The sequence below is a fragment of the Miniopterus schreibersii genome (assembly GCF_964146895.1).
Source record: "Miniopterus schreibersii genome assembly, chromosome: 5".
NCBI classification, from domain to species: domain Eukaryota; kingdom Metazoa; phylum Chordata; class Mammalia; order Chiroptera; family Miniopteridae; genus Miniopterus; species Miniopterus schreibersii.
The window spans coordinates 84,019,228-84,163,406 of NC_138106.1; the positions used below are offsets into that span (position 1 = coordinate 84,019,228).

Here is a 144,179-nt window from a genome sequence, read left to right on the forward strand (position 1 = left end):
TGGCTTAAAAATTGATTCCCTCCTGGATAACCTGACCTCATAAGCTGGCCTGGTGAGAATCTCAGGTCCAATGTGGTGCATTTATAATGTCACAGGTCATTTCCTTTACTTTGCTGAATGCATTTTTCAAATTGGTTTCAAGTTGATCCAGCTACCTCTAGCTGAGTATATTGGAAGCATAAATGTCCTAAATATGACAGATAGGTAGCAGCTGTTGTTGAAACACTGACACTCTTTTGAAACTACCTCCATGGTGAAGTTGAGCTTTGCAAAAGCCACCACTCTGAAATATTTGCCTTTGTGATACACTTTTACATGAAGTCTGGCCCGACAGCAACACTGAGAAGGTACATGCTACCATCTTCAGGTTTTGATTATAAACCTTTCCAAGAAAGCAAAGTAAACCGAGAGATGCCATATGCATTTATCAGTTCAGGCTCAGCATTTTCCACACTGATTTCAGATATTTTCCCTACCTATTCCATGCAGCCCAATGTGGACTCCATCCCCATGACCAGGAACTGTGTACAGTTGGATTTGCTTTATGATTTTTGGCCCGATGAATGTTATTATTTCCGTGTGGGCAGATAATATGACAATATATAATGTTAAGTGAGTCTCTGGGAAAGAAATGGAATTTATAAGAATAATCTAATCCACGTGGATATTTTCCAGCTCAACATGGGCCTCTTTTAATCCAAGCTTTTTCTTAAAAACTGTCTTTGCGATTTGAGTGCTGCTGCACACTGACACTGCTGTTACAAAGATGCATTAGATGGAGAGAATGGTGCTGATTCTTTATGACTGGAGGAAATAATGACTCCCTGTTCTCTCTAATCATGCTTTTATGGTTTGTTTTCCAAAATATTGCATACTTGACCTTAAAAGGGGAAAGAGACTGCACATTTCATTTAAAGAGCAATAAAAAGTTGGGTTCTCATTTTGCATTTAAACCTATGGGGAATGCACTTTACTATGAGATATTTTCACTATGATCCCCAGGTCTCAGACAATTCTGCTGACTCTGGCTGCTTGAGGACTGTATTTCTCAATAATTGAAAATAGATGCAGTGGACTTTGACCTATTTTACTTTTGGTGTCTCCAACTTGAAATCTACTTTCTAGTCTTCCATGAAGCTTTAGGAAGACACTATTTCAAGTAAAAGGAAAAAACAAAACAAAACTCATGCTTTATCTCTCCCTGCCATCACTATTTACCTTTATTGGTCCTCCCATTAAAATATTAGAAAAAAGGTGATAATGGTATTGTCTGTTGCACCTGTTTAGACAGTTACTTCACCAGTTTTCTGCTGTAAAGTGTACGTGAGTGAAAGCTGGCCCTCTTCAAATCTTCAGCTCTCTTCCATCAGGCAATTGGTGTGTCCAGCATCATCCCTATAAACGGGAAGACCCCAAAGAGATCACTAGGAATAGCTGAAGTAAACTGCTTTAAACATAATAAAAAGCATAACTACTCTATTCCTTTGGAAATGAAAGAACATTGTAGTTAAGACAAAAGTTAATTTGGAGCTTTCCCTTCAGTTGTTAAGAACCTGAACTCCCCCAATTTTGGCTCCTTAGACCTTACTTCTAAGCTATGAGGTTGAGGGATAGAATAATTTTTAAAAAATAAAAACAAGTTCACAGAATTTTCCACCTGTCCATTTGGGGCCAGAGACTTTTAATAAAAATGTGTTACATTTGTGTAATGCAGTGTGTAAGCATTCAGTAATGCCGATCAACTTATATCTCAAAATGTACATGTGACTCTGATCACCCATGTTGTTTAGAATTCTTACCTTAGTTACTGAGTTCTGTACAGAAGTCATCCTTAAGAAGTCTTTGGAAGTTTGAAGTTACAGTTTACAAAATATGTTTAACGGCATCTGTATGCTTTATTTCATTCTGACTAGCAACAAATGAGTCACAATTTGATAAATCTATTTGTTTTCCTCTTGAGTTGGTGGTAGAAGGATTCTCCGAGGCTCTGTTACTCTCACTATGCTTCTCTTAGTTTCAGTACAGTATTGAATCCTTATTTTGCAGCCTCATTTCAGAATGAATTATTAGTTTTAATGAGACATAAAATATTCATAATCCATCTAATTCATTTAATGATCATTCAAGAATTTGGTGTTTCTATTGCTTTCTAACACAGTGTAGAAAACAGGTTTCATTTATCATTAGGATTTATTTGATGAATGTCAACTTACTTTCAAAATATCTAAGAGGATCAGCCTTAAAATTTAATCAGAAATTAGTGACTAAACTGTCACTCCATCTATACATAATCCAGGCAATGTATTGCCACTTTCTGCATAAATTTTTCAGATTTGTTATTTTAAGTCTTCATAATTGACACTCAGTCACAGAAGCTCACTCCACAAAGGGGGGCCAAGAGCAAAAGCAATTTGGAGGTTCGTGTGCATCGGAGCTGCAGCAGTAGGGAGTGATTTTTGCTGAGTGTCCACCATGCACCGAGCGCACCAAGTAATTACACAAGTCTCACTTTGTAACATGAAGTTGGATGTTTGGAAAGCATATCACACCTCAACAACTTGGGCTTAGGACTGATTTTATTTTCTCAGCTCTGACTGCTGGTTTCCTTACTGTTGCTTGTAGTAAAAGGACAGAGTAGGAAGCCATGAGGACTTTCCAATTGATCGATGGAAGCATTTAGTTATAGGACCTTGGAGTTGTTAGGGACTTTAGAGCCCATCTAACCCAACCCCTTAACTTTATGGAGGAGGAAACTGGGACTCAAGGAGGTTAAGCAACTTGCTCAAGGTCCCTGTCACTAGGCTGTGGGCTGGTTGTACTCCTGGACCATTTCTATGCACTCCAAGTGTTACTTCTGGGGAGTGGATGGCTTTCTCAGGCCTTCTATCTTGGAGTAGACGGAGTCCCTTACCCGGTTTAATTTATTTTTGGATCATCACCTTTGCTTTCAGTGCATCCTGTTCCATTTCCTCTGGATCTCTGCAAGTATCTTGCTGTAGCTGTGTCGGGCTTGGGGGTTCTGAGAAACCAAACCAGAAGTCTGACATTTTCAGGCTCTGGTGAAAGCGAATTAGGACTTATCAGGAAGCTCAGCCACAAGACTGATGGAAAGGCTGAGCCTGAACATACAAGTCTTCCCATTCATTTCACAATGAATTCTTTTGTGCCTGCATTACCTATTAAATTTTTATAAGCATTTTTTATTCAAGCCAGAGCTAGAAGGATGAAGAGTTTATGAAAGGATCAAAGCATTTATTCCTTAATTTCCTCGAGCTATAGTATGAATCCCTTGACACTGGTGAATTTGTTCATAGAAGCATGTGTTTGTCAGAAAAAAAGAAATCAGCCAATATCCAGGCAGTGAAATGCTCATTGTGTGTGTGTGTGTGTGTGTGTTTTCAGGGTATGATAAATTATTATTCCCACAAACTCATATTTTCTTTGGGCTGCCTGTGAGATATTACTTAACAAGCTGCCTGTGAGATATTACTTAAAAAGCTACCTTGAATTTATTATGAAAATAATTTTCCTTGGACTCTTTAACAACTATACTTTGTAATTTTTACTTCAATAAATATAAACATTGAAGATATTTTATTTTATTTTTAAATATATCTTTATTGGTTTCAGAGAGAGGAAAGGAGAGGGGAAGAGAGAGATAGAAACATCAATGATGAGAGAGTCATCGATCAAGCCCGCAACCCCGGCATGTGCCCTGACCAGGAATCGAACCCTGATCGCCTGGATCCTAGGTCGACGCTCAACTGCTGAGCCATGCCCGGCCAGGCTGAAGATATTTTAAAATAGCCTTTAAGATATTTGTTACAGTAAATGAAAACCTTTCTGGCTTCCAGCTTCCGTTTTCATGAGTCCTTTACTCAGCGATAGTGGAAGGCACATCTGTGCCGTTAGGGGGTTACGTTTCCACTTTACATTACAGAGCAGGAGGGCTGCCCTCTAATGCCTGTGTGGGTACCCCTAGAGCTGATTTGGGTTGAAACGAATTAATCAGAATTGTAAATTATTGCATAACTCTTCCATTCTTCATTGGGAGCTGTAGTTAAAATGCTGGCACTGCCTAATTACCAGGCTCTATTCTGCCTTGTCAGTGAGGCTGGGCCTTTGTTTCTTTCCTGAAACAAACAAAACAGCATTGGAACTGTCAGGAAACAGCAGCAGCTCTTGAAGGCTAATCATTACCAGCTTTTGTCATATGGTTGTAATTGTTGCATGAATTCTGCTTCAATCAGGGAAAAATATGCTTAAGTGCCAGTAAAAGTTTCTACACTGCTATGAAATTTTGCAATTTATGGCTTTGTGCAGATCTGCCTGTGTTACTAGGCAACACCGTACGTGTCGTTCACTCAAATTATTCCTCAGTCCTCGGCATTGCTGCAAACTCTAGCTGAAAAGCCACCACCGCCACCAACAAAACCATAATAAAATTTTATAACATAGGGCTACATCTGATGACAAAAGTGAAACGGAAGTTGCGATGCTGAAAAAAGAAGCAGTATTTAAAAAAATACACTGGGTGGAAAACAATAAGAATATTTAGAGCTTAACTGTATTCACCTCAGGAAAAAAAATGTAGTTCCAAATGGATGTCATGATCACATAGTTCTCTGATTGGCCATTAAGTGGGCCAGGTTTTTGGCACTTAAGCCACCATATTTGTGAGGCTGGTGTTAATTAAGAAGTACACTGCAGGATAGTCAGTGACCAGGCAAGGGTGGTGTCGTCGCTCGCTCGCTGTGGGTCCATATGCATCTGAGAGGAGATAAAAGCCTGAAACAGATAGAAAGGCGCCGTCTCCCTCCTTAGACAGTCTGCCTGCGGCTGCGACTGCGCTGCTGCACCGACCAAGCCCTAGCGTCTGCACGAAGCCTGAGCACTGTCGTTTAGCAGGCAAGACACTGTAACCTGTTCCTCGGAGCAACACCAAACTAAACGGCAAGGCCAGAGCCGCAGGCCTCGGGGAGATGCCCGAGGACTCAGAGCAGGATTAGAGAACCCTGGAATGGCCGTGGGAGCAGCCCTAGCGCCCCGGTTTGTGGTTTGGCCGTGCTTTCTGGTTTGAATGCTTTTCGTGTTTTGAGTTGCTGTTATTATTCTGATCCTTCATAGTCACCATGTCAAAAGTAACAAAACTGAAGTCTCAGGCAGAAGCTCCCCGGAGTTCACGTCAGCACAGCCCTCACATACAGGCATGCTTTAGGGGAGTGTGCGGCCTCCACGCCCGCGCCCTGGGGGCTGCAGCTCAGATGCTGGCGGAGCTCTGACCCTCCTGCTGGGTCCTCGCCTCTGGGTGTGAGAAGCACTGCTCTAGAATCTGACGGCTAACTCGGAACTGGGTCCCTCCCTGCCACGGCCCTTTGCCTTTAGGCCGGGGGTGTCTCCGGAGCTGGGAGCCCTGACACCTGGGCCATGTGAAGCTGTGGCCAGGAGCTAATGAGGACAGGCGGCTACGGAGCCGGGCTTGGCTTATTAGAGCAGCTTCCACATGACACTAGGCTCCTTTTTTTAAAAAACAGATCTTTATTGATTGCAGAGAGAGGAAGGGAGAGGGAGAGAGAGAGGAACATCAGTGATGAGAGTTGTCATTGATCGGCTGCCTCCCGCACACCCCCAACTGGGGATCGAGCCCGCAACCCGGGCGTGTGCCCTGGCGGAGCACTGAACGGGCCGCCCTTCGGGGCAGGGGCAACACTCAGCTCACAGGCTCACCGGCGGGGGGCGCTCCGCGCAGCAGCGTGTGCTCGGGAACTTCCCTCAGGCCGCTTGAGAGGAGGAGCTGGGTTTTCTTCCCCAGCGAAGGTTGTGATAAAAGAGGAAGGGGTGCAGAGAAGGCCAGGGTGAGGTGTGGGATGGGGTGAGAGTGGGGACTGCGGGGAGCCTAGAGAGAAATGTCCAGAGGGATGGAGAACTTCCTGAATCAAGGGCATCCCTTAGAGCCTGTGCACAGGGCGTGTGAGTGCTCGTGTGAGTGTGCGTGTGAGTGCGTGTGTGTGAGTGTGCGTGTGAGTGCGTGTGTGTGAGTGCGTGTGAGTGTGTGTGTGAGTGCGTGTGAGTGCGTGTGTGTGCGAGTGCGTGTGAGTGCGTGTGTGCGTGTGAGTGCGTGTGAGTGTGTGTGAGTGCGTGTGAGTGCGTGTGTGTGTGAGTGTGCGTGAGTGCGTGTGAGTGTGTGAGTGCGTGTGTGTGTGTGTGAGTGTGCGTGTGTGTGTGAGTGTGCGTGTGAGTGCGTGTGTGTGCGAGTGCATGTGAGTGCGTGTGTGCGTGTGAGTGCGTGTGTGTGTGTGAGTGCGTGTGAGTGTGTGTGTGTGAGTGCGTGTGAGTGCGTGTGAGTGCGTGTGAGTGCGTGTGTGTGACCGGCGCTGTCCCACGCGGGTGTCGCAGAGCGGGGTACCCGCAGCCCGTGGAATGGCGAGGCAATCTCTAAGCTGACCTGGGAAGGCGGGGGCGCTAGGATTGACCACGGGAGCGTGACCTCGGGCCTCTGCCGGGAGCTCCGGGAGGCTGGGTCCATCTCGGTTAGGTTGCCGTGGACCTAGAGGCCCCGCTGACGTCACAAACACGTCACCGCTCCTGTCAAGGACACACTGGAGGGCGCCCTTAGCAGAGCGCCGGGCACCCTCGCGCCGCCACCTTCGTTGAATTGGTGGCGTCGTGCTCGTCGTTGGAAGAACGTGACTGAAATAACCAGACAAGGCTCAGACCTAAACGGAGAGTATCGCTCACAGGTCACCCACCGGGTGACTCTGCATCGCCACCTACAACCCTCTGCGAGAAGCCCCGGGTGGGTGCGGGGAGACGGCGGCGTCGGGCGCGTTCTTCCGCTGGGTGGAGGTGGCGCGGCCGCTCCCTGGGCGGGGCCCTGGGCCGCCCGACGCAGCGCTGCTCCCGCCCCGCCTCCCCGCCTGCGGCCCGTCCCCGAGCCCGGCCTGCGGCCCTGCGCCCGCCGCCCGCCTTGCCTGGTGCGAAGGTTCGCGGCCTCCCTCCCCTCCCGTCCCCTTTCTCCCGGACTCGGGTGCAGTTGGAGCAAATCATACTTCTGTTTTCATTATTCCAGGTATATTCTTCGTCTAAATTCATTGCCGAATCTTCATCGTAAACCTTAGAAGGAAAGCTGTCTCTGGATGTAATGAAGTTTCTGCACAATATTTTTTCAAAAGGACATCATTCCATCAGGTTGCATGAAGGTGAACTTTGACACGAACATTAATTTAGGAGTTTCTTCCCCCTTTCATTTGGTAAATGCTATCTGCATTCCAGGCTGCAGACAGGACCAGAGTGTTGAACTAATTACTGTGACAGTTAGCAGTCGTAGCCTGTTTATTTGCCAGACCCAATATAAGCTCATCCAAAATCAAATTAGAATAAATGTAAAATTCAGTGCTATGCTGTGGGAGGTCAATTAGTACTTTCTATTAAAGAGCCCAACTTTCAAGGACAAAGACTTTTGAAATTTTATCCTGAAACTCAGTTAACTATGAGTTTAAGACAAAGTAAAATATTACTAATGTTGATTTTGAATAAATAGACATAGAAAATATTTTGGAAGTTACCTACATGATTCATGGTCTGTGATGCCATTTTTTTGTTGTTTTTTTTGTTTGATTTTAGGGGGCAACATAGTTTAGCAAATAAGAGCACAGATTGTGGAGTCACCACGCTTGCGTTTAAATTTCAGCTCTAGCGTTTCCCAGTCAAGTTACGTTGGACCAGTCATCTAAAATCTCTAAGCCTCTTTTTGTCTCATTGGATAAGAGAGGAACTGACAAGACTGGTCATCCTGAGGATGAAATAATACAATCCATATATGTAGGGAACACTGTGGCCGTCCCATAATAAGAATGTGATGAATGGTCACTATGATGATTTAATGAAGACTTGAGTTTGGGGGTCAGGAAACCCGCCCTCCACTGGCATAAGGAAAAGGAGAAGTCGGGGGTAGCGAGGTCCTGGCAGGGAAAGTCAGCTCTCAAACAGCATCCTGAGGACATGGCCCGTCTCCCTCCCCAGGCCTGCTGCTGCATTGGTTCCGGGCTGACTATTCTCAGGCTCCCTGCGAAAGCGCCAGAAGTTCCTGCTCCGCCCTCTGCAGAAGCCAAAGGGCTGCAACTGCTTTTCGCATCCACTTAGGTTCCGTATAATGCGAAACAATAAACATTTTGTCTGGTAGTTCTTTGCAAAATCAGAAAATGCACTTTAATTGGGTCATTGCGGTGATGTGCCCATCCCATTGCAGTCACAGGACTATGACAGGCCAGTTTGCTTAGGTGTCACTGTCCCTGCTGGATGTGCTGGCAACGGGACATCAAGAGCCCAACTTTCAAGGACAAAGGCTCTGCCCCATCCAGACTGTGCACTGACTGTGGGAAGGGGTGGGCACCCAAATGGAAAGAAGGGGCTATTTCTGGAAGAGTGACAGGTTTTCTTTGTTGTTGTTGTTTTTTCCCCCCTCTGCTGTCTGCTTGTTACGTGAATAAATGATAATGGCAGTTACTTATTTGTAAGGGCATCAGGTTATTTCTGTGTGTGTGTGTGTGTGTGTGTGTGTGTGTGTGTGTATGGTTGTTGTTGCATGTTTCCAATGATTGATACTGAGGCACAGCTTTAGATAACTGCCCTCATATCCTCTGGCTAATACACTTTGCTTTGCGTCCCTTCAGCACCACTTAGAAACTTCTCTGTTACAGTGCAGCTAGGAGAAGGCCCTAGCTGTCACTAGTGAGAGTGAATCCACACCTAGGGTCCTTCCGTCACACGTGCCGGCTGACTGACAGCATACTTGCTCTGGATTCTGCACATCCATGCTCTTTTCCGTGGGGAACTCTATGAGGGCTTCTCCCTGTTGGTTAACAGCACCCATCCTGCTTTCTCTCTGCCATTTTGGAGAATCGAAGCTTATTTTGTGAAAATTATCATTTAGCAATGGTGGTGCCAATATGGCTTAGTGGAACTTCGTCAGGCTTGGAAAAGAAGTTCTGTGAGATATATTCCAACTCGTTGGGAAGTTCAGTGAAGATTTTTTGTTCAGTTTTTCGAAAGAAGCTTTAAAAGACATGGAAAGAATCAAGAATGGGCCCAGGGGCATATATGGCTCATCATCATTTTGAATTTGAAGCAAAGTAATCATAATAGTAAAGTGCCTTTTAATAGTTTCAAAATTAACATCATTTATTCATCACACTTATGTCTCTTGTGCACAAGGATAAATATTTTCCGATCATGCTGCTTGAAGGGCAAATCTCAGGGTATTTAAGCTCTTAAAGGGTTATTATACAAAGCTTCTTTGTATATGAATGATTTATAATTAAATGTTAAGCTAAGTTCTCTCATTCTAAGTTGTCTTTTGGAAAAAAAAGACAATAATCTAATTCTGGCTCTTTCTGATTGTCAAAATTCATTTTTTTTGGACCTTAGTTAGCTCATTTCTCAAGTAGGGTGGGTGTGTTATTGGTAGAAGTGGAATCCTTGGGGTGCTGTGGGGAAAAGAATTTCTTGAGGCCTCCACAGGAGAATGGGGTTTCATGGAAAGCTTTATTGATGATGTAAAATTAATGGGGAACCCCTCCAGGGTCCCATCTCTGTCTCACCGTGGAAGAAGTTCAATCTTGTCTTCAGCAGGGCCAAAATTAAGGGCACTGCTCAGAATTTCTGTTCCATATTAAAGTCCTGTCCAGTCCTGCATCTGGCTAGCTTAGCTTGTGTTCTCACCTGCAGTCCATTGCATGTAGGGTCCACATGGCCATGGGCCATGAGGCTGCTAAGGCCACATGGCAGGCAAGCACAGGTTATGGAGCAAGAGAGAGTAAGGGGGAACAAAGGGCTGAGAGAGAGGGAACTCTTTGTCTGGGGATTTTACCCTTCCAAGATTTAGTGCACTTGCAGTGGCTCCACCTTCCTGGACAATATTTTTCTCAGACTAGACTGACAGGCACCTTCCCTGCATCACCCCGATTTCACTGCCCATGTGCCCATCTCCCCCTTTGTCTGATCCCTTGCAGGGAATGGACCGGTGTTTCTCTGGGGAATGTGAAGCTGCAGCTTCCTGGTGAAGCTGCCCAGATGACCATACTTACAATGTCTGGCCCTTTGCTCTTTTCCTATTATTAATATTAATAACTAGCTAATTATGGTGATAGCAGGTGGACTTGTTGAACAAATACCTTTCCCACTGGATTTGAGCAGATTAGGATGCTGTGTTCTCACTCTCTATGAGATCTAGACAACATCCAGGTCATGGAGAGAGGGGAGAGTTTAGGCAGCTACAGGACATATATTTGTGCTCTTAGGTGGCATGGGGTGCTCTTTTTACTTAATATTTCAGGATCCAAATTATATTTATTATAATCTCTTGGGCAACATAAGAGTGTTTTACCAGTGTGCCACCTCAGGGGGAAATCTCAGTTTACAATAGTAGGGACTGAGGTCCCTACTCTTAGTCCCATCCAACTAAGGGTCCTTCTGTGTCATCATAACTCTTCTCCCCTAAATACGTACACTACTGGGTGTCCTGTTCTTCACCCTCTCATAATAAGACACATGAAAGAGGGACAGCCCCCATGACTTCTTATTAAGATAGAGACCAAGATATTTTGGGACCTAGACTGGAATCATTCCTACTGGATAGCCAATGGGTGATGTGCTGGCCACGTCAGAAGGGAAATTCTTATTGGTCAATCAGGAAGGAATGCATGCAGATCTCAGCTGTTGATCACTATATTCTGTCTGTTGATTAGAGACATGGATGCTGGTTTCAAAGTATGAGGTGGGCATACTTTGAAAACAAAGGATTCAAACATTGCTAGGGTGTTTTTGCCTTTAGTGTTAACTTCACTCACACCAGTACCTGTTAGAAAAATCCTTAGGGAAAAACTGTGATTGGTTCACTTTAAGCCTGAACCAATTAACTGTGGCCTGGGGATAGGGTTATGTAGGAAATGGTGGTCCTGTCTTTGGGTGAGGTAGGAAATTCCCATGATAAGTGACACAGCACAGATAGTTCCCTGAATGTCCACTCACAAATATATTAGACAAGAGTGGGTGTAACTACAGATGTCATCTTTTGACTGATTCAATTAAAATTTTAAATTTGGAAAACCTGACTCTCTGATTATTAGTTCCAATATTCCACCACTATTTTGTATTAGTTTCAGGTGTAAATTTATTCTTCAGTCTCATCAAAGCCTCCCGTATGGTGCTACAGAGGACCTCTTCTCTCCCAACATGCATCTGAAATATATAAATATACAGTTGAGTCTTGCCCCATGTCATTCTGTCTACTATTTATATAGCTTGGCTCCCTTTCTAATATTTAGATTCCCTCTTCTTCTGATTGGCCTGGGCCTAGTGGCTCCATTGTGGGCCCCAGGCCCTAAAAATCTGCATGAAGCTCTCTCATGAGGTTTGCACCTTGGCCGTGGAGGCAGTGAGTGGCTCTGTCCGCTCCACAGTCTCACTGCAGCTCATCTGCTTCTCCACCCTCAGAGTGTCACCCTTTGTGCCAGTATCCAACATTCCCTGACACTCGTTTTCTTTACTCAGCACTTTGGGGACCTGAGTCTATTTCCTCCCCTCTGATTCCCTAGGTTGGCACATATTATTGGAAAAAATTGCCCCAGTATAGAGAGTCATAAAACTGAGAATCTGTGGTAGCGAACGTCCATGAGCCTTTCCATGGCTTGGCAATCAAGATTCTTCGCATTCAGCTCTCTCTCATCCTGCCCACAGCAGCTGATTGAAATGTTTAACATATGTGTCCTAAGCTATGTTACACGGCTCTAGTCCCCTAGCACAGAGTAGGGAAATAATGAAAATTGCATACAATCCATGAATAAATGAATTATCAACTGAAAAGACCAGTCTTTCATGGGGAAAATAAGAATTGGAATGTAAATAGAAATACATGTATTGCCCTTAAGTTCGGATGGGTACCTAGATCTTTATGGCAAATATTCATTTCTGCATAAATTTAAAAATATTCCAAGAAAATGAGTCCACCTAACCTCTAAGTGTTTTCATGAAGAAGAAATCATAACGTCCCATCCTTTAACTTTGGTACATAGAGTCTTAACTTCAATATTAATTTTGAAAATGCAAGATTAATCATTGAAGTTATGAATATCTATGGGATGGTGAAAATCACAATGCAATTTAATAAAGTAAAAATGAAAACAAGGCTTGAAACATGTCACTCACGGCAGTTAATAAATACATGAGACAGGGTGCATCTAAATACAATGCTTTACCAGAAATCCTATCAACTCTCACTTATCAAATGGTTCAGTAGGCTTATAGTAGTTGTAATCACTTGGATTAAGAAGACACATGAACAATAAAAGGACTGTCATAAAGCTGACTTGGAGGGATTTCAAATAGGATAAGTTTGCACTAGAACTTGGGATGAGCTAGAATTTATATTTTAGAGGCAACCCTTTGGGAAAATTGTAAGGACCTTTGGAGCTAGTGGCTGACATTACGTTAGTGAAATAAAAAAATATATAAAAGGAAAGTGCTGTGAGGCATGTGTAACCACATTCATTCACAAAACAACTCTATCTTTGGGAATGGGAATGGGATAGGCTGCTTTGTGGCGATTCTGCCAGCCCACTAAGGCCTCTCTGAATGGCCTGGTCACCCACACCCCCGTCAGTGGCTTTATACACCGTCCCAGCCTTTGGCCACTGTTTATTGAGCCCAGTCTCTGTGGACTCCAGGAGCAGCAAAGGCTTCCAGGGAGCAGAATGAGGCACAGCCCACAGGCAGCAGAAATGCCACAGTGCTTTCTTCAGGGCTGTCCCCTCCCTGCCTGTGGCTCCTGGGGCTTTACAGTAAAATTTCCTTTTCTGCTAAAATCTAGTCAGTATTCCATGCTGCTGAGTCTGAGGTGAAATACGTTCATGCATGTTGCTGGTATTGTAATTGCTTCAAGTTTCCTGGAAAATATTTGGCAATATGTATTAAGAATATTAAAAATGTTTATATCTGTATACCCAGTTGTACCGCTTCTAGGAGTGTATCATGAGTAATTTATCGATTCATGTACTTGAATGTTCATCATAATGCAATTTATGATACTAAAAAGTCAGGAAAAAAACTAAAGGATCCAATTTGGGAACTAGTTATATCAGGATGTGTCAGTATTTTGTAATGTTATGCACTTATTTAAATGTTTTAGAAAAATATTTAATGGTGTAGCAATCTACTATATTAGGACATTAAGTACAAAATCTTATACAAAGTACTACACACATTGTGACTCCAACATCATGATTTATATAAGTATGTGTATATAATGAATACAAAGTAAAAGAAAATGTACCCAGGGGTTAAAAATGGCAATTTTTAAGTGAAATATCTACACATGACTTATCTGTATGCTTTCCTATATCTTATAAATTTCCTGTAGTGATCATCTATGTAATTAGAAAAATTCTGTTATTAAAAAGTGTGTAAAGTATTGTAATATTTTAGTGTTATAAGGAATGAGTTTTTTTTTGTTACACGAAAAACTTTAGAAAATTCAAAATGAGGCATTTATTCCATGTTCAGTGGAATGAAATGTATTCTTTGTCATTTCAGTGGCAGGATATAACATCTATAACCAACAGTACCAAACCATCAGCTGTGTCAAAATTTAAATGGAAATATATTTGTACTTATTCATAATTGTCTTGTTTTAAAAATAAATCAGTATCTCTTTTAAGTAATGAAGGTGAAATATATTGCAATAAAATTTTATTTTAATGTAAATATAAGTTTACTGGGTTTTAATCAAGTAACAACAGTTCAGAGATATGGGTGTACATATACATATATAGGTAGAATATATACTTTTTAAAACAGTAAGGCATACTTTATATCATCTTTTTACCACAAAAATATATGTACTTCTTAGATATGAAATGAAACTAATAACTAGGAAGACACGATGACCTGGGACCAGAGTTAACACTTTACAAGTAGTTTAACTTTACAGGTGACTTTCCCAACATCCTTATACAAATCAGCCACTCAGCTGGCATGCTCTGGCAGTGTGAGTCAATAAGACACTGGGTGAATTTCACAAGTTTCTTAAACTTGACAACTGCTGCTTAGCAAGTCTTTCCAGGAAATGTGATGGTAGCAGGTACAAGTGGACCACAGCTGCTAATGACTAAACAGGCACAAAAGTTTCACTGCCCTTTGGACACTGGGGAGAGCAGTCTTGAGCTCTGATCTCTTGTTGCTCCTCTAAAGGCCTAACCTATTCTAAATACCTTTACCTGGGAATCAGAAATAACAGAACAAGAGCAGACGGGGGGGGGGGGGGGAGCATTTCCGCCAGTGAAATTTTTCCAAATCAACGCAGTCATCCGGTCTCTGACACTGGTCTTTGGGCAGCCATCATCTATCTAAAGCAAAATGTGGCAAGTGTCGCTTTGCTTTGTTTAGTTGCAAAGGAAAATCTTTTGTTCAGAGCTTTAGAAAAGTCAGTTCAGTCCACGTAATCCACTTCTTAAGTTTCTGAAAAGTAGCTGATGCTTCTTTGGTAGGGAAGTGCTGTAGAGGAGCCCTTCTCTTGTGCCCTTTGCCACAAGCTTACATTAGAGACAGGCTCCCAGGGTGTTACTCAACCTCAACGCACGGGGCAGGCTTCTTGGTGGATGAGTTTCCATTATCCGAGGGGCGGTAGGAAAGTGTGCTCATTTTAGTGGATAGACTGGAGTGGGACTTGGCCTTTGGAGGGATGTACTTCAGAAGCTGGAGAAAATATTTTTTAAATTTTTTCCCAAGAAAGCCATAGAAGAGAGGATTGAGGCAGTTGTTAAAATAAGCTATGCAGATAGTGATGGGCATGGCGGTGTCAACAATATCTGTGATTTTACAGTCATTTATGATGCCCAGCTGAATCAGAACATCCAGGAAAGTGAAAATTTGATGGGGAACCCAGGAGAAGAAAAAGAAAAGCACAATTGCCATGATTATCTTGAAAATATCATCATTTCTCTGCTTGCTCTTCTGAATTTCATAAGCCTTCTTTAGGGCCTTCCAAATAAGAGTATAACTTGTAAGAATGATGAGAAAAGGAAACAGGAAACCCAGAATATTCTTGGTCAGGCCCAGCCCTGCGGGGAGGGTTGAATTTTGGAGTTCGTAATGGAAAGCACACACTGTGATGTTGGTGTTCTCAATGAAAAACACGTTTCGGTGGATGATAGTTGGCAAACTGGCCAAGCCAGCCAGCAGCCAGATAGTGATGCAGGTGACTTTGGCCACAAGCATTGTGCGCCGAAGGCGGGACTTCATTGGGTGAACGATAGCCAGGTAGCGATCGATGCTCAGACACGTGAGTAGAAACACACTGGCATAGAGGTTGAAGCTGACACTGGCCGACGCGATCTTACACAGGTAATTGCCGAAGGGCCAGCGGTATTCCATAGCAGTGTAGACGGCCCACAGCGGCAAAGTCAGTAAAAAGCATAAGTCAGCCAGCGCTAAATTCAAGAGAAAGACACTGGCCACGGTCTTCAGTTTCATGTAAAAGTAAATGACAATCACCACCAAGCTGTTTCCAAATATTCCCACCACAAAGATGATGCTGTATAAAGTAGGGATCATGACAAATATGTAATTGTGCCGTCCAGCTTTGGGACAGTCATCTTGGATTCTTTTAATACCATCTTCAGTGGAAGAGTTGAGGATCATTTTGACCTCCTGGGTTAATTAATCTCGGACACTAATGCCAAATGCACCTGGAAAAAATAAAAATGAAAAGGTGAAAACTAAGTAACTTTCAGTCATAAATAAATAGTTTCATTTCTCAATCATAAGTACAGTAACTCAACTTTGGTTTTAGGAAAGAACTAGATCATATTTTCTGGAGAGAAACTATGAACTAATAAAGTGTAGATTACATATTTAAATTAATTTTGAGAGCATATTGCTTTTCTGGGAAGTGATAATATCCTCCAGACAAGTAGAAGTAGGGTCCTACATGAAGAAAATTATCTAGGTCCTTTGTTTTCTTTTTCTAGAAGTAAATCCTAGCTTCCAAATTGATTTTAAAACATAATATAAACTTCAGAAAACACTACTGAATTAAATTAGTCATTCAGAAAGATGAGTTTTTATTGAGGTAAGCAAGGCCAATTATTTTTTGTCTAATGTCAGACGTGTGACACATCTGTATCTTGTTTTTAAAAAAAATATATCTTTATTGATTTCAGAGAGAAGAAAGGAGAGGGAGAGAGAGAGAGAGAAACATCAATGATGAGAGATTCATTGATCAGCTGCCTCCTGCATGCCCCCGACTGGGGATGGAGCCTGCAACCCGGGCATGTGCCCTGACCGGGAATCGAACCCCGATCGCCTGGATCCTAGGTGGATGCTCAACCACTGAGCCACACCCGGCCGGGCTGTATCTTATTTTTTAAACAATTTCATCTCACAGTCTTTACTTAGGTATAAAAATTATCAGCATCCTCCCTTAGGTGGACAGGCAATTGGTCACTGTGGGAACTGATATAGGAGGGGAGAGGGAGGGCTCAAGACAGTGAGGAAGGGCATTCTTCCCAAGGCTTTTCAGGCCACTATAGGCAGTAACCACATTCTTTAACTTCCAACTCAGTCTAGCACAAGGCTTTGGATTGCTTAACTTTTATGCCTGTCAGCCATTTCTGGAATTAACTTTAAGATTAGCCATCTGTATAACAAGGAGGTCAAATGAACAAATTAATCAGGATTATCAAGATGCCTTTTGTGGGAGCTTGAGATAGCAGCAGTTCTTTAGGGTTTGGGGAAGAATTGGATGCTCAGAAAAGAGCTCCACTGAGACTTCTGCAAATATTTGCTCCAATAGTTTACATAATCAACAATTAAGCTATTCATTTATGTGATTTAGAAAATCAACCTATTCTGCCCTTGATAGGAGTCCATCAGAAGACCCTCGGGAGGTGCTGTGAGGGTAACATCCCCGGAGGTGGCACAGGCACGCTCAGGGGAAAGTCAGCATTGGGCCGGGCAAGGTTGGCCGGGCAGAGCAGGGGCGCCGGGCGAAGGTCCTGCCGCTACACTGGGAGCAGGTGCCGAGGTGAGCGTGGCTGCGAGCTCGCCTTGCAGCAGAGTGTCCTGGGCAAGACGAGGGACAGGAATAAGACACTACTTGTCTGCCCGGGGAGCCGGGTGTGGCACCCGGGAGAGGGGATGAACACGTGTGCCTAAGGCGGTAACATGTGGGTGCAAAGTGCTGCTGTGGAAAAGACTGGAGCGCAGTAGCCAGAGTCTAAGAGATGACCCTGGGAAGAGGGGTTCTCCGGGCTGCTCTGCTCCCCGCGGAGGCCTCATTCTTCCAGTCTGATCCGGCTCCAGGTCCTCATTAACTTTCACTCGGCCTAACAAAATCCAAATCCCGTCTTCCCTTTTCTTTCACGAGGGCACTGGCCACACTCAGGCAGCTGTCCCGCCCCTGTGGCGCCTTCCCAGCGCTCCGGGGCAGTTGGCTGTCCCATTCCCTGAGCCCAGGCACGTTTGACAGTCTTACGATGGCCTGTCGGCCTGTCTCCCCCGGTCTGTCGGCAGCTCCAGGGCCTGGGCCCACCCGCCCGGGAGGCACGTGCCGCCTGATGAGGAGGGTGGGCGAGGGCACGAAGGCGGGTGAGCAGCAGGGAACTAAAAGCTGGCAGGACGGAGCCCTGAGGCTGACTCCGGGGGGCTATGGAAATCAGGCTACATGCTGCTTCCCGAGCAATCTCGGAGGAAATACTCAGCGTGGACCTGGGCCTCACCTAGGATAAATCAAAACCAAACCGAACCAAACCAAACCAAAAGAGACAGACCAAAAATAAATCAATAAATAAAAGCCCTTAGCACTTTCAGAAATCTGAAGTTTGCCAAACAAAAGATGAAAAGAAGGAATAATTTAATAAAATTTGGGGCTCTCAGGGAGGTATGACCTAGTTCCTCCTCACCCAGAAGGATTTCCTTACAATTTGCTGATTTTTCAGTTCATTTTATTATAATTACTAAAATTATGCCAAATTAGAAGTATAAATTCATTTAGGTAGACAAATATTCTCTATTAAAAATTAAACGCTACATTAAAGGTTCATGTGCCAGCAATCATTTATACCTTAATATGGATTAATTCACTTATTTGCTCTCCTAACATCTAGTTGAGATCAGTTGGATTTTGCCTAGGAAAAAATTGGAAATGTCAAGGTTAAAGAACCTCAAAGATTAGAAGCAGCCTGGGTGAACTCCACAACTGAAACTAGGGCAGAGGTAAATATTTGTTTCAGCTTGGGACAAGGGCACTCAAAGATAGGAAGAAATAAACAATGCATTAGGATCGCCTGGGTGCCCTGAGCCTGGGTGCAGCAAGGCAATTCTCCCCTTTCTTCCCTCCTCTCTTGACCCTACTTTGAGGGACACAACTAAGGCTGGGTACATTAACCCCGTGTCTAGAGTGAGCGGACTTTTATTGACAAGGCTGGAACTGTAACCATCACTTATGAAAGAATTTCTATGGGAAAAAGTTTGCATTTGAGAGGACCAATTTATCAACATAGCTTTGGACCCCCAATTCCTTCCCAGCCTGAGGTCAGCTCTCCTTCAGCTCTCACCAATCCTGATGGACTAATATTTAATGTGTGAAAGGTTGTTCTGAACAGCTAGAGGAGCATCCCTGGAAATGATGCTCCAGGGATTAGTGAGGGATTTATTATTTTAATGAGTTTATCACTTGAGAAACTCTGGACATAGCATTGAATATGCTAATTAGAAGAAAAGTTTACAGAAATGTTTATATAAGTAATGACCAGGACTTCCTACCTGGTAAGGAAACAAGTGTCTAATACTTGAGGGTGGAGGAAAGAGAAGGATTCTGAGTGATGGGAACAGAAGATAGAAATAGCAGGAAGAGACACAGGGAAGCAGAAATGCAAATAGTGCCTTCAGTGAGCAGTTACCATTCATCATCCCATGTTCACTGACCACCTACTACATGCTGGGGTCAGGGGTGTAAACTGAATAAAGTCACACTTCTCTATCATTTGTGTCTAGTTGGATACGCAGGAGCCCTAAACACAGAATGATCTCCAGTGTGTTGAATATTTAACCATGTAAGAGGCCTGTGGAATGTTCTGTGTTTACCATCGACCCAGGCTGGTGGTGGGGGTGGGGGAGAGATCAGGGATGCTTCCCAGGGAAGATGGCACTTGGACTTTGGAAGACATGTGGCAAACAGAGTGGTTAGAACTTAAAGGCAACCAGCTGGCCAGCCAGGGCGGAGTAGAGATTGCGTCATCACTTGAACGTTTCCCTTCTTACCAGCGCCTGCAGCAGCATCCACGGGAAACAGCCCCTACAATTTACAGGTGCTGCGCCATCCTCTGGGCAGGGGTCTGGGGAGTGAGGAGCACTGGCTGGGAGGGTGACACAGGCCCTACTGGTGTGAGAAACAAGAAATGGTTCTCTGGTCTGCACCGTTCTTTTGTTATGGTGGTTGTTTCTGGCATAAGCGTTTGTAATGATCACTCACTTCTTTTTTCTTCCTACTTTTACCTTTTGGCCCCCTTCACCCATTTCTCCCACTGACTGGCTTCCCTAGCTGAGAGCTCTCGGAAAGAGGGCAAATGGAAGTCGGGACTGGCAGCCACCCGAGGCTGATGCCAAATGAGTGGGAAAGAGTGGCTTCTTTTCTCTTTGAAGCTGAAAGGAGCCGTGCTGGTGAGCTGAAGGAGGCAGAGATGTGTTGTGCTAGGGGCCAAATCTGTGAGTCCTAGAAAGCAGCTACACTTCGGTTCCTTCTCCAGGCGGGGATAGGCAGGTGGGATATCTACAAAAACACAGAGGCTCCACCTCTCCCTTTCTAGCTTTTACACATTTTCTCTCGAAGGAAAGAAGACGGAATTTGGAGTCAAAGTGCTTGTAATGGAATCTTCCTTTGCCACTTGCAAATCTGTCACCCCATGTCTCTGACCATGAGCCTCACTGTAAGAAGCTTTCCTCATCTGTAAGAAACAGAAACAAGGATCCCATTGCACATGCTTGTAGGGATTAAATGAGGAAACATGAAAGCACTGGACATAGCTTTCAAATAGTGTTTAATAAATGTGTTTTATTGGAATTGTTGCTATTATCTTTTTAATGGAAGGCAAATGCAGACTTAGCCACAGGTCAAAAAAACATGAGCTATTTTTAAAAAGGGGGTTTGTTATTGATAAGCTCTTTCTCCTGCCATTAAAAGGCTAAAAATACCAAGCTGTTGTTCTTTCAAAGTATGAGTAAAAAATAATCATAAGCAGCTGAATAAATTTGCCGTGAGTCAGGTGGGAACTTGCAGTCTGCTGCCAACACAAGGTTGGCCCGTGGGGCCTCACCACATGGACCCACCCACTGCTTGATTTTCTAGGAGTTGCCTGGTATTCCCTGACACTTCCTCTGGCTCTTAAAAACAAGCATATGGGAGGAAATTTTTTTTAAATTCTAAGAATATTTCCTTAAGACTTTTGATTAGAATATTAATACCTTCTTCAGCTTTTAAGGAAGCCAAAACCAATCTAATTAAATTGTTCATTACAAGCTCCTTTTTAATGAGTTTGCAATCTAAAGAAAAAAATACCCATAGTTTCTTATGACAATAAAGAGAGAACTAAAAGACCAAGTAATTATTTTTTGGAACAATCTTCTATCCGAGTATCTTTCTCAAATTCAAAAAGAGTTGGCCAGTGTTTGTAAGTCATTTGCTTATAGTGCTGGACAGCTCAATAAACCATCCCATTCAAGCCATTCTTTTTATTGCTCCTGTTTTATAATTCAGACTTTGGAAAGCAACTGCTTCTGCTTCTGTGCGTTTCCCTCAGGAACGAATGAGGCATTCTCCAGGCAACAACTGCGACCCGCCACCCATCCGTGAATTCACTGACTCATAGAAGTTAGCACTAAAATTTTTAGGGTTTCTACTTTTTACCCCAACTATACTTGGTCTTTTTTTTTTAACCTTCTGTCCTTATTTTATGAGGTCTATTTCTACTTGATCTCCTTAAACACTTGAACATCTGTACGTTAGGAGCCCTTGTCCAACTGCATTACTACTTGTGGTTTCCTCAGGGACAAATTCTATTGGTCTCATCTGTGGAGGCTTTTCCTTAGTATCTGCCTTCATCTTCGGCTTTATAGTCTTTGACTGTGAGGTCACGTACGGTGGGAATTAGCTTCCTTAGGGGGCTGAGTGGTGAGCTGTGACATTGCTGCTTAGGCATGGAAAAGGTTTAACGCCAATTCTCAGCCTGGTTTCCAGCCCCATACTTTGTCTGCAGCTACTACAGACTAGGCCCTCTGCCATTCTCATATTTTGGCTGGTACACAGTTTTCCAGCCTTTGGTCACAATAGTGATTTTTCCAGTTTCTGGCTGTAACCGGAAAACCTAATTTCAATGGCCTTCAGTACATGAGTCTACTTGTCTTGAAGTCCACCCTCATAAAGTCCTTGTTAGAAGTTGATCTCGGCTGTGCATCTGGTGTTGGCTCTTCTCTGGCCCACGCGTCTCTGCTTAGAGCCATGAGGTGACATTCTATGTGTTCAGAGGAAGAAGGGGAATTTCCATGACTGCTTAATCCATTGTCTTCATCTTGACTGGAAGTTGCTCTGCACATTATTTGGAGATAAGAGTTAAGCTGTTTGGACCCAATCAGCTTTGGACTATAGTCTTTCCCATCTTCACGTCCCCCCTCTGCCACCATGCCCTTTGATGAAGCATGCAGGCCCGTGGGTGGCTCTCTCCATGCTGGCAGTCACAAAGGCAGAGCACGCAGAGCGCCTGCCCATGGGACAAGTGGCCAGACTGCTTTCAAGTCAGGCGCACAGGAGAAAGCACTCCTAGCCTCACTTTCTATGTTAAACACTCTCCTTGGAGATGATTTTTCTTTTCACCTCTGAAATTCCTGGATAAATACTCTCTTAATACAAAGCATTTCATTGCAATTATTAATGCAATACTAATTCAGTATTTGCGATTCAATCTCCTCAGATTAATGAGGGCTGTGTGATGTGTCTAAGAGGTAAAAGTGGTTTCTGCCCTCTTCCAAAGGTGGTGCCACCCACTGCGGCTGCCCCCCCCCCCCCCCGAAATGCAAACAACACATGCCGCTTCCTTGCTTCTGCACACGACCAGCTGTAAGCAGCTGTGGTGATGGCTGTTAAATGCTCTGTCACCCTCAACTAGCCCTCACTTTGCTTTCTCGCAAATAGCCCAAGAACCTAAAGAACTCAGGTTTATGAAAGGGTCTTCAGAAGTTCCTTTCAAGTTACCATATAAATTGTACAAAATGGTAATACTAAATTTTAGCTTCTTGGAGATAATCCAGTACTGTAATATCTAATAATGTAACACTAACCTACAATTAAATCTCTCTCCACTCCGGAAGCTCCTACTTATCATAAATTATAGTTTAAACAAGTCAGTTGTGCTGAACATCCCGAGCCCGCTGAATAACACCTTTCATTCCTATGACATTTCCTCTTACATCTTTGTAGCCTAAATTCTTGACTGTTTTGTTGTATTTCTTTTTTTTTTTTTTTTTTGGTAATTTCAAAAAGAAAAGAGAAACAGGTAGAGATGAAAGAAGATATGTGACTAAGTCTAATCATGTCCTTAAAAGTCTTCCTTTGCCATGTTGGTGTTAGTAGAAAATATTCTCTTTATATTAAATGCAGAGGGCCATGGGAGGTTCCGTGAGCCGAGAGAGCTGGGCCCCAGAGAGTAGGAGAGAAACACATGGAAACCTAACTTGGAAGAAAGCTCCTATATAAATGAACCCGTCCTCTTAAACTCCCAAATTCTTCACACTTATGGAATCACAGAATTTCCCTGAGGGAATCACAAACACATTTCAAAGGATCAGCATCTCGACATCAGGGGAGGAAACTTGGTTTGAATAGTTCAGCTTTTGGAGGCTCTTCACAGGCTTTTCTTTTTCAACAAATGAAAAAGGTGGCACTATGTAGCCTCCCCATGAACAGCGGCTGCTTTACTACCTTCGGAAGCCACTCCAGTTTGCTTCTTTGAAACCAAATCAGCGGCAGAAACTGCTCATCTCATTTCAATTTCCATTTTAAGGTGTATGAGGAAAGTTATTGGGCATAAAAGCACTAATTTATACCCTTAGAAAATATATTATAGAATTTATATGCATTATGAGTTTTATGTTAGAGATTATAGACTACACGGCAATTTATTTCAGATTAAAGTTTTTAACATTAAACAAATCACATAATAATAAATTTTATAGGAAGCTAAAAGATTAAGTATTCAATATATTGTGTTTCCCTAAATTTCTCAAATGTCTGGATTGCAGTAGGTATTGAATGATAGTCCACTAATTGTCCTGCACAGTGTGTAAGGAAACTAGGTCTAATTTTGGCTTTCCCACTCACTGCTAGGTGACCTTGAACTAGTCACTTAGCTTCCCTAGGCCTGTGAATCTTCAAGAAGCTGAGACACACAGAAATCTCCTGCAGCACCGAGATTTCATCATCTTTCCTTTGAAGAGGCACACATCTTTTGAAGACAAAGGCAATAATGGCTTGACAAGTAGAAATGACCTGATAAATTATTAAGTTAGGCAATTATCTGTCTATTATCAATATAAATATTATTAATGCCACAATGATTTAATAATATTCTATAATTAAATAAAAGAACTCTTTTTATTAAAAACAAAATGAAAAGAATTTTACTTTTTAATAAACTCCACATAGGATTATTCTATTACAGTGAGGGTGCCCCCTGCCACCGCTGCCCATTTTTTAAATGAACTGTCTCCTCAAAGGAGTGTTTTCCTGGCACAGCATTTGGATAGCTGCTTGTGACCCTTGGTTAATGAGGTCAAGGTTGTAGGTTTGGACCCTATCTGGACTAGCTGGTTTCACTCCATATGTGGGCAAAGGCTGGGAGCCTCTCGGGCATCCCCTGTGTTATTCATTGGCGATACCAGGTGACTGAGTAAAGGCAGATTGGCTCATGGCTGTAAATCAAGATGAAAAGCGTGCACCGCAGTTAGACAATCACACTCACATCATCCTATGGAAAAGGTGGCACAATATGCTATTGTTAACATAACTCCCACCAAATGAACCTACGCTCAGATTTTTTGTGGGGAAAATACAACTTTTTAAAGTTCAGCAACCAGTTAGGGTGGTTCAGTTGCCCAGATAAAAACATGGACATGAAGGTAGAGAAGTGCAGAAGACCCTTATAGTAATATTATTTAGAATAATATTTTGAAGTATTGTATTAAGTCAATGTTTGGAAGAGCTAAATGGACTTTTGTCCTAAGAAAATGAGCTATGTAAGGGTCATTTTATTTGATTTATGCATGGTTACATTTTTTTCAAACAGTTTTGTACATATTACATTCTTTGCTTTTTTACTTTTCACACTAAAATGCTGTAAAAACTGAGACAGCAGAACAGTCCGTTAGAGAACGCACTGGACTAGCGAACTGTTGAAATGTCTGCTCTCACTAACCAGCAACAGGGTCATGGGCAGGCAACTGACCTCTTACTTTGCTACCCTTTAAATACTAAAAAATATTTAGAATGAGAATAACAATGCTCGTTCTTACCTCTATTTCATAGATTGTTAAGGGTAAAAAGTGAGGTCTTCGAAAAACATAAAAGCACTTTGAAAACATAACCTTTTATAATGCAAGGGCAAGTAAAACGAATTTAATAAAAGAAAACTCAGAACTTCAAAAGGCTAATAAAACTTTTTTGGTTCAAAAATTCAGATTAAAAAAAAATTGGAATATAGCTGACATACCACATTACATTAGTTTCAGGTGGATAGCATAATGATTCGATATTCATATACATGTGAAATGACCACTGCAGTAAGTCTAGTTAGCATCCATCACCACACAGTTAGATTTTTTTTTCTTATGATGAGAACTTTTAAGATCTACTTTCTTAGCAATACTCAAATACGCAATACAGTACTAGTAACGGTAGTCACCATGCTGTACATCAGCACAGGACTTATTTCATAACTGGAAGTTTATGTCTTTTGATTCTGCTTTGTCTCTTGTATCTCTGACTCACCCATTTTGCCTGTTACCCCTGCCTCTCGCCTCCCGTCTAGCGACCACCAATCTGTTCTCTGTATTTAGCAACAGCAGACATATTTTCATTATTATAATCTAATGCTTTTATTTCAGAATTATAATGAGGCACCCGATTAATGCTAAAACAAAGGTAGAATTGTAGATATTGTATAGCTTCTATATTTAATATTTATGACAGCAAATGTTTGGGTACAAAGTGGGCCCTCAGGCCAAATCTGACCAACAGATATATTTTCTTTGGCCCAGATGCATTTAGAGATTTGGAATTTTAATCTGCTATAGTTCACTACTTCCCACCACTCTTTGTTTCCTGATGCTTTTGGTCAGTGCTGTTCAGAGAGCCACACATGTAATTTAAATCTCCCTCGCAGCTACATTAAAGCTTAAAAGTAAACAGGTGAAATTAATTTCAATAATATATTTTATTTAACCCTGTATTTCAACATGTAGTCAACATAAAGATTATTGATATTTTCTATTCCTTTTTTTATACCAAGTCTTCAAAACCCAGAGTATAACTTGTGTTTCTAGCACATCTCAGGAAACTAGCCACACTTCGAGCACCCACTCACAGCTTGGCGCCACCTAACTGGATGGCGCACCATTAGGCCCTACTCTGGCTAAGTCACCTACCCAGCCCTTCTAGCAGCGGTTCTGAAAATGTCCCTGGAGCTGGAACATTATTGTCACCTGGGAATTCCTTAGGAATGCAAGTCCCAGGCGCCCCCGAGACCTCCTAAGTCAGAGATTCTGTGGGTGGGGCCCAGCAACCTGGGCGTTAATGAGCCCTCTAGAGGATTCGGGACCCATGCTAACTTTTAAAATCACTGCCCTATTGGCATCTTAATTTGCAACTCTGGCTTCCATGCTGATAATCTAGGTTAATGGGCAAAAACAAATCCAACAAACAACTGAAGTGCCCTCGGCTAAAATGTTTCCATTCGACCCTTCTGAGGCTTCAAAACCTGAAGTAGACTTCTATGGGCAGCTTGAGAGTGACTCATGAAACGGTGCATTTCTTCTAAGCACTCAGGACCGGTGTGCTTCAGGGGAGCCTAACAGGATGTTATCTAGTAAAATACCCCTTGCACCTAGTTGCACAGGTCTCTTTAACTAGAGTGGGGTGGGTGAGACCCACTTCCATGCATCCCCTAGCGAAGGTCCACCGGGGGCCGGGGCACACTGACTCAGGTGAGAGCCAGTTAAAGTAATAGACAGGCATGGATACGGGAACCCCAAGACCAAGACCAGGCACAGACACACCTTGGAGACACTGTGGGTTCAGCTTGGGACCACTCAACGAAGCAAGCATCATGCTAGAACCAGTCATCCTTTCGCTGGTGGAGGGTCCTGGCTTCAGTTTGTAAAAAATGTGACACCTGTGACGTGCCAGTAAAACAAGGTGTGCTGTGCATGATTCACCTCTCATGAGCTAGGAGGTCTTCGCTTTGTGCTTAACCTTTGACTCATTTTCTTCATCTGGAAGCAATGAAATGAAGCTCATGACAACGATGAAGCAAAAAACACACGTCCACTGTGGCTCACAACATTGTTGGGAACATCAACAAGTTCATGGATGTGGAGATGCTATGTGATCCCACAGCTCTGAGACTTTCGTTAGAGTCATTAAATTCACACTACGGTGTAAATGACTAATTTCCCGGCTGCAAGCCAATTTGGGTAAGAGGGGCTGGGAAACAGCCCATGGTGCTGGAGGTGGAAGAAGCTAAAGTACCAGAAGGAGGTGGAAAGGCTCAGAGAGGGACTGACAGGCACTACTCATCAGGTACCTGGGCCAGACTGTCTGCCAGCTCTAATCTCTTGAATGCCCATATAATTTAAAAATGGAATTACAATGATAGCACACCACTGACTGTAACAAAAAGTTTAGACCGCTCTATCTCCTATTACCGAGCACTCCACTTTCTACGTGGGGCTGCTTGTGTTTTCTAATTAAACAGCCTGTGCTAGAGGCACGGATGCTGGGTTAAAGGTAAACAACACTCTGCCAACTGAAAAATACGATGAGATATCGGTGACTGCTGCTTCCTGCGAAAACTTCATTAGCAATAAATGAGTTACCAGATGTCACACGTCACATTTGAAATTACAATATATTCCCAGTATTTGCAGGAGGGGAAAAAATGTACTTTCCAAGAAAGCCACATAAGATAATGCACCACTTCTGCCCTTGACTTGTTCCGCCACCAAGTGTAAAATAAAATGTAGCCCTCGGCTTGGAAAGTGGGAACAGCCCCTCGCACAGAAGGGCCGCGCAGCGAGCGGCACAGGACCTGTGCAGTAGCACCTCTGTAACGGCAAGGAGGGTGCCTCCGAACCGTCGGTGCCACACCGCAGACACCGTCTCCCCTTGTTTTTAACTTTGCTATGGCAATTTCTCCTCTTTGCGCCTTCACTTCCAGCAAGTGATTTCTACTTGTGTTACCCAGGACAAAGCTGTTCGATCAGCAGCTGTGGGTGCCGGCTCCACTCTTCCTGAACTTGCTGGAACCGCCTGTGGTTTGCGCCTGCCCGTGAGACAGGCGAACGCTCCCTGCGCGGCTCCACCGGCTGAGCTGACTGTCCCTGTCCTCGGCCACGGGCCTCCAACCTGAAGGCAGCGGGGGCTGGGAGGGAGCCCCGCAGCAGGAAACGGGACAGCCAATTTCACGCGAGCCAGCAGAAATTTCAAATGATGTGGTAGAACTATCTAACATCCTGTAGTTTTTATGAACAACTATTTTTGGCTGAAGAAGGCTCATGTTCCTTTGCAATTTCAAAATCTCCACACTAACTCCGTTCCAGCTGGAAACCACGGCTATTTGAAAGTTTATTTTTTTCTTGCCAATTTATTTTTGTTCTTAGGTGAAGCTTATAAATAAAATGAAGAGGGTGAAAGTGAATTGTTACTGTCAAGCCTCCTCTTGGAGAAATATTTACACAGAATTTCTTTATACACAGAAATCCCCCAAAGCACTTAAAAGTTAATTTCTAGATCATTAACAACTCATCAGATGTGAGGGAGGCAGGAGCTACTGCCTTTTGTCTCAAATAAAGGAAATGCTATCTTGAAATGATTAGCTATGTCATTGTGGAAAATACCAATTTAAAATTGTCAGCTACACGACTTCAGCACAAAGTGACAAGTGTTCAAATGAGCTTATTTAGTGTACAACTGTTTTATACTCTTCTGTGGTTTTTGCTGGTATCTGATTCACAAGGACTTAAAATAGTGGCTCAACATTAACATTAGTAACATTTATGATTTATGATGAATTGAAGGCCAAGTATTGTGATAGCTGCTTTTACCTTATAAGTGCTCTGTTACGGATGGACCGTGTCCCCCCCAACTCATAGGTTGAAGCCTTAAATGCCCAATGTGTCTGTATTTGGCAACAGGGACTTTAAAGAGATAACTGAGGTTAAATGAGGTCATAGGATGGAACCCCAATCCAATATGATTGGCTCCCTTATAAGAGGAAGTCCTCAAGAATGTACTCGCACAGCGAGAAGGGGGCTGTCTGCAAAGTGAGGAAGAGAGGTTGCACAGAAAGCCACCCTGCCAGCCCTGATCTGGAACTTCCACCCTCCAGAACTGTCAGAAAGTAAATTTCTGTTGTTTAAGCCACCCTGTCCTAGCCTCTGGTATTTTTATTAATGCAGCCCAAGCAACTAACACGAGGCCTGCGAGGGGAGGCATCACTACTTACTGTTTCCCTTCTTCAGATCAAGGAACAGGCTTAGAGGGCAGCTCCTTACATTTTCCACACTCTAAAGTTTCCAGGCTCAGGGTTTTTTGTTTGTTTCGGGGGTGGGGGGTAAGGTCATTTTTTCAGACTATAGTTCAATGCTTCTCAATTGTGGGGTAATTTTGCCCTTCAGGGGCATTTGGCAACGTCTGGAGACATTTCTGGTTCTTCTAACAGGCGGAGCAGGGGTGTTACTGGCATCTAGTGGGCAGACAGCAGGGACACTGCAGATCGTCCTACAAAGCACAGGACAGGGCCCCGCAACAAGGAATTATCTAGCCGAAGGTGGGAGCAGCGCTGCTGTTGAGAAACCTACTTCTAGTTCCTACTCTTGTTCAATCTGCAGTTGATAATCTCAGTTCTTATTTTTTATGAAATAAGTTAACTGTATATTTTATTGGTGATGTTTGTCTCATGTATTGTATTCGTATCTTCCCAGGGAAACTATAGAGCCCTGAAAAGATAAAACTCCTGTCAGGTAACCTTCCTATATCCAAGGTCATGTTGAGTGCTTAGAAGTTATGGAATCACAAGTTAACTAATTATCTGTTGTGTCAGATCATTCCTGAAGTTACCCTCTCTAGCCAGTTTCCAGAACTCTGTGTTCTGCACAAGTACACTGGGGGAGAGAACTGGAGCTTACAAGGTCTTCAGGAAATGTGATGGCTGTTACAGTGGTCCCAAGGTTGCCTCTGGAGAGAGGAAGCCACCATGTGCAAAGTCAAACCCTGCCCTCTGGTGGCATCACCGCCACAGACACTGCCTGCTGGGACTCAGGGCCGGTGGAGGGGAGTCAGCCAGTCTGCAGTGAGGGTCTGAACCGACCGCAATACTTGAACGTAAGTTCAACTTTGCATTCGCCTTGGCTTTTTTCCTCTGTGGGACGACACATTAAATGTAGCCTGTCATCAAGGCTCTTGTCAGAATTGGGCCAAGTAGAGAAAAGTGAGACAGGATAAACATACGTAGTTACAAACGATAATTTCTGCAAGTTTCGCAACCAGAGTTTCCTTTACTTAGTTTGAATCTGTTACTTGCCTCCTCTAACCAACGGCTTTACTGATCCATAAAGATATTGAATAGAAGTTTTTGTAGACAGAGAACATTTCTGGGGAACGGGTCTCTAAAGGAGCAATATTAATAGAGTTCTATGACCAACATTTCAGTTGTTTATTGGTTCCTGTGGTATTTTCCCTACAACTTTCTTATAGACCAGTTCTAGAAGAAAAGCCTATTGCATCTGAAATACCAGCTGAGTAAGTTTTTTCTCCCCTTTTCCCATTAAGAACTCTCTTCTCTTACTAGAACGCCACTGTGCTTCTTATCACGGAGGCAGCCTTTTCTGTATACTGATGCCAAGTGGGTAACATTTTAGTGAGGCATTGAAGTTGTGATATGCAACTCCATGGGAGACAAACAAGGTCACTGAGAAGGTCTTTTCACTGAGGACATCAGGACTTTCAAAAGATGCAGGTAGCCTTTCCTGGATAATTGGGGCAAAACAGAAATAAAGAAAAAAGCCAATAAAGTACAAAAATAGGTCACCACATGGAACCACTCAGAATTAAGAGTGATAGATATGGTGAATGCTGATGTCAAATCTTTTTTTTTTTTTTTGAGAGTGAGAGACAGGAAGGGAGAGGGAGACAGAGAGAGAGAGAAACATCGATGTGAGAGAAACATTAATTGGTTGCCTCCTGCACTTGCCCCTACTGGGGACTGAACCCGAAAAAACCTGGGTAAGTGCCCTGACAAGGACTGAACTGGCAACCTTTTGGTGCGTGAGATGAGGCTCAACCAACTGAGCCACACTGGCCAGGGCCTGATGTCAAAGCTTAATACATAAAACCAGAAGCAATGAGTAAGAAAGCAACATAATCCAAGAAGTCAAGAGTAGAAATCAGTCGATTGCAGGATGTATCAGGGGAAAAAATTACTTGGAACAAGCACTGCTCTAGAACTCGGTGGAGGGCTTGGGCTTTTTCTTTCTCTCTCTAGGAACTGAGACCTAAGGCAAGTCATTAACCCTTTCCTGAACTCTGATCTGACTAACAGGAGGAAACCCTATAGCCTCTACATTGCCCTTGGAGGAACTTGCAAGATTATATGTTTAAAATAATTACCTAAAAATATAGTATATTACACCCATTCGATATGAATAGACTATTTAATACATGGCTGGAGTGGAAAACTAATCTACATATCAGGAAGTGTATATTTAGCACTTAGAACCTTAAAAGGGATCATTAATCAGTGTTAGCAGAGCCTACTGGTAGTCAGGCAGGCATTACAGGAAACTATCCATAAGCTTTGAAGTCACAAAGATCAGTTAAGATCCTGCCTCCATCTCCAACTAATCTTGTAACTGGCTAAGTTATTCTGCCTCTTAGAGCATTAGTCTCCTCATTTTAAGGTGGGTTAAAAACTTACCCATATACTGTTAACATGAGGGTTACATAAAACAAGGAGGAAATAAGATTGCCATATATTAAACACTCAATAAATCTAGTATCTAGTATTACTGTCATTACATATATTCTCAATATATATTCATATGTCCTCATACAAATACTGAGTTAATTACCCCATAATTTTACTTTTTATATGTGTTATTGTCACATGATTACACATGGCATAAACAGAGTGGAACGATGGTAAGAGCCCTGTCAGTCTGATGCTATAATGTGTGATTAATCCCATAAAGCAATGTGGAAAGGATCCATAAAGGATGCACTTTGAGGAAGTGAAAGTATGAAAATCCAAAGCATAGATGATTTGAAGATTAAGTTGAGGGAGAAAATAATATCATACTATAGGCCTTTGCTTGGTGAATCGTACCTCAACTAATTAAAGGACCAAACTTTCCTTGAAAATACAGGATTCAGAGAAAAACTTTCTTTGCCAACAGCTCCCCTAGTATTCATATAACTCTCTTTCTTGAATTATCTGAGTTAACATGCGGTAATTGTTATTTAATATGATTTCATGAGATTCACTTTGTAATAATTACACAACACTGTATTGTTTCTGGTAATAACATTTTTGGAATTACTTTATTACTATATAAAATAATAGAAAAACAAATTAGGCTAAATATTTTTGTACTCAGAATAGGGCAAGCAGATTTGTGACGTTCATTAGAACTTTGTGAGAATAACATATAGGCTAATAATTTTTAATATCACGAAATGAAGAGGTTCCAGTTCAGAGAAAATACGTTTATAAATCAGTTTCTTTCACTAGGCATATTATACATGTCAATGATCAGCTTAAAGCTAATCTCCAGATAAATTACATGGTTTCTTTATGTTACACCAACACATTAGCATGTTCTCTTTACACAGAAAGTCATTCTGCAGCTGTGGACTTTCAATTTAGGTTTGGAAAGTAGCTTTATCTTAATGTGGATCAGGAAGTCACAGAAATTTCTGCTATAGAAGGAAATATATGGGTCAAATTTATTGCTTTTCTTCGGCAAAATCCAGGAATATATATATATGTCCTTTGTCTCTGTAAACACACTCAGTTGCTGTACTGCAAACGGTGTTCTGGTTGCCAGGTTATCCCAGCAAAGTCTATTTTAACCTATAATGTCATTGAACTATTATTTTCTCCAGTGTGCTGCTTTCACTGAAACAACTCATGTCAGAAATTCCTAACATTTTATTGCTGGAGTGGTCCCTAGAAATGATATGCTGCAGCGTTCACATATTCACACACTGACGGGCTGGGAGTCGTGGAGATGGGTGACGTAGGCATGGTGGCAAATGGGGGACCCTCCCCTCTCTGAGGACTGGGGGTGGGAGAGTCACTGCTCAGCTGCAGCCAGGTGTGGGAATTGTGCCCAGGGGGAGACATGGGCCGGCTTCTTAAAAATAAGCTTGAAATTTCAAATTTTATGGGAAACATCTTATTTTGGAGTGTTTTCAACTAATGCAAGTGGAAAAAATAAGCAACACTGTGGCGCTGAACTAAACAGACTTCCCCAGATCAGCTCCGGTACAAGGGCGGCCCGTCCACAGCTGAGGATGCGGGCCCCCGCCCGGGTCACAACCGAGAGGCTGCAAGCCCCGCCGGAGGCTGCAGACGGCGTCGCGGCGTTTTTATCCTGCACCAAGTACTGAGTGTGTTTTTTAAACGGCCCCTCCTTCCATTTCCACGCCAGCCCGAGACGGACGAGCTGGAGGTGGCGGGAAAGAGGCGGGCGGGATGAGGCGCCCGCCAGCTCCGGCCAGCGGCTGCCACCTGGGCGGCAGGACGGCCGGGCCCCGGCCAGGGCCTCGGGCGACAGCCGGGCCGCCACCTCCCCTCCTGTCCCTGCCACCAGCTTACTTTTCTCCTTTCATTTTCCATATTATTAAAGATGCCGTTATATCTTTTAGAGCTGTTGCTGTTTCACTAACGTGATGTCTCCACATGGGAGAATGCAGCGCAGAATCTGAGATATTTGGGTATTCTTGCATGTTGCTTTGACATTTATTTAAAAAATCGTCTAGTGCCCAAAAGATTTTCTAAAGTGAAATGGACAGCCCAGCTGGCGCGGCTCAGCGGTTGAGCATCTTAGGATCCAGGAGATCGAGGTTCGATTCCCGGTCAGGGCACATGCCAGGGTTGCGGGTTCAATCCCCAGTGGTGTGTGTGTGTGCGTGCGTGCGTGCGTGTGTGTCCTGCAGGAGGCAGCCGATCAATGACTCGCTCTCATCATTGACGTTTCTCTCTCTCTCCCTTCCTCTCTCAGAAATCAATAAAACTATATTTAAAAAAATAAAAAATAAAGTGAAAGGGACTGATGCTATTTCACAGAGCCACACTGACCCAATGTCCTAGTCACATAACTGGTGATGAGGTTAAATTTTAAAAGATGTTTGGTAATTGCTAAAATATATTTATTTTTAGAAGTTTCATTATCAAGCAAAGTGTTTCTAAAGTCAACTGTGATGCTCTAACCATGAAATTACCCACACATTTGTGTCACGAGGTTACCCTTGTGTTTTTATACTAATATACCTTCTAAATTTGTTCACTGCAGGCTTAGGAACACACAACAGAAACAAAGAGACTGTATCTGCTACGGATTAGGAGACTACACTGACTGAGGGAGTCACGGGCTTAATTAATTCTAGGTGGATATGGAACGTTTCTGATGAGAAGTAACACTTGGCCAGCATATACGTGTCTTAGGAGTCTAGCTCTAATAAAACTTCCTGGACTAGTAAATTGACTTTTCACCTTTGCTCGCAAAGTAGTTTCATTCTCATGAGTGTGTGTGTGTATGTGTGTGTGTATTTTACAGCTTGCTCAGGATTTGTTATTAATCTCTTATTTACTTGCCAGCATTTTACATTTAACAAAATAAAATGAGACTTTATGGCCAAATACATCTTCAATGTTTGTATATGCTTTCATGCGTTTCTAAAAAATAAGACATGTTCCATGGTATAGATTTATATTATAGATTTATTTATATTATATGGTATAGCTTAATTTTATAGATGTTACTTTTAAAATTGTTAGCAACAAGCGAAGACTGATAGAGACAAATTAGAGTTGATAATTACTGGTCGGTGTGTCCTATAATTTCCACTATATCAAAATTTGTTTCTATGTTTTGTATATATAAAATATAGATTCATAAGTGTTCTGCCCTCTTTTTTAATTGTAGTCTTTCACTTGATCTCGAGCATATTTTGAATTCCGTAAAAAAACAACAAAACAAAAACCCCCAAACATGTGCATTTTGGTTAATTGCTTGGTTGGCTAGAAACACACAGTTCATGATTTTATACATAGTACGTTGAATGGGGAGCTGCAAAAGTACTAATTTCCATTTTAATTTTAAATAAAGAGATAACATTTTATGCCTTTTCAAATCACATTAGTTTCTTATCTATGGCTTCACTTTCTGTGGTTTCAGTTACCTGCAGTCAGTTGTGGTCTGAAAATGCTGAATTTCTTCAACCATCGACCTCTGCTGTTCCTGACATTCAACCACTGACATCGTCAAGGCTTGATGATCCTCCCGACTGCTTATCAAAAGGTCAGCAGCAGCCTAAGTGCCCGCGTCATTCACGCCACCCCATCTCATCACGTAGGCATTCTGTCATCTCACATCATCACAGGAAGAGCACAGTCCAAGATATCATGAAAGAGATTCCACATTCACATAACTGCTATAATCATTTTATTTTATTAGTTATTATTGTTGATCTCTTACTGTGCCTAATTTATAAATTGAACTTCATCATGGGTATTTATGTACAGGAAAAAAACATACTATATGTAGGATTTGGTACCATCCACAGTTGCAGGTTCCCACTGGGGGTCTTGGAATGCATCTCCTGCAGATAAGGGAGGCTACTGTACAGAGTTTTCCAGGCGAGACAGAAAACAAAGATGAAAAATGGTGATCTGATTACGTTAACTTCCTTGTAACTCAGGAAGTGCCATGTTGAGGACTTCCAGCAGCTCCTTTCCTAAGAGTCTCTATGCTAGAGTAAGGGCGTGTGAGTACACAAGGCAGTGGAATCTTCTCCTTGAGCCAGAGACAGGCCCCAGCAGGGATCCAAGCGAGATGGAAAGGGCCCACCTGAGGGCCTGAGGCACTCTGTCATCTTCAGCTGGTAGCCCCCTCTCTCCCTCTTAAGGGGAGAATTCACCCAGGACTTTTAGTATTAAGCAGGTATTACATATTTGGCTGCTGGGATCAAATTCAGGATCCAGGGAAGAATACTGTGGAGGCAGTGGAAAGAACATGGTCCTGGTATCTGGGACTCCTGATTGGAGTGTTCCTCTCTAGACATTCAATTTCAGTGTTTTCTATGTCTCCCACGGCTCTACTTAACATGCTCAAACTTTCCTCTAGCTTCTTGAACACATGGAATCCAGTTATAATTACCATTAATGTCCTTGGGTACTAATTCTATCATCTGTGTCATTACTGGGTCTATTTCCATCGATTTATTTTTTCTTCTCTTTATGGGCTGTACTTCCCTGGCTTTTTGAATGACTAGTAAATTTTGAAAAAAGTTGATTTTAGAGAGATAGAGGAAGGGATGGGGGAGAGACAGACAGACAGACATCGACTTGTTGTTCCACTTATTGATGCATCACTGGTGGATTGGATTCTTGTATGTGCCCTGACCAGGGGTCGAACCTGCAACCTTGGCATACTGGGATGACCCTTGAAACAACTGAGCTACCTGACCAGGGCGCATGCCTGGGAATTTTTGAATGGATGCTAAACACTGTGAATTTTGTCTTGTTTGGTATTGGATGTTTATGCATTCCTATAAAATTTTTCCAGCTTTGCTCTGGGAAGCAATCACTTGCAAACAGTTTAATCCCTTTAGATCTGACTTTTAGATTTTGGTAGGTGGCACCAGAGCAGAATTTAGTCTAGGGCTGGTATTTTCCCATTCCTGAGACAAACCCCTTCTGAGTACGCTTTCTGATGCCCCTTGAATTGTGAGGTTTTTGGAACGGGAACTGTTTTCTGGTTCTGGACGATCTCTGGGGTTTCTTTCTTCTAATTCTTTTGTGTGATTACTCATGCACGGACCGAAACACAAGGGCCCCTGTGGATCTCTGGGCTCTTTCTTTGTAAAGCTCTCTACTCTCTGGTACTCAGCCCTGTGGACTCTAGCTCTGTGCTTCTCTGGACTCCCAGCTCCATCTTCTCAGCCCAGGGAGATACTGGAGCTCCTTCTGGATTATCTTCCTTGTGCTCTGCTGGAAACTCCCTCCAGCCAGTGAGCTGGGCAATCACAGGGCTCATTTCGTTTCCTGTCCCTCAGAGATCACTGCCCTTTGTTGTCTGATGTCCTCTGTCCTGAAAACCATTGTTTCAGATTTCCCTATCATCTATTATCTATTATCTATCTATCATCTATCTATCTATCATCTATCTATCTATCTATCTATCTATCTATCTATCTATCTATCTATCTATCTATCATCTATCTATCTATCATCTATCTATCTATCTATCTATCTATCTATCTATCTATCTATCTATCTATCATCTATCTAATCTATCTATCTATCACCTATCTATCATCTATCTATCTATCTATCTATCTATCTATCTATCTATCTATCTATCATCATCTATCTATCTATCATCTATCATCTATCATCATCTATCATCTATCTATCTATATCTATCATCATCTATCTATCATCATCTATCTCCATTTCTTTAGTTGTTATTTTGGCTGAGAAGTTAATCCCTGTTGCTCCATCCTGGATGGCTGGAAGCAGAAGTCTCTGGGTTTGATTTTGACGCTACATCTTGTGTGCTTTTTGATTTTGGAAGAATTACTCTCATCCTCTTCTGTGCCCAATTATGAAATGGCAACAATAATACAGCAGGTAGTCAGTGGAGTCATAGGGGAGAGCACGTCAGAGTCCGTCGGTTTGGCAAAGGAATGTTCATCCGCTGCGAGGGGACTTTAAAAGCCCACCACCTGCGTGGGAGGCGCTCTCCGCCCAGCAGGACCCACCTGAGCCCTTTCTCCTGCCCAGACAGGGGTACTTGGAGGAGTGACTGCCCTCAGCCCAGCTACTGACCCTGCTCTTTACCATGTGACCTGCTGGTGAAGGGCCTACAGGTGAAATGGCAGCTTGTTTCCTCCCAGAACCCATGGGCACAAACCAAGTTTAACGGAAACATTTTGCCAAAGCTACGCCACCCACACAGCGGTGGTACCATCAACAGGATCTATGTGATTTGCAGTTAAAAACAGATTTTTTTCTTATTTACACCTTATTTAAAATAGATGATCATTTTCACCAAACTCCTGCGAAGCAGACTGCATAGAACTACTAATTGAGAACATCTGCCCACCATTATAAATATATGGAACTCATTAGCTTATAATCAGTATATTGACATTTGAAAATAGTGATTTTAAAGGATATATTTCTTCTGTCATATTAATTCCAACTTACTAAAGTAGTAACCAGAGTGAGAAAATAATAAAATCGTATGGCTTTTTTATTGCATGTTTATTTAGGCCAAAGCAGTATGAGGCAGCTAGATTAATTACTTTTATACTGTTAAGTACTGTATGTAGTTAATTATTTCATCTAAGTTGTGTCTGAGCCAGACCTGTGAATTACTGCTCATGCCGGGCAATGATGATAATTTATGTACTCCCTCCCTGCTACAGCTTGTTAATATATTATTTTTGATTTGAAACTAGACATTAAAAGTTTGCAAGAGGCTTTTAAAGGCTACCCCGTGACATAAGTTCTAAAATTATGTATTTCAAAATTAAGGTTGACAACCTGCTATGATAGGGAGTTATTTAGATGATGGAATTATAATAGATTTTGTCCGAAAAGTGTATTTTATGCTTTCACTCTGATCTGTTGACTCTTTTGGTTTCAGCTTGTGCCTTTCACTCTGCCCCACTTTAATATGTGGATGTTGCTTTGGCCCTTAGGAGGTTTTCAGCATGCACAACACCAGATCTTACCCCCTAGCCCAATATGGCTAAACACATTTAACTGTGGTTGCAAGTGCCCAATGACCTCAGGTGCATAGAGAGGTGCTCTCAATCACCAGGAACTCGCCAAGCCAAAGAGATGACACTAAGTTCATGTTTAAAACATAAGAGCAACTTGACATAAGTTGGTTAATAGGTTCCCAGAGATATTTGTACACAGTCAAGTGAAAGGGAACCTTAAAGTTTTATACATTCAAATTTTAAATTTTAAGAGATGCCATTAAATTAAAAGCCAAAATGATGAAGAGATCCATAAAAACAAAAAAAACATAATTAAAAAAATAAATGGATGCTAGAGTGTCCTTACTGCTCCTGGTGTGGTCCTAGATGGGAACAACAGCATCATCTGGGAGCTTCCTAGCAAAGCACTCAGACCCCACCCCACCTACTAAATCAGCACCTGCATTTCAACGAGATTCTCCAGCTGATTAGTGTATCCATTTAAGTTTGAGAAGCGCCAGTCCAGAGGGACAGTTAGTAATCACTGAGGCTGGCACATGGATCCGAGAGTTCGTCCCTCGTGCAGACTGGAGAGCTGCCCCAATTGCTGAGCCCGCCCCAGTGGAGTGTGGCTGCCCAGGGAGAGACCTGGAACTGGGCAGCCACACTGTGGCCGTGTGAGGGTCCCCCGAATTTCCATGGAGAGCCCTCGGAGCCCAGAGCAGGAAGGGAGGGTCCCAGTGAGGCAAAACTGTGAACCGAGGAAAACAAAACCTATTTCGCATAACACAAATATCTGTCAGCTCCATTCGTGTAATAAATGGGTTGGATGGTGATGTTTTGGAGGAATCTCCACAGAGATGGAGACTTCTTGCTAGGACTTCAGTGGGGAGGGCCTTTCTTGTTTTAGGAGAATCGAGCATTAAAGAGGATGGGAAGGACTCCACCTTCCCTTGACCCACATTCTTACCTTTTCTTTGTTTATATGAAATATGTGAATTTTGCAGTGTGAGTAATTTTAACTAACAACTGTTTTTTCTCCTTAAAATGCTCGCACTGGCCTCCCAATTTCCTTCCTTGCAGAGGCTTTCAAACTGTTCAACCACTAGAGGTCTGTATTACCTATTTAAAGACTTCAGACCCAACAGGCTGAGAGTTTCCGCTCCCAACGTCAATACCTATTTCTATGTTTTAAGATTTAAAATCTTTAAAGACACAACACCATGGAATAAAAATCACAACAATAGGAAACAAAGGACAAAAACTAATAGGAACCCCTCCACTGCTACTGCTGACAGCGAGCACAACTGCATACTCTGGACTCAGGATCAATGGCCAGTCATAGTCAGATGAGCGAAATTTATAATCTGCAAAATAATTTTCCACAATGCATTTTAAGACCACTATGTTTAACTCTAAATTTTAAGCATTTATTTTCCTATTGCAACAAAAGTTAAAGTAATTTAATTCTCAGTTTAGTTCATTTAAAACACCAATTTTACAACATTCATGAGTGTTTTTAAATAAGATTTTCTTTTATTGGTCAGCCAAGATTAGATTAAAAATTAATGTTCTCCCAGGCTTACTTTATAACGCTCTGCTGAAATTTTATAAACTAACGCATGAGCCCGGACTTGAAGTTATAATAGAAATGATGGTTGCTAGTGGCTCTCCCGTTTTCTCTGTTCCCTGTTGGCCGGGGGATTTTCACTAGAGTGGCCCATTTGGGTTGGCCTTCTGCCAGTGATGGTGCAGCTCTGAGCCCCCAGAAATCTAAACATGGTGTCCCATTTACAGACACCTGATTAATAATGATGAAACCTTTCTTTCCGTAGCCATACAGAGCAGGACTCCTAACACAATGCACACTCATAAATTCACACCTTTAAATGCAGTGGTTGAAAATATTAGACATAAAAGCTGTAATTTACTGAGTATAGCACCGGGGGGTTGGGATTTGGACGCCAGATTTTCATAGATTCTAATTATGCCTGCATTTGAGTAAGTGGCTACATTTGTTGCCAGGCAAGATGTAAGCTAAGAGGCTCCTTCCTTTTAAAAGGCAAGATAGCCTAATGCTCCTGGCCTGTGCCGCCTCCAGAAACAGAAGCAGGCCTAGTGTGGCTTCTCTCTGTCACTTTATTAAAACACAATAATTTGCAAGTGTTGCTTAGCAGATCTGCTGGATTCATTTCAAAGGCTAACGTTTAACAGAGGAGAAAATAACCCATCCCAATCCTTTTAAAAAGTGTTGTTGGTGCAATCGCAGGCAAATTACCTAGTGTTTTATATAGGTCTCAAACCTAGGGTCAAGCTGATTTTAGTAACGTCGAACCCTGCTTGTCTACATAATCCAACTGATCAGCAGAAGGAAACCAGTTCCCAGGGCAATCATTTGTCCTACCGGCCACATTATTTAAAGTAGTTAAGTTTTTCTTTGTCCCTCTTCTATTGTTCAAAGTAATTCTAGCTTATACTTGCATCCAATCTCAGTATAAACCTATGATTAAATATTAAGTGTTCACTTGTTTACATATGTATATGTTAAAAAATAATACTGATAGTATAGCGCCTAACTAAAAATAGCAACAGGGAGACCTCAGGCTCTAGAGAATGTGATGGGTTACATCCAGGAGAGAAATGGTCACAATTAGGACGCTGAAGTCAGTCCCAAATTCTAGTTCTGATCCTGGCGTTGGTTAGCAACGTGGCCCGTTAGGCCCAGTGTCTGTGAAAAAATGGAGCCAATAGGAGAACCTCGCCTGTGGGGTCCTCGTTGTTGTTGTTTTGGTGGATTCAGTAAGAAAAGGCAGATGAAGTGCCTGACCTAGTAAATGCTCAATTAACAGATGTAACTATGGTTTTCTCTGATCCTTTTTGTCTACACTTATCAAATAGTATTGGAATACAATGGCAATAATCACAGTTGCCTCTAAGTGTTACTGTGAGAAGTAAGATTCTGTGTATGAAACAGTACCTGGCACCGGTTGCTTCCTAAACTCGCCTGCCAAAGTTTTCACCCACAAAGCTGGACGGAAAGTCTGGAGAGTTTCAAGGGTGATTCATTCCCGGAGCTGAGGTTCCTTATTTATTTATTTATTTTTGAGTAAGGAGACTTGCCATTTAGATTACTTTAAGTCTCCCGTATTTCTTTCGTATCTAGATGAGACTTAAATTTGTGACTCTGCCCGATTAAGAAGATAAGATATTGCACTGAAGTAAGAGTCAACTAGAAAGAAATTATTTTCAGTGCAGTTAAAAAACTGAAGTTAAGAATCTGTTCAACCTCAGGCAATAAAAAGAAACAAGACGAAGGAGCTTAAAATGCTATTTCCAACCCTTTCGTTACCCTAAGCCAAGGTTTTCCCGGTATAGTCTCTCTTTCCCGGCGAGGCTCCACGGCAGGAGGTAGCTGTGACTAGTTTTTCACTAGGGACAGAGCACTGACTCAACTTCAGCCATTATTTTAGCTAACTTGTCTTCCCGATACTATTTGGATTTAGAGTTAGAACTGCCGTATGTTGCAACGAGCACCAAAGAGAACCAAGAGCAGCTACTGACACACAACTGAAAAGGTTTCCCCGGAGGGAAAGGGCGACACTCGCAGCTGGGCCCCGAAGCAGCACCTTGGAGGCCACCCTGGGCTCAGAGGCGGCCACTTCCCGGCCCGGCGACCTGCGACAGGCCGCAGCACACAGCACCCTCCGGCTCTTGTGCCACAAGGAAACCCTGTCACTCAGAGTCATCTGCTGTGTGTCCCCAGGCGTTCTAGCTCCCTGCAAGGCCCACTGGATGGGATGTCAGTGATGTGAGGGGTGCTGGGAGGTAAATTCCTGTCTAGTTATAAATAAGTAACCGTCCATGTCATTAACTCGCCCTGGACCTGAAGCTGCACCAGAAGCTCTCTGGGGGTCATGCTTCAGTTGAAAAGCCAGCCACACGCTGGCAGCTAAGGGCTGGACCCCACGACGTCTTCCAGTCCACTCCGCACAGCCCTGTTTCCCGGAGCCTCCTTACAGCACCACCTCTCTGGGAATCAAACCAGCATTTCCACTTCCAAGGGTGTACCCAGGACTCTCCACACGTGCAAAAAATGTACAGCGACGTTTACCGCGGCATCGTGAACCGGCCACTGAGTATTGCTTTTCCAGGATAAAGAAAGGCGCATGTTTTTCCTCATTCTGTCCATGATCACTCCTCACTTTCTACTCCTGGGATAGTCTAACGGAGGCCTGTGAAGCAGTTAAAAAGCTGGCGCGTGTGTGGAGCATGACATCACGCGTGGTTTTTTTCCTTGGCCCCATCGCTAGAATCAGTAACTGGCCTTTGCCTACGCTGGAAGGAGAGGAGCTTAGAAAATCAAATTATCAGCAGAGAAACTATTAGTCTTCATTTTCTTGTTTCCTACCTGCAAATACAAATTGTTAAATCCGCCTGTTCCCTAATCCTCATTAGGAAATCTTGAAGAATAGCAGAACAGGAGGGAAAAAATAGTAAGGGGCTGATGAGAGAACACCACTAAAAAATAACGAAGTCAGGCTTCCTCTCTCAGCGCGTCCTACCTATTTAGTGTTGGCTGAACCTGGAAATTTCCATTAAATAATTTTATCCCTAGTTATATGTGGGTGAATGCCACAGATACAATCCCAACTGTGTCTTTTTGTTCAGAATTCTCTGTTTTGGTTGACATGAAGACAAAATAATTTAAACGGAATAACCAGTATATGAAATCACTTTGCCTTCAGGGGTATCCCTATGACTTGTTTAGTTCATTGGTGACGTGTCTAAGATAAGGATTATCCTTCGAGTGATCTAATGGCAATGTCGTGCGCCCCTGGCTCTCTGTTGCTGAGGAGTTTTGTTTAGGGCGAAGTGACAGGCAAAGTGTTCTGAAGCGTGCCGAGGGCACTCATCAGATCAGCTGGGTGTCCAGCAGGAACGGGCACCAAAGCAGGTTCCCAGGGATTAGCGTCTGAGTTCCAGCCGCAGAACTAGCCCCTGGGGATTGAGTCATAGACCTGACTTTAAAATCTCCAATTCTGGAAACATTTCACTACATTTCAAAACACTTAAAGTCTTTAACCCAGTCAGGTTTTAAAATTTCACTTGTTTCCACTCTTCCAGATCCATTCTAGTTTCTGCCCGTTAGTTCACCCCCTTCAACACCTGACCACTCTTTTTTCTGTCTTCTTTTTTGGGGTTTCTAAGGATACCGGCCGATGTGCTGTGCTTCAGTCTTCTGCGCAGCACTGTCTCGGGGCCTTTGCACCTGCTCTGCCCTCTGCTCAGAGCCATCTTCCCCCAGGCTCCTTAGAGCTCCTTAGAGCTCCGTGGCCTTGCTAGGGGGGCCTTCTCTAACCCCGGTTCAAAACTGGCCCTCCCCTCTCTGCTCCCACGCATTCCGTTCCCGCTCTCCACGCCATCCAATCTCCTGCGTTGCGTATTTTACTTGATCGTTTCTCTGTCTCCGTGCCCTGGGACTAAGTGCTGAGGCCAGGTGTCTTGTCTGCTTTGCTCACACTTCGTCCTCAGTGCTGAGCACAGTGACTGGCGTGTAGGTGTCTAACAAAAATACCTACTGAATGAATCACAGCAGAATCTGTTGCAAACTGCAGCCTAAATAGGAATAACTTGTATTTAATATAATTCTCATTCAGGATTCTTACTCTCATGACATTTCTTTGATATTCCTATTTTAGAGTGAGAGAAAAGAAACTTAATGATTACCCCACACCCTTTCAATCACAAAATTCTAGGTCAGGAAAGTTGCAAACTGAAACGTCATCAGGATCTGGGCAATTAAATCAATGTGTGAAGCACCCACTATAAGGCATTAGGGAGTAGTGGGGTCTGTGATAAGTAGTAAGTTCATATACAACCCTACTTAAAGGCATTCAGATCAAAAATGAAATTTAAACCACAGGCCTGTTTGAAGAAAACATGTCTACCGGTGGTTTCAAAGGCCTATTTCAGCTTCTATTTGTGGCCAACAGGACCATGAAGACATTTTCTAGGTCACAGTGTTCTTTCTACCCCTTTTCCACTATATACTTAGGCTTGGGTATGTGCCTGACTCCACGTCAAGACAGAAATACTCAGCAGATCAAATCTAATTACATTTGCTTTCCAACTAAATTGTGTATCACCTTTCCCTCTTGTGAGAGACACGGCCCCTCTTGGGTCCCCAGCATCTGATTATTTCAAACCTAATTGATTTGTGACATTTCATTAATACAGTTAACTAAAACTAATTAGACATATTGAATAAAAGTTTCCTGTGAAATGAATTATTCTATTTAGCTTAAGGGTTCTTAATTGATAGAGCGCGAACTGCTGAGGAGGACTGCAGAATTACTTCCTCTTGGGATGTTCAGCTATATGTATATATAAATTCAACCAATATGGATTGATGGATGATGACACCATAGAAATTAAAAAAGAAAATGACTGATTAAATACAAAAGTTAAATATATCAAAACATTCTCCTAAGAAAATAAAAGTCACAAAATTGGTTACATAGATCTCTTCATTTTAAGATGTCAAATTAGGTCTGTTAAATTTGTCATATCTTAAGGAAGCTATGATAAAATTTTAAATTTAGTGACATTTATTGTTTTATTCACAGTATAACTTTTCTTTTACTTAACTGGTACCTATTCCATTTCTCATTCTTTAATTCAGATGGTATGTTTTGTCTAATTTGTCCATCTAATTAATTCTAAATTCCAGCAGAAATACGGGAAGAGCCTACTACTACTTCGGTTGCTCCAAACCAAGCTGATGTGTTGTGGGCAAAACTTCTCACGGGGCCATTTCCAATGTCCCCATTTGTTCACCTGTGCACAGACAGACATGCTCTGTGTACAATGAAGACTAGCGCTCCTGAATGGCTTAGAGCTGGATAAAAGGTGGCTAGTCCATTAGTGCTGCATGGGTCACATGAGAAGCTGTCGTCATCGGTGACTCTAATTTGCACAGCCTTCACGCTGCCAGAGAGGCTGGGCTTCTTGTTAAGGAAGACGCTCAGTTGTGTTATCCTTCTGCTCCATACACTGACCCCACTAGAGGGACCAGGAGGGAGCAAAACACCCACATTCTTCCTCTTCGAACTGGGAGCATCGCGGAGGAGCAAGGTTCAGGCTCTAGGTCAAAAAAGAGCCCTGACCTACCGCCTGGTTTTAGCTGCAGCAGCTGTTTGCTTTCTCTGGCGGCCCTGCTGCGTGCAGAAGCTTCTGGCTTTGCCGGGATGAGGGAGGAGGGCGGCTGCTCCTGATTGGACGTTGGGCTTGTGGTGTGACACTGTTCCTGCTGTCTGTCCCAGGGCCCCCGGGTGAGTCTAGCATTTGTTGAAATTCTGGAAAGGTGCCAAAGACCTAGTTCCAGATAACTGGTTACCTACTGTAGGTATGCACTATATCATTACATTTCTAAGATATCCTAGAACTTTCTGGAATTTAAAAAATTACTCCTAAATGTCTCAATCTTCTTAAACTTGTTAAAGAGAATAACTAGTTAAAGGGAGAGGATGACAACACTTGTGGTACTAGTCGAAAGCTCTTTCTGCCAACAAAACAGAGCCTCTGAATTTAGAGGCTAATTCTCTGAGCTCTTTTAGTTGTTAAAAAATATTAACAGTAATATAATTTAAATTAGTCTCCTATATAGTCATGTGCTAAGCGTACCTACCTATATTATTCAAACCTAGGAACAATGTTTCTATAGAATAACAGGTTATTTGGGGTACACTCTATAGAAAAGATATAATTTTGTTTATTGAAAAAACATTCCACAGATTGCTAATGCTTATTTTGCCTTTTTTCCATTGGTGAGGCTCTAGGATTCGTATTTGATGATTACAAATTTGGTTCAAACTTCTATTATTTATGATTTCATTGAAAAGGGATACTTTTAAGTGTGTAAATAGCACATTGGCCAAATACACACCTTTCTAACAGCAAGTTATATAACTATTACAAATCCTTGGTGCTTCAATGACTCAAAGACAAACTTGTTTTTAACTTTTTGCCTTGTGTAACACACAACTAATAGTCCAGGGGCCAAATGGAATTGAACTAGTGGGTATAAGTGGCTGGAAAGTAATTGAGACTGACATTTTAATAGTGGGATCATATTAGTGGAAGTGGTGACTGAGAACTTTAAGAATATACTATAACGGGGCGATTATATTAATTAAAATTTAAAACTACTGCTATCTGTGATATATAATTTGCAAGTAAAAATGGACACTTTTACTATTTTGTACATTTGTATAAGAAAAGAAGTGGTCTAAGATTTATTTTGCTTCATACTCCAATTGCCTAAGAAACATAAATCAGCTTTAGCCACTACAATTGAGACCTATCTATAACTGTAGAAAAAGAAAATCTTAAAGAATGTAAATAGTAAGAAAAAAATACTGGCCTTTGAAAATGATCCTACACCTTTTCTAGTGTTTCTTACTTGGAGATGTCAGTGATAAAGATTAAAAAAAAGCCAATAGCCATATATTAGCTCAATATAACTGTGTGTATCACTTTTCGCAATTTTTAAGAAAACAAGAATCTTTGACTTTAAAAAATTAAAGATATTTTATGTACTCTTCTAAAGTCAGGTTTATTGAAGTATAATCTGTACACAGTAAAATTCACCCTTTTAAGGTGTATAGTTTTAATGACTTGATAAATGTATGCAGCTGTGTAATATACAGTCACTACAGTCAGTATACAGGATATTTGCATCACCCCCTCCCCCAAATTCCCTCGCACCTCTTGTCCCCCCTCCAAACCCCAGTCACTGGCAGTCATTGATTGGTTTCTGTCCCAAAAGTTTTGTCTTTTCCAGATTGTCATATAAGTGGAATCACACGGCACGTGGCACGCTCTGAGCGCCTTTCCCTGTGTGACCCTAGTGTAACCCTTTGTTCTCCTCACTGCAGAGTGGCATTTTGTTTTATGGACAGAGCACAGCGTCTTTTTCCATTTCCCTGTGGGTGGACATTTGGATTGTTTCTAGTTTTTGGAAATTATGAAAGAAGCTGTAATAAACATTCACATTCAGGCCCTTGTGTGGACATATATTTTCATGTTTCCTAGGTAAATACCTGAAAGTAGGGGAAGTGGGTTAATAAGCACTTATTTAAGTTTATAAGAAATTGCCACACTCCCCAACTGGCTGCAACCGACAAAGGCTTCTAAGAAGCTAAAAGTATACCAAAGTGTGTGTAGATGAAGGAAACTGATTTTCAACTGAGCAGATTTATTTTTATTTTTTATCCAGTTTTAATAGGTTTAGTTAGCAGACTGTTTAAAAGCCCACAATGGATTAGAAACAGTAAGCTAGAGGCCATACGGATAGGTTGTTAGTGATCAGAAGCAGCCAAAAATGATATTCACTGAAGTGACTATAATTATTGATTTTAGAAAAGTCAGGAACCACAGGGCTGAACTTCTCCCATCTGGTAAGTTCTAACTGAGAAGCTCCCAAACATGTCTGCACATTAGAATCACCCGGGAATATTTTCCAAGTCTCAGAGCCCAGGCTGCACCCCCGAATGAATAAGTCACGAATCTGGGGTAGAGCGCCCACATCAGCGTCGGATGGTGTGAGTGTGGAGACAAGCTTGGAAGCGCATCCTGGAAGCACGAAGATGAAATGGAAGTGGGCCGGGGGCCGGGGGCCGGGGGCCGGGCCCCCGCACAGCCCTGGGCAAGCCCCCACCTCCCCGCCTGGCGGGGTCTCCCCGTCACTGCTCTGTGATCGGGTTCCAGGCAGGTAGGCGCCAGATGATTCCGCATCAGAGCCCACGGCTCTAGGCATCGTCAGATTGACAACAGCCATGCTCAGGAGATGCCATTTCCCAAGGACTGGCTCTCTTCTGAATGGTTTCAGGGACCTCTTGAAAAGAATCTTTTCCACGTGAAATTTGTTTTCTGTATATTGAGACAGTTATATCTGTTTTCTCTAGGTTATATTTTCAAAATGTGGCTCCATCTGCCAAATGTATAGGAAGTTTGGACTCTTGGAGGGTGTTTGAAGCTGAGCAGATTCCGTACAGGTGACTGTTTTGAATGCTGCCTTGGGGTGTCCTTGCTACACGGTAGTGTCCTTGCCACTGACTGGATTGTGAGAAAATCTGATATTGAAGAGCTTCGGTGTCATTTAATGAAATACTTAATTTTGTGTATTTTAATATGCAAATAAACAGTAAAAAGAAAGAGTGCCTGTGAGAACATATACCATATAACCTACCACTGAGAAAATTGGAATTTAAAAATTATTTTACATTCCCAAATAAGTTTAAGAGAGCATACGAACCTTCTTACCAGCAGAAGTGTGCTGCTTTATTAATGACTTTGTGTGCAGCAGTCCTGTCCAATAGAACTCTTTATGACGAAAGAAATGCTTGTATCTGTGCTGCCCAACATATAGCCACTAACTACATGTGTCTATTGAGCACCTGAAATGTGGCTAATACAACTGAAGAACTGAAATTTTGATTTCAGTTAGTTATTCATAACTCATATTTAATTAAAATAATCATATGTGGCAAATGGCAACCGTAACAAACAGTGCAGGTCTCTAGATTTTAAGTCACTGAAGATAGTCTTTATTTTTTAACTGTCCCCAATCAGCTTTTCCCCATTTTCATAAGTAGATTTCAACCTGAATTCTTTGAGTCCTATAAAACAGGGTTTGAAATGCTGTTTACACAGGACTGATTTAAATCAATAAGAGGTCAGAGTTCTGTGGCTGTCAGCTGGTTAAAGGGAATCACAAAGTTCAGAAGGTCCTTCTGAAAACACTTTATGTATTTCAATATAATGCCCATGGACTGGGCTGGGGCCTTGGAGATTATTTTATAGGAAATTGAAGGCAAAGGTGCTAGTTAGTGGCAGAATTGGTATAGCATCAATTTTTTAACAAAGAAAAAGCAACAGAATTAAGTGTGTTTTGCTTACTCATCTGAAACTTAAAAGTTTGAGAAGGTTTAAAATTGTACATAATGTTTTCTTCAGTGTTTTGCTATGTGTAAGCAAAATGTCATAGTTATTCTGGAAGTTGTGCTACGAACGTGTGGATGTTAGTCAGAAACCGAGGGCTTCCAAAACGCAGGGGACGGCGCGGGTCCAGGCCTCACCTCCGGCGGGAAGGCCGATCCCTGCCGCCCCGCTCCTTCCCTGCAAGGCCCCGGCTGTCAGGGACTCGGAGCGCCTCTCCTCACTATTCTCTGAGGTAAGATAAAGCTTCCTGTCTTAGTGTATTATTAACTAGGACATATATTTTAAGCACTTTTTCCAGAGCTGGATTTTTGCTGAAAACATGCTCAGTGCAGCTTCCTAGGCTTAACTGCACCTCAAACAACAACAAAAACAACAAAACAAACCCTAAAGATTTCCAGCGACAGAACTCTGTGGAATGTTACTATTTTTATCTCCAAGATTAAAGCAGTCCTAAATAGCTTCCTAACACCACCATGGAGTGCCCTCCGGCCGGCGTTTCCTACTTGCCAGTCCAGCAAATAATGAAGTCCCCTCTCCGTGTGCCTGGCCACCCACCCATCCCAGCCGCCGGCCGCTGTGACGAAGTGCAGCCCCGCACCTGCAGCCGGGGAGCTGCTCTCACTCGCCCCGGAGACATCAGGGACCGTCTCCCTGGCTAAAGGGGGAAGCTGGGGGCTTGTTCTTTCAGCTGAGCTTTTATTGGGGGAAAAAATTGGAGTTTGTTTGTTTGTTTTTGTTTTTACGAAGCCCGTGTGACAGGAGCTGGGCTGACAAAGCAGTCACGGCTGCCCTTTCGGGTTCTGAGTATGACACCCCGTTACATGATTCCAGGGACCCCGGCCAGCGGGGGTTAGGGGAGGCGGGCATTACAGGGTGCCTCTTTCTCCCAGTCTCTTGGTGCCATTTTCCCTGTATCGTGGAGTGAGGGAGACTTTTGTAAGAAGAGATTGAGGCATGTGGCTTTTCAGAAGGCGAGCAGGTCAAGTTTTAAGGTTTATGTGCTTCTGGAAGTAAATGCTGGGGCATCTCAAAGGCCAAACCTCCCATCCTGCGGGGTGAGAGCGCACAGCATTCCCCTGGTTTTTCAAAGTCCCACGCTGTGCAGCGTGACAGCCCCCTGGAGCCATTGCCCAGGCCCCACGTGGCAGGGCCGTCCTTTGTCACAGGGACTGCAGAGCTCTCACATGGTCTCACAGCAGTTTACAGGTGGACATCCTGGTAATCCTGACACCGTCTACACTTACACTCCTATAAGCACATACAGGTTGTGAAGCTATTGGAAGGGATGGGGTAAGACTGGAGTTTCCTTCTCTCTGCTTCCCCTGTTTCTGTCACTGGACAGAGGTATGCGTGGCTTCTCCTGCTGCCTCCAGGCTTGACACATTACAGAAAACTACTGACAGATACAAGGCTGTAGGTGTAACGCATTTACCTGGGTGCGGAGCGTCTGCGATGGCTTCAGGAACTTACTCGGACAGAAGCCCAGCCATTTTAGACCAATCTATGATGTATAAAATCTGCAAAGAAAACAATTAGTGGGATTCACTAAATATGGTCAGATTTTATTTTTTAACTTACAGGGTAAGCACTAACTACATCTTCTGAATGTTTCTGGAGGGAAAAAAAGTCATCTGGTCCCCGCCAAGGACATATTCTTCTTACAGAGTTGGGCTGCACTGAGTGGCGACCCCGTCATGGGATCTCATCCTCGCCTCCAGCCAACATCATCCCCATGTCCTTGTAGGGACACACCAGAGAAGAAGAAACAGAACATTTTCGTGCAAAATAGTGCAGTTTTATTCTAAGACACTTCTGCAGACATAATTACTAAATAAAAGGAATATAATAGATTCTTACTTGTGAATCTAGTTAAACTTTGGTAAATGATTATTTTTAATATAAAGCTTATACAAGTGTTATTGAACCATAATTTAAAAATATTTTAAAAGATCTTTGTTTCATATTTCATAGAATATATGCATGTGATATGTCAAGTTACAGATGAGTGTCATGTAAAGTGTGTGGTCCTAGCCCTCTCGAACTGTCTCTCTGGGTCCACTTCCCAGAGATGCTTCCTACTAGTAGTTTCTTATGTATCCTTTTAGGACTTTTAAAAAATATATTTACATGCATAAAAATGTGTATGTCCATGTTTTTTTCATTTTATGCATCATACTAACATTATACTATTCCACTCTTTGTTTTATTATTTTTTAACTTAATAATATGGCTAGTAGAATTTTCACATCAGTATATGTGAGTCTGCCTCATTCATTTTGAGGACTGTACTGTATATTATTCATTGCACTGACACATGGTAATTTATTTAACCAGCCCACTATTAATGGACCTTAAGTTTTTGTTTCTCCTTTTCAGTTTCCCTCTTTGGCTGCTTAAAAAATTGTCTCAGGATCGATCAGAGATGGCGGCAGACTGAGTGGAAGCTACACTGACACTCTCCCGGGACTAAACTGAAACTACAACTAAAATATAGAAAAACCATCCTGAATAATCAACTGCAACTGAAGACGAGCTGGAGAGCACCCTCATAACCAAGGAGGAAAAGTGGAGACCACAGAGAGACTGGTAGGAAGTGAGGACGTGAGAGGGCTGAATGGGCTCCCACAGGCAGCAGCTGAAGGTCCAGAGGGGTATCTCAGCTACGGGGGGTTCCCACTGAGGACTCTGAGGCCTAAACCCCAGAACTGAGAAAGGTGCCCACATAACATCTGGCTGTGAAAAGCAGATGGGTTTCTGTCTGCCAGGGAGAAGCAGCTGGAAATGAAGGCACCCTCTTAAAGGGCCATTGCACAAAGTTTCATGTGCAGCCACTCACCTTGGGCTCCAGCAGAGGGAGGGCAGAGTGGACTGGAGCTCTGTGAGGAGAACCTAGGGTTGTGGGCTCTGGAGACTGAGATCAGAATGCACCTGTCTGGATTCCTGTGCCTAGTCATTCCCCCACACTGCAGAAAATTTGCTGCTTTTGCCTGAGGGGGAAGCAATTGTCCCACCCTGCTGGAAAACCTCTCCCCTACCCAGAGGAGTTTCTACAGCCTGAGGCTCATTAAGAGAATCAGATTCATCAGCCTGCAGGCAGAGGCAGACCTCAGAGTGCTTTGAGTCTTTGCCTGATCTGCTTCTGGACCCTGGCCTTGGAAAAGCAGACTTTGGTGTGCATCTTGGTCCTGTCCAACTGCATCCAGCCCCAGCAGAGGAGGCTCAAGCTTAGTGTTGCTGATAGCTCCAAATTCAGGGCCAGTCACAAACTGTGTCTGACACTGGCCTGCACCGGAGACCCTCTAAAAAGACTGAGAGTCCTAGCAGATCTACCAAATACATAGAAAAAAACCCAAACAGGCACCCAAAATGGGGAGACAAAAAAACAAGCCCCAAATGAAAGACCAAGAGAAGTCTCCAGAAAAAGAGCTAAATGAAATGGAGATAAGCAATCTATCAGATATAGAGTTCAGAATTCTGATTGCAAGGATGCTCAAAAGCATGAAAAAAGATATAGAAACTACAAAGGAAATTAAGAATGACATAGCAGAAATAAAGAATACATTCGAAGGAGTAAACAGCAGATTAGAGGAAGCTGAGGATTGGATCAGCGAATTAGAAGACAGGATAGGAAAAATCACTCAATCAGAGATCCAAAAAAAGAAAAAACAGGAGGACAGTTTAAGGGAGCTGTGGGACAACATGAAGTGTAACAATATTCACATTATAGGAATACCAGAGGAGGTCGAAAGCTAGGGTTAAAAAACCTGTTTGAAGAAATAATGGCAGAAAACTTCCCTAACCTGGTCAAGGAAAAAGCCACACAAATTCAGGAGCACAGAGAATCCCAAGCAAGAAGAATCCAAACAGTCCCACACCCAGACACATTATAATTAAAATGCCAAGAATTCAAGACAGAGAAAATTTTAAAGGCAGCTAGAGAAAAGCAATCTGTTACCTACAAAGGAGCTCCCATAAGTCTGTCAGCTGACTGACTTCTCATCAGAAACTCTACAGGTCAGAAGGGAATGGCATGAAGTATTCAAGGTAATGCAAAACAAGAATCTGAAACCAAAAGTACTCTATTCAGCAAGGCTATCATTCAAGATAGATGTGAAATAAAGAGCTTCCCAGGCCAGAAAAGGCTAAAGGAGTTTATCAGCACCAAACCAGCATTGCAGGAAATGGCAAAAGGACTGCTATAATTAGAAGTAGAAATAGAGAGAAACATAGGCATAAAGAATTAAAATGGCAATAGATAAATTTCTAGATAAATGGAAATGGATTAAATGCTCCAATTAAAAGACATAGGGTAGCTGAATGGATAAGAAAACATGACCCATATATATGCTGTCTACAAGAGACCCACCTCAAAACAAAAGACTCACACGGAATGAGAGTGAAGGGATGGAAAAACAGAAGTGAAATAAAAAGCTGGGGTAACAATACTCATATTTGACAAAATAGACTTCAAACTGAAGACCATAAGGAGAGACAAGAAAAGTCACTACATAATACTAAAGGGATCGATCCAATAAGAGGATACAACCCTGATAAACATATATGCACCCAATATAGGAGCACCTAAATTTATTATTATTATTTTTTTAAATATATCTTTATTGATTACAGAAAGAGGAAAGGAGAGGGAGAGAGAGAGACAGAAACATCAATGATGAGGGAGTCATGGATCGGCTGTCTAGCCCGCAACCTGGGCATGTGCCCTGACCGGGAATTGAACCCCGATTGCCTGGATCCTAGGTTGACGCTCAACCGCTGAGCCACGCCTGGCTGGGCTAGGAGCACCTAAATTTATTAAAAAATTTCTAGAGGACTTTAAGGGAGAGACTGACAGCAAGACAGTCATACTAAGGGACTTTAACACCCCACTGATTTCACTAGATAGGTCTTCCAGACAGAAAATCGACAAGGAAACAGTGACCCTAAATGACACACTAGATCAGATGGATTTAATTGACTTACAGAACATGCCACTCCAAAGCTGCAGAATATATATTCTTAAGTGCACATCAGTAGATAAGTGGATAAAAAAGCTGCGGTATGTTTACACCATGGAATACTATGCAGCTATAACAAAGAAAGCTCACTTATCCTTTGGGACAGCATGGAGGGACCTAGAGAGTATTACACTTACCAAAATAAGCCAGTCAGAGAAAGACAAGTATCACATGATCTCACTCATATGTGGAATAAACAAACTAAACTAATGAATAAAATAGATCCAGAGACATAGGAGCATGGAACAGACTGAGGAATCTCAGAAGGAAGGTGGGAGTAGGGGAGTGGGTGGGGAGAGATTAATCAAAGAACTTACATGTCTATAAGCATAACCCATGGACACAGACATTATTACCGGGAAGGCCTGGAAGTGGGGTGGATGCGGGGTGGAGGGGATAAATGGGGAAAAAATGGGGGCATCCGTAATACTTTCAACAATAAAGATAAATTTAAAAAATTGCTTCAATAATCATATTTACACATATGCATTTTTCTACTTATTTGAATATATCAGTAGAATAAGTTTCAAACAATTACTGAAGCAAATTGTTTGGTCACTCTAAGTTTTTGAAAGATACAAAATATCTTCTACAAAAGTACACCAATTTATGATACCAAAAATCTGGCTTTTATCAAATCTTAAATTTGTTTCTCCATTGGATAAGTGAAAAGTCTGTATTTGCTTTGATCTGCATTTCGTTGGTTATGAAAGAGGCTGCGCTTCTCTTTGCTTTCTTACTTTATGTAAATGTTCTCCACAAGTTTGCCCTCATGGCTTTTGCTCATTTTTCAAATTAGTTGCTCACTATTTCTTATTTTAAAAAGCTCATGTTATGTTAAAGAAACTGGCATTTTACATGTAATGTGTGGCAAGCTGCTTTCTCAAGTTCCTCTTCATCTTTTTATTTTGTTTATGGTATTTTTACTATACAGCTATTAAAAATATTTTTTTATGTAGCCAACTTTATTAATATTTTTCATTATGGATTTGTTTTTTGTTTTTATGTAAGGATTTTTTTTTAAAGCTGAAGAGTTAATAAGGAAGTTTGTGTATAGGTTACTTTTTGGAACAACATATCGGTGTTACTGAAGCACTGTTATAGAGAAGAATTAGAAGGATCTATTTTTTTCCCAACTTCTTGGTGGTTTTGTTGTTATAGCTAATGAAACTTCCCATAAGAGCATTTCTCCTATAAAATACCGCTATGGTGTGAATTCTCTGGAATCTTGTGAAGCTCTAGCGTACCTTGGGGTAGAAATTAGAGATGGGCCAGATCTGTTAGGGCCATACTTCAGAGTTCGTAGTGGCTGCCTGAGATCTGAAATCTAGAGGGGGTTAAAAGGAAAGTAATAGAAGTTCCAAAACAAACCGAAAGAAGTATAAAAGTAATAGAGCTTCGTTATTGGAAACTTTTGAAAGCACATGGAAAAAAAAGGAAAGAAAAAGTCACCTTTGATCTTAGCCTTGATCTTAATAACCCTCAAAAGCTTTTAAGATTTGTTATATATATTTCCTAGTCTTTGTTTTCTGTTCTACAATATGTAGGCATTTAAAAAATATATCTGTGATTTTACTCACAAATCAGTGCTAATATACCTAAGTTATTTTCATTAGAACACCAATACCTAAGTAAGACCTTAGTGGAGCCTTGACAAGAATCACCCAAATACATACACACTCTGTCCCATCATATGGCTTAACCTAATGGGAATTTAAAAAATAGAAATAGATTTGTGTTTTTCTCAGAAATCCCTTCTGTTAACTTTGTAGATCAAACACCAGAACACATTCAAGAGATCATTACGTAGTAATCGTATCAGATTCTTTTTCATTCCTGATAAAGTGGTAGCAATTAATTGTGTGAAGGTTAAGGGGCTGGGAGACATCAGGGTACAATGTCTTTTATGTGAAGTGGCATCATCTGATTGGGCAGAGATGATTAAAACTGGAGTAATGGAATATTCTTGTTCTAGGGGCATGCCATGTAGATTTAGAAGCTTAGAAAATGCAATTGAATGGGATAACAAGAATTTCGGTCAAAAAGTGAAGAAAATATATATAATGATAAATCTGTATATGTATGAAGTCTACTAGAAGAAATGCTGTGAGATTTTTTTCAATTTATTTAGGAAAAACCTGCTGCATATTATGTTCAGCCACAGTCACAAATATTTGGTTTTAGCGAGACGAGCAGGACTCCGAGGGTCACAACGGGGTCACTGCATTGTGTGATTTATCAGCACTGAGGATTGCTGCCTGCTACGTGCAGGCTGTCTCTGGACACTACTGCCCCAGGATTCTGGCTTAACCGGTAACTTACAAGTTAGATGTTTCACTGTTCGTGCTGCCTGGACATCTAAAGGTCCACATCCAAGCAGCTAGTGAAATTCTGTCTCCAAGGACGTGTCCCTTCATTACTGAGAAAACTGTGTCTGCTCAGTCCTGATGGCACACCCCTCCTCTCAGCTACGATCACTAGGAATCCAGACTCACTCGTCTTCTCAGCAACATCAATGAGCCCCTGTCAAAGCTACAGACCTCTGGCCAGATCCAAGTGACAGCTGTCAGAAGGACGAGCCTGGAGGAACCGCTCTGAGACAAGCGCTGCAGGCCCCTGGCTAGGATACGTTAGCACCTGCCTGCTCACTGACCGGCTGGTAGCCGTATTCAACCACAGCTTTGTAAACGATTGCTTGTATACAAGTGTTTCCATTAAAAGCGAAAAGAATGAGATATAATTTAGTTGGAAGGAATATTTATGCATATAAGGAATGACTTGTTCAAGTCAAGGGAGAACTTTTTTGTTTTTATGCCATCAGAACACCAAAAGGTAAAAACAGTAAACTTTAGTTAAGTTATGGGGGAAAATAGAGATATCAAACCTTAAGTGTTAAATAATGGGCTGTCATAATTTTAGTCTTTATTTTCCAACTAACGAAGGAATTTCTAGAAATTTTTGTTACTGCACTTAAACTTCAGATGACAGGCAAATGTTACAACTAAAATGGAATCGATCTTCTTTTTCCCATGAGGGAAACAGACCCTGATTTCACATCATAACTTTAAGTAAATTCTCAAGTAATGAGTTGGCTTAAAAAGCAGGCAGCCGAGTGCAGAGCAGTGGGGTGGCCGCTGAGAGCACAGCAATCAGAATTCCTGCGTTTAAATCTCGAGTCGACCAGTTACTGCATGTGGGTGAGCTACTTACCTCCTTATTACTCAGCATCCTAATGTACAAGGTGAGAAGAAAGCGGTGAATATTTCATAGCGCTGTCGCGAGGATTAAATGAAACATGTGTAAAGGCTGAACATTCTGTCTGGCCCATTAACATGCCAGCGGCTTTATTTACAATGTTTATTTAAAAGCCAAAAAAAGAACCTCTGGGTAATCATTCTGAACCAGGATGGGCGGCTGCGCTTCTCTAACTTTAATGTGCATTTGAATCACCTGGGGATCTTGTTAAAATGCAGATTCTCATTCAATGGGTCCAGGCGGGGTCTGAGATTCTGTACCTTTAACAAGCCCCTAGGTGATGTCCCTCAGGCTGGTCTGTGGACCTTGACCCCTGAGGTAATTGTGGCTGGTTACTCCTAATCTGTGATTCAGTGGTTCTCAAAGGGGAAGCAGGGAAGGGGCAGAAAGGAAAGTGCGGACACAGGCATTAGAGCTAAAACGCCCCCGGTGATAGTAATAAGCTTGTCTTAGCTGTTCCCTGACACCTCAAGAACCACTGACCTGGTATCTCAACCTTTTTTCATTTCTTTTTCTTACTCTTTCCTCTACTTGCCCCTTACCATTATAGCTTTAGACTAAAAAATGGAATTAATACTTAGTTCCCCAATTAGTAAGTCTACAGCATCAATTTCAAGGGATTGGATTATACCGGGATACTGTACTTAAATTAGATTAGAAAAATGGTTTCTAACATTTCTCTTTTAAAATACAGGGATCTGAAAAGGCATTTAACGTTTTCCACAGCTTTAGCAGAAAACAAAGAACTAACAAAGAGGTAAGCAAGTGACCTGTGGAGCATTTAGTAATAGAATACAAGGATACTTAGTCCACGTATGATATGCGATCCATACCGTCAAAGGAGCTATAACTGCATGGGGAGGGGGAAGCTATTGTGGTTACTGTGGAAGTGGCCGGAATCACACAATGTGACCGCATTAGACATCCACCTGGTCTGACAGGTGGGCAGGAGGAGAGCTGTTTTTAAGTGGTTCCCCACCCCAGTGGCACTGAGATGATTAGGGAAACCCACATCTAACTCTGTACTTAGCTTGAACAACAGTTTTCTAGGACCAAGATCAGTCTTCTACTTTGGTGTGTCCCCAGGGCTTCATATCCGTTAGATCCACAGTAGTCCCCCTGTAATATGTGCTACTGTTGATACCATAGTTGATACATTTCGAAGATATAATTCTTCATTTTCCAAGGTAGTTAAGAGGATTTTTGATTAACGTGGGAAATATCTAAAGATAACTTAGAGAGCAAATTAGCAATCAAAACTCTCTTTAAGAGTGTATACCATATGTGTAATTCGCCAATATTCTTACTCTGAAGTACCAAAGTACTTAAATCCATTGATCTAAATAACATTTTAACATCATCTGGTGAAAGAACAAAGCAGCTTATATATGTATAAAATGAACAAGGAATCACATAAAAATGGACTCAAACTGAATGAATGATTAATTATATGATTTAAAAATTTAAATATATCTAGAACTGGGACTTGAAATATGAAGGCACAATGAGATTATGAAAAACAAAGCATACACATCTCTTACCCATTTTCTAAATTTGCAAATGTCAGAAAATGAAACGTGAGACTAGCAACACAATTTAAAGTACTGTTGGAAGGAACAGTAACATGAACTGGCTGATTCTAGACATTTATTTCTAGTTAAGACATTTAGATGATGCACCTATTTTAGAAACCAAATAAACAAGAGAAAAACTCTTCTAAATTGAACTGTAAGAATAATGTAAAATAAAGCAGCCCTACAGTATTTATAGTGTGCCGTGAATTCTTTGTTAGTGAAATATTCTGAAAGACAACTTTGGTTTTCCTGCTCAAGGGAATTGTCCCCGTGGCCATCTACTATGAAGAAAAACAAAATCAAACAGCAAGACTGTACTGCAAATACAAAGAGCGCTACGAGCAAGATTCACTTGTCAGCTCCATGACTATTCTAAATATACACTGGTTTTTATTTCCAACTGTCCAATTTGTCATTACAGTGATCACTAACTAATGACACACACGGCAAATCTGTAGCTCTTTAGATTTTTTTTTTTTTTTCTGTGACAAACATATTTTAGATCTTTACTAGGATAATGGAACTCACTTGCCAAATCAGTTTAATGTTACCTTAAATCCCTATAGATATTCCTTGATTTAAGGTGGCTTTATATGGTTGGCTATTGAAGAGTTGATTTTTGGTAGGAAAAATTCATATCATGAATAAAACAGAAAGTATAAAATAACTAAATTTAGACTGGAAATGAAATAAAATTTACTTCTGCTTATGGAAGTTTTCCTAGACTTTTAATAAGAACCTAGTGAGAAGAAACAGGAACCATGTAATCCAGTGACTTTCGGCAGTTTTGAAAGAGTGGCCCATTCTGAAGGGTAATAAGCACTTTCCAATGAGCTGCGTGGAAAAGTCGATCTGTGGAGTGTGGGAGAGAGCAGGGAGACAGTGCTCCTCACCTGGCCTCCGGTACTTTGTCGGATTTTGTTGCTCTGCCTCTGTATTTGTTTATTGCCACAGCACGTCTTCAAGACAGCTTTTTAATCTTCACAACACTTGGACTTACTTCAAACTTCTAAATAAAATTCTTAATTTGCTAGCCTACTCGGGAGACTCTCTGGCCGTCCCCAGTCATGATCAGTGGGAAAAGCCTGAGGAGAAGGGCCGGGAGCCTGCATTGGGAGTCCAAACACGCAAGGTGATGGGACTCGATCTTGGTCCCTGTAGCAAATCTGAAAGCAAAATACAGCGACTCTCAGGGAGCTGCTTGAAAAGGACACCATGACGGCACAGACAAAACTGCAGGAGACACACATCATGCATACAAACTACGAGTTCAAATGGTATTTTACCTGGCCTTTGGGTAAGCAGCAGATTAAAATTTCTTTCATTATTTTCCCTCCAGCATAGGGCAAATAATTAGTCATGGTAATAACGACAGTATACACAGCAGCAAAACCCCCAAATCACATACACACATACAATTCTTATCTCAACCTAGAAAAATACCCAAAATAAGAAAGCTGAACAATCCACAGTTCTGTCCTTGTTTGAACACTGAACCAGGTTCAAGAGTGATGGGGAAGCTTCCAGCTCAGAGCTCTCGGGATGCAAGCATTGCCGAAGCAGCAGGGACTCGGAGACACTTTCTAAACCCCAAAGAAGATGAGCTGCTTTGGAACCAGTGGAAGAAAACCAGTTTCCATCTGAGTTGGATGACAGACTGTTGATTTCTTTCAAGGTCAAAGAAGAGTCGAACCAGAAATCAAGGCATCAAGATGGGCATAAAGACCAATGATGTCAGACAAGAAGGGGAAGACAGAGTAGACAACAGACTTAACTCTAGTAATCATGAAACTCTAGCAAACGCTGAGACCCAGCAACTCAGGGTCACTCCCCGAGTCTCAAATCAGGTTACAGAGCTGGCAGCCAGAAGTTGTGGGATGGACATGGAGCCAGCACTGGAAAACTTACTGATTTTCCAGAGCAGATAATTTACCAGGAAAGTTATTTTGCCAGTTTTTGAAATGCCAAACATGGGCTAAAAGGGTAATTATTTTGGACGTATTTTTAAGCAATAAATAAGAAACCAAAGGAATCAAAGAATTTTATTACTGGAGGGAACCTTATATGCAGGGAGTTGAGGTTCAGGGCTTTAAAATAACTTCCCTAATAGCACATGGTAGTTAGGTGGGAGTCCCTTCCCTGCTCTGGGCTTCCTGCCCTGCAGGGCCAGGAAAGCTGGTAGCATCCGGGGCACCTGAGGAGGGATTATCCATGGGGGCCTTTCGAGCTGGGGAAACACTACAGAGACCAGGGACCAGGAGAGAGCACTTACAAGGGGGTTACAGCTTATGCTAAGGGGAACGAATGCCTGGGACCCAGGTCCCTCAGGTGGTGATCACCACGAAGAGGCACGTTGGGGATGAGGCACCTTCAGGAGGAGGTACACGTTGAACCGCAAGGTGCCAGATTTCTTGCCTCTCTCACTATTACTTGCTCCTTCTGGAATGACGAAATAAATGTAGGCAAGTCCCCAAAGTGATCCCAGAGGAAAGAGAGCACCTAGACTTTAGCCAAGGGGAAGGCTCCTGAGTGCGGTAGTGCGTTTTGATATTTATGAGGCCATCAGCAAACGGGGTTTGGTAAAGAAGCCCCAGATGGCTTCAGTAGCCAGAGCTCCAGTGCTGCCCAAAGACAAGGGGCAGGAGGCGCTTTGGGGAAGACTTGCTGAGGTCCCCGGAGACCCCGGCGGGCTGGCGGCTGGGAGGCCCGGAGGACGGGCTGCTGGCGGGCAGGTGGAGGGGAGGGAAGGGGCCAGCAAGAGCTGCTTCTAAAAGCCCGACTCAGTTACGAATTTGCACTGGCCGGGGCTGTGGGGATTCGGGTGCGGAGATGCCCGGGCCTCTCCCTGCCCCAGTTTGAAGAATCAAGGGGCACCTGGGGACGGCTGAAGCTGGGAGAGTTTAGGGGGCGGGCGGTGGCCATCGGCAGGGTCTGCAGGGCGGCGGGGAAGACGGGCGCGGACGCTCGCAGCTGCGCCTCTGAGGCTGCACAACTTTGAAACCCACGGGCGCCCGGCGGGGCCGTGCCGCCTCCGCGCAGGTCGCGGTTAAAAGGCAGGAGTTCGCTAAAAGCCTCCGGAAGAAACTTTACTTGGTTTCATCTCATTTCTGCAGATTTCTCGCTTGTCTTCGAAAGAGTTTGGTGAAATCGAAATGAAATTCGGGGGGCGCGCGGCAAACAAGCTCAAACTGTAACCGGCCAACCCCGACGCGCCCCTCGCCTGATTTGGGGAGGCGCCCAGCTCGGGTGGGCGCCGACCCAGCGGAGCTCGCCCTCGGTGGTCCCGCGGGCCCCCCGCGCAGTTAGGACACCCCGCCGCCGCCCCGCCGCCCCGCCGCCCCGCCGCCCCGCCGCCCCGCCGCCCCGCCGCCCCGCCGCCCCGCCGCCCCGCCGCCCCGCCGCCCCAGCCCTGCGCGGCGCGCACCCACTCACCGCGCCCGGCGCTGCGCGCACGTCGGGCAGCGAGCGGCCGCGGGTCTCGGCCGCGGGTCGCGCGTGCGGGTCTCCGCGCCGCCTCGCGTCGGGGCCGGGAGCCCTCGCCGGGAGCGTGCGCCGCTCAGCGCCTGTCGCCGCGGCGGGCCGGGTGGAGCCGCCGGCCGTGCGCCCGCGCAGAGCCCTGTCGCCAACGCTCGGGGCGGCTGACGGGCGCTGGAAGCACCCGCGCGGAGGCGGCTCGGGTTTATAGGGTGGGGCGTCGTGCGCGGGGCTCGCGGCGGGCTCCGCTCGGCCCTCCCCTCGCTCCCCTCCCCGCCCCGCCCCGCCCCGAGACCCTCCGCCCCGCGCTTCCTCCCCGCGGCGGGCGGAAGCGGGAGGGCGAGCGGCGTCCCCGAGTCACCTACGGGCGCCGCGCCCACCTGGCCCCGGCGGCCGCGGGGAGGTGGAGACGCGGGCGCGCGCGGGCCCGGAGACGGCGCTCTCGCCCAGGCTCGTGCTCCACGTCGCTGTTCTTCCCTCGGGAAACTTTTCAGGCTGAACGAGGGACCTGCGCTCCCCGCGGCTCGCGCTCGGGCGCTCCTGCTGCGGGCTCCAGGCTCGTCCCGCACACGGGTCAGCGCCGGGCAGAGGGGGCATTGTTCCTGCGCCCGGGCAGCGGTCAGAGTTGCACTTTTGAAAAACGTACAAGTAGAAAAAGTTAAAAACAAAATATGACCACATATTTAAGGAAGAATGAACATAAATTCTTCATAAACTATTTCTAAAAACAAGAGGAAGTATCATTTCCAACTCATGCTATCAGCCCAGTGTTACCCGAATACCCAAACCAGACATCAGGAGAAAAAGAAAACTTCTTATGTATACAGATAAAAATCCTCCACCAAAGTAGCAAATCAATCCCGTAACATAAAAAGGATTATATACCCTAAGTGAGATTTATCATAGGAATGCAAAATTATTTTACCAAAAATCAATTAATATAACACACCATTTCAATAGAACCAAGAACAAAAATCACAGGATCATCTTAATAAGTCAGAACAAATATTTGATAAAATCCAACACCCTTTCATGATAAAAACACTCAACAAACTAGGTATAGAAAGGAACTTCCTCAAACTGTGAAGTTCATTTGTGAAAAACTTACTAACATTACACTTAATGCAGTGTCTCTGCTTCTAACCTCAGGAACAAGGCAAAGATGTCAGCTCTCCACACTTCAGCATTGTACTGGAGGTTCTAGCCAGGGCATTTGGACAGGAAAAAGAAATGAAAGGCATCTAGATTAGAGAGGAAATAAAAATATTTCTATTTGCAAATGACATGATCTTGAGTTTAGAAAATCCCAAGGAATCAATTTAAAAGCTGTTATAACTAATGAACAAGTTCAGCAAGGCTTTAGGATATAAGATCAATACACAAAATCAGTTGTATTTCTCAATGAACAATCCAAAAATGAGGTTAAGAAAAACCTATGTGTACCATAGGTGAAAAGAATAAAATGCTTAGGAATAAATTTGACAAAAAAGGTGTAAAGCTTGTACTCTGAAGGCCAGAAAACATTGTTGAAAGATATTAAATTAGACCTAAATGAGTGGAATGACAGGCTATGTTCATGGATTGGAAGACAATATTATTAAAACAGTAATAATCTCCAAATGATGTATAGATTAAACACAATCCCTTTCATAATCCCAACAAGCTGTTATTGAAGAAATTAACAAGGTAATTCTAAAATTCACATGGAAGTTCAAGGGACCCAGAATGGCAAAAACAATCCTGAAAAGGAAGAACAAAGTTAGAGAACTCACAACTCCCAATTTCAAATTTTACTCTAAAGCTATGATAACCAAGACAGTGTGTTACTGGCATAAAGATTACATATATATATAGTCTGTGGAATAGAATTGAGTCCAGAAATTAAACCAACACATTATGGTCAATTGATTTTTTACAAGTGTACCAAGACAAGGGTACCAAGTCTTTTCAACAAATAATACTGGACTGTATAGTCACATGAAGATGAATGAAGTTGGGCCTCTTAGAATACCATAAAGAAAAATGAACTCAAAATGGATCATAGGTATTTTCTCCTGAAAAAATAAAAAGGTCATAGACTTGAATGCACTAGGTGAAATTATAAAACAATAGAAAACATGGGAGTAAATCTTTGTAACCCTGGGTTATTCAGTTTTCTTCGATGTGACACCAAAAGCTTAAGCCACACAAGGGAAATAGCTAAATTGGATTCATCAATATTAAAAACTTCTGTGCTTCAAAGGACAACATTAACAAAGTTAAAAGGCAACCCACAGAATCAAAGAACATATTTGCAAATCATGTATTTGATAAGGACTTGTATCCAGAACATAGAAAGAACCTTATTCAATAAATAATAAAAACAAAAGTAACCCAATTTAAAAATGGACATAAGATCTGAACATTTTTCCAAAGAAGATGGCCAAATACCCATAAGCACATGAAAAAATGCACATCATTAATAATCAGGGAAGTGAAAATCAAAACCATAACGAGATATCACTGCATGCCTACTAGGATAGCTATAATAAAAAAGTCGGATAATAGCGAGTGTTGGTAGGATGTGCAGAACTGGAGCCCTCAGACATTGTTGGTGGGAACATAAAATCATGCAGCCACTTTGGCAAATGCTGCTCAAAATGTTAGGCATAGAGCTACCATATGGTAGCTTATATTTTTTGAATTTTCACAAAATTAAAAATACCAATTTTTGTACAAAATAATCAAATATGTAGTAAGCTTAGGTTTGTGCAGGAGAACCTGGTGGGAACGCAAAGCTGAGGAAGACATGTGCTAACCCAGGAGGGAGACAGCAGTCCCCACCCCGCCTGATTGTGCCTCTGGGGCAGGGCCCTGCCTGAGTTCACTATACGCACAGGGTGCCTGGACCATTATAAGAATTCCCACAGGTGCAAACAAGAGACAAGACTGACTTTGAGCCCACATGAGCAATATATCTTGGCAGAAGATATATATTCAAGAAGGTGGATCTTGAAGGAGAGCACGTTAGAACTGGGAACCAAGGGAACAGCGTGTGTGAAAGTACTTTGGCAAAACATTATTACTTGTGTGGGAAAGAGGAATGCTGGGATTTTGTAGAGCATATGAATAACAATAACAATAGCTATCACTTATTGGATACTCACGGTACATCAGACACCCATTAAACTCTTTATCTCTGTTACCTAATTAGTCATCACAGAAAATCCATCTATAAACAGGAACATTATTTTTACCCATTTACAAATGAGAAGCCTGAGGTACAGAAGTTAAACAACTTACTCAAGTTTACAGGATTTGTAAGAGATGGAGCCAAGAATCCGGGTTCTCTGGCATGAGAGCTTAGGCATTCATGGCGCTGGCAGAGGACAGTGGTAGAAAGAACTAGAAAGACGGGGCTAGCATGAAGGCGGAGGTCAGAGGTTAGTGGAGGGGCCTGAGGTGGATTAGGAGGCTGGGGAAGGACTGCGTCTTTTGAGGAGCATGAAGTGTAGAGGATAATGCGAGAAGCGAAGGTAATAGTGGGCCAGGCCGGGAGCAAGGAGGACCTGCATGGCATTAGGCCTGGAAACAGGGTCAAGGCAGAATAGAGGGGGCTGGGCATGAGTGACCTGGCAGTGGGGGTGGGGAGGGGGAGGGGAGGTTGCTGAGCTGGTTGGAGAGGCGGCTGAGCCCTGTGTCCACTTAAGGACTCTGCGCAGGTGCTGTCTGGATCCCCTGTGGGGGGCATGTGGGAGGCTGCTGATTAGTTTCCCTCTCATATCGATGTTTCTCTCTCTCTCCCTCTCCCTTACTCTCTCCCTAAAAATCAATAAAAAAAATCTTTTAAAATTACCTAAAACATAGATACAAATATACACATACACATACACACACAGAAAAAAATGAATGCATATTCACTAAAATGCATACAGTGGTTATTTCCAAATGTAATAATTATGAGCATTTTAAATTGTCTTCTTTTTATGCTTGTTTATGTTATCTAAATTTTATATAACAATTACACATCAGTATAAAAATTAACAGAATGTACACAGAAGGCAGGGAACTTAGCATAGGAACTGTTTGGAGAGCAAGGATATCAGGGGCACCTTTTGTGGACGGTTTTTGCTGACACTAAACTTGAAGGCCCAGTGACTTAAGCCCTGTGAATATGCCTCTGCTTGCATTGTTTCTGAAAATAACATGTAGCAGGATTTTATGGGAAGAGATGTTGAGTAGGAGGTCAGAGACCTGGAGCCCACTTTCCATTCTCTGAAGAGGCATCAGTGGAGCTTGGCCAAGCCGGCTGACATCTGGATCTCCCCTCACAATGAGGGTTTTCCAATGCCCTGTTTACTAGTTGTGTGAACTTGGACAAGTTACTTAACCTCCTTTACTTTAGTTGGCTGACCAGCAAAATGTGAGTACTAATAGCACCCAATTCAGTGCGAGTGGGGATTAAATGAAATAATACTTGTAAAGCAAACAGTGCCTGGTCTGTAGTTAGTGCTCAAGAAACGTTAGCTTTTTAAATTAACCCCAGTAATTCTAAATACTATGTTATCCAAAAATTCAAATACACAGTCGCTATTCTAAGGAATCCTAAGGGATCCATCTTAATCAATATACTTTACTTAAACTGATATTCTGCTTTAAGTAGCTTTAGAGGAATGTAGAGAAAGAGGTGACGACAGTCGTGCAGTGCTGTGGAGCATCCCGGACCGGGCGTGTGGACGGCCTTGTCAGCTGCAGCGAGTGTGATGGCGCTGGTGTCACAGCGAGGCTGGTGTCACAGCGAGGCTGGTGTCACAACAAGGCTGGCCTTAGGCGATTTCCTCCAGCTGTCTGCGAAGTACAGCGTCAGAAACTAATCCCTAGAGTGTGTGAGCAACAGCTTTGCCCTTCTGATTTTCCATCTTTTACAAATGTAATTTCTTAAAAAAAACCAAAGTTATCAACTTCATAGATCACTAATCAGACAAGATTTCTACTATTTCTCATCACTTCACTTACAAAGATGGAGAAGGAAGATTCCTTGGTTCCGTAGCCCAGCAGAGCCTGAGGATATTGTCCCGCAAGCTGGAGGATGTGATGAAATTTGTGAAGGCGAGGAAGGGTCTAAAAAACTTAAATATATTATTCTTAGTTATGTTTTGCTTTAACTATGAGTTAAATATTTAAATGTTCATGAGGAAAGAGGGAAAACTAGTAAGAATAAAGCTATTAACTTTAGAGATAAAGTCAGATGTAGTAAATTAAAGATGGATCGATTAAGTATTGAATTCACTTTACTTTCTAAAAAAATCAAGGTTACTATATTCACCAATAACAATGTTGGTGGCTCTGTTTGGGTGGCTCAGTTGGTCGGAGAGTCGCCCAGGACATGAAAAAGGTTGCGTTTGATTCCCAGTCCGGGCGCATACGAGAGGCAACAGATCGATGTTTCTCTTTTTTTCTCTCTCTGTCTCCCTCTCCCTCTCTCCCTCTCTCTCTAAAAATCAATAAAGTCATATCCTCAGCTGAGGATTTAAAACAAATGTTGATAGATGATAGGAAAGAATGAAAAAATACTATACAAATAAAATTCCCAACAGGAGAGTTGTAATGTGTGAGTGTTTTAAATCTGTGAATATTGTTTTTCATAGTCATTGAATTATTGCTAATACATCATGCTCTGCATAGAGGAGCTGACATACATAAGAATTATACCAGTTTCTTAAATATTTAACTTTAAAAGAAGGAAGTTTCATGTAAAAATGCTAAAAAATCAAGGTGCTGAGAAATGAAGTATCTGGAAAGAGCAAGGTGGGTATTTAGGATGGCAAATAGTATATATTTTTCATATAAAGAACTCAATAGACTTTCAGACTAAACATTCTGGAAAAATGGGTGACATTTGAGAAGTTTTGTTTGAATTTAACTGTCTGAGGAGAGGTGAGATTAGGCTGTCCCAGTTTTAGTTAAACTCCCATTGTCTTCAGAATACAATTAAAATCTTTTCCACCGTATTTCTCTTGGTTCAGTTTGGGCGGGTGGCTCCTTTACTGTCAGATAGGTCATTCACGCAGTCGGCTGGCCGTCCTTTACTTCCTGCAGAGGTCATGTCATCAGGCTGGCACTTGGCTGATGCTTCTGGGGCACCCGGCCACCAGGAGAGTGCTCCAGTGGCCCAGGGCACTCGCCCACCTGCTGACTGAGCTGCATGGTTCCTGGTCCACGCAGGGGCAGGGGCAGGGGCAGGGCAGGGGCAGGGGCAGGGGCAGGGGCAGGGGCAGGGCAGGGGCAGGGGCAGGGTCAGGGTCAGGGTCAGGGTCGGGGCAGGGTCAGGGTCAGGGTCAGGGTCAGGGTCAGGGTCAGGGCAGGGGCAGGGGCAGGGGCAGGGCAGGGTCAGGGTCAGGGTCAGGGTCGGGGCAGGGGCAGGGTCAGGGTCAGGGTCAGGGTCAGGGTCAGGCGCAGGGGCAGGGTCAGGGTCAGGGTCAGGGCAGGGCCAGGGCCAGGGCCAGGGCAGGGTCAGGGTCAGGGTCAGGGTCAGGGTCAGGGCAGGGTCAGGGTCAGGGTCAGGGTCAGGGGCAGGGCAGGGTCAGGGTCAGGGGCAGGGCAGGGTCAGGGTCAGGGTCAGGGCAGGGTCAGGGCAGGCGCAGGGGCAGGGGCAGGCGCAGGCGCAGGGGCAGGGGCAGGGTCAGGGTCAGGGTCAGGGTCAGGGCAGGGGCAGGGGCAGGGGCAGGCGCAGGGGCTTCCTCCCTACTCAGTGAAAGGCACATCTTGGACAGAGCGGAGATGTTAGAGCTGATTTGAGCTCCATTAGCTAGAGACAACTCCTAATGAATAAAGCTTCCTCCAGTCCATTTAGAATATTTAACTTGACCCTACGGGCCAAATACTTCCTTACACATAAAGAACTTATCTTTAGAAAAGTAAAATTCTATGCACTCCCCCGCAGCCTCTGGATTGTTAACAGCTCTCGTCTTGTCAGGATTTCACATGCACTAGTTTTCTTGCTGGAAGATTCGCAAACACAGCTGCACAGACAGTCCGGGTTTGGCTGGCTTGAGGCTCCCTTACAGCGAGGTCTGAGCAATTGTTTGCCGGGAGATGGAGCAGGAGTACTGACGGAATACCACTGGCGCTCGTCCCCCCTGGAGACCTGCGGTGGAGGTGTTGTTGGTTGAAGGTGTCTTCTGAGTAGCAAGGTTTTAAAAATAATTGCTGTCTTTATGTCAATGAAGAGTTAATTTTCCATTTATCCTTATAGGATTATCTTCATTTAAAACACTTTTTTCACAGGGCTATTGGCATAATTTGAGACAGACACGTTTTGGCTCGTTTGGCTAACTCTGCTCGCACTCACGCTTTCTGTCTGGCTTTTATTCCATGATCTTTCTAGGTGAACTCATGCTGCTAGTTGCTCATTAAATTGTTCTTGCACAAGTACTTCCTGATCAATTCTATTATTATTTGTTCTTAGCCTTTCCCAGTATTGATGTTAACTGCTTGGTAATTTCCTGAATCTCCCCTTGGGCACATCTTAAATATTAGAAAAATTATAATCACTTCCTTCAATTTTTCCACAGCTCACCCATCATTCTCTATTTGCTGAATTGTTTATGACTTAAAGATCTACAGGATATAAATATATTATACATATAAAATAAATATAGTGAGGATAATATTCTAAAATATTTCTTAGCAAAGAGATTTATGTTTCAATAAAATATGTTTTGAACATAGTAAAATGAGATGAAAATTATCAGATAAAAATCAAGCATTAACAGCTGAGTGTGCTTTTGTTGGCATATTATTTGGCTTTTCTTGAATTAAAAAATATAAAATCCAATTATTAAAATTAATTACTTAAAAATACAAAGTACTATTTCATTTATATTATTTATCCATGAGCAATATATACTGTCTCGATTTTTTTGGTTTTTTTCAGATATTGCTTATTACAGTGTAGACGTAAGCAAGTTTTTGAACTTTAGACCCTGAAGAGACACAATTAATGAATAAAGCACCTATAATGACACTGCATTAGGCCTGGGGGCATCAATGGGACACGTCTCTGAATATAAGATGTTGACAACTAGTGAGGTGAGAATGGGAGGAATGTGAGATATTGTGTTTAAATACTAGAGATATGCCCAGAGAATATCAAGCAAGCCAGAGTCAACTCTGATAGCTACACGTTGGGGAAAGTGTCCACACCAGAGGAGGTATTTGAGCATTGCCTTGAGGGTTAGGGTCTTCTGCACAGAGGTCATGGCACGTGCAGATGGCACTATGACAGTGTGCCCTTTCCAATACGGGCGGAAGTGAAATGCAGTGCTCCTTTGTTTAACCTTGGTCTGTTCTGCTGGCTTGGAGTCCCCCTTCTGCTGTCCTTATTTACCAATAGCCTGGCATAGCACTGGCACATAGTACATGCTCAATAAGTGTTGGGTGAAGGAATGAGTGGGTACAGGGAGGACAAGATAGTAAAAGACTAGGTTCATGTGTTTACATTTATTCTGTGGGCAACGAATGCCACAGGGATCAATGAGCAGGGAGTTCTGTGATCCCATGGGTTATGCAGGAAGGTGAAAAGTAATTCTGGTGGAAATGTAGAGGACCAGACCTTGGGTCCATTGGGTTAGAAATTCCAGGAGATGAGTTGAAAATTCCAGAAGAGAAATGAAGAGAACTTAAAATGGCAACTTGCCCTGCGGGTGGTGGACAGCCTCTGAAAAGCAAGGGGAAGGATTTATTGACTAGCTGGACATGCGGGTGAGAAAGAGGTAGAAAGGAAAAGATGAGATTTCTGGGCTGGCAGGTGGGTGAGGGCAGTGTTATTAACTGAGATCATGAATACAATAAAGGAACATATTTTAGAGGAAGGATGAGTTTAATTTTGGATGTGCTCAGCTTGCTTTCTTGATGGGCGTCCAAGTAAAGTAGGATCTGGGCTGGAATATGTAATTTTTTGAGAGTCATGAGTATGGAGATGGTGCTTGAGGCTATGGGAGGAAATGAACTTTATAAGAAAGAGTAAAGAGAAAAGAGAAGGAAAAATGAAGATGAAACCTTGGGGAACACACTTGTAAGGGATAGACAAGGGCGGGGGGAGAGTCAGCAGACGTGGAGACAGATGCTGCCTTAGGCACCTGCATGTGTTGCCTGGTTCGAGCTCCACAGCAGCTGCGGGAGGCTTTGCCGGAGGGGACAGGCTCTTTTCCAGGATAAGTGTCCTGAAACTTTGGCTGAAGGGAGCAGAGGTAAGCACTCGTCAACTTTTTCTGTAAAGGGCCACATAGTAAATATTTAGGCTTTTTGAGCTATTCTGTCTCTGTGGCGACTACTCATCTTTGCCTCCTCTGAAGTTCAAAAGCAGCTATAGACAAACAAATAAAGCTGTGTTCCAATAAAGCTTTATTTATGGGCGCTGACATTCAAATTTCATAGAATTTTCATATGTCAACAATGTTATTTTTCGTTTGATTTTTTCATCACTTTAAAATATGAAAACTATTATAAGCTCATGGGCCATATAAAAACAGGGAGCACATAGGTTAGTTTACAGAAATATGGGTGTTAAGTGTCAGATGTGAGCCCTAAAATATTACCGAATCTGGCAACTAGAAGTTGATGACCCAGCAAAAGTGGTTTCAGTAGAGTAGGGACAAATTCCCACTGTAATAGGTTGGGGAATAGTTAGGAGAGAGAGAAAATAAGTGTAGAAACTTTTTTTTTTTTTATTGTTCAAAATATTACAGATGACCCCTTTTCCCCCATTGACCCTTTCCACCCCCAACTCACTCCCCTCCCCAGTCCCTCACCACACTGTGTCCTTGGGTTACACATACAGGCATATAAATTCTTTGGTTAATCTCCCCCCTCCCACCCACACCCCCCCACCTTCCCTCAGATTTGTCAGTCTGATCCATGCTTCCATGTGACTGAATCTATTTTGTTCCTCAGTTTATTATGTTCTTTAGATTCCATGATATAAGTGAGATCATGTGATATTTGTCTTTCTCTGCCTGGCTTATTTTGCTTAGTGTAATATTCTAGAGACTTTTAAACAAGTTTGGCAGAGTAGGGAAATACAGAATAAAGGTAATGCCTTAAGGGAGAGGCAATGCCTAGAGAGGTTTTATTTTGTTTTGTTTCTTTGTTTTAAGATTTATGCAATTTTGGAGGTAAAGGAGCCATGTGAAAAATACTAGCAATTATAGATTTTGCAGAGAAGAGCTCATTGGCAGAACAAGATCCTGCGGAAGACAGGAGGGCATGGGGTTCTGTGCACAGGCGGACAGATAACCCTTGGTTTTCAGCTCTTTAATTGAAGTTTGGACTAAGCCATCTATCCTTTCCTGTGGTCCCTATTAGGAACAGTGCTTCTGAAATGCCTTCTGAGATGACTAGGAGGAATTCTATTTGATTTTTAAAATTATCCTGTCTGACAGATAAGTCTGGGTTACTGTCTACATTTTACAGATGAAGAACCTGAAGACCAAGAGTTAAATGTATCCAGAGACATCCAGCTGACAGATGGAAGATTAAAAAGAGACACTAATTCTTGGCCCAATTCCCTTGTGTTCTACTTCCTTTCCCACTCTAATGTGCAACATACAAGAGAGTTTGGTGGTGATATAAGTAAGATTTGAATGACACATTAATCTACTTACTTGTATTTAAAGATCTTTTGATTTAAGGGCTTATGCTAAAAAAGAGTCATCCCCCGTAGGGTTCTATTCTGGAAGTTTGAAGTAAACATATATTAATTCCTTTTATAATGAAGGGTTTATTTTTGGCTTCTAGTTGTTAAGACCACTTAAGAAACTTGAATTACAGCTCCTAGCTACATAAGTGTAGGTAATTCCTATATATGCATAGAGACCTGCTCTGATGATGTCATTTGCAGGACAGTGGACTTGGTATGAGCGTCCCTCAGTCCTTCTAGCCACTAGATGGTCAGATAGTAGGCAGATGGATTATTCTCGAGGGTGAAAAAAACTTGCCAAAAACTTAGGGATGTTTGTAGATAGTTGAAAAATTATGGAGACAGTTTATTTAATTCATGCTGAAATATTAACCACACGAAAAGCTCTCTCTTTTTTCCTTTACTTTCAAAATAATTGAGAAATGGTGAGGGACCATAAGCAGTGGTGTTTAAAAACTAAATTCTACCTGCAGTTTGAATTTCCCTAGGGCCTTCCTGGATCCAGAGCAGCCTGGAGGCAATGCTACCTGACCTGACAAAAGAGTAACTTTCCTTGGCTCCCCGCCACACCCCGCATTTCAGCTCTCCCCACACTCCTTTCTCACCTCTGCCAATGCAAAAATTGCTAAAACCTTCAACTCTATAGTCCTAATGTGTGCTAACCAGGAAGGGCAAAGGGGCTCCAGGGAAAGTAGTTTACAAGAAAAATGAACAAATGTAAAAACAATTAATGCATGGGGAAACCTTTTAGGTCGTGAGAAAAGTATATTGGGAAAAGAGCTCAACAGAGGAAGGAAGCCTCAGCATAGCTTCAAAACACATTGCAGTTAAAGTAGGAAAAAGTTTAAAAATTGGCAAAAAAAAGAGTTAGTCAAACTCGCTAAATTATTATTTAAATATTTCTCATTACCCACGATAAGTGGCATCTCCAACATGCCTGCATATGAAAGAAAAATTATGCCAAAGTGTAATGGAACTTTTCAAAATTTTAAGGAATAGAAATAAAGCATGTTTTATTAAGACTAGATCCTTCTTTGAGTAAATAATTTTGCATATCAAATTAGGACTCCATTTTTAAAGTTGCATTTCCTTTCAGTGGGCTATTTTCCTCCCACACTCGACTTGCCTTCCTTCTACTCCTCTGCCTGGGTTCCTGAGTACATAGCTCTCTCATCACTAGCCTTGACTCTTACCTTGATAAATCCCTGAGTCCAAAGTCACTCTGAATCCAATTTTACATATTTTGGCACAACAATATTATTTTAATTACTATTTAATGATGTTGTCATACTGTAATTCTTCTCTTCTGAGATCAAACCATACAGTTCTATTCTCTGCTGCATCTCCTTTCAAAGACAGATAGATGCTTAGTACATGTTCTGGGACAAATTGTTTTTCATCAATAGAGATGCACCTAAGGTGTCTTTTCCACAGATGTTGCAGGAACAAAATGACTTGCAGTTTTCCTTCTAATTTATTATATTTAGTCAGCGCTATAATTAAATATTAGGAACCAAAGGAAATTAAAGCATAAAGTTTCCTGGAAAGGAATTATCTGTCTAATTACTAAGAAGGCTCCTAATTGTAAAATTCAAAATATGCAAGTAAAAGAAACTCAGGCAATAATTTTGAAAACATGTTCGTTGTAAAATATTACACATATAGAAAAATACATAAAATAAACATACCCTGTAGCAAGTAATTACAAAGCAAACACCCATGTAAACACCATCTGTTATGGACTGAATGGTGCCCTCCCGCATCTCGCATGTTGAAGCCCTGATTCCTGTGCGACTGTGGAGATGGGGCCTCTAAGGAGGTAGTAAAGTTAAGTGAGGTCAGAGGCCGGGGCCTCAATCTGACAGCACCGGTGTTCTTGTGAGAAGAGGCCGAGGCGCTCGAGAGCTCTCCCACCGCACAAGCACAGAGGAAAGGCCCCTGAGGATGCGGTGAGAAGGCAGCCATCGGCACCGGGGGGCCCTCAGTTAGCCGTGTGGGCCCCTGGACCTTGGGCTTACAGCCCCCAGAACTGTGAGGACATACGCGCCTGTTGTTTGTCTCCCAGGCCGCAGGATTCTGATAAGGCAGCCCTGGCAGACTAACACTCCATCCAGGTCAAAAATATAACCCGGCCAGAATGTCGGAAGTCCCCATCCTTGTCTTTTTTCTGTCACATTCTCCTTAGCGTTCACCACCTCGCTGACTTTCATGTAATCGTTTCTTTGTTTTCCTTTATACTTTTTCCACACGTGGATGTATCTCTAAACAATATGGATTTTAAACGTCATATAGCTAGATCTATGCTCTTGATTGTCTCCATCTTCTGTTTTTGCTCAACATAATAGTAGTAAGAATTTTCCATGTTGCTGTGTATAACTGCAGTCTGTTTATTTGTATTATGATAGAGTATTTCATTGTATAAATTTACCTACTACATGAGTTCTGCTGTGGACAGGCTTTTGGCTTGAGGTTTTGGCCATGTGGGTATTGTTGTAATGAATATCCTTATAGACGGCTCCACCTGGATAGACATTTCTCAAGGTATCACCCAGAATGGAATAGCTGGGTCAAAGGGCCTGCTAAAAACAATAATTCTTAAGTATAAATTATTTTATGTCTTTATTTATTTTTCAGTATATGTAACTTTTTATTTCTATTATTGGGAAAATTGGGGTACCCTTTTCCCCACGGAGTGCTGGGGGTGGCATCCTTACAATATCTCAAGAAAAAGAATTTTTCTAGAGCAGGAGGATGAGTGATTTTTATTTGTGTGGTACAACTTGGGGTTTCCAAAGTCCCATTTCCCCTTAGTCCAGTTATAGAAAAAGTGTAGTTGGGGTTTCAGTAGAGCTAGAAGCAAAGCCAGTGTCCAGAGTTTTCATTCCACGTTGGGCCATGTGGACAAGTGCAGGGGAGCCAAGAGAGTGTGCCCCCTGCAACAGGAGTCCCAAGAGAGCCAAGAGAAACCAAGAGAAACCAAGAGAGTGAACTCTTTTGTTTAGGGTATTAAATATCCCAGATTTTGCATCCTTACAGTGGCCATGCTTATCCTGGCTAATGACCTGTTCCCAGGCGTCACTGACAGACAAGTACCTTCCCAGCATCACCACAATTTTACTGCGCTCGCATGCATCTATTCTCCCCCCCCCCCCCCCCCCCCCCGTCCAGGCCCTTCCCCCAGCGATCTGCTGGGAATAGACCTGTGGCTCCCTGGGGGTGTAAAGCTTTAGCTTCCTGGTGAAGCTGCCCAAATGGCATGTCTATAATATTTGGCCTTTCCTTTGTGCCTTTTCTGTTATTAATAACTAGCTAATTACAATGATATCACTTGTATTCTTTGGTCCAACAGACAAAATCATATATATATATATATTTTTTTTTTTGCAGAAAAAAAGCCCTAGTATTAGGAGCATAAGCTTCAAATTGTGATCTTGCAATAGTTTTGCAACAACCACTCTCTTAGGGAATAAATGAAAATGTTTTTTTCTTTTCATGCTGTTGTCACTTGGTGAGCTCCAAGAAGTAATCTGTTTACTTTTCCAATTTCTATCTTAAATCTCAAGGGCACTTAGCTATATTGGTATGCTACTTAATTTGCATTTGTACCCCATCCCCACCCCAAGTCCATTTTCTACCCCCCCCCCAGGTCTATTCCTTGGGAAGTTGACTCCTAGAGCAGGCCTCAACTTGACCTTCTTGCTTCTGGTTGGGTTTGGCCAATGAGAGACTGGGTTTGCATTCTGGTTCTGGCTTCTTGTTGGGTTTGGCTAATCTGAGGCAAAGGCAGGGTGTCTGAGGGGTGAGATGTTGGAGTATCTCTTCCTGTCTCCTTCCCTGCTTTGGAATTGAGTCTCTAGTAGTGGTTCCACTCCTCCCTGTGCCTAGTTCCTTCTGGAGGCTCAATCTTCTTGGCTCCTGTTTCCACTGGGTTGCAGGACCATCGACTCCCCCACCCCCCAAGACTCTTTAGCCTTAGGGGTGGTAATAGCTTCCCACTGCTGCTTATCTACAAGCACCTCACTGCACCTTATTTGCTTCCTCGTCTTACCCACACTGCTGTAGCCTCATGAAAGTCTTCCCTGGTCCTTCTGGGGTGAATGCTGTTTCTTACCGGTACTCTGCCTGCTATCTGGATCTTGAATTTCTATTAAATAGAAATTGCAAGTGTTTCTTTAAGTACAATGCCTATTCAGATTTTCTGAATTGTTGTCACCTTTATTTTGAGTTTAAGTAGAAAAGTGTTGCTAAAAATGAAAACGCTGATCCAAATGTAAAAAGAGACATCAAAGACTGACTAGTGTTATTGAATATTAGGTGATATGTATGAAAGTGAATTGAAATATGCAGCATATGAATTAATCTAGGATCACAAATTAGAGCCCATATGCCTTATCTGCAAGTTGAAGATTAGTCAAATTATTCATGAGTTTCTAAATCTCTAATACTCAAAGATTTCTTGTTTATCCCTCTTGTATAAGTGCATTTAAGAAGCTCTTTTTAAAGACCTACTAAGCTATTCCTTGCATTTTATCTGACTTCTTTTTGTTCTGGTTTCTGCAGAGAGTGCCTCATATTCGGGAGTGTGGTAACAAGGCTGAGTCCCTGAAAGAACCAGGAATTTCAACATTTCAATTAGTCGTAGGTTCTACCTCCATTTTCCAACATTTAAGCTTGGCAGAAGAAAATGCACGACCTTTCTAAAATTCCTGCTCCGCTGAGCCCAGGACAGTGCGTAATCCTAGTAAGCTAGTAAGCTTTTATAGGCTCTGTTGCTATCAATGACTCGAGGCTTGGTGTGAATTCCTAATCTACATCAAGGAAACACCTATGTTGACTAACACATTTTGTCTTGGGTATTTTGATTTTATTAAATTCCAGCCACAACAACAAATGAGTTATTTTTAAAGTACAGTTGTAGTTTAATTTGAATATAATATATATAAAAAACCTGTCTTTCCTTAGCACCATTTGTGTGTGTTACTTCTGAATGTACAAGCATGAAACATTTAAGCATTATTACCCAAAGACTTTGCACCTATACAGTGAAAAAACAATGAAAAACAAAAATAAGGGTCAATATATTCAATTGACCCCAGAGATGTTGCATTACTCTTGAGTAGATATAAGTGGTGAACAATTTTATTTGTTGATATATTGTAGTTGGCTCCCTTTGAATACATAAACTTTAGTATGTACCTAAGATAATATAAGAAATCTTGGTCTTGGTATGTTATTTCCAAGGAAGAAGATGACATAATATTGCCCATGATATTTTCATTGCTCAGGAAAATATCTGGGACATAGTAGATGCTCAATAAAGTTCATTTTTTATTGTTGAGAAAGCCAATGTTATTTATTCATTGAGGAGACCCACTCTGATTCTTCATATCTGCCAAATAGTTATTATCATGTTAGACTCATTTGCTACTTTAACAGTTGTGTTGCTTGTAGTTCAATGTTTTGCATGCAACATGAAACAGAGTGTAAAGATGAATCCTATGGAATATGCTGTGTTGAGGCGAATTCCCAGCCACCGAGATGCTGTTTGTATTGCTTAATAGCCTCTGAAATCAGTATGAGACTAATGTACAGTTAATAATTTTACAACTGTCCTCTCCTAACACAAGACATAAGGCTTTTAAATAAAGGGAACAAGTTTAAATATAATTTGTATCAACACATTAGAGTAACATTTGTACTTAGGGGAAAAAAAAGAATGTAATGGGCTTTAACCCATTTGCAGTTCAAGTAGATGCTCAGCGTTACTTTGACATTACAGTGTCTTTGCAGCTTTTAAAATTAATTATTTTTACTTTTCTGTTAAATTTCAATTGCCTAAAGTTCTTAAATAAGTGAAAATTTTGAGGATTTAGAGTAAATCTATCATTTTAAATGTGTGTGTATGTGATATTTATATGTATATATGTATATATAACATTTTAAAGTTACATAATTACTGACTCCGGCTTCTGACCCTTGGGTATATTTTAATTTAATGTGTTCAATAATTGGAAAAATACGAGATGAAACCAGTTAATATGGAAAAAACCAGTGCTGAGGTAGGATGCTAAAGTGAAGTTAGGGTGTAAGAAACATTGGGAACAGAAGGAGCAGGTGTCGCAGTGCCCAGGCGCCAGTGCTGGGTGAGCTGGCTACGTTCCTGGGGTGGTCTGGGCCGTGGAACAGGAGAGGATGCCTGTGGGAACCTGAGCGCAGTGTCTCAGCTCAGCGCGTTGTCAGCCAGCTGCAGTCCCCTCTGTGTGACAGGCTGTAACTCACCCACACGTTCTTTAAAGCTTTCCTGTTGAATAGACCTGTGTAGATGTTTCTCTATACTTGCCATGGACACGTAAAGCACATGAAAAGTGTCCTGTGAAGACATACTGATTTATCATCATTTCTAGAGCCGTAGAGAGCTGTAAAGAGCTTGGAGTGTCCTGTCCTTGTGCAGATGGGAAGTTGAACCCTAGGGCAGGTAAGTGACTCATCCGGGGATTCACTTGTTACTGATTAAACCAGAATCTCCTGACTCCCTATCCAGGGCTCTATTAACAGCACACATCAAATGATGACTTAGATTTATAAAGAATTGAGATAGACCAGAAAAAACACACTGTTCTTATAATACAGGTTTTAATTACCCAACTGATCCTCATGCATTATTAAAGTACAAATGTGTCTCTCTCATATACACAAAATGAGCACTAAATGTACTAAATAAATTCTGAATATTTTAAAGGTAACAGCGGTGTAACAAGAAAACAAGAATTTTTACTATCGCCATGCAATTCACAGGTTGATAATTTTAACCTATTTTATAGGAGGCAGACTAGAGAAGAAAGAACACAGATTGGGAGAAAACGAGTTCTTGTCCTGAATTTATTATGTCTCAGCTGTTTGATTTTGAAAAGGTTATTTAACTTTTCCGAGTTTCAGCAACGTCGGCTTGAAAACGGATGTATTCAGCTCTTGGTTTTCGTGAGGAGATCATGCGATAACAGTTTGTGCGCTGCGAGGGGCTGTCACGGTGGAGCACAGGCTTAGGAAGGACTGAGCTACCCTGTGCTGTAGCCGTTTCTGATGCCCGCTGGCCAGTCACCTTTCTAGGCGCCTCGCCTCCTGTATGAAGCGGATAATTTATGTGAAACTAGCATGCACCACTGTATTTTTCAACACTATTGATAATGACATCCAAATGTTTTTATATTATAAAATTCATATTGTTTACATTGCTTAATTAATAATAGGATGTAATGATGGTAATTATTAAGAAAGGAAAATATTATTCTATAATAGCTCCTCATTAAAATGTATGGAATATTGGTAAAAACTAAGCAAAGAGGAAGTTTCTTGAAACAAATTCACATGGAGTGACTTGAGGATAAGCACGACTATTTAAAAATCAGGCGAGAATCTATTCTTACTCAGTTCTTCTCATTTCTGGACTCAACTGGCCCTTATAACCTTATTTGTCTTAATGACAATTCCTCATTTTATTCTCAGCTGTGCGTTCTGGCCCAGAGTCACGGAGAAAAATAAAATGGACAGATTTTGGCCTGAGTCCAGCGTTGAGAGAGAGCAATTAAACCTGCGAAGATTGGTACAGTAGTTTGTACTTTGCATGTGAAAAGGAAGGAAATGAGAATCAATAAGCGACAGGCAAATGGAACTTTACATAGACCCGTAAGAGTTTTGATCTCTGGGTAAATCCCTCACCAAAGTTTAACACTATAATTTACTTAGTTTAACTCTTTTCATATAAAACATTTTTTTCTGGGTTCAATTTATTTACTTAATCTATTTATCTATCTATTATCTATCTATTGTCTATCTATTTATTTGTAATCCTAACTCGAGGGTATTTTTTTTTTAGGGAGAGAGGCAGGGAAAGAGAAACATCCATGTGAGAGAAACATTGATTGGTTGCCTCCTGCACGCGCCCCAACTAAGAATCAAACCCACAACCCAGGTACGTGTCCTACCTGGGAATCAAACCCGCAGCCTTTTGGTGTGCAGGGCAATGCTCCAATCTGTTTTTCTAAATCCTTTTATGTTTTTCACCCAGTGCCCCAAACCCCCTCCCCTCTGGCAACCATCACTCATCGTTGCATCTATGAGTCTGTTTCATTTTATTGGTTTGTTTATATTGTTTATTAGATTCCACATATAAGCAAGATCATGTAGTATTTGTCTTTCTCTGACTTGTTTCACGTTGCACAATACCCTCTAGGTCCATCCATGCTGTCGCAAATGGTAAGAGTTAGTTGTTTTAATGACCGAGTGGTACCTGCTGTGTATATGTCCCCCTCTTCTTTATCCTCTTATCTATTGATGGGCGCTTGGGTTGCTTCCATAGCTTGGCTGTTGTAAATAGCACTGCAGTGAGCATAGGATAGGGGTGCATATATTCTTTAAAATTAGTGTTTTGTGATCTTTTGATTACATACACAGAAGTGGAATTACTGGGTCATAAGGCAGCTCCATTTTTAATTTTTGGTTGTACCTCTACACTGCTTTCCCCAGTGGCTGCACCAGTCCGCATTCCCACCAGCAGTGCACAAGGTTCCCTCTTCTCCACACCCTCACCAGCACTTGATGTTTGCTGATTTATTGATGATAACTATTCTGACAAGTGGGAGGCGATACCTCATTGTGGTTTTAATTTGCATCTCTCTGATGATTAGTGATGCTGAGCATCTTTTCGCTTGTCTGTTGGCCATCTGTATGTCCTCTTTGGAGAAGGGTCTATTCTGGTCCTTTGCCCATTTTTAAATCATATTATTTGTTTGGTGTTGAGTTGTATGAGTTCTTTCAAAACATACTTTGAATTGTGAGAAAGAAATTCAATTTTCAGAAAGAAAATGTCAGGAATTCAGATTGCAAAGTCTTTGACTTGATAGAGGTACAGATTCTACAACTGGGGAAAATTACATAATTGCTTAAGATCTTTTTAGTGAACAATCATGAAAATACTATCCTTAGAACAATTTTAGAGATTTTGAAAGAAGACACTGTTGAGCAAACAAGGGTAAGTGACCCTCTGAGCACACATCAGGCCCTTCAGAGGGGCTTTTAGTACAGGAAACTCGCAGCAGCACCCCTGCGGGTGTGTGGCCCCGCCTCTGAGGAAGCAGACAGATCCAGCAGCATCGTGCCGCTGTGAGACTCGGAGAAGGAGCCCTTCAGCTGGAGCCCTTTAAGCTGAATGACAAGGGAAGACTAGCCCTCACCCTGCATGATCAGGAGCTGAGTGAACATCCCTCAGAGATGGGGAGGGGACTTCACAGGCTCTTCCCAGTTGTACACGGGATAGTTGTATCACGTTAGCTGGAAGCAGGACTTTGCTATTGGCTTCAGTTGGAAGTTAAATATGATTTAAAGGCATATGTGGGCACCATGTTGACAGGGTGTGAGCTATGGTGGCTTCTTAATATGTCAGCTTGGCCAGACTGAACTTCATTTCTCAGGATTCCCTGCGCTCTATGTTCCTAATTGAGGTGGGTCACAAGAGACATTTTTTGCAACATTTGGAGGCTGGAAAAGAAGCAGCCTGCATATTGTCTTTGCATTTAGACTGTCATCTAGGTGCTATTGCAGCTCACTCATGCCGTCAGCTGCTGGTGTGGGGCAGGGACCAGGCCTGTGATGCTTCATCTTCCCCTCGGTCCCCTTTCTGCTCCCTCAGCTCCTGGGTCAGGGGTGTGCTTAGTGCCATAGTGAAGAACACCAGCTCTTGTGTTTGACTGTATTTATTAAATAGAGACAAACACCACCATGCCACCTTGTAGACTGTTGCTTGAAGTAGATTCATTCTTTTTTTATTGATAAGGTATTTTAAATCATAATAACAGTTATACCATGTTACTTTAGAAAGTGGAGTTTGTTTTTCAATCATTTTTTCCTTTTTTCCTGTATAGATGTATAGATGTATGTACTAGAGTGTATATGCATATCTCTGTGTGTCTTTGTGTGTGTGTGTGTGTGTGTGTGTGTGTGTGATAGGGAGGGAGAGATTTGTTAACGCAGAACATCTAAATGTGGCAATAATTATTTCATAGTTAACACAAATTTTTGCTAAGTTAATCCATCACTTTGCCTTTGCTGTATTTTAATTCAGGAACTTAATCATCTATACCTGGTCAACACTTAAAATTGAACAAATAAACGACTGTAAAGGTCCTTTATAGAGACAAGTATCAAACATGAAGAGACTCTCTCTAATTACTTAAGTCATTTTTTAATGTTCCACTCATATAATTTTACTTTCCCCATCTACTATGTAGATATTGGACAAGTAGTGTTTCCTTATAACTAGGATGTCACTGTAAAAAAGTTGTTAATAAAATTGAGCCAACCACAATGCTAGTAATTTACTTAATTTTTTCATGAAATACATAAGGTCTTTGAGTTTATGTGTAAAGTTTTAGGGACTTGAATGAAAAATTAGTCATTTAATTCATACTGATGCTCTAAAAGTTATTTTTCATGTTAAAAAAATTGGAAATTCTTAAAAACTTGACAATAAGAAAACAAGAAATCTGATTAAAAATGGGTATGGGTCAAAGACCTTAATGGACACCTCACTAAAATAGAAATACAGATGGTAAGTAGGCATATGAAAACACAGTCTGCATCATATATCACCAGGAAAATGCTAGTTAAAACAACATGGAGATACCACTGCATACCAAGTAGAATGTCTAAAATCCAGAACACTGAGAAGTCCAAATGCTGGCGAGCCCGTGGAGCAGCAGGAACGCTCATTCACTGGCGGTGGGAACGCAACATGGCACAAGGACTTTGGAAGACAGTTGGGCAGTTTCTTACGAAATTAGACATACTATTACCACACAATCCAGCAACGTTGCTAGTTGGTATTTACCCAAATTAGTTGAAAACTTATGTCCACATAAAAATCTGCACACAGATGTTTACAGCAGCTTTGTTCATAATTGGCAAAAATTGGAAGCAACAAAGATGCCTTTCAGTTGGTGGATGGTTATGTAAATTGTGACACATCCATACGAAGGAATATTATTCAGTGCTAAAAAAGCCAATCTGAAAAGGCTGTATGATAGTAAGATTCCAACTATATAACATTCTGAAAAAGGCAAAACGATGGAGACAGCAATAAGATCTGTGGTTGCCGGGGTTTGGGGAAGGGGAGGGGAGAGACGGATGCCTGGGCAGGGGATTTGCAGGCAGTGAGAATACTCTGCAGGATGTTACAGTGATGGGCACATTTATTATACATTTCCTACTCATGGAATGTGGGGCACCAAGAGTGAACCCCGATGTAAACGAGGGCCTTTGGGTTGTTACAACGTGCGGGTCTAGGTCCCCCAATTGCAATAAATGCATCACCCTGGGGGGTGTCGATGTGGAGGAGGCTGTGCATGTTCGAGGGTGGGGTCGTATGGGAACTCTCTGTACCTGCTCAATTTTGTTGTGAACCTTAAACATTTCTAAAAAAATAAACTCTTAACAAAATTGGACAGTTACCAGCATTTGTTGACAAATGCAAAAATTAGAAATATGTATTCTTACAGAGAAAAGCCAGTTTCTGAGGTCGGCACAGCAATTCCTACCTTCAAGGAGTTTACACTCAATTAGGGAATTGATATCTGAACACGTGGAAAGGCTACCGAAGTCTGTTAAGTAGATCGCCGATCACAGCTCATCATCAAAGAACTTGGAGTGGTTCCAGCTCACCCAACAATCTTATGATCCGAGAAAGGAGAGTTTTGAAACCTGTCTCCGCAAGATCGATGCTGTTTGGAGCGCTGTGTCCCACCTGTGAGCTGGAGCCCTCTGGAGACTCAGCGCCTCCGGCAAAATGTAGACCACTTTCTCCTTCAGTGTGGGAAGCTTTCATTACGAGAGCCACCTATAATCACTTGCTAGGAACTGGAATAAATGCAAAATGCGTAAAACTCCAGAAACTGAGTAGATTGAAAATGAGGAAATAAGAAATGAATCTCTTCTGTCAACAAGTAAATATTATACATCAGCATGGAAAACTCTATGGAAATACAAACTACATTTTCTTTTTAGTAGGGGCATGCTTCCCCAGTATTGTCATATCTCTTTTGGTTCCGAGGAGATGCTATTTCCAGGGAAATATCTAGAGGAACCAAAAGGAAGTAGTTTTTATTTGGTTCAAATGGTGCACCAGGGATTTCTTAAATCTTAGCTTAAATAGATTAGATTTACTTTTATTTACTGTCTCTTCAAATGACTTTTTTAAAACTCATCCTTCTCTTAAATATTCTTCACTCACCCCAAGTTCTCTCTTAATTACAAAAAGCCAAGTAAAATACTTCCAAGAAAAAAATTACTTAGTTTTGATGATCAGTTTTTTAAAAGATGGAAATCTGATTTTTTTCACTGTGCTGCTTTTTATGGTTTCCGCAATTGATTAGGTGCTTCAGTCATATATATATATATATATATATATATATATATATGTAAATACAAATATTGTTACATGTACAGTGTTTCCTTTCCTAACAAGTAGTATTAAAAAGAGTATTCCATATTTCCATCCTCAAAATTAGATGTGCTTAAAAGTTCACAGTGCTGCCCGGCCGGGTGTGGCTCAGCGGTTGAGTGTCGACCTGGGATCCAGGTGATTGGGGTTCGATTCCCGGTCAGGGCACATGCCCGGGTTGCGGGCTCGATCAATGACACTGTCATCATTGATGTTTCTATCTCTCTCTCTCTCCCCTTTCCTCTCTCTGAAATCAATAAAGATATATTTTAAAAAAATTCATGGTGCTAAATAAACCTTTCGCTAAAGAACTAGTAGTGAAAATATACGAATCCTAAAAACAATGCCACCCTGGAAAGGAAGTTGAAACATGTTCTGGCAATATAGAAATGGCTGCAAGTCTCCTGCACCTGTTGCTGTCATTCCTGGGACTTCACTCGTGTTTTACCCTCTGACAGATTCCTTTTCCCCTCCTGCCTTTGTGCCGCTCCTTCCTGTGCATCCTCACATTCTGTAGACTCACCTCAATTGCCGTCTCACCCAAGCAAGCCCCTGGGTAGCCGACTGGGCTGACTGCCCCGTCTTTGTGTCCCTGGCATGTTGACAGGTGGCTTTTCCATTAGACCACGAGCTCTGGACCTCAGGGACTCTGTGTCTAGTGAGGTGCCCCTCACAGGGTTCCGCCAGCCACAGCAGGACTTTGGAATCCAGTGCATGCTGTTTAATGAAATGTATTATTTTAAACAGCTCTTAAGGATTTTTTCAAAATTGAGCAAACCTTGCTTGTCAGATGTTGATTTGGAACGTAAATATGGCTCTAATATATATTGGGCACCAACCATAAAGGATATAGAAGCCAAAGGAACACCAGTAGCTTCCCTGTGATTTGTGTTTCCCTCTGAGAATCATTCTCTGTGAAATTTAGTGAGCCCCAAATTGTTTGTTTTTCTCGAAGCTGTGTTTATGAAATGCTGTGCTTGACACAGATATTTTTCCGAGTCAGATAAATTCCACGCAAGTCCATCCGTTTAAGCCCTGGACACTTGACCCTCATTTCATTTCCGTCCCCTAACCAGTTTAAATGTGCCACCAGCCTCGCTCACGCCTCAGCACCCCTCCCTGCCTCCCACCGCCCCTCCCCTCGCACAACCCTCCGAGGAACAGCGATTATTCCAGAAAATGACACCAGGTAAATAAGCTCTATTAAAAGAGGAAGCAAGAAGCCATCCAGGGTGAAACAACAATAACTGTTTATTGTGATGCCTCTTTTTATGAGCGTTTCCGGGCCCATCTGTGGTATTAATGGTGTATCAAGCGAATCTCTGCATGAAGAGGAACTGTCCTCATTGAGATAAATGAAGCAGAGGCGAAGGAAAATGACACGAGGTTCACCTTGTGAAAGTCAAAGTCGAGCGGGGCCCTGCCACAGGCAAAGCCGAATCCGACAGAGTGGAGCCGGCAGCCACGGGCTGATTGGATGAGGTTCTGTATTTTTTTATCATGTGCATTTTATGGGGACCAGCATAATACTAGTCACTAGAATAAAATATAATTTAAAAAGAAAAATTCAACAGCAGATTCATTTTTCAGATTGAAAAACAAACTTTCTCAAATTTGCGCCAAGCAAAGGGCCAGAGAAGCTTGTAAACAGGCCCCGTGGCCTCCTATGCCTGTGACTGTCGCAGCGTGTCATGCTCTCCTCCCCGGTGTCGCTGCCGGGCCCTGCGTCAGGGAAGAAGTAAAGGTGCAAAACCCGCTTCAACAATCAGGATATAAAACCACGTGAACTCAGATTAAAACTAGTTCTTGTCCTTGGTCAGCGACATTATTCTCAGGTGCACTTACCCAACATTTATTGAATATATTGAATACTCAGTATATCCCAGGCCCTGCTCTAGGTGCTGTTATATTTATTATCTCATTTAATGCTCATAGAAGTTCCAGCAAAACAGGGATGAACTCTTTTAGAATAAATTCCACTTATATAAATGCAAACAATGCACGCATGCCGTAAAGTTTTATGTTGAACCATTTAACCCAGCCTATTTGGATCTGTATTTCCTTTGAACTTCTGCCAAGCTTAGAAATCTATCGAGGTGTTTTTCTCATTGTTTTATTTGCAAGCTTGTGTTGCTGTTACTCATTTGGTGAGTATTTAGGAGCATGCACCAAGATTCCTTCCCTTCACTGCTGTCCCATCTTCCAGTGGTTGGCAGATTCTGTTTCTCCTCCATAGATGAGATTAATTTAAAATAAACAATGTCCCAATTAGACAGGAACCTCGCATGTAGTCACAAATCAGCTCTTATGCAGCTCCACCCTGCTAGCAGCTTTAGAGTATAGAAACATGACAAACGTGCATGTTGTAAGGTTGGCATATTTATAAACAGAATTCTAAATATTGTGACGTGAAAAAGTGGAATTATGGAGAAACTAGGGAAGGGTATGGCAGGGATGGAGCCCACTGGTAGAATGATGCTTAGGCGCTGGGTTTTAAGGATTAATCCGAGTTGATCAAGGACAAAGGCTCGGAGAGGAGAGTGACCAGGGAGAGGAAATTCGATGTTATGAGCAGAAGGATGAGCGTGTGTAGACACGTGGGAGCCTGGGAGTGCACTGTCAGCCTGGGAAACTGTGCACAGTTGCTATGGCTGAAGCATGAAGAGTCCCGGGAGGGGTCCAGGAATTAGAATAATTCACGCTGCTATTGTAAGTAAATCTCCAAATTGTTAAGCCAATCTTCCCGTGGCTTAACAGAATCCAGGCCTCTTTCTTAGGAGCCAGTGAGGGTGTTCCTGATGGGAAGTGCCTTTCTTCTATGCCATGCAGTGATTCAAGGATCCAGGCTCCTTCCATCTTGTGGGTCTGCTATCCCTTAAGACTTTCTCTTTTTTGTATCCAGCTGGCAAAAGAGAAAAGAGGAAGTGAGGAGAAGGCACATTTATTTCTTCAAATGTTTTGGCTCAAAAGTGACCCATCTCACTTCCATGGACAGACCATTGGCAAAAACTAGTTACATTGGCCCCACTTAGACACAAGAATTGCTGGGAAATGTAGTCTCGGCTGGGCAGCCACTTCTCAAGAGCAGCTTATGTTACGGAAAGAGGAACACCAAGTGTGGGGACAGTTAGCTGTCTCAGACACCAGGGACAACGTGTTCCTTTAGCCATGTTGACTTCTCACTGATTAGTTTAAAGGCTGAAATTAAAGCTGAAGAGGTAGCGCAGCTGGTAAAGGAGCGTGGATGGTAGAAGGATGCTAGTCCATTCCACACCTCCTGAAGCTCTGAACTTTCCAGAGCAAGTGTGGACCCATTGAAAGGTCTCATCTGAGCATTGATCTTACCTCAATTGGATTCGCACTCACGCTGGAAAAATTAGGGGCTTTGGGAAGGATGGAAAGAGCACTATCTTGTTCCATCAAGACTATAACCTTTGATTAAAATAAGTCCTTGTTTAACTGAGAGGTCAAAGAATTAATGTTCATTTCACCAGTTCACTGATCAAGATCCCAGATGGTTTTGTTTAGGAACAGCGTTTACTATGAAATCACCTGTCTCAGAATGACTTTAAGAATTTTAGACTGTGAATCAAATGTGTACATTTTCAGTTTATGGTAAAAGCTTGCATTCGTTTATGCGCTGATTTACTTGTTCAGTTAACATCTCTGACGTATAGTAGGCGCGGTGCTTGGAGAGGGGCGGAGCAGTGAGTGTATCTCTGTGTGGCTGGGATTTAGGAGAAAAGTCTTCACCTTCTGAACCAGTGCACCTAAGGGACACCACACAGGTGAGTCAACAGCAGCGGCTCATGGTGGCACTGATTTCAACTGGTAGGAAGGGCCGTTCTTTCCCGTTCCCAGCTGCCAGGGGAAGCGATGCAATTCTCCAGGGACAGGTGTCCATAGGCGCGGCTTGAGGGAGTACTGTAGGGATTCGGAATGACACTCTTCGGCAAGCCATGTCTCTATAGCGTGTCCCGCTGCTAATGACTGATGCTGACATTCAGCTACCACCTCAATAAGGCTGAGTGGGCTCCACATGAGTAAGCCAGAGATCTCGCTGGTCAGAATGCAGGGGCTCGAGAAAGGAGAAAAGATGGCAGGAAATGGAGTGTTGGAACAGAGACAGCACTATCAGGACAGGGAATTGCTTTTAAAATATCATATAGGCCTGGCCGGCGCGGCCCAGTGGTTGAGTGTCGACCCATGAACCAGGAGATCACGGTTGGATTTCCAGCTGGGGCCCATGCCCAAGTTGTGGGCTTGATCCCCAGTGGGGGGCATGCAGGAGGCGGCCGATCAATGACTCTCTCTCATCACTGATGTTTCTATCTCCTTCCTTCTCCCTTCCTCTCTCTGAAATCAATGCAAACATATGTTTTATATGTCTTTATTGATTTCAGAGAGAGGGAGGGAGAGGGAGAGAGAAAGATAGAAACATCAATGATGAGAGAGTCATTGATTGGCTGGCAGCCTCCTGCATGTCCCCCACGGGGGATCAAGCCCACAATCCAATCCGGGCATGTGCCCTGACCAGGAATCGAACTGCTATCTCCTGGATCAGTGCTCTTCAGAGAGAGTAGAAGGGAAAGAGAGGGAGAGAGAGAGAAACACTGATGTGAGAAACACATGAATTACTTGCCTCCTGCATGTGCCCCTACCAGGGCTGGGGATCGAGCCTGCAACCGAGGTACGTGCCCTTAGCAGGAATCAAACCTGGGACCCTTCAGTCCAGGGACCGACACTCTAACCTTTGAGCCAAACTGGCTAGATCTGAAAAGGTATTTAAAAATATATATATTATATAACTACTCCAGCTAAACCACCCAACTGTGCAATAGCTACCTAATTACTAAAGGGAATCTTTTGACAGATGTTATCTGTGTGGGTACTTTTACACCTGAAATAAAAAGAAAAAAACATGTACTAATATGCTAATTTAAGATAAGAAAGAGAAAGTTTCAGCTCTCCATGTTCTTACGCATTTTGACGATGTTAATGCACTTGAACTACTGTTGAATAAAAGGCCCATTTACAGTGGGTGTTGGGAATGTTCAACAAAATGGGTCCTTGGTGAACTGCAGATCCTTTGAAAAGCACGCATTATGCAACCTCTAAGAACTGTTTGTACAAAATCAGGTGCCTGATCTGCTTATACTTTGCCACACAAAACTCCTTCACATCATTTAGGTGAATTAATAGCCACTACAGGTTCCCATTTCATAAGAGGCAGAAGCTCTCCCTGGAATGTTTATAGAAGGAAACAATTTACTACTATTGTGGACGGATATCAATTGTCAACTTGGGTTCCACACGCCTGGAATCATTTTTTTACCTTCTGTCATGTTGGGGTCAGTTTCTTATTGTGAATGAGAAGCTGCCTTTGCCCTTCGAGAGAATGAAATAAAACTAGAATAACCTTTGTGCTTCCCCTACCTGCCTTCCCAGCCTAGTGTTTCGGCGTCTGAAGAGCTTATTTTTGGATGTCATTAAATATAGCTAGTGATCCTTTAAATGAAATGGATTAAATGGCAAATGGCTTACCATCTCCTACCTTTCAGTTTTGTCACCAGAAAAAATTCACAATTCAAAATATGATGTATAAAGTAACCCTAGCTCATCTCTCTTTCTATTTTTCTTGGGGAAGAAATTTCATTGGTGATAATGCTGCAGTGGATGCTGATGTGAGTATCTTTCATCAATATCTTCTTACGGCAGCAAAGCGACTAGTCTCAGTTGTCTCACTTGAGGTTTGGGAGTTGCCAAGGATTCCAAGATTTTATTGGGGAAGGAGAACTGTAACCCCTCCCATAAATGTTTTTGCCAATGTTGAGTTTCCTCTCTTTAAGAATTTTCAAAGATGTGTGATATTTTGAGCCATTTATTTCTTAATTCCAACCATTTCTTACCAATAGCCTTGCAAGTGAAAAGCTAGGTATATTACAATAAAAAGCTAAGAATATACTATAGCTTTGTAGTATATATATTTGTGTGTAAAAAACATATATTTGTAAAAAAACTATGTATTTGTGTGTGTTTGTAAAAAATATATATTTGTGTGTATATATATATATATATATAGCTGATGAAATTATTTGAGCATATTAGTTATTAACCCTGAAGTCTATTAAAACTAAAGACCATCACCTGTCACACACTCTTTCTTTTGAGATTTCAAAACTGAAGTCTTTTCTTTTGTAGCGAGATTCAAAAGTGATTGGACACGTGGGCAAGTGTGGAAACTAAATGTCATTAAGGGGAAACTTAGGTAAAATACCAGGAAAGTTTTTCCTTCTCCGATAACTGATTTATTTAATTGTAAAATTGATTGGCTTCGATAAGTATGCATTGAGCATCATCTCTAAGCATAGAAGGTGAATATGAGAGGGGTACGTGTGGAGGGAAACAGAAGATCCCGGGCTCCCCGTCGCTCAGAAAGTGACAGTTTAGGACTGGGCTTCATTGCTGCGCTTCCCAATTCTTGTATGAAAACGAATCAGTCTAATGGCTGAAACCTTTCCCCCCAGCTTGCTCTCCCGCTGTCAGACCCACTGAAATAGCCTGGGCTGTGCAGACATGCCCGTGCCCCGTGCAAAGGACCAGAGCACCCAGGGTGATTTCTCACGTCGAGTAAGCTCATCATAGGGTTAAGTCACAGGATGAAAAGGCAAAATATTCTTAGCTCATCCCTCTTCAAGTCTCCTCAGCCACAGGAGAAGGTCCACAGACTAAAAGTGTGCCAGGGAGTCTGAGGCGAAGCGTGGCTTCGTGTTATTATTGATAAAAGCGAGTAGGCTGGAAATCCCACGTCTAAGTGGTTTAGAAGCTGCCATCTAATGGGAGAAATATGTGAATTCTCATCATGTGGGCAATCTCCCGGAAAGGCTGATTTATCTGGGTCTGGGTGGGTAGCCCACATCTGCCCAGCTTGCTGACGGTGGCCGTGTCACTTTGTCCATCCTTTCGGGCTCGGTCTAGCGTAAGGAGGACAGTGTGGCCCGCGTGGGCAGGGGGAAGAGCGCCAGCGGGTGGAACCTGAGGTTCCCAGGACCTGAGAAGGGCACGCAGCTGTAAAAACTTTTTGGAGAGTAATTTGGTGATATGAGTCACAACTTAAAATACCCTTTGGCCCAGCAATTTCACTACAACTTATGCTAAGGAAAAACACCAGAAAGTGTACAAAGATGATTATGGGTATAAAAACGGGTTACTCATCATAAGTCTTTTTGAATAGTGAAAAATTCTCCCAAGCAGGGTATTATTTAGTGAGCGGTGTAAGCCAAGTGGAAGGTTACCGAGTTAGTGAAGCAGGCTGGGTGTCGGACGGTCGTGGCCCATCGAGAGTGTGGCAACCATGCAGGCAGCTCTGGTGGGTGGTTGCTAGTTGGGGCTGTTGGCTCAGGGCGGCCAGAGTTTTTGATTTATCACAATAAACTGTAAGTCCATGTTTTTGTACGATATTTTTAAGTTTTAAAATTATGTGCAGGAAAAAGCAAATGGGCTGCCAGTGAACACCATTTTAACAGATAAATTATATGAAAATCTACAGTGGAACAAAGACACCATTACTAAAAACGATGATATAGCTATATCTTATTGACATATAAAGATGCTCCAGGTGTTGCAAAGTAGCGTGTGTAATGTCATCCCAATTTCTGCAAATACATGTAACGTCTTTGTTGCATTTGTACGCAGAGGGAGAAGACTTGCACTATATCCACTAAAATCCTCATGGCTTTCCCTGGGTGATGAATCAAGGGACACTTTGATTTTGTATTTTCTAATTTTTCTACTTTGAATATATATTCTGTAATAAAGTTTAATTAAAAGTAGCACAATATGTTTGATTCTGCAATGGAGAATGTGATAAGAAATGCAACAGGAGAACAGAACAAGAAGAACGTGAAGGTGGTGGATTTAATAGGAAGTTTAGGAAGCACCAAAACTGCTGGGAAAATCAAGGCACTCAAAAGCCATCTTGACAAATATGTTTAATATTACTGGCAGGGTGATTTCACAAAAGGGCACCGGAGTTACGAAGAGAAATAAGACAGAGTCTCTTCCCTCTACGAGTCCAGAGTCTAATAAGGATCTCCCAGTGTTACCTTTTAATTGTCTAACTTGGAAATGTAATCACAGAATAAAATAAGGACATAAGAATAAACAAATTTAGAAACTGGAAAAACTGAAATTTTGTTTTTGTGCTTGGCTTAATATGTCAGGATGATATAGGTCTCAGAAATCAGTATCATTGTGGAATTACACTTGATTTTAATTGGGAAAATGTCATAAGACAATTTAGAACTATCTTAAAATACAGTGGAAAATTGAATACTGATAAATTTACCAGAAGATTCTGCACAGAAAAGTTATAAGTAATTTGTTTTCTTGTCATTCAAAACATAATTAGAAACACCATGTTCCAAATAAAATATGTACTCCCTTTTTGCTATATAGTGTCAAATTCTGTGTAAAGCAGGGGTGATTTGGACAGAAATCCAAAGAAGTTTAGTTGCCAAAAATGTTCTACATCAATAAAAGGTATTAAAAGAGTCACAGACGCCAAAGATAAAACACTTTCAGGAGACTTCGATGCATTTTTTCACTGTAATAAAAAGTACTAAAGAGAGGAAAAAAAAGAAAATTTAAGCTAGTTACACTTTAACTTGTGCTTTATACAAGCATCTTGTGGAACCTCACGAGAAGCATTAAAGACAATGAAAATATAAGAGTGATCACTTGCAAATGGAAATGTGAATCGATGTGATGAAATGTGCAAGTGACACAAGGTGATGGCTGGTGCTGCTGGGCGAAAGGATGAAAGAAAGCGGTGGGAACTGGCTGAGCAGAAGGTGCACAGGTAAATAAGCGGCGGCTGTAATTCAATCCATAGACACGCAGGGTAAAGATCCTAGACACTAAATTCAAAGGAATGTGCTGCCTGCAGTCACACCTTTAAGAGGATTAAGTCTCCGGGCGTCGGTGGAAACGCACGGGGAAGTTTCCGCAAGGCTTTTCATGGCAACAGCCCCCGAACGCTTCAAGAGGCACTAGCAAGAGAATTCCATTTCAGGAGAGGAAGCTCTGAAAGAATCTTTAAAAATGTAAGCGGGATTAGGTATAGAAGGCCACATTTATTTTCTGTTACTTTAAAAGCAGAGAGATGATAAAGTTTAGAGAAAGAGTGCAAACCAAAATGATAAAAATCCCAGATTTGCTGAAAATAGAAAAAACGATACACCAAAGAGTACCAGTCACAAACAAGGCTGAAAGAGTTTAGATCACCGCTCTGTACTTTTTAAAGAAATATCTCTTTTTATACATCACATTTTCAAATTTCTGTTATTTGTATAAATTCCTTTCCTACAATGTTTTTATTATACTGATTTGAACACTGCTCTCTCAACAAACAAAACTAAATTGGTTGTGAATAAAGAGCCTCTTAAAGCTTTATCCTTAACGACGACACCTGGTGCTGCTGAGCTGCACGCTCATCCTCCTGGTCCGGGGTTTCTCATTAACTTCCTCTCCAGGCCCAGGGTTCCCGACATGCTGGCTTTGTAGGAACAAGGCCCTGGCCTTGGCTCCAGCTCACCGGGTGGAGGCCTGGGTGAGAACATTGCCAGACCACGTCAGGCTGCAGGGCCCAAACCTTCTTTCTTTCCTCTGACCCTCACTCCCGCTTCCTCTTCCTTCTTCAAAACCAGCTCCTTCCCGCTCATTCTATGTGTTGTCACCAAGGGACCCACTTCAGATCCAAAGACACGCTAATGGAAACAAACAAACAAAATAAGCTGGGGGAGCAATACTTACATCAGACAAAATGAACTTTAAAACAAAGGCCATAGTAAGAGACAAAGAAGGACACTACACAATGATAAAGGGAGCAATCCAACAAGAGGATATGCCCTTGTATACATTTATGCTCCCAGTATAAAAGCACCTGAATATATAAAGCAAATCTTGATGGACATAGAGGGAGAGATGGACAGTAATCCAGTCATAGTAGGGGACTGTAATACCCCATTGACATCAATGGATAGAAAATCAAGAAGGGAACAGTAACCTTAAATGACATACCATATGGATTTCATTGGTAGTTTTAGAGCATTTCACCCCAAAGCAGCAGAATATACATTCTTTTCAAGTGCACATGGAACATATTCTAGGATAGACCACATGTTAGGCCATAAAACAAGTCTCAATTAACTTAAGAAGATTAAAATCTTATCAAAGTATCTTCTCTGACCACAATGGTAGAAAACTAGAAATAAACCAAAGGAGGAAAACTGGCCCTGGTCTGGTGGCTCAGGTGGTTGGAGTGTCTTCCTGTACACCAAAAGGTTGCGGGTTCAATTTCACATCAGGGTACATGTACAGGTTGAGGGTTTGATCCTGGTTGTGGGGGGGGCATATGGAGGCAACCAATCAATGTTTCTCTCTCACATCAATGTTTTTTCTCTCTCTAAAAATCAATAAAAATATATCCTCAGGCGAGGGGTAAAAAAAGAAGAAAACTGGCCTGGCCTGTGTGGCTCAGTTGGCTGCAGCATGGCCCAGTACTCCAACAGGTAGTAGGCTCAGTCCTCAGTTGGCACGTGTGGTTGGCAACCAATTGATCTTTCTCTCTCACATCCATGTTTCTCTCTCTCTCGCTCTATCCCTCTCCCTTTCTGTCTCTAAAAATCAATAAAAAAGAAATAAACTGAAGAACACAGAAATACATGGAGTCTAAATAACATATTACTAAAAAATGAATGGGTTAACAATGATGTCAAGAAAGAAATCAAAACAAATCTTGACACAAATGACCTAAAATCTATGGGACAGCAAAAGCAGTTCTAAGAGGAAAATTTATAGCAACATAGGCCTACCTCAAAAAACAAAACAAAACAAAAAAACACAAGAAAAATGTCACCTAAACCTTATATCTAAAGGAGCAAGGTAAAAACAACAATCAAAGCCCAAAGTTAGTAGAAAGAAGGAAATGATAACGATCAGATCAGAAATAAATGAAATAATCTAAAAAAATAAAATAAATAAAATAAAATAAAATAAATAAAATAAAATAAAATAAAACCAAGAGCCGGTTCTTTGCAAAGATAAACAAGATTAATAAACCTTTAACCAGACTCATCAAGAAAAAAAGACAGGACCTATATAAATAAAATCAGAAATGAAAGAGAAGTTACATCTGACACCATAGAAATACAAAGGATTATAAGAAAATACTACAGACAATTATATGTCAACACATTGGATATTCTGGAAGAAATGAATAAATTTCTAGAAACATACAATATTTCACGACTGAATTAAGAAGAAACTGAAAATCTAAGCAGGCTGATTACTACCAACAAAATTGAATCAGTAATAAAAAAAAAACTTCCAACAAACAAAAGTCCTGGACTGAATGGCTTCACAGGTAAATTTTACCAAACATTCAAAGAAGAACTAAAACTTATCTTTCTCAAACTATTCCAAAAAAAATTCTGGAAGAGGGAAAACTCCTAAACTCATTTTTACGAGGCCACCATTATCCTGATTCCAATACCAGACAAAGGCATTAAAAAAATTATAGGCCAATATCACTAATGAACATAGATGTAAAAATTCTCAGCAAAATAGTAGCAACCCAAATTCAGCAAGTACATTAAAGAGATCATACACCATGACCAAATGGGACTCATTTCTGGATGCAAGTCTGGTTCAATATCAGCAAATCAATAAATGTGATACGTCACATAAATAAAATAAAGGATAAAAATCATATGATCATATCAATAGATGCAGAAGAAACATTTGAGAAAATCCAGCACCCATTTATGATAACAACTCTCAGCAAAGTGGGAGTAGATGGAGCACATCTCAACATAATAAAGGCCATATATGACAAGCCCACAGCCAACATCATATTCAATGGTGAAAAACTAAAAGCTTTTTCCTTAAGATCAGGAGCAAGACAGGGATGCCCACCTTCATCTCTCTTACTCAGCATATTGGAAGTTCTAGCCCCAGCAAAATAAGACAATAAAAAACACTTAAAAACATTCAAATTGGAATGTAAGAAGTAAAACTGCCATTATTAGCAAATGAAATGATATTTTATATATACAGTACCCTAAAGATTCCACCAAAAACCACTAGAACTGATAAATGAATTCAGTAAAGTAGCAGGATACAAAATTAATATTCAGAAATCAGTTGTGTTTTATATACCAATAGTAGTTATCAAAAAGAGAATTAAGAAAACAATCCGATTTACAACGGCATAAAAAATACCCAGGAATAAGTTTAACCGAGTATGTAAAAGACCTGTACTCAGAAAATTATAAGACTTTGAAGAAAGTAAGAATAAATGGAAGCATATCTTATGTTCATGGAGAGGAAGAATTAGCATCATTGAAATGTTAATACTACCTAAAGCAATCTGTAGATTCAATGCAATCTCTATGAAAATGCCAATGGCATTTTTAAAAAACAGAACTATAGTTAATAACCCTTAAATTTATATGGGACTGCAAAAAATGACCTCGAATAGCCACAGCAATCTTAAGAAAGAAGAACAAAGTTGGAGGAATTATGCTACCTGATATCAAACTATATTACAAGGCCATAGTAATCAAAGCTGCATGACACTTGCATAAAAACAGGCATATAGGTTAATGGAACAGAACAGAGAGCTCAGAAATAAACCCACACCTAGATGGTTAATTAATATATGACAAAGGGGGAAAGAATGTACAAGGGATAAAGACAGTTTATTCAATAAATGGTGCTGGGAAAATTGGACAGATGCATGCAAAAAATGAAACTAGACCACTTTCTTATACCATATACAAGAATAAATTCAAAATGGACAAAGACTTAAATGTAAGACTAGAAACCACAAAACTCCTGGAAGAAAACATAGGCAGTTACCTCTCTGACATTGCTCTTAGTGATATTTTTTTTTTTGACATGTCTCCTTGGGCAAGGGAAACAAAAGGAAAATTAAACAAATGGGACTATATCAAACTAAAAAGTTTTTGCATAGGAAAGAAAACTGTCAACAAAGCAAAAACACAACCTACTTAATAGGAGATATTCACCAATGATACTTCCAATAAGGGGATAATATCCAAAATTTATAAGGAATTCCTACAACTCAACACCAAAAAATCCCAAATAATCCAGTTAAAAATGGACAAAGGCCATGAACAGACATTTCTCTGAAGAGGCCATGCAGATGACCAATAGAACGTATGAAAAGACACTCAATGCCACTATCATCAGATTAATGCAAATAAAACGACCTCAGACCTGTCTGAGTGGCCATCATTAATAAATCAACCAACGGTGTTGGCGAGAGTGTGGAGAAAAGGCAACCTCTGTGAACTGTAGATTGGATTGCAACTTGGTGTAACCACTGTGAAAAACAGTATGCAGGTCTCTCAAAAAATTAAGACTAGAGTTATCTTATGACCCAGGAATTCCACTTCCATAAAGAAACCCCCAAACACCAATTTGAAAAGACATATGCACCCCTATGTTTGTTGCAGTGTTGTTTGTGATAGCTATGATACGGAAGCAGCCCAAGTGCCCATCAATAGATGAGTGAATAAAAAAGCAGTGGGACATTTACACCATGGAATATTCCTCGGCCATAAAAAGAATGAAATCTTATCATTTATGACAACATGAATGGATCTAGAGGGTAGTATGCTGAGTAAAATAAACCAGTCAGAGAAAGATAAATAGCATGTGATTACACTTATATGTGGAATCTAAAGAACAAAATAAACCAACAAACAAAACAGAAACCGGTGGCTGCCAGAGTAGAAGGGGGCTGTGGGCTGGGTGAAAAAGATGAAGGGATTAAAAAGTGCAAATAGGTAGTTTCAAAATAGTCCTGGGGATGTAAAGTACAGCGTAGGGAATATAGTCAATAGTATTGTAATAATTGTTTGGAGCCAGGTGGGTACTAGATTTATTGGGGGATCACTTTGTAAATTATGTAATTGTCTAACCCTATGCTATACACCTGAATCTAATATAAAATAATATTTTCAACAGTAATTAAAAGAGAAACACACAAGAAAAAAAGAAACCCAACTCCTTCCCCAGTGTAAATTCCAATTTATAAACCCATTTTACAGACCATATCACGAGGAGTACGTACAGGTACTTAATCTATGAGGACTCCTGGAATTTATCACATTTTATACATTCATTTGAATTATAATTTGAAATATGACTTAAAATTTTAAAGAAATCTTACTGTAAAATCCAATTGGAATTCAGGTGACATCCCTGTGGTAACTTTTCTCACACTTCTTTCTCACAACCCAAAAAGTTCAGGGGGAACCTGAGGCCCTGCTGCCTGACCTGCATTTACACTGAAAATCAAGATCAAGATCAAGGGGTTTCTCCACATGTTCCAAATTCAAAACAAAAACGAACCCGACAAAATCAAAATGTGTAATTCCAATGCTGATAGGCCGAGTGAATTGCAAACGAGGCTACTGCTATAGCTGGTCAACAGAAATGATAGCTTACAAGGACTTCCCAAGACTGGCACTTCCTGGGGCAGTCACTAAGCGGTGGCCATAGAGCCAGTGCTGAACATCTCACCTGAAGGTCAGTGACTTTGGAACCAAAGTTAGATGTCAGGAAACTGCCACCATGCTGATTTAGCAATAATGTTCAGCAAATACAAGACAGCATTAAGCTAAAGTAAATTCTAAAGACTGTACATTTATGCAGGCCAGGCTGGCCCCCCCCTACTCCCATTTATCTCCTTGGGAAAATGAACCTTAATGCCAGTTTTGAGTTATGGGGGAACCTGCAGGAATACATGCCTCATTGCATAAAACTCAGCCACCCCGTAACTCTGAGATTGCCAAGAGAGGTAACTCTAGCTCTAGCCCTTTCTCTCCCTCTGTGCCCCGTCTTCTCTGCAGGCCTGGGCAGCCCGGGAGCTTGGGCCTCACCCACCTGAGATTGTTGAACTCCAATAACGCAGACCACACAAACTCCGGAAAACCAGCAGCACCTGAAAATCTGCCCGCAGCTCCGCTTGTTTCACTGCTGTGTGGTGTTACGCAACAAACTTGCTTTGATTTCTGCGGTAATAAAAGATAAATCAATATACTCGATTGTGTACTTTTAAAGACTTTTTTTAGGTTGAATTATTTGCCTAGAATTTTTGTTGTTGTTCAAATAGGTCACTGTTGAAAAGCCTAGGTACATATTCCTTGTATAATTTCTGGGGTGCCTGGGGAGATAGGCTTTATCTATTTTATTAGCTTCTCAGTTTCTTAAATTGTATCTGATTGGTATTTGATAAACACAAGTCAAAATGATGGAAAGTGTGAAATAAAGTGTGTGGTATTGCCTAGCTGTCTAAAGAATGTTCATAACATTTCATCCATAGTAAAATAGATTTTGAGCTTCCAATAACTGAGTTACAAATTGGATTTGGATTGATTCTGTTGATTTAAATTAAGGCTGGTTTATAAACAATACAGTGAGAGTCATTGTTGCAAATGGATTATTTGTGTCCACAATTGCACTGCAGAAAGCAAATATGCCACATCTCCTAGGCAGCAAATCCCTGTCTGGTCAAGCTACAGCGATTGTGCTTTAACGTCCCATCTTCAAGAACTGAACGCATTCTTTCTCATCTGTGATCATCTTGGCTCAACAGACCTAGGCAGTTTTTTCTTTCTTTCTTTTTTCTGCAAAGGCCCTATGATTGATCATAAGAAACAAAAACTGGCCAAAATAATTGTGCAACGATCCCTCAGGAAAAAGAGCTACATAACGAATTGTGGCTTCAGTTTTCCAGTTGATGTTCTTTCTATAAGTTAATTGTGTCCTTTTAAAGTCACCAAAACAAAACAAAACAAAGCAAACAAACAAACACAACCTTCCTCTTAGGACATTTTGTTCATGATGCTTTTGTATCTTTAATAAAAATGCACTTATATTCATGTCAGTACTGGGCTAATAATGCTCAGAGAGGCCATGAAATGCAGCCTCTGAAAAGACATGCATCTGTCATGCTGTGTCTTGGCCTCACATTGGTTCAGAAACATAAATACATCTAACGATTATTGTACCACTTAATGACCCACTGGATCTAAAGGAGATTTCATAGATCAGGTTCAAAGAATTGTGAAAAGCAAAATTATGATTTGAATATAAAGTCGAAATTTTCCACTTTTAACAAAAGAAGAGTAAAGATGGAGGGCAACTTGCAAATTCAGTGAATGCATGTGGCTCACAAATTAAATTCCCCAAATTGTCATGTTTTCTATTATTTTCATAGAAAATCAAGACAGAACTTAAAAAAATTACAAAAGGAACTCATATGCAGCAAGAGTATAAGCTAACATAGAAGATGTTAATAGTGCCATTAGCCAGTGTGATTTCCATCATTAGCAGCCATTATTCTAAGAATGTAAGTGGCAGATAGAGAGCTCCGCTGAAATTTCCATTCTTTTTGTAGTCAGCATGTAAAATGCATGCACTCGGTCTCTTAGATTGCTGCTCTTTCGTCACAAATTGCTCGTTATATTTGCTTAGACTTGTGAAATGGAAAATATTTTATTTAAAGGAAATAAATGCAGGAAACATTGAATAGAAGACTTATGACTTTTTTAGAATGTGGATTTAAAAATTTTTAGCAGTGGTAGTAGACTATAAGTGAGTCAGTAGAAGCTAGGCATTCTGGCAATTAAGGAAGGAAGGAAGGAAAGAAGGAAAGAAGGAAAGAAGGAAGGAAAGAAGGAAAGAAGGAAAGAAGGAAGGAAAGAAGGAAAGAAGGAAAGAAGGAAAGAAGGAAAGAAGGAAAGAAGGAAAGAAGGAAAGAAGGAAAGGAGGAAAGAAGGAAAGAAAAAGAAAAGCTACACGGTGACTAATACACCCTGGAGAGGGGTTCTAGATGTTTTAAATTAAAAGTGATTTTGAAAGGGGCCCCGATGAAGCAGTTCAGGAAGCTTCTGGAATCGTAAGTTGCTTACTTCAATCAGAAGTTATACTGGTTCACCTCTGGTGATTATAGTGAATATAATGCCATATATAAAAACTTAATTCCCGGATGTCTCATTCAAAGATGGAAATGTAGATAGAATATACTAGAATTTTGGCCTAGTCTAAATACCAGAAGAAAGACAACGAAGTGAGGAAAAGGGTTTACATTGCTCTCTTTAGAAGAGAAAGTGGCAATATTAACTTAATTTCAGCATAATATGTTACAGCCTTTGACCTTTAGCTTTTATTCTTCTTATGGGGTCGTTTCTTAGATGCTTCATGTTGTGACCATTGCTTGACATCCAAAAGCCAAGAGACAGCATGTTGCAGAATTTGAATTAGTGTTAAACTTCCCTTTCTGAGAGTTCAGCTTGTACTCTGCAACGGGCCCCGCAGCTAGAGCGCGAATCCGTGTGCTGTGCGATGAGAACGGTGTACGTAGTGCTAACCCACAAACCGCCAGGTCTTCAAATGATTTTTAAGCCATCATCACACACACAAAAATTGCTCCTGAGTGGCTTTAGTGCAAAGCATATTTTGACTGGACTTGAATTTGTAAGAATTTCAAATTTGTATATAACATGTGAAATATTTCAGCCTATCAAAAAAACTGTTAGCTCTCTCCCACCATCTGAGTGCATTGGATTGATTGCACCATATTATGGTTCCTACAAATGCTATTTTAAAGCAAAACGCTTCATGAATGGGTGAGCTTTTCTAACATTGAGGGTGTTGTTATAAACATTATTTTTAAATGCATTTAAAAAAATTAAACATTTTCTTTTTATTTGCTAGAGGTACCTTGAAAGCATAACTGGTGTGTGACATCTACCGTTGGAGCCGGTGCCCTGACACATCCCATCCGCAGCTTCTAATCCGTGCCTTTTAACCCGTCTTCTTTCTTCTTGAAGCAAGAACACCAACTAGCACTCATCAGCTTTAAACGACAGAAATCCCAGTTAGTGATTCTGGCTGAAGTCTTTTGTTAATGCCTCATATTTGTGAAAACGCTCCCCGTCCTGGGTTTTAATGTATGCTGCAATTGAAAACCGCAAGTGACACCAGAGAGCATACCGTTTTTTAATTTCCTTAAAAATAAAAAGCTAGGGAATTAAATGCCTGCTAATGAAGTGTTACATTTCTTAGTTTTCTGCAACTCATTTTAATTGAAAAAAAAAAAAATCCCTTCAAGCGTCTCCCATTTTCCTATTCTCAGAAGAGAAATAAGAATGATTTATAAAAAAACTGCGGTTCAGCAGCTAAACCCCTGAAGCCCAAGGAGGCGCTTTCTACCACCTCGCGTCCCTGTCACCCGTGTGAGAGGAGGTGTGGGGTTCAGATGCTCAGAAATGCATTTTCAACGTGTTTTTTCCGCGGGTAGATATTTCAGGAGCGTCATCTCAGGAGCTTAGGGGAGGGGCCGATGAGCCGCGGGTCCCCTGGCCGGCGACACGGAGCCAAGTCGCTCGCTCTCCAAAGCGCCCCTCTAGGCGCCCTCCTGCTCCCCGGAGGCCGGCGGAAACCGCGAGGGCGCGGGACAGACGTCGCGCTGGCGCGGGGACAGAGCAGCCGGGGCGGGGTGCAGGCTTCCTGCGGCCCCGCCACCCCCGGGGGGGACCGTCTCCCCGACGCCCTGGAGGCGCGTGGCCCGAGGGGCTGGGGCGCGTCTGGGGAGGGGGGGGCGAGTGTCCCTGTCCCAGCGCTGCCCGCCCAGGGCGACCGCGGGCTGTTGGGCGGGGGAGCGAGCCAGGGAACAGGGCGAGAGGCCTCCGCTGTCCCCCGGGGGGGGGCAGGGAGAGGGGGAGAAGAAGGAATAGGTCGGGGAGGCCGATGCCCCTGTTTCTCCAAGTGAGGCGCTGGTCTGGAAGCACACACGGGAGTGCCTCTGAAGTGGTGCAAGTGGGGGGGGGGTGCGGGTGGTGTGTGCGTGTGTCTGTGTCTGTGTGTGCATGTGTCTGTGTCTGTGTGTGTCTGTGTGTGTGTGCATGTGTTTGTGTCTGTGTGTGTGTGTTTGTGTCTGTGTCTGTGTGTGTGTGCATGTGTGTCTGTGTGTTTGTGTGTGCGCATGTGTGGGGGGGTGCACCCGCCTGCACCCGAGGGCACCCTGGCGCTCATGCAAGCGCGTGTGCAGTGTCCGCTGGCTGCGCCCAGCCTTCAGCTCCCTGGCTCAGGGAGCCTGGTGCGGGGCCCAGGAGGCCGGGGACTGGCTCCGTACCGAGAAGGCTGCCGTCAGGGCCGTGGGGCTTTGCCACACTCAGGCCGAGGAAAGTCTCTTCACACTCCGCGGATCCCTCTATGAGGCAGCCCAGCCTCCTAAGTTCTGAGGATGCCCTGACTTCTGTTCCAAAGGAATTTCAGCGCCTGAGACACCTTGGTCGCTGGCCATTTGACAGCTGTTTTAAGTACCCAGCTCCTGCTCTTCCTGGGAGGATGCTGCTGCTCCTCATGGTCCGAGCAGGGAAACATGGTAGAATCTGCTTCAGAAACATGAAAATTAAGCACGAGCTTTTCTTTTTCATGAGAATATACTCTTTTAGAAAATATGAAACGTTTATGGCATGCAGCATTTACACATTTCCCCAGAGTGCAAACATTTCTTTTTCATTTATTTACCTATTTTTGCCACTTGCAATTCAAATCAGCAGTAGATCCCATATATATGATCAATTTTGGGGAGGAAATTTTTTTTCCTTTTCTTAATAGGTGCTTTAATTTTTTGTTTTCATGGCTCTGTAACCCATGAACATTGTCTAGGTGACCTGTCACAGTCTTAAAGCCAACAGATCCATTGCTTGTGCTCTCAAGCTGAAGCGTTCAGCTTTAGGGACCATTCAGAGACTGTCCTTTGCAAGGGAGATGTCGAGCATTTCAATAGCATGTCTCCCTGGAAGGGCAGATTCTGCTATAACTTCCTTGTCTGCATCAAAAGACGCCAGAGGAATGTGGAACATTTCATACCCCACCTGTAGAGCAAAGCTTCAAGGGGCCAGCCAGCACTTCCTACCTGGTATCAGTAGCCCACAAAGGGACCTTGGGATCCTTCTGCATCAAAAAGTACACTGTCTTCAAGTTAAAATGTCTTCAAAATCTTCTGGTTCAAAGAACAGATCAGATGCAAGACTAATATCTCGTGGTGGCGAAGCCAGAAGGTCCAGAGATAGGTGACCCCACCCTAGTCCTACAGCAGGCACCTGTGGCAGGTTATCCGTGTGGCAGCTCTGCTGACAGAGTCCCAGACAGTGTGGCAGCCCTGAACTGTCTGACAGCATTGCCCCAGCACCACATTTTGCAGCTATAGTTTCTGGAAGGCTCGCTCCAGCTCCAGCCTCTAAGATGGCCTTGCCGGGTGGAGATCTCCCTCGAAACCGCAGGTGCTGGGCCAGGACCACAGCACAGGGCCAAGTGTACATGCCACACTGGAGATGCAGGACCTGTGGGACGCAGACTTCCCCGGTGGGGTGGCGCCACGTGGCCCTGCAGCAAGAAGGCGGAAAGCACCCTCGGGCGACTGAGTGGCAGCAAGGGGGTGGGGTGGCAGACCTGAAGCCAGGCAGCTGAGACACAGAACAAGTGGCCAGCGGCAATTATTCGGAAATGGATCATGAAAGTAGTTGAGCAGGAAATGAACGAAGTAGGAGGTGACTAGATCTATAACAAAGTAATTATTCCCTGTATAAAAAAGTTCATCAAGGAATTCTTTTAAAAGTCAAGCTGATTGCACGCCATGATCATTGATTTATTTGATACAGATGAAAAATGGGTGCTATTTAAAGTGAAAATTTAGGTACTAGGGGTGGATGGAGATCAATTCCAAGGGTTAGGAAGAGAAAGAGATTGCTGCTTGCCAGAATTTCAGTTCGCACACGCTCCCCCTCCAGCCTCCAGAGCTAAATGCCCAGACTTTTGAGGGATTGTATTACAAATTGATAGGACAAGCTCACCAGAGGCTTTGCAAGGGGGCTGTGGATTCTCTCTGGAAAGCACTTACCCTGCAGAAAAAGGCATCGCACCAAGACACTGAATGAGAGAGAAAGTCATCTGAGTAGAAGAGTGACCGCCCCTCAGCTTTATCTTCGGCACAAGCATCCCATCTCTGACTAATGGGCGAGTCCCACGCAGACCAGAGCAGCCACAAGAGAGACCTGTTGACCTGAAGGCCTTGTAAGCCATTGGGACACAAATAGCACACCTGTAGAGATGCCTCTAACATAGCAAAGCACGAAGAGGGACAGGCACCTTGTGAGCTCAAGTGCTCCTGGGGTGGTGCTCACTTGAACAGTGGGGATCCCTGTTGGCAAGGTCGGTCCTGTGAGAGATGGGAGAACAGCACCACAGCTTGTCAGAGATGGCGGTGAGCTATAGGAGTGTTCTTGTTTGTGAGGTACCACTGGGGATCTCCACAAATATTTGATTGGGATTTTGTAGGACGCTGAAGATTTTGGATTATCTGTCAAAGACCAGAACCAGTGAAATGTGAGTTATAACTTTTGTTTTTAACCCATTCTTTCATGAAGCTCAGGAATATTGATTTTAAGTAGAAATCTATATTTTGGGTAAATATAGATTTGACCTGGCTTGATAGTTCTGTGGGTTCACAACACTATTACTGACTTGCAAGCATTTTAGACGACCCTCCTAGTGGGGAAGAGATTCCTGGTTTTAGCCTTAGGAACTATCAGATTGACTTAGGTCTCTAGGGGACGTGGACTGAAGGTTATGTTTTTGTCAATAGAAACTGATTTAAAACAACTCTAATGCACCCCTATGCTCATAGCAGCCCAATTTACAATAGCTAAGATCTGGAAACAGCCCAAGTGCCCATCAGTAGATGAGTGGATAAAAAAGCTGTGGCACATTCACACCATGGAATACTATGCAGCTGTAAAGAAGAAGGATCTCGTACCCTTTGGGACAGCATGGAGGGAATTGGAGAGTATTATGTTAAGTGAAATAAGACAGTCAGAGAAAGACATGTACCACATGATCTTACTCATATGTGGAATCTAATGAACAAAATAAACTGATGAACAAAATAGATCCAGAGACATAGAAGCATGGAGAAGACTGAGGGATCTCAGAAGGAAGGTGGGGATGGGGGAGTGGATGGAAAGAGATTAATCAAAGAAGTTATATTCTTATATGCATAACCCATGGACACAGACATTGTTTTGGGGAAGGCCTGGGGGTGGGGCGAATGCAGGGTGGAGGGGATCAATGGGGGGGGGGACATATGTAGTACTTTCAACAGTAAAGATAAATTTAAAAAATAATAAAACAACTCTAGCCTGTCAGGTGAACAAGCTTAAACCATGGTCAGTATTCTAGGGGCTTTCCTGGAGTGTGTTTGGAAGGTGTTTCTGCATGAGCTAATTGCATCCAACCCCAACCACACTCACCTGGCAGCCGGTCCTCTGGCATCCTTGGTGAAGCCCTTTGTTAATAGATTTCTGCAGTTTATACACAGCGATGTCCTATTTGACCAGAGGTCAGACTCCCAGCACCCTCTGTTCCCTGAATTGCAAACTCATAAATAAGTAAAAAAGGTCCTTGAGTAACCAAAATAGCTCCCCTGTCCCCAGACTAAAGCCATGGACTTTCCTTCTTAAAGATTTATGAGCTCTCACTTAGGCATTGTTTATTCTTACTTAACCGAGGTCATAATACTTGTGCGTTTTCTGGTTTCCCAGCTTCCCAGCCCAACGTAGATTATGAGTAACAAATTAGGAAAGGGTAAGGGAATATGAGAGGCAGCAAACTGGCAGTAACGAAGCGAGGGTTGTTAGAGAAGGAAGAAGGAAGCAGAAAATTAAGAACGCAGGCCCAGAGCTGTGTGTATTTTATGGAATGCTGCAGTGGTAGCGATTCATAATGATGGCACAGCTACCATGAAGGCCGTGTTATGGTCAGCAGTTGCTTTTTAAAAAGGCAGGGAAGAATTTATTATAGTTTTCAAAATGTACATAAAATGATATAAAAAATAGGTTTGAGCAATCTAGATGAAATGGGCAATCTACCTCCTTCCCAAAGACGATTACTATATTTGAATTCTCAGAGCACTTTATTTGTGCCTTTTTAATGGCATTTGCTGTTTTCATCATTGTATTATAGTCATTTGAGTTCATGCTAAATGCCACTTAACTCACTCGGAAGCTTGAGGAAGCTGGATTCAGTCTCTATCATGCCGTGATGTTTGCGACTTTGATGAGGCAGCCTGCCTCTCTGTGCTTTATTTATAAGACATGGGATTTGGAACAAATGGACTCGGGGTCCATCTAGCTTGTAAATTTTATTCCTCTATATAGTAAATTATAAGAATTTTATAGCAAGGTGAGGAAGTACAGATGGATCTCAATTTTACACTTTAAGGATACCCGTAGTCACAACCAAATGAATTACACCGGCCGATAGCCTGATTAATGCTCATTCCTCGCAAAGTAAATAAAGGAATTTCTTTTTCAAAGTCATATTTGGCATCTGTTGCTTTTACTTGCTTGGCAACCATTTTCTGTTCTGATATTACTTTGGAAAAAATGCCGTTGCTATTATCCCAGTCTAGGTGGTTCTAGAGAGGGGACCTCGTCCACTGGCTCTAGAATAGTCAAATGACCTGGGCCTGACCCATCGGCATAAGCCACCCCTTAGGGCAGAGTGATTGACTCAGTGAAGGACATGTGACCCAAGCTGAGGCAATAAGGGCCAGCTTCAGGCTTTTTACTGAAATTATTTACACACCTAGGAAAGGTGTAGACATAGTACCTTGTTAATGTTTTTTATTTTCTAGGAAAGTAGAGTCCTATAAAAATATAAGTGCATTGAGATATAGCTCCCATTAATTAAATACAAGTCAATATGTCACTATTTAAAACATATTTTTTAATTCTCTGAGTAAGTAAAATTATTTAGTAACACAGATTGATCATAAGTCATCCAAATGAATTCCAGAATTTTTCCGACTTCAGGTATTATTGATGTGATTTTTTGTTGTTGCATGCATTTGTTCCCTGCTAAAAATGCCCAATCTAGGCCATTATTTCAGATAGGAAATGCCATCAAATCCCTCCATTGAATCCTCATCATAATAATTCAATTTCAGGACATTTCCTCACCCCCCGAAGAAATTCCAAGTCCGTTGGCAATCACTGCCTCCTTCCCCCGCCACTAACACCAGCTCGCGCCTCACTAACCCCCTCGCTGGCCCCGAGCAACCACTAATTTACCTTCTGCCTCTACTAATTTGCCTAGATTGGACATTTTATATAAATGGACTCTTACAACATGTGAGTTTTTTTGACTTACCTTTTCACTTAGCGTAATGTTTTCGAACTTCATCAGTGTTGTAGCAGGCATAGGTACTTCATTCTTTCTTATTGTGGGATAATAGCCCCTTGTATGGTTATGCTACATTTTGTTTTTCCATTCATTGCGGAAGGAATATTTGGCTGTTTCCATTTGGGGGATACTATAAATAATGCTGCTATAAATGTTTGTGTACAAGTTTTTGTGTGGAATTATGATTTCATTTTTCTTGGGCATATACGTAGAAGTGGAGTTTCTGGGTCATATAGACTCAAGAGGTCTTAACTGTGAGCCCTGTTATCTTCTAATTAGTCAAGATGACTTTTCTATCTTCCATATAATTTTTTAAATACATGTTTTTATTGATTTCAGAGAGAGGAAGGGAGAGCGAGAGAGAGAGAAAAACATCAATGATGAGTCACTGATCGGCTGCCTCCTGCACACCCCCTACTGGGGATCAAGCCCTCAACCTGGGCATGTGCCCTGACTGGGAATCGAACCCTGATCTCCTGGATCCTAGGTCGATGTTATGGCTGAGCCCCGCAGGCAGGGGATAGCTTCCATATAATTTATGTAGAAGGATGCTCTACTGAGGTTTTACCTTCAACTTTGTTCTTGTTTCTATAGGAAATTGAATCAATCGTAATTTTCTCCCTTCTGTACCTCTCATTACCCAACACACCATCTTTAGAAGATAGCTTTGCCAATTTATTCCTAGATATCTTGTCCCAAGGGAAATGAAAACTAGTTTGTGTTTCAAAGGCAATAAACAAGCCCCAGGTAGGTCCTTTGGGGAAGAGATGGGTGAAGACAGAGGAACTGGGAGGTGGAGGGTTTGGTTTTGGTGATGTTCTGTGAGATATTGGAAATGTATTCTCTAAATGAAGGGAGCGGTCATGTCTATTTATTGGGAAAATTCTGGGGAGCAGTGGGTGAGAGTCCCCTGTGGCTGTGGACCGCTGTGACTTGTCTGAAGATAGAGTGAAGGACCAGAGGAAACAGTAGTAAGTGATATTGTAGTAAAAGTGGTGACCACCAAGGTTCAGGCCCATTCCCTGGTCTCCTGGAGCTACATAAATTCCTAGGGTCCATGAATAATCTTGAAGGTGACAGACTCAGTAACGATCAGAACTGGATTATTCCTGCCAAACCTGGTGCGTGCAGCCATATTGATTGGGGTAAAAAATATGTGACTTAGGTACTAAAAGGGAATAATTATATCTGTTTTAAGTTCATAAAGGATGCCAACCCATATACCAGTCTTTCAAGATATATAAGCCGTCATGCTTTTAAACAGTATAAGTATCACTATTATTAACTATGTAATTTCTCTTACTTCAAATAAATGATAACTAATAGGGCAATTTCACCGGGCCATAGAGACAATGATTATTAACATAAGGACCATTTGACATTCCGTGATGTGCAGATGTGACAGTTGGCAGCCATAGTCTCGACTTTTTCTCTTATGCCATCGGAAAGCCATTTTTAAAACAGAAAATGGTTATGAAACCTGTTCAATTGTAGACATTTTACAAGTTATGCTGAAATGAGCAGAGCTTAAAATGACTTTTCCTTTTTGAAAGTATTTTGGCCTCCGTTTCTTACATGTCTAATTACGTGAGTGTGTACATAAGCGCTCGCTTGGAGAACATCGTAACCATTGATGGTGGTTGCTGGTGTTGATAGGTCCTGGAAGGCTTACATATATTGTCTTTTCTGACTTTTACAATGAAAGTTTTAAGTGGATGTTATTTTTATCCTTTTATTGATGAAAAACAGGGGCTCAGAAGATTAAGAAAGCTCCCCAGGGTCATACAGAGAGTAATTGGTTACGCTGGTTTTTGATCTTGGTCTTTCCACTGTGTTTTGCTTTGAGAACCATTAACGAATTCAAGTTAAACTATTGAGCACCGACTCTGCTGGGCTCTGGGGTTAGAGTACTAGGGGTGGAGCAACGCAGCTGAGTCCTCTCACATTGTCACTTAAAATTTAATTTAATACTTTCCTCACCTCTCCTGCTTGGCTACTTGTTTCTTCCTTCTCATTTCCCCATTTGTATCCCGTCAGCAACACCACCTTTTTAATAGTGTTCTGACAGTACCCTTCCCGTTCAAGATGTTTTAAGAAAGCAAGTAATGTATGACACAGGGCAAGGGAAGAAAAACTCTAAAGAGGCAGTAAAATTCAGCAGAGCATTCACCAGGCTTCCCGGGAACAGCTGATGTGAACATTGACTACCAGTTTAAGCTTTAAGGCGGTTTATGGAGAACACATTTCGCAGTGTTAAGCACCATGGAGATATATGTACATTTTATGCCACAATCAACCATAACATACCAATAAATCTTCAGGGCAAAGTCTTAATGTAATAAAATAAAGTTTCAGGAACGCAGAATAGCTTCAAGATAGATTTAGCGATTTGAAAATGCAAGAGTCATTTAAGAATTTAATCCCAAATTTAGTCTACTAAATCACATGGATTCATCATTTTTCCATCAAATATGGGAACCAGGAAGAAACTTACTGTTTAATTAGATTTTGGCCGAACATATAAACACCCAGGAAAAATCAGATCAGCCAAAAATATGAAAGTGGGACACCAGTTCTTAGCAGGCTGAACTTTCCTCTAAGCCTTATATATACAAAAATTAAAAAACAAATGAAAACAAAAGCCCTCAAATGCCAAAAATAAACCAGAGTGAAACACCATGTAAAGTATTTCTTCCTTCTACCCTAAATGTTTCTGTGGAGTAAGTCAGCCTGAAGGAATTCAAGTTCTGTTTTGATTCTTTCCCCACTTACTACCCCAGGGATCCACGTCTTGCCTGACTCAGCACCGGAGCCTGGAAATAGAGCCGCGTTTGGTGTGTGCACCCCACTGAGGACTGTAGGAAGCGCTGAACTCCAGGCGGAGACCAAACGCACTGGATGCGTCTGCAGAGAGAGACGATTGTGTCTGAACGTGTTGATTTTTGCTGTGAGGGTAATTAAATTTTATTTCTTCTTATTGTATATCAGGAATGAATTAGTATTGTTTCAGAGCAAATGCTTAAAATTCTCATTTTTTAATTGGTTTGTTTTTAATAATTCCCATATTCTGATTTTTTTCATGTCCCCTTTTCATTAGTGGAGACGATAGTTTATAAAGTAACAGAATTGTAAAAACACCTTGGTTTTATTTTGCATTAATTTAATTCCGTATCTAAACATGCAACTGTTCTTCATTATTTTCTTATACGCATTCCCTTCCATGGCTGCTTCCTGAAGTGAAAGAGAAATATATGGGAATCGCCCAAGTCAATCTGAGGAGTTTTAATACATGAGTTTCTCTGCCTGTGGAGAGAGTATCACACTCTTTTATTATTTTATTTTATTTTTTTGGCAGATTTATACAGAAAAATCCTTTGGGTATAGTCGACTAGGGCCAATGTCTATTATGTAACTTTGTTATTTTATTTACCAATACCTTAATATGCCTGAGATTTTGAATATTTTCCCACTGTTGACCTGTTCTAACCATTCCAAGTTAACCTTTAACATGTGCTAGTGTATATTTTTAAAATCATGATGGCCTTAAGAGAATATAGAGTCTGTGATTGTTTTGGAACATTTACTGAGGAGACCATAAGAAAAACATCATTTAAAATTTGGAAGTATTTATTTTAAGAGAAACCTTATAAAAGTATATACTTCTGCATATAAAAAAGTGCACGTGTCATAAGTGTATGGCTCAATCACAAAGTGAACACGCCCACATACACACCTCCCAGGTCAAGAAACACAGCACTGCCAACCCTCCGCAGTCCTCATGTCTCCCCCCAAAACACCTCTTCCCTGCTTCCGAAGATGACACTATTCTGGCTTCTAACTCCAGAATAGTCTCGATTCCTTTAACATTTACCTGCTAGCGTAATAATGTTAGGATCTGGCTGTTTTCACTCAATATATGCTTGTGGAATCATTCATGTTCTTTGTTGAAGTTGTTTACTTGAAGTTTTTATTGTATTCCCTTCTATGGATTTCCACTGGATTATTGAATATTTTTATCATTTTTACTGTTGATGGGACTTTGAATTGTCCAGTTTAGGAACTACAATTAATACTACTATGAACATGCTTGTACATGTCTTCTGATGAACATATGCACCCTTTTCTCTTGGGCATACGCCTGGGGGTGGGACTGTTGCTCCAAAGGGTGGCCTGTGTTCACTCAGCGTCACTGGACACTGTCAGGCAGGTTTGCAAAACGGCCCCAGTCTACACTGCCACCAGTAAAGGACTAGGGCTGCCGTTTCCTACATTCTCAGTATCTCTGGTATTATTAGTCTTTTTAAATTTCATCCATTCTGATGTTTGTAGAGTGACATCATATTTTGGGTTTCATTTGCATTTCTTCGATGATTAATGAAGTTTAGCATCTCTCAATATATTTGTTGTGTGTTTGGATATCCTCTTATGAAAGGTTCTTTCCAGTGTCTTGCCCATTTTTCTATTTTCTTGCCTTTTTCCTATGATTTGCAGTTCTTTATGTATTTGAAGTATAAGCCCTTTGCCAATTGCATATGCTACAATTATCTTCTCTACCTTGTGGCTTGCTTATTTACACACTTAACAAAATGTGTTACTGAAAAGCAGTTGTGAATGTTTATGCAATCCAGCTTTTCTTCTGTGGTTAGTGCTCTGTGTGTCCTACTTAAATAATTTTTGCTGCCCTAAGATCATACCTGTGTTCTCTCATGTCATCTCCTCGAACCTCTGTCCTTGTCTTTTCATCTTCAGCCTATAATCACTTGAGATTGATTTTGCTGTGTGGTATGAGGGCTCTAGTTTCATTATTTTCCATATGAATAGCTAATTCTTCCAGCACCATGTAAGAGGTCTTTATCCACTGCTCCACAGCACCATCCTTGTCATAAATCAGATTCCTCCAAATGTGTGGATCTGCTGCTAACTTTCTGTTCTGCTCCATTGGCCTATATTTGTCTATTTTTGCACCAGTGAAAATTGTTTTATTGTTATACTCAACAATAAGTCCTGCTGTCCAGTAAATATGTTAGAGTGCTCCTTCAGTTTGTTTCTTCTTCAAGATTGTTCAGATATTTTTGGTTATTTAGGTTCATATGCATTTGAGAATCAGACTGACACACAAACATTCTGCTGGGATTTTTATTTGTATTGCATTGAATCTAAAGACTAGTTCAGGAAGAACTCACAATTGTTTTATGGTCCAATAAATTAATATTAATTTTTTTCTGTTTATTTAATATTCTTTATTCCTTTAAAATAATATTTTATAGTGTGTTTTTTTTTTTGTTTTTTTTTAGAAGAAGTCTTTGTTATACTTTTGTGGGGAGGTCTTTGCTACATTTATTTCTTAATAGAAGAAGCCTTTTGACTCTACTGTAAATTGTTACTTAAAATTTTTTTCTAATCATTGTGGCTAATTTGTAGAAACAAATTGACTTTTATACTGATTTTATATTTCATTCAGTTTTTTTAGAAATTTGTTTATAATCTACTTATTTTGGATTTAATTGTTTTCTTTATCTAGCTTTTTGAGATTAATATTATATCATTAATTTCAGCCCTATTTTTTCTAAATTTACTTACTAATTCTAAACTTTACTTATAGATTTTATTGAATTATCTACATAAAGAACTAGGTCAATCATGTTTTCTTTCATTATTTTCTGGAAGGGACTGCCTAAAATTGCTATAATTTCTTTCTTAAAAGTTTGGTAAATTCACAGGTGAAGCATATTTGGATTTGGCATTATCTTTGTATGAACAGTTTAATAATAATATTAATTTCTTTATTTTATAGAAATATCCAAAATTTCTAATTATTATATTTCATTCAGTTTTTTTAAAGAAATTTGTTTATAATCTACTTATTTTGGATTTAATTATTTTCTTTTTCTAGCTTTTTAAGATTAATATTATATCAATTTCAGCCCGATTTTTTCTAATATATGCATTTATGGCCACCAATTTCTCTTTAAGCACAGATTTGCTGCATCTCACACCTTAGATTGAAAATATTAAAACATTTTTATTGTGATTTCTAATTTGATCCAAGGGTTATTTGGAAGTACATCATTTAATTTCCAAGCATAAGAGGATTTTCTAGCTTATTTTTGTCATTTAAATCTAATGAAATTCATTATGGTATAATGTCAATTAAAAAAATCATTGACACCTGTTTTATGTACTAATGTGTGATTAATTTTAGTAAACGTTCCTATATACTCGAAAATCATGAGTAGTCTTCTGCATTGTTTTGGTGCAGTGTTCTCCACTTGTAAAGCATAGAGGTTTAAGGTAGAAATTTTAATTTACCTGTGGGAGGCAGCTGACCTCACCACTATTCCACCAACATCACTTTAATTTACCTTTGGGAAAAACTATTTTTTCTGAGGCAAAAAATGAAACACTTGATTTGGTTTTAAAATCTACACCTATTTAAAGCAAACACCCAATCATGGTACTTAGAAAAGCTTTTATGGAAATTATATAAATGGGGATATTTACAAGAGAGAGTTGTATTTCATTGGCTACTATAAACTGGGTTTATCAGTTACCACATCTCTGTTTCTGCGAATTGTGGTTCTTATAGAACAAACATTGAGGCAAATATTTTATAATCAAGGCTTTCTGTAGGGTTCTGTTGCTCTTCCTTGGTCAGTGGGCTGTAGGAGACAGGGAGCTGTGTGAATGCTCTGCGGAGGCTACATTTTCCTTGGGCCTTGGCGTGTTATTTAAAATGCAATAACTCAGCTTTTGGAAAACCTAGTGACGTTGGACTACAGTGCTCTAATATCCTGATGGAAATGGGAGGCAAAGGCCAGGACCGTGAGTGACACCAATAATAAGACAATGGTTAGGACGGTGTTCTCTTGAAGGGGCTCAATATTGTCTTTTTGTTAGTCCTGTACTGTACTGTGAAATGAGCTCTTGGAAGGTGATCTAAGACAAATAAGAGAAACTACCTTTTTTAAACCTTGGGTATGTTTAGCTGGTAAGGCAGATGCTTGTGACTTCATTGGGGCTGTTGAATATTTTCTTCCTCAAAATAGAACCTTACAAAAAAATAGAGCCTTAGAGTTTCCTTTTAGGGATCACCTGTTTCCTGTTATCTAGAGGAAGAGTTGATGCAGTGACTTGTCTTCTTCTTACCGAGGGGTAAGCTTGGCCAACATGATGCCCCTTCTCAGAACACAAAAGCTGACAGTAGTGGGCACCCATTCACTTCCAGGAGCGCTGTCTTCAGTTGCACCCACTGCAGGCCGGCTCCTGTCCTTTCTGATTCCTGCCCTCAGGGCGTCATGTGATTCCTGCCTGTTTCCAAACCCATTTCTTTAACCTTCTTATCAGTTTTCTAAGCTGATAATTTTCTTTCCAAATATATATCTTCATTGTCTATAATCAGTTTCTTCCTCTCAAGCTCTCACTACTGATGAATGCAGAAAAAATTAAATCAGAATGTTCTGGACCCTTCTTGCTTAAAATAATTTGGGGATAGTTCTGTATTTTAGGGGTAAATATGCAAGTGAATTTTAAGCTAAATTCATTTTTATGGTTGTTTCTTACTTTTCAGGAGATATACCTCTCCCTCCCCCTTTTAAAAGGAGGAAGTGGCTGCAGGGATCAGTTTACATCTTCAGACAGGGGCCAGTGCAGAAGCCTGAGGCGGGGTGCTATTCCCCTTGCCCTTTTCTAATTCGTCACGCTGGGCACCGTGACGCTGTACCCACTCGCATCTGGGTCTTTTCAGTGGGAGTTCAGTCCTTACCTACCTTCAGTTTGCAAACCTGAAAAAATCTGTAGCCTTCCCTTTCATACCCCAGGCCTCACCTGGTCCCTACTTCCCTCCGAGCTTCCCAGACCTCCCGGCACCTGCATGAGAAGGTCCATGGAATTTCTGCATGCTCTGCGCCGGGTGCAGACTAGGACCCCCGCTCAGACCACTCTGCATGGAAACTTCCTTTATCATTCTTAAATTGTTGTCTGGGTGGCACCGTGCTGTTCCAGTGTCACATTAAATTGGAGAATTTAGTTAGGGACGTGCAATTTTCCCAGGCTGCACTCTCAAAAGTGAGGAGAAAGCACTCATATCTCCTGCACTGAGAGACACCCAACTGGGTATTTTATTACCTCCCTTCCTCCTATCAGGGCTTATTTGAAAAGCCTGATAGTGGTGCTTTATTTCTTCACAGTTGACTCTTGAGTGGCATCTTTCTCTTCTTTCTCTCTATTCTATATTTCTGGAAATTCTGGGCTTCCTATTGAGGGGGAACTTCTCTTACATAATAATATATATTAGGATTATGACTTCCCAGTATTTAACACAATACATTTTCATTTTTATTTCTGCAAAGACCAATGAGGGTTAGTAGGGAAAGGGGGGAGAATATCCTGTGTGTTCCTCCTCCAACAGTGAACTCAAGGAGTTAAGGTTCTGTCATCATGTGTCTCTTCAACCTCAACACTTTTTACATCTAGCCATGTGGAGAGTAAAGAGAGCGTGTGAAAGATCTCCAAGAGACCTAATGGGTGTGTAATGGTGAGGACTGGAATTGGCATTCCTTACTGGCCACATTTGATGCAGATGTGTGGGAGCTGGGACGGGTAGTTTTCTTGTATGTGCAGGAGGAAAATGAAATGAGTTGATGAACATTATTTCCATTGCATCATACGCTACTTCTTCCCACTGTTGTGGGAATTGCTTTTCCTTTTTCTGGTCCTTTTCAGGTCTGAGTTTTGTGGTTTATTTTTGTTCTGCTGCCTAATTTGTAGCATGGGACCCTTAAAGCAACTGATTTGCTAGGTATGTAATTGAGAGTAGTAAAGTGACTGCTAAACGTCAAGAAAAGTAGTTCAAATATATTACTTTCTTAGTATATTTGGGTTTCCAAACACAGAACCTTTGTTGGCAAAAGTGAACAAATGTTAAAACTGATTATACTAGTCTTCCAATAAAAATGGCAGAGTAGGCAAATGTTGCACTTACCTCCTCCCACCACCACATAAAAATGACAACTAAACTGCAGAACAACCATCATTGAGAACAGCCTGAAATGTGGTTAAATGGAAGTCCTATAACAAAAGAGATACAGAAGAAGTAACCTCAAGACTGGTAGAAAGAGTTGAGATACAGAGGGGCTGGTCCCACACCCACATGTGACATTTAAAAATCAAGAGAGATATCTCAGCTTCAGAGGTCTCTTCTTGAGGAGTGAGGAGTCCCAGACCCACACAATGCTCCTGAACCCAGGGTCCTAGTGCCAGAAGTTAAGTCCCCATAACTTCTGGAAGTGAAAAACCAGCAGGGATTGTGGTTGAATGAGACAGAGGGGTGCTGGAGGCCCAGGCATTCCTCTTAAAAGGTCCATGCATGAATTTAATCATTGATGGACTCACTCACTCTCAGCTCCAGTGCTCAGGCAGCAGCTAGAAAGGGCACCAGGGACATAGGGGAGGAACTGAATTGCCTAGCTTTAGGGCGAGTGCTGGAGGGGCAGCTTTCTGCCAGACAGAAGTGTTGGCAGAGGCCATTGCTCCTTTGTTGAACCCTCCCTCCACAGAGCTTGCAGGCACCATATCTGAGTCTCCATCAACCTAACACTGACTGCTCTGTCCTGGTGACTCCCTCAGACCCTGACCCACTCAACTTCGCAGCCTACCCAAACCCCTTCCAGTGGCTTTTCCATACAAGTGGCCTATCTCAGTTCATGTTACAGTCTTTCCTAAAATTACTCAAAGGTTCACAACCCCCAAACAAGCAGCCTCTGGTCTTGGCATGCCTCATAACTTTTGCTTAGTAGTCACAACCTCACCACTAATGACAGTTAGCCTCAGTTTTCAGTTTAGGGTCTCCCAGGCACCTCCAAGTCCAGCATAAGTGTCAAGCATCTGCAGATCACGTTGTAGCTCATACCAAGGGGCCCCAGAACCAACACACCTGGTGGCAAGCTTCAGTCCACACCAGAGCAGCACCCAACCACTTCAAAAAATGATACACCCAAGACAGACTTGGCAGGGACCAGAGCCCCACTCAAGGTAATTCTGCTCCATAGGTTCAGCACCTGTACTGCAGCTCTTCCACTGTAGTCACAGCCATTCCTCACAATCAATCAGCCTGTGGGCAAATCCCTCCCACTGATGTGCCAATAAAAATCAAGGCTCAACTGCAACAGGAGGGCACACACAACCCACACAAGGGACACACCTGGGGCACCCTGGTTCAGGTGACCAGGGAGATTGCATTCCTCTGTCCTACAGGACACCTACTACATAGGCCATTCTACCAATACCAGGAGACATAACAGCTCTACATAATACATAGAAACAAACATAGGGCATCAGCCAAATTGAGGAAACAAAGAAACATGTTCCGAATGAAAGAATAGGAGAAATCTCCAGAAAAAGAGCTAAATGAAATGAAGAAAAGCAAACTACCAGATGCAGAGTTCAAAACACTGGTTATAAGGATGCTCAGTGACCTCAGTAAGAATTTCAACAAATAGAGAGAAAACATAAAAAAGGAGATAAAATGATAAAAAAGAACCAGTCAGAAATGAAGAATACAATAACTAAAATAAATAATACATCACAGGGGATCAACAGATTAGATGAAGCAGAGGACTGAATCAACAATTTGGAAGATGAGGTAGCAGGAAATCTGAACAGCAGAAAGAAAAGAGAACCAAAATAATGAGGATAATTTAAGGAGCATCTGGGACAACTTCAAGTACACCAACATTCACATTATAGGGGTGATAGAGGAGAAGAGAGAGAGAGAGCAAGAAATTGAAAAATTATTTCAAAAATTAATGATGGAAAACCTTCTTAACCTGGTGAAATAAACATACAAGCTCGGATAGTACAGAGTCCCAAACAAGATGAATCCAGAGAGACCCACACAAAACCACATCATAATTAAAATGCCGACTGTTAAAGACAAAGAGAGAATCTTAAAAGCAGCAAGAGTAAAGCAATTAGTTAGCTGCAAGGGAGCTCCCATAAGACTGTCAGATGATTTCTCATCAGAAACTTTCAGGTCAGAAGGGAGTGGCATGAAATATCCAAAGTGATGAAAAGCAAGGACCTACAAATAAGGTTACTCTACCCAGCAAAGCTATCGTTTAGAATCAAAGGATAAATAGTTTCCCAGACAAGAAAAAGCTAAAGGAGTTCATCGCCACCAAACCAGTAGTATAAAAAATGTTAAAGGGACTTCTTTAAGAAGAAGAAGGGGAAAAAATGAGTAAAATGGCAATAACTACATATCTATCAACAATTACTTTAAATGTAAACAGGTTAAATGCTCCCATCAAAAGACATAGGGTGGCTGAATGGATAAGAAAACAAGAACTCTCTGGCTGGTGTGACTCAGTTGGTTGGAGTGTCACCCTGTGCACCAAAGTGTCATGGGTTCAATTCCAAGTCAGGGCACATAACCAGGTTGCAGGTTTGATTCCCTGTCAGGGTGCACGTGGGAGGCAACTGATCAATGCTTTTCTCTCACATGGATGCTTCTCTCTCTCTCTCCCCTCCCTTTTTTTCTCTCTACAGTCAATTTTTAAAAAAAGAAAGAAAACAAGGTCTTTACATATGCTGTCAACAAGAGACTCATTTCAGATCGAAATACACACATACAGGCTGAAAGTAAAGGGATGGAAAAAGATATTTCATGACAATGGAAACAAACAAAAAAGCTGGGGTAGCCATACCTATGCCAGACACAACAGAACTTAAAACAGAGGCTATAACAAGAGGCAAAGGAAGACCCAGAAATCCACTCCTGGGTATTTATCTGAAGTAATCCAAAACACTAATGTGAAGAGATATTCATCCATATTGCAAATAACGGATTGCACTATCAATTACAATAGCCCAGATATGGAAGCAACCGAAGTATCCATCAATAGACAGTTGGGTAAAGAAGTGGTACGTATATACAATGGAATATTATTCAGTCATAAAAAAGAATGAAACCTTGCCATCTGCAACAACATAGATGGACCTAGAGGGCATATGCTAAGCAAAATGTCACACAGAGAAAAACAAATACCATACGCTTTCACTTATATGTGGAATCTAAACACCAAAGTAAATGAACTAGCAAAACAGAAACAAACATAGATGCAGAGAGCATTTTGATGGTTGCTAGATGAGAGAGGGGTTGGCGGGGGGGGGGGGTAGGTGGAAAAGGGGGAGGGATTAAGAAGTACAAATTGATGGTTAAAAAATAGTGATGGGTATCTAAAGTACACCATGGGGAACAGTCTAATATTGTAATAACTATCGATGGTGTCAAATGGGTACTAGACTTATGGTGATCACTTTGTAAATTATATAAAATGTCTAATCACAGTGTTGTACATATGAAACTAACATAATATTGTATGTCAACTGTAACTGAAAAATAAAATTATTTTTTAGAAGCTGATTATAGTAAATATAATTCATAAAATGCTTTCAAAAGCAAAGCTTATAGTAGCTGGAACTGTTTACATGAGTTTATATATACATTAAGAACTATATTTGCAAATGTATATTTCTCCTGCCTGAATCCTACTATAGTCTTGAAACACAAACATGTAATTGTCAACATGTAATATATTAAAATATCAACATATAATAACTACTAAATTCAAAAGCAATAATTTTTTGGAAATAATTTCAAAATAGCATAAAATATCTAGGAATACAGAAGTTACTTGAAAATAAAATTATCTTTTATATTAAATATTATAAAATTATCCTTTATATTAAATATTATAATAACAACTAATTTGCCTTGATACATTTGTTGGGACCCAGGGCAAAGAGCCTTCAAATATCCCACAGTGGCATATTATTTATTTTGAATTAAAGTTACTTGAAAAGCAACTGGTACAAGAAGGGCAGGTTGACCTTCCTTTATCTCCTTGAGATGTAGGAAGTATATCTCCTCACATGAAAGGTGCTTTCCTTCTTCCAGGGGGGCTGGGAGAGTCACCCTATTGCCAGAGTGAAGGAATCCAGGGCCCAAAGGCCTGTATCAACAAACCGTGTTACCTCTTCACCAACTTAGTGCCTCAGTCTCTCTTTCTGTTTCTTTTCCTTACTAATGAGCCCCAAGCCTAATGTTCTTTGTCCTGTCAAATCCTCACAGATTATTGTTCCTTTGTCTAAAAAATATAAAAAGCTGCCTGCTCTGATCATTTCTCTCAACATCATTTATGACCTCCCATGTGCACATATTAAATAGTTTTTCTTCTGTTGACCTGGTTTTCTGTCAACTTTATTACTAATCCAGTCATATGAACTCAAGAGGAGTAGAGGGGGGTGGGGTTGCTCCCTCTGCTTGACATATTTTTAATTTATAGTTGACATTTATTTTTTTGCCTCCAAATAAATATAGTAGAGATTAACTTGTACCATTGATTGACCTTTAAATTTTCATTATTAGTATTTTCAGAGGATTAATGTGTATACTTTTAAATATTTTTTCATCTCATCACAAAAATATCCTGCAGAAAATGAATAATGAGAAAATTAATGTTAATGTTTTCTGGCTTAGGATGTACGTTTTTATTTGATAGTTAAATTCAAAGTAATGGAAACGGGTGCCCTCCTGCATGGTGACTTAATTTTTATGCCTCGTTTCATGTCACATAAAATATTCCCTGTAAATATTTCTCAACTCAAGGTTGTGCATTAAAAAACTCACTGCCTGGGAATCATAACAAATGTAATTGAGTAGAGGTCTTAATGGCTTAAAAGAAATAGTGTTCTTACTTCTTTCTTCTTTGGAAATGGCTAATTTTATTCACCTCACATACTTATTTCTAGAATATTTCATGATCATTTCTTAGAATCCTGTTATTGCTTCATGAGAGATTGAAACACGTTAGTGATTAACATCACTGACAGAGGCGTCGCAGTTCCGGGAAGTAGACTATGGTTCTTTATGCCAGAGATAGGAAAACAATTTAGGGTGAGGATGAGGTGTTTTTTTCCTATAAACTTTTAATTTTATACATGGAAATAATTTCTGTCCTTCTGCTATTCTGTGACTAGGAAAAATATATACTGTATTTTCCACCTGTGGTTGGGAATCTGAGTATCCCATCTGGAAGGCTCTCCTAAATTATACTTGAATTTCCAACTGCGCCTAAGGGGGGGTGGGTGGTGTCCCTAAGCCTCCGTGCCCCTAACACCTGCATTGTTCAAGGCTCAGCGGTACATTTAAAAAATCAGAGCCTCTTGGATATAATTTCATGACTCATTTAGTTTATGTTATTTAATGGCTCTGACAATACAGAACATTTAAGAATGGTCTTGAAAATAGAAAAACTGTAATTCCAAATGGAATGCTTGCGGTTGTTGCAAAACAAAACGCTTGGTGCTTTTCCTATTTTATGCACATTCAAGTTCTGCTGTCATAAATCCTGCCCATTCTCTTCGCTCTTGATTTGCGTGGAATCAGTGTTACAGCATTTCGTAGAGAATATGGTCAGTTCTTTGCAGTAAAGAGGGAGTCCTGGGAATTTTTCCTAAAAATTAAGTTTCACACTACGCTGGCAATAATCAAATAACAACAGAATTTACCCATTCATGATTACTTAGTTAGGAAATTTATTACCATTCTACTCATGTATCTTATTTACGACACCACCCGGTAACTGCTATAGGTGTTTTAATCATTAACCTATTGATGTATCTGAGCACCAACGTGTTCCTGTCTTCCCTGGAATGTCATCATTCTTATTTTTGAAGAGGAACGTCCCCCGCACAGGGCAAACAACTGGCCACTATGTAATTCGAGTATTATTCCTGGTTCTGTCTTAACTGCCTGTGTGGCCCAGGTATTTAACCTTTCAGACCAGAGACCTTCGTTGCTTCATTTGTGAAAAAGAGTGTTAAATGAAAGCCCTTCTCGGGTGCTCCCAGTTCTGGCGTCTTATGAGCCTGTCCCTCTGACTCCAGCCTGCCGTCTAGCCTGAGCTCTCACACTAGCCAGCAAGAGAGCGACCAGAATGGGAGTCCTCGAGTGTCTCCCTGGCGCCCATTCCTCCCTTCCTCCAGCTTAAATTACTCTGATTTTGTTCTGTTTTCCTCTGCTCCCCTGCCTGCCACACACACACACACACACACACACACACACACCCCCCCCACAGCAGGTCCAGGAGTGAACTCTGATTGGTTAATGAAAATTGGAGCAGTCACACCCTTTGGCCAGTGACTGGATTTGGGGGTGCACAGGTAATGTGATTTGGGGCAATGAGGCCTCAGGTAGAGAATCTGGGAGACCTCTTCGTTCATCAGCGGGAAGAGCTTCCAAGGGAGACGCTCCCACTGGGCGGGAGCAGGGCGGGTGCTGTCCAGTTCTGCTCTGGGCCGCTGTGGCCCGAGGAAAGCGGCGTCATGAAGTTGGCACTGGACAGCAGAGAAATAGGGTCCTGATGACATCATGAAGCTGCCTGGTTAGTCAACACTGGGAAGTCTTAATAGGTTTAGAAACTTTGTGGTTTATTATTGTTTAGCCAGTTTGAGTTAGGTTTTCTCTTAATGACAGTTGACTCATCTGCGTACAATGTATTTGTATCTTATCAGACAACACAAGTGAAAGCGCCCCCAGGGAGTAAAAAATGTCATAAAAATTCAAGGGCTAAATTGTTTGATGGAACTACTTCTCTGCCATTAATGTGCTTATATAAATGTATTTGTCCTATAAATATTTATTGAGAGCTTGAGATGTGCTGGGCACCATATTAGGAGGTTAACTTTTAGAACACATCCCAATTAACTGGCTTCCTCAGGGCCACACAGGGAGACTGAAGCGGGGAAAGATGAAAGACCAGCAATCTAGTTTTAAAAGGACTTTATTATAGGCCTTTTAGTAACCTGATGCATTTTTTCTTTTTCTTTTTTTTAAATATGTCTTTATTGATTTCAGAGAGGGGAAGGGAGAGGGAGAGAGAGAGAGAAACATCAATGATGTCATTGATCGGCTGCCTCCTGCAGGCCTCCGACTGGGGATCAAGCCCACAACCCGGGAATGTGCCCTGACCGGGAATCGAACCCCGATCGCCTGGATCCTAGGTCAATGCTCAATCTCTGATCCATGCCTGGCTGGGCGCCTGATGCATTTTTTCACTTCTGGGAAATAGACATTTAAAGTTAGGATATGCTACTCGTAAGACAAATGTTCTAGGATATTCCCAGCTGAAAACGAGCTGCTTCACATTTTTCTGACATTTTCTAGAAAGGAAACTGGGTGATGATAGAATAAACAAACTGTGTCAAACTCATCACTGTTACTGGAACACTTCATATATTTGGGCAAACAGTGTGTGCTGTCTTTTCGTACATCAAGCCTGAAATTCACACATGGCTGATGAACAGCTCGTTGCTTTCATTACCCCTTTCTTTAGTGGTAATAACACTTTTAATCTAATAATTTGGTTAATGTCAAACTTCCTCCATTCACTCAACAAACACTAAGTTCCTATTCTATGCCAGGCATTGTGCTGCTACGGCTGGAAGTCCTCACTTCATATCCTTTATGCCTCCCAAGAATTTCTAATAAACTGGCAACATTTCTACCTAACTTTCGGATCTTCACGTTCTTCCTACCTTTTGACCGTATCTTCTGCTGCTCATTTTGGAGTTTTTTCTGCTGTAAGTAGATCCTTCTTTGTCCCCAAGTGCACGTTTTGGTTAACCACTCACTACTTTTTACTTTTAGAACACTTTCATCGCCCCAAATATAGTTTAAGTCTCATCTGTTTTGAAGAAAATTATTATAAAACTAGGCTTCTGCACCCAAAGTATTAGATGTGAGGGAAACATAAAAACAGTTTTGAAAAACAAGTACTCAGAAAATTTATCTCCACATGTCCTTCCTAAAATCATTGCTCAAAGATGTAATTTTGTAAGACGATGAAGGAAAACAAGAAATAGGGCCACATGAAAAGCAACAAGGCGTATATTAGTTATTTCTCTTGGTCCCGAAGATAAAGTGAAATTTAACTCTTCAGATAGAATTAAATACTTAATAATATATTAATAGTTGTTATGGTTTTTTGTGTGTGATGAGATTAGGAGGTTTTTAAAATTTTCTTCAAGATGTCTTCCTACATTTTCCAAATGTTCTACTATGAACAGGCTTTATTCTGATTATTAGAAGATGAAAATATATATAATTTAAAGATATATAACTGTTACTTTATAATGGAGAAAAAAATTTATTTGGGAAAAGTTTAATGCTATAATTGGAAAGCTATTTAGAGATGGTAGTCAATTATTACGATTTTGCTCTTGCAAAATGCCTTACTTCTATTGGAAATATCCAAAATATCCAACCATGGTGATCTTGTTTTTATGAACTTTGATACATCCATATAATAGAGAACTATGCAGTACTAAAAAACTTTTGACTTAAAAGTGTGTTTATTGACATAACTCCATTCAGGGCAAAGAAGTATTGTTTTGTTTTTCTACAGTAAAACATGGGAAGGATGCACATTAAAATGATGGTCGCGATTTTTCCCAGGTAATTTAATTATTGGCATTTAAAAAATTTCTGCTTTCTGCTTTCTATACTTGATACAATGAATATGCATTTCATATGTAGTACAATGCTTTTTAATATGTCCTCTTCAGGTTCTTGAAGTATGGGAGGAATCACTTGAGTTGATAGAAATTAACTGCAGTTGTACACAAGGTATAAGAGGAGCAAGCACCCCCAGCCGCCTTTCCTCGGGGACCCTGGCTCTCCACAGCCAAGGTGTGAAGCAGGCTTCGGTAGGCCCATCCGCCTAAAGATCAGCTGAGCTTGAGGCCCAGGCTCCCCTCTGTTCTCTTGACATGTACATTACTGAAGGCAGCTTTGGGTCCCGAAGCTTGTCATGATGCAACGTAGGGTGCACTTTGGCAGTGCTGAGGCCAGATGTCCTTAAGGGACACAAGTCAGTGCCATGGTTGCTTTTAGTTGATGCATCCAGCTGTATCCACATGTGTAAATTAACTAATGACATGTGAGTGTGAAAGAAATAATTCCTGGAAAGCAAGAATTCCTGCCGGAGTTGCTAGTGGTTCACATAGATGAGGTGGTTGCAATGCATGTAGCTTCCAATGAACACTTCGTGGCCTTGCTCAGCCCCTTCTACATCCAACAGCACGTCATTCACGAAGCTGAGAATATTGGTTAAGCAGCTTGTTTGTGCCCAGGAATGTGCTAGATGCAGTAAAGAGCAAATGCAATCAGGTTACCAGTGTTTACCTAGAAACAGTTCTCTTATTATTACAGTGGATACACTTTTTCTGGTTTTTAAGTATATCTACATTGATATCCATATCTGTATCTATAATTTCCCCTCTCAACTTTGTAGTCATTGTTTCGTTTTGTTTAGACACTCAGTGCAGTTGATTAGAAGTGGGATGCGAGTCTGATTCTCATTTCTTTGTTGGAATCAAGTTTTAACATTCTGGAAGCTTTCAGAATTCTTTCTTTGTCCATTGAATTCAGTAAACGTCTAGCTGTGTCTTTTTCTTATTGTTTCCTGCTTAGGTCTGGATGGGCCCTTTCGATCTAAAGACTTGTATCTTTCCTGAGCTTAGAAAGTTTTCTTCTACTGGCATTACTCTAGAATTTTCTTATCGCCTTGAACACTGTTTTGTCTATCAGGAGTTACCTTTTCTCTTACATTTTCTATTTCTATGTTTTTGTTTTTGTCCTCAGAGATTTATTCAACCTTATCTTCCATGTCACAAATTCAGTCTTTAGCAACATTCATTTTGTGATTCAGTTTGTTTGAAAATTTTATTAATAACATTATGACCTACATTCCAAGAACATCTTTTCTTTGATCGCTCCTTTTCACAGCAGTATATTCTAGTTTTATGGATGCAGGTGTTTAATTTTTCTGACATTAATTTAGAACAGTTTCAAATTTCTGTTCTGCAGCACTACTGTTTCCTCTGGGCTTAGGGGTTCTGGTTATTTATCACAGCCCTTCCCTTTCACACCGTTCATTTAGCTCAGATGCTTGTTGACTCCCCTCTCTCCACTGGCAGAGCAGCATAGGGACACCCTGCGTGGGCTCTGGACCAAAACCCTGGCTGCGTCAAACCCTGGTTTTGTGATCTGACACGAGTTCCTTACATTTTTTGTGCCTCTACTTGTTTATCTATAACATGGTAGTTACTAAAGATTAAATGATATACATGCAGCAGAGTGCCTGGCACATAACAGGTGCTCAAAAGAAATCAGCTGTGTCATTTTAGCTGCCATTATTAGTTTTAAATGTAATCAGATTTGGGGGACGGGAGGTTGATGAATGCCTGGGTTCAGTCCACAATTTAAACGGGAAGAATGCAGCCTGAATCTGCACTGTTAGAACGCTGTTTAGTGTAGGATGAGACAACACAGACGCAGGGAAAAGTGGAAAGGAAAGTGGATGAACTTGCTTTGCACAGGGGCAGGGAGACAGGCAGAGGCCGCACCCTGTGTGCGGCCCAGAGCACACATTGGCCTGACGGCACAGCCCACGTCTCTACAGAGTAGCCTGGTTTCTGAGCTCGGCCCACCCCGGCCCGTCTTTTCCAGCTACATTGCGTATCGAGGCTTTTCTCTTGTAGGATGAAGTAAGGCGTTTCTTGCTTGGTTTTAATGACTGGAATAATAATTTATACTGGCACTATCTCTTCTTTATAATTATTTTTATAATCTGCTGTAATAAGTGTTCTTTTCAACAGGAGATAAATAACATATACAAGCCCTAAAAATTATCGTCTCTTATTTGTAAAAAATGGCATTGTAAAACTCAACAATAACATAGGTTGAGCCAATTTCCATCTCTTGGGGGTTTTCTTCTATTTTAACCAATAATTCAACTTGAAATTTGGTTTTAATTTCACTACAAGATTTAAGAGCAGAGTTTTTGGAAGCTATCTGGATGCCAGATCTGTTATGTCACATTTCTTTCTAGAGAGCTTGTCCACACAGAGGCCTCGCCTTAAGCCCTTGGATGACACACAGTCCCGAGTTCTTATTTCATTTGTCTCCATCATTAGCTTGATGGAGAGAATCTTCTTGGGGAGAAAGTGATAGACTTTGATAGCACTTGGATATGTTTAATGCCTGTATGATTCTGACTTTATTATAAAATTTCTCTTTTATGTAAAAAGTACTTTCTTACCCAACAGTTCACCAGCTACTACCAAAGCTATATTTCTTTGTTCCTTGACATATTTCCAAATTTAAGTTGCAAAACTATTTGAAAACCCAAAGTTATAATAGACATGTAAGGAAAGATTGCATTTTTAAATAAATGCAAAACTCAGATTGGATGTTTTAAAAGAAAAAAAAGACAAAGAAATTTGTTGTTTAATAGAGGCTATTTTTAAAAGCTATATTTCATTTATTTATTTATTACTCACAGTCTTACTTTATTTTTTTAATTTTATTTTTCAATTACAGTTTCCATTTGATATTATTTTGGATTAGTTTCAGGTGTGCAGTATAATGATTAGTCAGTCATATACTTTACAAAGTGATCCCCCTGACATTTCCAGCACCCACTTGGCACCACTCATAATTATTGCAATGTTATTGACTACATTCCCTATGTAAAAGGCTATATTTAAAATATAATTAAAAATATATATTTTACTCGTGATGTGTTTTGTCCACATGCTGATTGTCCTCTGAATGAAAAAAGCGTACATCTAATGACAACTTGGGGTTTGCTGTTGTAGTTGCTGAGTGTTTGTTTAAAAATATCTATATGATGAGGAAAGAGTGATTGCTGGTCCCAGGGTATTACAGCTGCAGGACTCTAAATATAGACTCAATATAAAAAACACATTCACTGTGATTTCAAAAGTACTGCACAAAGCGCAATTTGTACTAAAAAATGAAATATCCGATCATGGGAATAAACTTGACTGACTTTTTTTGGTCTTTGAAAGAGTCGGTAGCTGCCAAAGTGTGCATCTGTTTCTTCTACAGTGATTACAAATCCATTTCTTAGAGCTCAGCATCCTTCAGGTTTACGCACATGTGGCAAAGCTGCCTTGTTTTCATGGGAATTAGTGAAAACATAATCACAAGGATCCAAAGACAACTCTAGAAGTTGTCTATTTATTTGTGTTCAAAAGTCACAGCAATTTTAACTGCAGCTTAAGTATCCAAGGAAGGAAAGGAACATGCTGTGCCTTAGGAAGTGTCTGGGGTATTTTAAAGGGTTAGTGACCTACAGGGAACATTTCCAGGGAAGTGAGTTCTAATAGTTGCTGGGAGATACAGTGGGATGTTTGAAAGTAACAAACTGACAAAGTGGTGAACCTTAAACAACCAAATTCTTCTATTACGGTTCCAATGCCGTAAGAGAAGTGTTTGAAAAGAGTTAAGTAAAAAATAAATGATTCTAAATAGATATAAGCCCTTCCTCTTGATCTGTCTACATAGTTGTTTTATGTGAAAGTGACAAATAATATAATTTGCATAGGACTACATAAAAGAGAATATAAGTGAATAATTGTAGCAAAATATAATTTTTAATCATTAATCTCAGCTGAATGGCCCTAATGAAGTTTAACAAAGGCTATTCTATTCCTATACACAAAATGCCAATTACCTCTATTCTTAAAGAACAAAATCTCCAGACACAGCTACTTGAATAAAATGAGTTTATTAAGCCCAGGGTCTAAACAAAGATAACCCAGAAAGTAAATAAGCAGCAACACTCAGCACGTAATGTTCAGGAAGCAGTGATTCACATATTTAATAGGAGATCACTGATATTTCAGAAGGCAACCTCAGGACCAAGTGGGATTATAAAGAGTAGAAATAAGATGTATCCATGTGCACACACATGCCAAGTTTTGAAAAAATTATCTCGCAGTGGAGAGCCAGTGCTGCCATGGAGATGCGCCCCACACAGGCAACCCTGAACCGGGGCGTCCCGCCTCCGGGCGCGTCCTGTCCTAAGGAGATACGATTTCTTCCCTCTCTCTCGGGGCTTTCAAACTTCTTTCCTCGGCGTTCCCATTTTGGCGTTTCCACTGTCCTCATGCATCACCTGCGCTATCATTTGCCTAATACTTTACCTTAGGTTGCTTTAAGCCTAAGTTTAGGAAAAGAGAAATACCTCCCCGGCTGCTATGTGAACAGCATCCTTTCCCTGAACAGGCGGAAGGAGCGGACGGCGGCCAGGCCCAGCGCCCGAGCGCCCGAGCGCGGGGGGCCTGCGCTGAAGCCGGGGTCCCGGGCACCGCGAGCGGAGGCTGCGCCGAGGGAACTGAAGGGCTGGGGGACACAGAAGGCAACCAGCTCTGATGACCTTTACCACCGTGGTTCTCCTGGCCTGAGAGCCGCCTGCCGCCCGCGGTCCGCACGCCCCCAGCTGGGGGCCCGCGTGCGCCAGGGCGGCGGCTGCGTGCGCCTCGGTTTTGGGGGGGTTGGGGGGGTTGGGGGGCTGGGGGGCTGGGGGGCTGGGGGGCTGGGGGGGTTAGGCAATGACAGCGGGTGCGGGGCCTGCTTTCCGCAGGGGGCGGGAAGACGAACAGCGGGAAGAGTGGGAGGGTGCCGACCTGGCAGGGACGGAAAGTCCCTTGACCGCCCCGAGGCGCCCCGCGGGAGCGCGCCCCCTCCCTGCTCCAGCGGGCCCGGGCCCAGGCGGCCTGAGCTTGGGGCTGGCGGCTGTGAACGGGGCGCGCTTTCCGGGAGGCGGGGGTCGGGGTTCCTGAGTTACAGGCGACGCTGTTTGCAGGAGCCGGGCGGGCTGTTTGCTCCCCTCGCCGCCCGCGCGACCCTTCCCGCGTCGGTTCCCCCGCAGCAGAAGCGGGACGGAAGCGAACGCAGCCCTAAAACAAGGTTTAATTTAAAGAACATGCGCTTTTCAAATAATGTCTGGGCTGCCTCTCTGACGCTCTGGAGGGTGAGTTTCTAGCTGACTCTCGGGGCGCCCGCCCCGCTGCTGAGAGGAGGCGCCCCCGAAACGCGCACGGGCCGCCCAGGGACAGAGCCGGCGCGGCTTCCGTGCGGGACGCGGGGCTGTTTCTTCACCTTTCGTGAATCCCAGAGACACTTTGGAAGTTATCATGGGCCGGCCGGGCGAGGCTCGGCGGTGGAGCGTGGACCCAGGATCCAGGAGATCTGGGTTCGAGTCCCGATCAGGGCACATGCCCGGTTGCGGGCTGGATCCCCAGCAGGGGGCGCGCAGGAGGCGGCTGATCAATGGCTCTCTCATCATTGATGTTTCTCTCTCTCTCCCTCTCCCTTCCTCTCTCTGAAATCAATAAAGATATATTTAAAAAAAGAAAAAAAGTGGTGATGGGGTCCGGATAGGTTCAGGGCTCACATCTCAGGAGAACAGGACTCTCCAGGAGCCAGATGGGGGGACTGGGGCAACCACACAACTACAGCCCCCTTCAGAGTTGGCCCTGAAAACCTGGGTGCAAGGAGTGGTTGTCCACAAACATGTTCTAAGAGGAAGGATGGCCCACGCGCGCACCCGCTTGATTCATGTTGATGGGCTGGTCATGGGTTTGAAATGAACTCGTCTGAAAGACGGTGACAGAGTGGCCTAGGGAACAGGTGTACAGTTCTTACCATGGGAACGGAGTGAAAAATACTTGTGATCCACATAAACGTTTGTTAGGGGGCTTCACCTGTGAAGAAGATGCTCAGCAGTGAGGTGGACAAGTTGACCCATCGTGGATATGGGTCAGCCTCTTATGCCCAGCACCCTGGTGTCTGTTTCATGGGTCCACTACGAATCGGCCACGGCATCAGGAACGGAGGTCACGTGTGGGCTCAACAACAGGCACCTGCTCTCACCAAGGGAGTCCTTTGTTGTCCTTTGACTGTGGCAAAGGACAACAATGAGCTCCGCACCACTCACTAAGGGAACTGCTGGTTGCCTGCACATCAGGGAGGAGGCCGCACTTGTCCAAACAGGGACAGACTCGTCCAGGAACAGATTTGCCTGCCCTGCCGTCAGGGCTTCTGCTGGCTTCTTCATGGATTACAGATTGCTGTATCCATGGCCTTTCATAAAGTCTCACCTCTGACCAGGGGAATCACGCCCATGGAATTCACTCTGACCTTACTTTGTGCCCTACACCCCACAAAAAGTATTGACAGAACAGTGCAATGGGCCGAAGAAGGCTCAGTTACAGTGCCAGCTGGGAAAAATACCCTGTGTGGCTCAGTACTATTTTATAGGATGTGGCTAATATCCTGTAAGTTAGCAACTGATATTTGGTTCCATCTACATAGTCAGAATATGTGTAGGAACTGAGGAGTAGAGATGAAACTGGTTTCTCTCACTGTTTTGCTTAATAACATACTGGTGGAATTTCTGCCTCTTGTCCCCATGACCTGGGCTCTGTGAATTTTAATGTTCTAGAGAAACCAGGGGACATGATTATGTTTTTGATAAATTAGATGTTCCCTGGCCACTCTGGGTTCTAAATTCTTCTAAACCATCCATCTATCCTTGGGGTTCTGGTTGGGTTCAGGCAACGACGAGCCCTAGTGGGAGAGTGCAGAGGAAGATATGGGAGGCCACGGTGTTCATTTTCTCCCCCCTCCTTATAGTTAGCAGACTGACAGACCGAGGCCCACTGGTCTTTGCTTCTTAACTTATATGTGAGAAGCCTGAACTGAGAGGTGCTATGATTTATCCAGAGGATCAATTTTAAAAGGTTTTATTACATCAAGCCTCAGGAGAGCCTGAGTAGCATCAGGTAGAGTCAGAGGCTGTAGACTCAAGTGACATGCTCTGCCATCAGGTGTCAAATGGGTGGGGAAGGTGGTTTGATGAGTGGAAGCAGGCACCACATGAGTGGTTGGGACTGGAGAGTGCCTTGGCCCCCGTCCAAGGGAGCACCCTGTGCTTAGCCTCAGCCTGTTGCCACGATGTTGGGGATGCAGAGCCCAGTGCTGCCAGTTATTTGGGCTTTGGACAGAAGCTAAAAATCTCTGAAATTTTGTGTGAATTCTTTTAAACAGCAGTTCATTTGAACTTTGAATACTATACGGGCTAGCAAAACAAACATGATCTGTGGGCCACATGAGCTGGTATCAGCTACCGCTGGAGAATCTTACAAAGCAGGGCATGTGGCTGGGTGGGAGTGAGATATAGCACTGAGGACCCTGGGGAACAGAGCCGGGCACTTGCTTGGGAAGTAGTGACAGGGAGGGCACTTGGATTTACTGTGATGTAATAAATCAGGGATAATGAAAGCTTGAAGAATGTCAGAACTTGGGAAGAGGGACTAGATTATGGAGGTAAAGGAAAAATTAGATGCCTACGGTAGGAGACAAGCAGATAGCTAAACGATTCTCAGGGTTTCGGTTGGTAAAAATGCCATTCACCAAAGTTAGGAGAGCGTGAGGGGGAGGAGCCAGCTGTGCAGGTGGGTGGGATGTCTAGAAAGTTAGTATGTTCAACTGGAATATGAACTTGGAGGTGCGTTGGAAGTTAGGTGAACTGGGAACAGTAATTGGGATTTGAAGTCATCCTGATGATCAACAAGGCGAGACATAGAGAAGGCTAAGCCTAATACCCAGGGAGTATCACTCTTCAGGGTGGAATGCATCGAACTTATCAGTGCACAGAAAACTGTTACAATGATAACACATCAACAGGAGGCACAAGGAGTCCATCAGTTATAATATAGGCTAAGGAGAATGTGGAAAGCAATATATGATTCTGGTAAATGAATCACTCCAATTTATGAAAAAATGTTCATACCCATGTTTTTACTTTTAACAAAAATGACCAGAATAAAAACTTAAAGAAATTATTATATTTTTATTTTATGACAATAAAAGTGTCAAAAATTTTATAAACCATAACATATTGGATTTATTTACATGGTAATGATATTCTTATGTGTGTTTTATTTTGTCTTGTTGCTTGTTTAGGTCACACAGTCATTTTGCACTAGGGAACCTGCTGCTGAGCTGGACCTTATGGTGAACGCCCCTTTAAGACTGCTTCCACCCTGGGCTGCCAGGGCAGTGCAAGGGGAACGCACTGTTTTAGGCTGTTTCATGTGGGGGAAGGGTAAGAGCTCAGAGAGATAAACTTGAGCAAAAATATTTAAAATAATAAATCCAACATCGTGTGAGGGTGACTTTATGTGTGTGTATGTGAGTGAGTGAGTGAGTATGCAAGTACAGTGGTCTTGGAGGAAAAGAGGTGGTGAAAGTTCCTATTATGTCAGGACTACTGCAGCTGGGTTTGTAGACTGAGTGGAAAGGACTTTCTGGTGCTGGGACAGGCCATCAGTCTAATAAGCTGGAGATCCAGGAGCCCTCCCTTTGCTGGGGCCTGGCGATCCTGGAACACTGGGAGAGATGTCAGTTCCTGAAAACACTTCCCTCGGCAGTGCCATACTCATCCCACATCTGTTTTGCATTGGTGATGTCAAGCAGTAATAAACGTGTCTTAAAATAACATCACGCCTTTTAATACAAAGGTCCTTAAAGTACACTTTGTTCCAGACTTAGGAGCACTCACCCCATATCCTGTAGGAGCACTCACCCCCTTATATGCTGAAAGGCAGCTGTGTCTGAGAAGGAGAGAAAACCCAATAACTGTTTACAAATGGAAAGGAATAGCAATGAGTAGAAAGTGTATGTCTTGTGAGCCTTCTTAGTTGTGGACTCCTCTTTCTTCCAGTGCCTGCTGTCTGCGCCTATCTGCCTCTCTGTCTCTGCCTCTCTCTGTCTCTCACTCTCTCTGTCTCTCTCACACACATGCATGTATGCATAAGCCTTTAGGAAATTTCAAAAGCAGGTGATAACATAAGTCTATTTTAACAACTCTCAGTACACTCTCCTCAAATCCACCTCTGTTCAACTAAAAACTAGAATTTAAGAAAAGCCACAATAATTAGTTCAAAAATTCATCCTGTTCAGTGTTTCTTCTCTGACAGAATCATTCTAGTTTGCTTTTTGACAGGTTAATATTAAAATGCATAAGGTAAACTTCCAAACCTTTCAAATGACTTGCCATGGACTCTAAACACTAAATTACTAAGCCTTTCTTATATCTATTTTGTAATTCATTAACACATTAATTATTGAATAGATTATGTACATGATATAAAATCCCAAATGGGTAAAATGATATGTCTTTGTCCCATAGGGACTTTTTTCCTCTGGAGGCAATCACTGTTAATTATTTACTGTGTAATTTTCCAGAGATTATAAATATAAATCTGTATACAATGTTTTCATAAGCATTTATGACAATATATGTATATATGTATTCATACATACATTTTTATACAATTCTTTTCTCAAAATATATTAATATAATTGTTTTAACACACATGTATGCATAGCATCTGCATAGTATTGTTTTGTATGGGTACATCTTAATTAATTTAGCTAGTTCATTTATAAACTTTAGTTTATTACAACTGTTTAACTATTATAAATATTGGTGCAAGAAGTGCTCATGTACAAAATTAGTTTTGAAATGTGTGTGTGCATAAAACATTTCTAAAAGTGTAAATATTGTTTTAAATGGCACATACATTTTCAGTTATGATGGATATACCAAGTTACCATCCATAGATGCCTTATAGATTTATATGCCCACCAAAAATGTATGAGAGTGCTTGTTTCCTCCTGTCTTTGCAACACAGTGTACATGTATTTGTATCTTTGGCAACTGGGTAGGCAAAAAAATGTGTTATATTTTTTATTTTTTTCCCTTTTTATTAAATTTATTGGGGTGACTCTGGTTTTTAGTTTTAATTTGCATACTTTTTTACAAATAAAATTGGTTGTATTGTCATGTGTTTAAGAGCTATTTAAATTTCTGTTCTCTGATTAGTTTGTCCATTGTTCCTTTTGCTGTTGGGTTGTTAATTTATTTGTAAGAGTTTCTAGTTTAGTCAATTATTTTCTGTGATGTGTTGCAAATATTTTACCTATTTTTTCACATGCCAGTCACTACTGATAATGGTGTTTTTTGCCATGCAGATATTTCAAACTTTTAAATAATTGAAATTATCAATTTAAAAAATATATATATATCTTTATTGATTTCAGAGAGAGGAAAGGAGAGGATTAGAGAGAGATAGAAACATCAATGATGAGAGAGTCATTGATTGAGCCCACAACCTGGGCATGCGCCCTGACCGGGAATCGAACCCCGATGGCCTGGATGCTAGGTCGACGCTCAACCGCTGAGCCACACCCAGCCGGGCTCAATATTTTCTTTTATAGCTTTTAGTTTTGTATCATATTTAGGACTTCAATGCTTTAAGTTCATAAGTAAATTCTCTCTATATTTTACTTTTCTTGTTTACACTTTCACATTTAAAATCTTAATCTACATGAACTTTATTTTGATGTAAGAAGTAAGTAGAGATCAAATACTATGTCATTCAATATGGCTATTGGTGTTCAAACATAATTTTTAACAAATCCATCATTTCTTCTTTGATACATAATGCTACTTTTATATATACTTATATACAAATAAATTCATTTGGAATTTAGGCTTATTTCTGGCACCTCAATTATGTTCCATGAACTTAGTCTTCTTTTATTTCACTTATTTTCAGAGTTTTTATTATTCTTTATTTTTTCATATGAGTGTAGAAATAAATCTGTCATTCCAAAATTAGAATTGACAGTGGACAGGTAGAGGGGTAGAGAGGATCAATGGGGAAGGGGAGACATCTGTAATACTTTCAACAATAAAGATAAATTTTGAAAAAAAGAATTGACACCTTTATGATGTTCAGAGGTAGAATAACTTCCGATGGGTACATAATACCAGACTGTCATGCTACTTGTCTGTTCTTAAGTCCAGACTCTACTACTTACTAGCTTTGTGACCTTGAATAAGAAACTTTCTATGTCCCTATCTGGATGATAAAAAACAAAAACCAAAACAATATTAGTACTAATATCACATGGCAGACTAAGATTTTATGCATATAGGATCCAAGATGTTGGCGAGAAGGTGGAAAGTACACTCATCTCCCCCAGGACCAAACTAGAATTACAACTAAAATGTAGAACAATCAACCTAAATAACCAACTGAAGACTAGCTGAACATGAGTCTTATAACCAAGGATTTACAGAAGAAGTCACATTGAGACTGGTAGGAAAGTCAGAAACCAAAAGGGCTGGCCCTGCTCACATGAGAGGCTGCTGAGATCCTGGAGGGATATTTCAACTGCAAAGGTTCCCGCTGAAAAACATGGGGTCTCAATCCCAAGCCAGGTTCCCAAGCCCAGAGCACCAGAACCAGGAAGAGGTGCCCACATAACATCTGGCTGTGAAAATTAGCAAGGATTCTGTTCACCAGAGAAAGACAGAAGTCTTCTAAAGACTCACGCACTCTCTTAAAGGGCCAACACACAAAATCTCATTTGCAGCCACTCCATCTGGTGGAGGTAGGGCAAAGTGGACTAGTGTCTTGTGAGGAAAAATTGGGGTTTGAGGCACTGTGTAGAGAGCTAAAGGGAAAGCTGCCAGGATCCTGTGCTGAGTCCCTCTCTCAGACTGCAGGCACCATGTTTTTTGAGTGGAGCACTCTCCTTCTCGTGGCATCAGCCTGGGGGAAAGCAATAGCCCCACCGTCTGGATTCCCTATTTCACCACCCCATGGAGCTCATGCCCCGCTAAGGAGTCAGCTGTCTGGGCCAAGGTGTAGAGATCCAAGCAGACTAAAGAGGTGTCAGTGACTGAGCTGTGTGGTTTTGGGGTGAGGGCTACTCATCCTTCCTTTCCCTAAACCTGACCCATACTCCCCCTGTTGGGAGATCCACTGGCCCACCCTTCTGACTTCTGGCAGCCTTGCTCTGCTGAGCTTAGGCTCCTGGAAGAATCTGGGACAACTGAATTGTGTGGCTCTAAGACAGGGGCAATTTTTTTCTCACACACTTGACTGGTGCCAAGCCTTTTCTTCACATAGTCAAGTCTTGGTCTCTTTGGGCCTGATAAACTCAACTGGCCTCACACTGATGACTTCTTCACCCTGACCCCACCACAAAGGTTTGCGGACACCGGGCAGTGAGACTTGGTATGCCCTGGGACTTTTGCTGAGTAACCTCAGACAGCACTGGCATGGAGTTTGAACCTGTATCAATCTGGTAAACACCACTCACCCGTACCTGGTGACTCACTGAGAACCTTATTCATGCAACTTGAGTGCTGCCAGAGGATCTTTCAGTGACTGAGCCTAACAGGCAGCCATCAGGCAGAGGCAAGGGAAGGCATACCCTCGGGTGCCTTGAGCCTATTGCTGACCTTCCCCTGGACTCAGAGCTGGTGGAAGCCAGCCTTTGTGTACAGCTTTGTTCTTCCCACTGCCACCCAGGCCTAGCAGAGGCAGCCACAAACTGTGAATAGCTTTGTAGCTCAAAACCGGTTGCCTAGGGCCAGTCACAGGCAGTGTCTAACACTGAAATACACCAGAGTCTCTTCCAAGAGCTCCCAGACCAACATATCCAGGGGGCAGCTTTAGGCAACATCAGAGCACAATCCAATTAACTTCACAAGCGGCATATCCAAAGGGAGATCTTGGCATGCAAACAGAACCTGCCCAGGGGAATTCTGCTTCATGCAGTCAGCACCTACACAGCAGCTCATACACTGTGATCAAGGTTGATCCTCTCAGTCAGCCAACCTGAGGGTCAAACACATGCACAAATAAGCCAGTATAAATCAAGATTCAATTACAACAGGAAGCTCATGCAATCCACACAAAGGACATTCCTAGAGCACCCAGCTCAGGTGATCGAGGATACTGGGCCACTGGATCCCACAGTATAACTACTACATAAGGACACCCTACCAAGACTGGGAGTCTTAATAGATCTACCTAATACATAGAAACAAATACACAGAGGCAGTCAAAATGGAGAGACAAAGAAACATGCCCCAAATGAAAGAATAGGAGAAATCTCCAAAAAGAGAGCTAAATGAAATGGAGGCAAGCAACTTACCAGATAGAGAGTTAAAAAAAAAAAGGTTATAAGGATGCTCAAGGAAATTAGTGAGGACTTCAAGAAACTTAGTGAGAACTACAACAGGATCAAAAACCACATTGAAACCATAAAAATGAACCAGTCAGAAATGAAGACTACAATATCTGAAAAGAAGAATACACTAGAAGGAATAAACAGTAAGTGGGATGAAGCAAGGGATTAAGTCAGCAAATTGAAAGAAAAGAGAGCAGAAATCACCAAATCAGAGCAGCAAAAAGAAAAAAAAAATTAAACGAGGTTAGTGGCCCTGGCCAAGTAATTCACTTGGTTAGAGCATTGTCACAATATGCTAAGATTGTGGGTTTGATCTCTAGTAAGTTGAACAACAAATCGATTTTTCTCTCTCTCTCCCTCTCTCTTTACCTCTCTAAAAAAAAAAAAAAAAAAAATTAAAACTAATTATAAAATAATAAGGATAGTTTAAGGGGGACCTTTGGGACAACATGAAACATAACAATATCTGCATGGTCGGGGTATCAGAAAAATAATAGAGAGAGCAAGGGATCAAGAACCTATTTGAAAAAACAATGACTGAAAACTTTGTTAACCTGGTGAAAAAAAGGTATTCAAGTTCAGGAAGCACAGATAATTCCAAACAAGATGACCCCAAAGAGGCCCACACAAAGACACATCATGATTAAAATGGCAAAAGTTGAAGACAGAGGAAAACCTTAGAAGCAGCAAGAGAAAGCCTGTTAGTTATCTACCAGGGAGCTCCCATAAGACTGTCAGAAATTATTTCTCAAGAGAAACATTTCAGGCCAGAAGGAACTGGCATGAAATATTCAAAGTGATGAAAAGCAAGGACTACAACCAAAGTTACTCTACCCAGCAAAGCTGTCATTAGAACCAAAGGACAGAAAAAAAACTTCCCAGATAAAAAACAACAACACAGACTAAAGGAGTTCATCATCACCAAACCAGTATTACATGAAATGTTGAAAGGTCAAGAAGAAGAAGGAGAAGGAGGATGAGGAGGAGGAGGAGAAGGAGAAAGAAGGAGGAGGAGGAGGAGAAAGAAGGAAGGGGAGGAGAAATAAAAGGCATCCAAAATGGAAAGAAAACAACTGTCACTATTTTCAGATGACATGATAATGTATATAGAGAGACCTAAAGATTTCACCAAAAAACTGCTAGTACTGATAAATGGACTTAGTAAAGTAGCAGAACACAAAATAAATATCTAGAAATCAGTTGCAATTTTACATACCAATAACAAACTATCAGAAGGGAAATTAAAAAACACTTGCACTTGCAAATACATACAAAAAACCCTCTAAGTATAAATTTAACCAAGATTGTAAAAGATCTGTACTTGGAAAATTGTAAGACACTGAAGGAAGAAATTGAAGAAGGTACAAATAAATGTAAGCATAGACTGTGTTCATACAGGGAGAATTAACATCATTAAAATGTCCGTACTACCCAAAGCAATCTGTAGATTCAATGAAATTCCTATCAGGATACCAATGGTATATTTCACAAAACTAGAACAAATACCCCCAAAATATATATGGAACAAATAAGGGGCCCCAAATAGCAATAGCAATCTTGAGAAAGAAAAACAAAGTGGGACGAATCACACTTTCTGATATTAAACTATATTACAAGGCCATAGTAATCAAAACAGAATGGTACTGGCATAAAAATAGACATATAAGTTAATGGAACAGAACTGAGAGCCCAGAAATAAACTCGCTCCTTTATGATCTATTAATATTTGACAAAGGAGGCAAGAACATACAATGGGGTAAAAATAGTCTATTCAATAAATAGTATTGAGAAAATTGCACAAATAAGTGCAAAAAAAAGAAAGAAAGAAGAAAGAAAGAAAGAAAGAAAGAAAGAAAGAAAGAAAGAAACTAGACTACTTTCTTACACCATCACAAGAACAAATTAAAAATGGATTAAAGACTTAAATGTGAAAATTGAAACCATAAAAATTTTAGAAGAAAAAATAGGCGGTAAAAACTTGGACATTTCTCATAGCAATAGTTTTTCTGATATATCTCCTTTGGTAAGGGAAACAAAGAAAAAAAACCAAAACGGACTACAACAAACTAAAATGTTTTTTCACAGCAAAGGAAACCATCAGCAAAATGAAAAGACAATCCACTGAATGGGGTTAATATCCAAAATTTATAAAGAACTTATTAAACTCAACCCCAAGCAAACAAACAATTCAATTAAAAAATGAGAAAATGACCTTAATAGACACTTCTCCAAAGAGGGCATACAGATGGCCAACAGACATATGAAACAATGCTCAATCATGAGAGAAATGAAGATTAAAACCACAATGATATAACCTCTCACACCTGCCAGAATGGCTCCATCAATAAAACAAGTAAACAAGAAGTGCTGGTGAGGGTGTGGAGAAAGGGAACCCTTGTGTGCTGTTGGTGGGAATGCAGACTGGTGCAGCCACTGTGGAAAGCAGTGTGGAGGTTCCTCAAAAAATTAAAAATATAAATGCCTATGATCCAGTGATTTCACTTCTGGGTATGTATCTGAAGAAACCCAAAAAACTAATTTGAAAAAATATATTCACTCCTATATTCATTGCAGTGTTAGTTACAGTACAAATTTGAAAGCAGCACATGTTCATCAGATCAATGGATGAAAAACCTATTGTAATTTACACAATGGAATACTACTCAGCCATAAAAGGAAGGAATTCTTACTTTTTGCAGCAGAATTGATGCACCTGAAGAGTGTTACGGTAAGGGAAATAGCCAGTTAGATAAAAATAAATGCCATATGATTTCACTTATATGTGGAATCTGAGGAAGAAAATAAACAAACAAAGTTGAATCAGACTCACAGATACAGAAAGCAGACTGATAGCTATCAGAAGGGATGGGGGTTGGGTGGCTGGGTGAAAAAATTAAAGGGATTAAGCAAATAAAACCCACTCCCCATATACACAGACGATAGCATGCTGATTACAAGAGGAAAGAGGTATGGGGCGAAGTAGAAGGTGAAGGGGGGATAAATGGTGACTGAAGGAAGCTTGACTTTCAGGTGGTGAACACACAGCAC

At 41.7% G+C, this 144,179-nt stretch overlaps 1 protein-coding gene and 1 pseudogene across 3 annotated transcripts; both read right to left on the reverse strand.

Annotated features, from left to right (window-relative positions):
- Window positions 1-14,225: 14,225 nt before the first annotated feature.
- On the reverse strand, window positions 14,226-62,809 carry AGTR1 (angiotensin II receptor type 1). Of its 2 annotated transcripts, XM_081139233.1 has the most exons (3): window positions 62,586-62,809; window positions 50,742-50,826; window positions 14,226-15,740 (listed from the first exon to the last, which is right to left on the reverse strand). In XM_081139233.1, the coding sequence occupies exon 3, from the start codon at window positions 15,691-15,693 to the stop codon at window positions 14,614-14,616; it is 1,080 nt and encodes a 359-aa protein (XP_080995359.1). In that variant the 5' UTR covers window positions 15,694-15,740; window positions 50,742-50,826; window positions 62,586-62,809; the 3' UTR covers window positions 14,226-14,613. The 2 variants fall into 2 exon arrangements, with proteins under 2 accessions (XP_080995359.1, XP_080995360.1); XM_081139234.1 differs by lacking the exon at window positions 50,742-50,826 and having other exon boundaries at window positions 62,586-62,795.
- Window positions 62,810-105,642: 42,833 nt separating this feature from the next.
- Window positions 105,643-106,221, reverse strand: LOC308557828 (histone-arginine methyltransferase METTL23 pseudogene; annotated as a pseudogene). Its single transcript has one exon. The product of its transcript is annotated as a histone-arginine methyltransferase METTL23 pseudogene (transcript).
- Between the last annotated feature and the right edge of the window lie 37,958 nt (window positions 106,222-144,179).

What these genes read in the sequence shown, in the direction of transcription:
- AGTR1 (XM_081139233.1), bottom strand. Translation starts at nt 15,693, where the DNA reads ATGATCCTCAACTCTTCCACTGAAGATGGTATTAAAAGAATCCAAGAT.